A 144,179-nucleotide genomic window follows, 5' to 3' on the forward strand; every position below is an offset into this window, starting at 1 on the left:
ACAAACGCCACGATTGTGTATTCATTGGCAGATAGTGAGCTTTCGATAAAGCTGACTAGTTTATGCAATGCGGTCTCAGTAGACCAGCGCTTCGAGTATGCATGCTGTCGTTTCGAGAGCAAACTTGAATCGACGCTAGTTCTAAGATAAATGTCTATCATCCTCTCCAGAGTCTTAAGTAGGAATGAGCATAAGCTGATTGGTCGGAAATCCTTCGCACTCGAGTGAGAGGCTTTTCCTGTTTTAGGTATGAAAACGACTTTTGTTTTCCTCCACTTTTCTGGAATATATGCTAAGTTCATACATCCTTTATATATCACCACCAACCAAGGGATAATTCTGTCAGTCACTGCTTGTAACTCCGACGGAGTAATTCCATCAGGTCCGGGGGATTTGAATGACCCAAAGCTATTGAACGCCCATTTTATTCTAGATTCCGATACCAGTTCCTCGATAGGAAATGACCGTTGAGCCACTATAGCACCTCCAGAACATGGTCCAACCGTCTGATTTCCAGGAAAATGTGTGTCCAATAGTACCTCCAATGTCTCCTCACTGGACGTTGACCAATATCCGATGTTTTAATGAAACCTGGAGCGGAGTTAGTGGATGCTAGTACCTTCCGTAGTCTGGAAACCTCGGACGTATTCTCAATACTGCTGCAGTAAACATTCCAAGAGTTATGCTGAGCCTTTCTCAGTTCTCGCTTGTATCCTTTTAGATTCTTTTTGTAAGCGTCCCAATCCTTGTGAGCTCCGGTGGACTTTGCTTTGTTAAAGATCTTCCTGCAGGATTTCCTCATATTACTTAACTCCGTAGACCACCATGGTGGCTTCCCTCTAGGACATGCAGCTTTCAGTGAGATGTTGAAGGCCTTAGTAATCCGCTCCACTGCGTGTTCGATATCTTGCCCAGTGCTCATATTTGTCTCTGCTATTTCCGTTATCATCATATTGAACGATTGTCTATACCTATTCCAATCAGCTTTCCTAACATTTGGCGGAAATGTGGTCTTTGAAGTATGAACAGCCAATCTGAAACTGATGTAGCAATGATCTGAGAAGCTATGTTCCCTCAAAACTTGCCACTCAGATATCTTATCATTCAGTTCCGGAGAGGCCAATGTTACGTCCAAAACCTCTTGCATGTTTTTGGTGACGAATGTTGGTGCATCGCCCTTATTGCAAACTACAAGGTTACTACGCAAAATAAACTCTATTAGCGACTCTCTCCTTGCATTAATGTCACTACTTCCCCAAATACTATGATGTGCATTTGCATCGCATCCCATAATGAGTTTTGTCTTTGTTTTCAGTGACTCCTCAACTAAGGTCTTAACGGCACATGGAGCCATCTCCCTATCATGTCCCATGTAGACCGAAGATACCCAGTATTTGCTTTTGAATATCTCTAGACTGGCTACGACAGTGTCTGCATTGCTTAATGAAGGAAGCAGAAACAAGTTTAGTTCGTTCTTAGTAATTATACATGCTCGATTTTTATCTTTACCGGTATTGTGGAAAAGTTTGAAATCCGGAGTGCTTAATTCATAGATCTTATTCTTATATATGTATGGTTCTTGAATAAGAACTATATCTATGTCTCCTTTCATCAGGAGAACTTTTAAGGCAGCACAAGCGGCCTTACAATGGTGAAGATTTATCTGGAGGAACCGTAGAACCATCAAAATTTTCAACCACCGTCACATCAGCCGCTTCAATTGAGTCATCAAGGGCTTCCTCTTCACAGATCTCGTTGACTCTCGCAACAATCCGCGGTTCAGCTTTGATGATGTTTGAGCCTGTAGGAACTTCCCGCATACGATGTTCGTCAATGTCTGCAGTTTTCATGTCTCCTTCGACTTCGCAAGATTTTTTCACTTCTGACTACGACCAACCTTCCAATCGGCGGTTGGAAGATCTAGGTTAGGTTAGGTGGCAGCCCGATATATCAGGCTCACTTAGACTATTTAGTCCATTGATACCACATTGGTGAACTTGTCTCTTATCACTGAGTGCTGCCCGATTCCATGTTAAGCTCAATGACAAGGGACCTCCTTTTTATAGCCGAGTCCGAACGGCGTTCCACATTGCAGTGAAACTACTTAGAGAAGCTTTGCAACCCTCAGAAATGTCACCAGCATTACTGCGGTGGGATAATCCACCGCTGAGAAGCTTTTTGGTGTTCGGTCGAAGCAGGAATCGAACCCACGACCTTGTGTATGCAAGGCGGGCATGCTAACCATTGCACCGCGGTGGTTACATTCCTTTAGTCTGTTTAGTATCGACTCAGTATCAGGAGGGTTTGCAGGTATCCATGCATGTGCTCTAGGTTTAGCTGGTATGTCTTTTTTTATCGACTAACTCCAAAGCGGCTCCTTCCCAAACTTCACCAATTAGCATCGAAGCAGCTTTAAAGCAATCCATAGACCTCTGGTCCGCAACTGCTATTAGCTTATATCGTCCTCGATACCATCCAGCATCTTGCCGTCGAGGACTTGGTACGGGAAACTTTTTTCGCACATCTAAGTAAACGCCAGACATCGCGTTCCCAATTTCCCCCATTTTTGCTTTGGAACCATACCGTCCAATGCTCCTTTATTAATAATAGCCATCACAAGGCTGCCTTTTGCAACTGAGGCAAGCGATCTTTGATCCCTTTTAGATGATGGCAGTTCATCCGGTGATCGTTCCCTTTTTCCAGCTTCAAGAATTCCTTGAGCCCATTTTAAGGAATCGCTTTGCTTAGCCGACAACGTGCTTGGGTCGACAAACAGAGCATTTCTGCGTTCTTTGAATCTCTTTCGTGAGGGATTACCTCGTTTTGATGTCGTTACCTTAGAAAAGGTTCGACTTGCCAAAGTGTCGCCACCTGTCGACCCGTCGACTAATTGAGCCTGACTCTTGGCCACTGCCCAAATTCATAACTTCACTGGGCCCTGATGTTAACAACCCAGTGGATGACTTTGAATTTCGCTGCATGGTGGTTTGATTTTCCACCACACGTGGAATTCGTAATAAGTACTTATTACGATGAAATAATCCGCTATTAAAAAAAACACGTCCGTTCAGTTCGACGATTTAATTTCAGTTCGATTAATTAAAAAAAGTAACCTTGAAAACAAGCTGGTTTTCTGCTTGAAAACTGAACATAGTACTTTCCCTTAGCAACGATCTTTATTCGTGGCATGATCAACACCTAAAAACCGTTATTTGTGTGTACCCTAAAGGCCGGTATGCACCTCTAGCGACATTTTCGGTAGCAAAAATTTATTTAAGTCTACAACAAAAAAACAGGGCTGTGTACACAAATTTTAAACCAGCTAATCGCTTTTAAAAATTGTTAATATATGTTCCAAATATTCCTCAAATAAATTGTTTATTATTTACAGACCTTTTAAAACTTTTACGCACACAATGATTGTAATAAATTAAATGTTTGCTGCCAAAATATGCTTTTGACAACCTTGTTATTTTCATTAGAGGTGCGTACCAGTGCTGCCGCTAGTGAAAAATTGAGTGAAGTAGATTTTGGAAAAAAGTGGAGTAGATTGAATAAAATTGAAGTAGCATACATTTTTGAAAACAAAACAATAGAATTCATGTTATTATACCCTCCAACATAGGATGGGGGTATATTAACTTTGTCATTCCGTTTGTAACACATCGAAATATTGCTCTAAGGCCCCATAAAGTATATATATTTTGGGTCGTGGTAAAATTCTGTGTCTGTTGAAATCACGCTAACTTCCGAACGAAAGAAGCTATCATCTTGAAACTTGGCACAAGTACTTGTTATTGATGTAGGTCGGATGGTATTGCAAATGGGCCATATCGTTCCACTTTTACGTATAGCCCCCATATAAACGAGAAGCAAATTTCTTCCGATCCAGCTGAAATTTGGTACATGGTGTAAGTATATGGTCTCTAACAACTATGCAAAAATTGGTCCACATCGGTTAATAATTCAATGATTAAAATCGCTATGTTCACCGTAATTAAAGGAATAGGATAAACAATTATGTAATATGGGGAAAAATTTTAAAATATGAAGCAGAACAAAAAGTGAAGCAGATTTTTGGAAGAAGGAGTGACGTAGTAAATTTTGTGAAAATGAAGCAAAATACTTCGATTGAAGTAGTAGCGGCAGCACTGGTGCGTACCAGCTTACGAAATTGAACGCTACCGAAAATTTCGTTGGCATAAATAGCAATGCATTTCTTATGGGAATGAAATTTTTCGCTAGAGGTGCATACCGGCCTTAAAATAGGGCTGTTTTCTTTTTGCGCTGGATGCAACATTTGTATGGGCTATCCAGAACATCATTGCACTGGTGTTCTATCCAGAACATCTCATCAGTGCAAGTCGCGCCGATGTTGCCAGATTGTATTTGGATAAAGTGACGCTTCTTCGATTCACAATAGCATTTTATTGTGACTATTTTATTGAAAAACATGAAATTCAAAGTGATACAGTGTCATAAATAATCGCAGCAGTAAATATTTATTACTAATTGGAGCATTTCATACATTAAAAATGCAAGATTCCACTTCTTTTCTGTGATTATTTTTGAACAGCTGATGACAGTGTTGCATATTTTTGGAGATGTCCTGGATAAACGAGTACTCTGTTTTCTTTTAGTCCTTAACGGCTTAGCATATCCAGTGCTAAAAGAAAACAGCCCTAATGTTAACTCTCTAATGTGACCGGTACTTGGTACCGGTTACATGCCCAATATATCATAACAAACATCACTACCGTATTGGACATATGGAGGTCTAGATTTGTTTCGACTTAATTTGTTTCGAATGTTGAAAACGAGAATAGTAAATATGACCGATAATGAAGATTTTATTAATGAACTGGTGATAGAAGAGGTAAAAAAATACGAGTTTCTTTACAACAATGCTCATCCTGATCATGGGAAGCGTTTGCTAACACTTCAAACATGGACCAATATTTCCTCTACTGTTGGTGTGTCAGGTATGTTTTCTTTTTTGGTGGTCAGTAAACTTACATCGGATGATATCAGCGTATCCTTTAATTTTCGTAGTTCAAGAATGTAAATCTCGATGGCAATTCCTGCGGAAACAGTATATGCAAGAGTCTCTAAAGATGGATAGACTTGGCGAAGATTACAAATCTAATTGGAAATTCTTCAATGGAATGTCATTTTGGAAAGCTTTTGTTAGTTGCAGCCAGTACGTTGTCATTAATAAGTATATTCCAATATTGTGATATATTCATTTGTTGATGCTTGTACTTTTTCAGGAATTTTCTTGAGCGAATCAACATTATGTCAAAAAGAGATTCCTACTGTCGAGCGTGTCTCTGCATTCTCTCACAAAATTCCGATGTATTAGAATCAACGGCTTTAAGTTATAATATATTTTATGCCGATAATTTAGACGTAAAATTAATGGAATGTACAAATTTAAAATGTGTGCCTTGGGATGACTATCCACATTCGGTTTGTGGGAATTGTTACAAAAAAATTCTGGACTTTCATAGCTTTCAGGCAATGTGCCGCAAATCTCTAGAAACATTTAAAGTAATGCAAGGATGTCAAGACGAAATGCATAGTAATATGAAAGGAGAAGATATCCCTCAATGCGATATCGCGATTTTAAATAATAAATCCTATGACCAGCCATATGAATCAATGGATGACATGCAATTGCCAAATGAATATAAAAATGGCAGGCCTGTAGACCCTCTTGCCGAAAAAGATAGCAAAGATTGCTCGATTGTTGAAGAAGTCACAGAAACAAAATCCGATATGAAATTCTTAATGGAAAAATCTGCAGAGGAATCAAATATAGAGAAAAATGGCCTACGTAAAAGCAAAAGAATTAAAATCCAAAAGATAAGAAAGAACAACATTAAAACAAAAAGCAAAGAAAATAGTATGGTAGATTCCAAAACGAAAGATTCTACGGAAATTGATCCAAGTTTAAGGAGTGAAGATTCTGCAAAACTAATCAGCGATGATGAACAAAATATTTTTATGTCGGATGAACTCTCGGATAATGAGTCGGTAAGGTATATTTTGTTATATATGTATCGCCAATTTGTCTAATGTTTTTAAAATGTAAATCTTTCAATTACCATAGTGTAAAAGTTAACAATCAAATTTGATAATAATCCATTCTAACCATAATTGTATTGTAGCCCCCTTATGAGGACTCTGAAATCCAATATGAACGTAAAGGATTTAGCAAAATGAAGAAATCTCTCAAATGTGATATATGCAAGCAAACTTTCCGCTATCGTCATCGACTGGAAGCCCATAACCGAAAAGATCATCAAGGTTTGCCTGCATATCCATGTACGTTCGAGGGCTGCGACCGTGGTTATAATCGATTAAGTGAATTGCGAAATCATATCAACAATCACAATGGTATTCCAAATGTTTATAAATGCACCATAGAAAACTGTAATATGGAGTACACATGTTTCTCTGGTCTAAACAAACATAAAAGAATTTATCATAAATGTGGCAAAGAACTTAAAAAATATCCCTGTGAAATATGTGGCAAAATTCTAACAAATCCACGTTCACTAACTGGTCATCGTTTCATTCACATGGATAAATCCCAATGGCCTTTTGTATGCGATGAAAAAGATTGTACCAGAAGATTTCGCTTATTGTCACAGTTAGTCATACACAAAAAACGGCATGCTGGAATCAAAAATTATATTTGTCCCCATTGTGGGGTGCGCAAGACAACTTGTACCGAATTGAAAATTCATATAAATTTTCATACATTTGAAAAAAAGTATATCTGTGAGTTTTGTCAAAAAGTTTTCAAAAGTGTTGGTATGATGCGAACCCATATCAATAGAGTGCATGAGGGTAAAAAACCAAGTTCCGGTGAATTTCGTTGCTCCGTTTGTGATCGTCAATTTAGTTCGCTGCAATCAAAAAAATTCCATGAAATCAAACACACTGGTGAGAAGCCCTATTCTTGTGAAGAATGTGGTAAAACTTTCACATATCCTTCCAGTCTATCCACCCATCGAAATATGCATACACAAGGAGAAAATCCCTACGTTTGTGATATATGTGGTAGGAAATTTAAATGGCCATCTGGTTTGAAGGGTCACGTTAAGCTACATTCTGCCGTCACAAAACCATATTCATGTGGTGACTGTGGTAAAAGTTTTCGATGGCCCGGATCGTATTATCGGCATAAGAAAACTCATCAGAATGGAGAAAATCTCAAGAGTGATATCATGCATACAAATGCGAACAATATCGTGGACGAGATAACAGAACGACCTCTAACAAATTATGAGGTAACATATATTCAATATACTACTGTTGATGTGGACTCTACTAGCAACCCAATTTGAATAAAGTTTTAAGTTTTTATACACCAATATGACGGTTTTTTTTTTTGTAAAAAGTATGGATACCTTTTGATATAAAAAAATTTCCTGAGGACAACAATTAAATGCTCAGAACGCAAGTACACTATTTTGCTGTTAACGTAAAGTACTTTATATGTAGCTAATACGAGCTCTAGTTTGGTTCACAGAAAAGAATATCACCAACAGTTTTCCAATTAAAATTTTTATTGAATTTTAATATTGAAAAATAATTCTATCAATAATTTTTTTTTTTATTGGATTATTTAATAATTGACATAGATGATAGATATTATCATTTCTTTGATTGGAGAAATTTCAATTCAAAATTCATTGAATTAATTAATTTCATGGCTGAAGATCAAAAATATTTTTTCTGTGTTGATTTTTCTAGTCATGAAAAAAATTTATAAATATATAATGAAAAAAATATATATTATTGGTAAATCTTTCTAAAGATCGAGTATAACATTAAAGGCTCACATGAGCAAACATTTTGCCACAGAAAGATAATTTTGGCCACCTAGGTTAGGTTAGTTGGCAGTCCGATGTATCAGGCTCACTTAGACTATTCAGTCCATTGTGATATCACAGTGATGAACTTCTCTCTTATCACTGAGTGCTGCCCGATTCCATGTTAAGCTCAATGTCAAGGGACCCCTTTTTTATAGCCGAGTCCGAACGGCGTTCCGCATTGCAGTGAAACCACTTAGAGAAGCTTTGAAATCCTCAGAAATGTCACCAGCATTACTGAGAAACTTTTTGGTGTTCGGTCGAAGCAGGAATCGAACCCACGACCTTCTGGCTGCAAGGCGGGCAGGCTAACCATTGCACCTTGGTGGCTCCCACGTATGTTTTATAGCTGGTGCTTTTAGTAAAAGGCCTTTTAGGACCTAATTATAATATTTTTTAGGACCTAATTGTAATATTTTCCTTAATACTATTTTTGTATATACAGTAAAACCTTTGAGAAGTGGACACCTACGTTCACCTAAATTTTGTCCACATTTGGTAGGTGTCCAGTTATGAGGGGTTAATTTGAACGTGTTAATATAGCAAAGGTCTCCAGACAACTGTACACATTTCTGAGGTGTTCAGATTTCACAGTGTCCACGTTTGAGAGGTTTCACTGTATTATAAAGGCTAGTGTTATCAATAAATAATTATAAATAAAAAGACTCTTCCAAATTGTTATTATTAAATTATTTTATTTCTAGACTATTTCGACTTTTAATTTCTTAGTCTCCTTTGTGTGTGTGTGTGTGTGATTTACATTCGGCACATCCTAATTAGGGAAGTAAATACTTCTAGATATGATATGCTTCGTAAGCAAAATCATGTGCGTCTCAATCCAATGATACCGTTGCTAAATATCATTTCCATGGCATGTATACTGTCAGTTCAAGTGTGCACTCCAATAATTGATTAATGGCTGATCTTGGGGTTGAACGCCTAGAACACGTTTTAGTTTATTTTGACCATTACTCGATTTCGCATGATTTAAGCATATCACTTTGCTATATGGAGAAAAAAATATAAAAAAATAATATATACTGCAAACCTTGATAGTTTAAACTTACTTTTTCCATTCTTCTATTAAAACTTTAGTATGTCGGTTTAAAACTAGTTCCGTGAAACGTGTTTCATCTACAGCTTTTAAAAGTTTTACTAATAAGTCGGGCACTAAAGGAAAGAATAACAATTATTTGATTGAATATTTTTCAAGCTAGTCTGAGGAAACTTACATTTGTTTGGTACTGTTCCAGGCCATTTAATTAAAATATCATTTCCCTCTACTGTTTCCGGGAGAAAATCTATACGAAATATAGAAGAGCTTGCAATCGGTACAGCTATTTCATTTGAAATGGAAATAATTTTGTAATCCGCACTTATGGAATGTTGATGTTGGGCATCGACTCTTATTAAATTATGCATTTGCTCGGGCAAAAGTTTTTTGAGGCACATCATGAAGTGAAATGTGCGAGTTGCATCGCCACGCACTATAATCTGCAGCAAAACTAAACAATTAATAATGATGTAATAGAATCCAAATTTTGCACCTACCTTAACACCTGTTAAAGCACAATAACAGAGTGCAATAAATTCAGACTTTTTGACCAATTGCTTAATGTGTATCAATGAATAAAATTCCTCAGGATCATCCAAGGTCTCGTATTTCTGAATCATTGGCAGAGTTGTAATATTGTATGTAAGCCTTTGCTGTGGAGGATGACTGGTACTTTGAGGTGGGAGCCATGGTAAATTACCAAATGTTACATGTTCTGTAAGAAATCTTGATCCGGCCAATAGTAGCCAGGAAAAATGTGAATGCAATATAGCGAATATATTCTCTTCACCAGTAAGTTCGACAAGAGATCTTGGCGTTTGCACCAACTGCTGAGAACCCGAAAGTCTTCTTTGGCGAGGTGAGCCTTTTAGTTCCTCCTCCTCTTTAATACGTTTTGCACTGTTTTGAGTCTCTAAAGAAATTTTACGCAAATGCTCTGCGAGAAAGGGTTTGGTGTTGAGAAGAAAATATTTATCCTTCATCAATATTATAATGGAGAAAAGTTGATAGAAGCCACGGGCCTATAAAAATAAAAAGAGGAAATTTACTAACGGACTTGAACGTTACCAGATTTACTATAACGAAATCAAACACACTTCTGGATAACTTGCCTTAAAGTGCATTTGTGACACAATACAATACCTGTAAGTCGTTAACGTGAAATGTGTGACTTAGCACGTGACCTCTTGATGTGTCGCCAAAAAAGACGAAACCTCCATCTTTATTTTGATTTATTTCGCAGCTTAGACTTCGCACAGCTGCTTGTTTTACCAAGACCGCCACATCTGGCAGTGGTGACATTTGAGTACTCAGAAAAGTTGCCCCACTCTCATTGTCCTTACTGTATAAACCATTAGTTGCGCCAACTGAATTACAGGCTGCACATTGCTTGCTTGCAATACTATTCGATGTTTGTTCGGTGGCATTGTGTGGCCGATTGAGATACAGATCTTCCAATTTAGTATCCCTCAACGTTTGTGTACAAAATATGGCGGAGGGACCGTGAGCCTCGCAGAAATGGCAGAGAGCTATAACTGCGTTCATTGGTCTTCAGTGTAAAAAATAATAAAAACAAATGTCCGTCTTACAAACAGCTGTTACTATTTAGTGTTGTCAAATACATAGATACCAATTATCGGCAATAGAAATAAAAATTTTATGCGTTTGAAAAAGATGTGAATTAAAACTATATTCAATGTTTATATGAGTGTTGATTAGGGCTGTCATTCTGTATCGATTTTTAAAAATTCCGGGATTCGGTATTTCAAAGTATAGAATCACGGGATTTTTTTATTTAAATGTTGTGAAAAACAAAAATATTATGGCAAAAATAAATACCAAAAAGCCATTTCATATCGCTATCTTATGCACCTTGCAGACTATAAGTTTACCCGGACCAATGACAATAAACTTTAGGAAGATAGGAAATTGGCTTGCGTCATACCAAATGTTGCATTTACCATGTTAGTTCCATACATGTCTGTAATTTTTTTATTTGTTTTTCGTTTTTATTTTTTAAATGAAAAACTTAATTTTCTTATGGCCAGTTTCTCATCCTCCGATTAATTTTAAGCGGAGGATAGACCTCCGGTTAGTAAAATTTTTGTATGGGATCAGCTGTTTTATCGACACGATAAATAATAACAAGACATTGAGAAACTGGCCCTTAATGAAACAATGCTAAATTTTAGCCAACAACAAAAAAATTACATTTTCTTCTTTATGGAAATTTTTTTCGTGCACTTAATTTCTTTTTATTTGCATTTTAATGCTATGTCAATACTGGTCGTATACGCGTTTGGTTCGATAAACGAAAAGTATGAAACTAACACAGTAAATGGTTTGATCTCCTCAGTAGCCAATTTCCTATCTTCCTAAAGTCTTTGATCCGGACGACAGTGGACGTGTCGAACATATCCCATATATTGGCCACATTATAAGTTAAGTCCGAAGGCATAATCGATACTGATGCATGTTTATGGGGTCGATAAGACATTTACCGATTATTTAAGGGCACCTTATGCGGTCGGATAAACCCTGCGATACAACACGTTGCGGCGACAAATCCGCTAATATAAAGTCATGTTCGCGTGTTGCAGGGACGTGTTGGCATTTTCTTTTTGCACTGGATACAACATTTGTATGGGCTATCCAGAACATCGTTGCACTGGTGTTCTATCCAGAACATCTCATCAGTGCAAGTCGCGCCGATCTTGCCAGATTGTGTTTTGATAAAGTGACGCTTCATCGATTCACAATAGCACTTTATTGTGACTAATTTATCGAAAAACATGAAATTCAAAGTGGTATAGTGTCATAAATAATCGCAGCAGTAAATATTTATTACTAATTGGAGCATTTCATACATTAAAAATGCAAGATTTCACATATTTTCTGTGATTATTTTTGAACAGCTGATGACAGTGTTGCATATTTTTGGATATGTCCTGGATAAACGAGTACTCTGTTTTCTTTTAGTCCTTCATGGCTTAGGGTATCCAGTGCTAAAAGAAAACAGCCCTTTTGATTTTTTCCGGTTGGAAGGCACAAATCTTCACGTGTAAGGGGATCTTCGCCAAACATTAGCAAAAACAAATTTATTTTCATAATTAGAATAAGCATTTCTGCAATGAAATTAATGAGGGATGGCTAAATCAGCTTGGAATTTTTATTGTTTCTTCCATTTTTACTAAAAAATGGCTTTACACCTAACTTTTCATCCATCTTCATTGTTTGTGTTTATGTTTCTTCTTATTTCTTCATGTTGTTATCATAATTGTTCGTGCAGTGTAAGGGAAAACTTGAACGAACACACAACAAATAGGGGAACCTCTGTCGTAGTGTTTATCCGACCGTCTAAGGTCCGCTTTAGTCATCAACGAATTGTCGTATCGATTGTACACATTGTAAGATTCTTTACAAACACAAATTCCGTCCGGAAAAACTTATAGTCTGTAAGACGCATTAAGGGGTTCTTATTGGCGTCATTCTATATCTATCTAAAAAGGCACCAAATAATTACACTCATGCCTTGCTTTTTTGTAGTAACTTGGCGTGGTACAACTTCTCAAGATTGACGGCGCCTTTCCGACGAGTTTTGGATATCGTACAAGACTGTTTTCGACTTGATGGGGATTCTCAGAAACTCTGTAAAATTCAATAAATGCGGCCAAATATCGGCCGTTTTTATTGTGTTGAAGTTCTTTATCGGAAATACCATGCACAGGAGATCGGTTATCGATTTTTGATCAGCTGTTTCTTTGAATCTGGTCTGTAAAATTCTTTTGTTCATATGTTATTTGTTTATTTAGTAAAATTTTGAATTTTAGATAATATACATCATCGTTGTGTATTTGCAATACATGCAATGGAAAGTTCTGTCCATTACATAGAATTATCAAAAAACCCTATAAGGTTTGATGCCGTCAGTCAGTTAACTAATGTGTTCTTCGATGACTCGAACAAACAGGTAAATAAATTAAAATAAAATTATATTATTGGTCATTTGTAAAAATTCCCCAACACCATCTTCTGTAATGTTCTAAAGATTTTCGCTGTACGATCAGGAGGTGCTACAGGAGTTGTGGTAAAAGGTCCTACAGAGGATAAAGTCATCTCGTTTTGTATGAGTGATAGAGGTGGTGCCATACGGTCTATAAAATTCTCTCCAGACAACCAAATTTTGGCTGTTCAGAGAAGAGAAAATTCAGTTGAATTCATACACTTCCAAGGTGACCAACCGCAACTGCAGAATGTAATTGTCCATCAGGTTAAGGCTTTAGTTTATGGATTTGTATGGGTTCATAATCGGGAATGCGCTCTGATTTGCAATTCTGGAGTGGAAATATTTACTGTAATACCCGAGAAGAGCCAAGTGAAATCAATAAAGACCATGAATATGAGCATTAAGTGGTTTGCTTGGTGTTCTGAGGCAAATATTGCAATACTATGCATAACAGATAGTCCAAATTCTTTGATTCCAGTGCTAATAAAACAGAAATCAATAACTAAATTACCAAAACTGGAGTGTAAGTAAATAACAGTTAATTTGGATTTTTTTTAAACAAAGGTCTTTATGTGCTTTCAGTGGGGAATAACAACCGGGAAATACAAGAGAGCAAAGTGACATTGGGACAAATTTATGGTGTTATGGCTGTTTTGATACTCCAACCTAGTAGTTCGGGTATGATAGAGGTCGAAGTGTATCTTTTAAATGGACCTGGTTTGGCCCCTCGGAAACAACATGTCTTACGGTTGGGTTTAAAAGGTCGTTTTGCTATTAACACTGTGGACAATCTAATTGTTGTACATCATCAAGCTTCAGCTACATCACTGCTCTTTGACATCTCATTAAGTGGAGAGATAAGTAACGATGTGACATACCACACCCCGGTTACGGCTGGGCGCTCTGTGAGACCATTTGCTTTGAAATTACCTAGCCTCTTACCAGATGGTCAAATATTACAATGTGAATTATGTGAGTCATGGAAGGCTATACTCAGACTGCAGCTGCACTAACTATTATTTGATATTGTAATACTTTTAGATTCTACAAATTGGGTATTATTTCAACCGAATATTGTCATCGATGCAAAACTTGGTTGTATGTGGTATTTAAATTTGGATATTGAAACATTGTGTACTCTAATATCCGATCGAATAAGATTGACTGAATTCCTTTTGCAACGTATTAATGGTAAGAGTGCTCTGCTAAAGGTACTCCGTCAACTCGTTTGTGAGCAATACAATGGGTCATTTCTACCAGTTTTGGAGACAATATTCAACAAAATTAACACAGTATATGCGTAAGTAATGGGTTTGACAATTTAAAAATCAAAGGAAATTATGAACATATGTGAACTGATTTACTAAAAATATTTGAGACATCAAAGAGCATATATGAGATTCATATTGAGCAAAAAAAATTCCTCTCTTCTGCACGATTACTAATTCCATTTAAATGTTCTGCGGACTTGGAGCTTGATGTTAAGGCGTTGGATACCTTTTTGTTGTGTATCTGGTTTTGCAGAAGCCCTTTTCGTAATTTTTTATGAGTAGATTTGAAGATTATATGCGGAAATGGGGTTATATGTAGTCACTGACAAACTGAGACTATCAAGTCCATGGGAAATAAAACTGATTTTGAACTAAATGAATTTTCCATTTAAAACATTTTTCTTTCAAAAACTTTACAGGTCTTGGGTGCAAACGCAACTACAAAATCAAATGGCCCAACCATCAAATGTGAAGACCACACCAAAATCATTGGTTCCTCCTAAAGTTCTAATAGAACAAATCGATATGCATAGTCAAGTCTTCCAGTCTATTGCTGAGAAACCACAATGTGAAACTATTATCTTACTTTATTTACAATCGCTATGCAAGCATAATATTGCTGCTCAAGAAGAATTAAGTAAAATGATCATAGATGAACTAATACGGAACAAGAGTTTTGATACCCTACGTCGCCTAGTTGAATATTCTTTGCTAATGGAATCGAAAACAATTGCCTGTTATCTACTATCACATTCCAATGAAGACTGTGCCGTTTCACAAGTTGCCTTAAATATGTTGAGCAAAATAAAAGCCTATGAGATTGTGATTGAAGTCTTGTTGGGACAAGGTAAAGTTGTAGATGCTCTACGGCTTGCTATCAACACCACAGAAGCGGAACGAATATCAGCTAGAAAATTTTTGGAAGCTGCCCAAAAGTCAAAAAATGATATAACCTTTTATAGTGTTTTTAAATTTTTCCAAATGCGTAACATGAAACACCATGGAAGTGTTGACTTTCTGAAAAGTAAGTATGAGATAATTTGAAATAGTTCTATAATTTTTTAAATTCTATTTTTTTTTTGCTTCTAGACGAGCAATGTTATGAATTTGTCCAACATTATAATACTTTATACAATACACCAACAGCCCAATCACCGTGATATTCAAAAGTATTTTGAGCAAAATACTTGGTAAATATATTCTTAGATTTTATCATCGCTGCATGTTTTTATTTCGATTTGCAATCGTAAGCATTGGATATATTTGCATTTAAAGTTATCATACAACACAACGTCAAATCAAAAAATTCGAATCTCTAAAATCGATTAATCTAAATGTCAACCAAAAAATTTCCAAATTTTTTAAATACTAAAATAAGACTTTTTGATTCGATTTTTGAGTTAATAGAGACCTGCTGTTCCCATTGTACGAGACTTATTGGCGATATCCTCAAAGAAAATGGGTGATCGACGATCCTTTGATGTCAAAAGAAAAATTATGTTTCAATCAGGAATTTTTCAATTGAAAAACTGAATTGATTTTTTAATTTCATTTAAAATTTTAATTATACAAGTTACGGCCATTTTCATGTAACTTCGTTCGGCTTTAACTGCCAGTTAACAAAAAGAAAAATGGAAATATCTTTTCTCCGGTTAACTTTAACTGAAAAATGTTCAGCAATTATGTTCCTATGTACATAGCATGGTTTAAAAGTTCGTTAGCTAACGTAGAACTAACGGAGCTTCATGAAAATGGAGGTTAATGTCTTAACATTTTAATTCAGTCAATATTTTAACTGGAAATATTTAGTTGATATTTTTTCTGTGATTGATTGGATTTTGGTCGTTAGGTAGCCGAAGTATTGAATCAGTTGTGAATGTAAATAGGACCATAATTTCAAATTTTCAATAAAACAAACGGGAAGATGGGGCTATATCAATTTCCATAAGAAATCCACAAAATGAATCATCTCCCTCCGCCAGATCTTTACCGAAGCCTTTGAAATTCGAATTAGCCTGCAATGAAACATGTATAGCCAGCTTTGTGTAGATTGGTATCTTTCATTTTCTTTTCAATAACTGAATAATACCAATTCATATATCTTAATGTCCACTAAGCACGCATGGACAAGAAACCAGCCTGTATTTATGTCAGGCTAACATAAAATTAGTAATAAATATAATTTTGAATAACTGGCGGCTACATTTTAGTCGTGATTAACCAATTGATGTCCATTCTCAATGTCAATATCATGTATTATTATTACAATGCGTATTATCCATATTTAATAATAAGACAAGAAATTAATGATAGTATAGTTACGTATATATATATTTTTTTGTAATTGGTGTAATTATTTAATTTTAATACTTATTTTCAATAACAAAACTAAATTTTGAATTATTTATATTAAAAATAAAAAAAAATAAAACGAAGTCAAAAACGCAAAGTCTTAAGAAAAGGAAATAAATTACGTAGTTATTTCCAAACTTAAGCAAAAACTATAATTGGAATAGTTGCGTTGAGTTGTATGAGTTGGTATACAATATAAATGTTCATTTAGATAATAAATAATATGCAATATCGTTTAAAAATATACTATTTTAATACATATATTTTATTAATATATGGGACAACGTGTATGTCGGGAAATGTTGGAGAAAATAACAAGTGCATCACACATGGAAAGGAATAAATAAGGTTTTGCATTTAGTCGAGACTGTCGAGGTGTGATAGAAATTAAAATTTTCTAGGTGGCGATTTCAACTGTAAAACACCCAAGTCATTGCAAGGTGGTGTATAGGATGAGTTATTTCTACTACATCGTTGATCGTTAGCAAAGTTTGAAAAATTATGACTAGGCTTGGCTAATTGCAGGGGCTTCGATATCCCTTGGTCATCTATAGAGCATAGGCAGTATGGACATTGTATGACAATGGCATTGTCCTCCATGAGATTACTTGAGCTATGATGACTAAAGTTTTTACTGCTCGATGATGTTGAGGGACTATCCACCTCATCATCATATTTTGTGTGTTGTTTTTGGAATTCAATGGAACAAGGGACATGCATAGCATGACTACAAGCACCTATGATTATGGCTGCTTCGTTATATAGACGTTTTTTGCATACAACACAATGCATCATTGTAATAAGTAGTCCACGTGAGGCTATCTTTTGTTTTTTATGAAGCTCTTCCGCTATTTCCTTTTCTAGAATTCGCAAAGCTATCTCCATGGCATTCGTTTCGGCTTTCGATTGATTTAACATGCTCAAAAGTAGTTCCTTGATATCACCGAAATTGCCCGAAACATTACGGGTGTTCATAACTAAATGAACAAGATTGCTTAGATCGACATGTTGTGAAGCTTCGTGCAACATAGTTTTAGTAATGCTTTTTAAATTTTCCAATGGGAGAATGTATTTTAATAACTCAAACCACAGGGCTTCTCGCTCCGTTTCGGTTAGAGAAGATTTGCTAGCTAAGGAACAACGGCTACATAAGGCAGAAACAGATTTTGCACATTCCGTCATATCTTCTGTCTTGGTGGATTTTAATAATTCCATAGCATAATGGAAAGCAGCATTATAATCGCCCTTCTTTTCAGCCAGAAAAATAGCAGGAGTCAACAATTTATGTTCCGTGACCAAATGCAAGGCACCATCAATATTATAACAATTGGAGGCTTTCAAAAATTCATCTACATTGTGCGGCTCATATTTGCACAGAAAGCATATTAACTTCTCACACTGTTCCGGGCTCAAATCATCATTTCTTTGTTGTAGTTCTTTAAGAAATATAAAATGGCTTTTTTCCTCATTCGCCAAAAGATCTAGTAATTCATCAACTTTATCGCGATAATAAAGATCAATTATACGTGTTGTTTCCTTGCCATCGATGTCCAGCAATTGTTTAAGATGAGTCTTTATCTGCTGGTATACTTTACGATTAGTTTCCTTGGCGTAGCGTTCCATATAGACAAACATGATTTCATGGCGTAAAGGATTATTTATATAACAACTTAGAATCTGATCGTATCGTTTAAGTTTTTCGAGTAAATATTCTTGTACGTAGTAACAGCGAGCCCTCTTGGCCAAATCTAATTGTTCGGTATCATTGCTAATGGGGTCAAGGCAATTGTTAACTAGCAATTCATACCAAGCATTTTCACGCTCTGAATGCAAACGGCTGGTTTCGTTATCAATCGTTTCCATCGAGAGATAATTCAAAACCTTTTCCAAGAGTTGAGTGTCGCATGGTAGGCAGGAATCTGATATTTGTTGGGCTATGAAATTGAGTAAACAACCGATTTCTGACCACTTTGGAAGGAAAGACAAAAAAACATTATCACTTGAATTTTCCCCATTTTCAAATTCTTACCGTATTCTTATCGGGTGTCATAATCTCCAATAGTATATTAATAATTCGCTTGCGTTGTGAAAACCCTAGTTCCCCTCCGAATTCTTTCTCTTGGAAAGCCAAAGAGATTACATTTAGAGTTTCACGTGTATCAAACTTCAGTAATGCCCTTAAATAGGGATAAGGTAATTCATCAGGTTCGCTCGTAGTGGAATGTAAAGAAGTCAAACACCTTAAGACATCATGTTTAACATTTTGTATTAATTCCTCTGGAATATCTCCCTGTGGATAACCACGTCCAGCTAAACAACTTGAAATATACACTAGTAAACAATTGCCAAGATCTGTGGGTTCTTTGTCAATCAAAGGAATTAATTCGGTCAATGACATAGTGTAGTCATGTAACGCATTGGCATTCAAGTAGATTTGTGCTTTATACAATTTATATTTCTTTGCCGCTTTCAAGACCTGATTCAAGTCCAGGCATGTCCAATCCATTTTCAATATAACATCTTCCAATTTCTTTGGGGAGATCTTCAACCAATATTCCACTAATGCTTGAGATATAATGGGGTTTACCTGGCGAATATCATCGCTTTCGATGTGTCCCGTAATGTGATGAAGAAAAAGCTCTTTGTTTTGTAAACGTTCCCACAGTTGGGTCCATAGCAACTCAAGCTCCTCGACTACTATGAGGCATTTTATTATAGCTCCCAAGCAATAGTCGGGTGCTCTGGCCGAAGCGGCAATATATTCTTTAAATAGCATTATTATACGTTCTTTGGCTTGTAGTTTTCTTTTGGGTCGATCACCAGCAGCTCTGTAGCCATCTAAAGCTAAATCGCATGCCTCTTGCCAACGATGGTTTTTCACCTGGAATGAAGGCACAAGGTTTATACACAATTTTTAATTGTGTTCATGAAATAGCTTACCAAGTATGTGATTCTTTCCATCCAAGTCCTCACACCTATTACATGCATAGATCGGGAACCCAATACATACAATTGTACTCCTCTTGCTGCCAAGGAATTATAGCAAGCGTGCGTTCCTGCCAATGCCAATGCAGGAGAAACATTTCCTCCTGTAGCCAAACCCTTGAATTGTGCCGAACCATAGACCATACTGGCATTACCCAAATCAATGCATTCTAATTCTTTGCTCGTACGTACATCCAGTAAATGCAATATCTCTGACGTATCCACACATCCCACACATTTTGGACCCAACCAGTGGGCTGATAGAATATTAGTTTGCATATTAATATGTCGCAAAAGCAGTAATGTTATTCGACCATGTGATATGAAAAGTTGATGAAAGAATAATTGATTGCCTCTACCAACCACCAGTACTGGGTCTACAGATCTCGTGGTATCTGCGGCTTGTATAAGAACCATTTGCCAAGCCAACACAGGCAGACAATCTGCGGGTCCTTGTAGTAAATGATATTTGACAACTTTTAAGCGTGGCCGAATGGTGACAATGAAATATTTTGACAAGGTAGCCAATGCCACTATGCAATATTGGTCTAAATCATGATGTTCTCCAGTCTGACTTAACAAAGGTTCCACGGCACAAACTTCTCCTCTGGCACCACTAAATAGGCAGCGCGAAGAACATCCTCTCACTCCTAACTTGCGTGTGAAACTTAATGACCATACCGATCCACCCGAATCTGCAGCTAAAGCCATAGCGGCTCTCGAAGTCCATTTTACATGTAATATTCCCGTATTTGGAGTTACCATATCAAATAATTGTCTCATGACATCTCCATTTTGGGTATCCAACATTAAAACCAATCCTCGAGCAAAGCCCGCAAGTAGTCTATTACATTCGGGATTAAAAGACAAGGACGAAACAGCACCTTGACCATGTTTATCCTGATGGGCCCAACGAAGTGTTTGCGTAGCATCAAAATTCAATATATGTCCGTGGGAAGTTCCGACAGCATAAAAGTGATTACACACAGCACATGACGACGCCATTCCCGCACTAATTCGATCTGCAGCTGAGGATACTTGTGTAGAAACTCCCTGAAGCATTGAATAACGCATAATACTGCCACCGCCACCACCTCCTCCTGTGCCACTCATGCGAACACTGCCTTCCTCGGCAATCGATGGTGTGGGAGTACTTGTGGGAATACCCAACTCAGAAGCAATGTCCGAGTCAGCTTCGAATTCACTCAACACGGTCTCCAATGAGGGCAATACCCCTGCTGGAGGTATGGAATATTCGACATCGTCCAACTGCTAGAACAAAAAGAATGACGACACAAATTAAATGTAAACAAACAAAAAAATTTAAACTGACAACAGTAATCATATGTTCCACCCACCCCCTCCCAAGTACTTGCCTCTTCAACATCAATCAAAGATTCGACCAATAAGCTATCTGTGGAACCACGATCTGAACCCAGCAATGAATTTAGTGATGGAGCCTTTAATTCGTTCATATTTTCGCTTGAAAATATCCTTTAAATATGAATTTATATTTGTTATCAAAAATTTGGATTAATGCGGCATTAATCCGCCCACATCATCTGACTATGCAAATTCTGTGCTTTTTGTTGTCCTATTTCTTGCTTTTGTTTTGTTAATATTAAAGTGAACTGTTATTGGTGTAACACATTGTGTCGTGCTCCGCCGTTAGGATGCATTTATTCTAACAAATATTTAATATTTTCTATAATACCAGCAATTTTTTAACCAGAAACTAATTGACCGTCTGTCTTTGCACAATTGGAACAGTGTTACCACATACTGACATAAAAGTGCTCCCGGTCTCCCATGAGAATGACAGTACGTACATGATGAAGTAAATACGGTACTATTACTGCTAACAATAACACTGCGTTCACACTATTAAACCTCATACACCTTATAATTTTAAAATCCACTTTATCTAGATTTATACCTCATTCACATTACACTTCCAAAATCTACGTTAACTAGATTTCAACTGTCATTTGCCTTATAAAAAAGGGATTTCAAATCTACTTTTAGTAGATTTCGAGCCTAATGTGAATGAGCTATTAAACCGTCATTTGCTTTATAAAAAGGATTTCAAAACCATTTTTAGTAGATTTCAAGCCTAATGTGAATGGGCTATTACGGAAATCTGGTCAAAGTAGATTTCGGCTGAAATCTCGATTATGCACCGTCATGACTATAAAGCGAACCGTACACTGTCAGATAGACATTTCGAAAGAGATTCGCCCATTTGTTTTGTGTTATTTCAAGTTTTGCCATTACACTGCACGAACAAATATCATAACAACACGAAAAAACAAGGCATATTAAAGAGGTAAAGTCATGCAATCAGGTGACTAATATCGACATTCATCTTGTCAAATACATTGTTTACGTTTAGTAGGTTTGTTTACACAAATATTGCTTTTATTTACATTGTGTTACAATACAACAACACTACACATACACAAAATGTCAACTTAAGTGACCTGTAATTTTAGTTTTACTTTCTAAATATCATGGGGTGTACACACGCTTGCTCGTGACGTTACCTTTAATTAATATGCCTTGATAAAAAAATAAGAATGATAAGCAATGGAGATGGACCAAAAGTTAAGGGTGAAACCAGTTTTTTTTGTAAAAACTGGAAGAAAACAAAAATGCAATGATTCCTGAAGTAATCCACAACCCTGCCAACATTTTTTGAATTTGGGGGCGCTTCTGAGAATCCCCAGTACGTTGAAAACAATCATATACGATATCAAAAACTCGTCGGAAAAGCGCCGTCACTATTGAGAAGTTGTACCACGCCAAGTTACTACAAAAAGGTTTCGTATGAGTGCAATTATTAGGTGCCTTTATAGATCAATTTAGAACGACGCCAATAAGAGACCCTCCAAACAATCAGAAAAAGCACATTTTAAGATAGTGGTAAAAGAATCATTGTGGTCGAGTAAAACACGTTTGTTTAGATATTTAATAATTTGATTAATTATTTACAAATTCTTAAAAATATAACATTTAACATAATTTTTTGCATTAATGATGAGGTAGAGTTACAAGTAGCGAGTTACACGTTGCAGCGTCTATCAGCCAGTGTTTTTATTCGATGGAGGCAGCGTGTCTGTAAAATATTTGAAAAACAATCACTTTATTCCATTTGGAAAATCAAAAATTGTTCACCAATATACCTTTCACAATTTTAAGCGTAAAATCTATGTTTTCAGAAGTTTATTTTCGTTTTTATTTAAATAAAATATAACAAGCTGGTTGCGCTTGGCGTTTCACAAAAAATAAAATGGCTTTTGTAAAAGTAGTGATGGCAAAATAGATGTATGAAGTACATTTTGTACTTTATGATATGCTGCCCCCATCACAGTAGGATGGTTGTAGTGACATTTACGAGTCTGTGGTAGCGATGAAGATGAAATGGAACTTTGAAATGCTGGCAGGGAAATTACAAATTATTTGATGAATTTCAAAATACTTCTTGCCTAGTTTTATTATTATTATTATTTATTCAAAAATTCTGTAATACAAAGCCAATAGAGGCCTATAAAAATATATTACATCATAACAAAAATACTGAGCCATCGATATAATGTAAACAAGTTAATATCTTAAACTAAGAAGAAAGTAATTTAATTGGCTCCCCAGCCGCAAGAGTAGTAGTGACTATTGAAATAGCGATGAAATAAGTTTTCCATTGAATGGAAGTGTAATTTTTCTGGAATTTTTGCCACAATTCTGGTTTTGATTTATTAATTATATATTTCATAAATTTTCATCCATCATTAATTTCATTGCAGAAATGCTAGTTTTTATTATGAAATAAATTGTTTTTGATAATGTTTGGTGAAAATCCCCTTATGCACTTTACAGACTATCAGTTATTCCGGACGGAATGTCGGTGTTTGTAAAGAATCTTACAGTGTGTCGGATCGATACGACATGTCGGCGATGACTAAATAATCGGTAAATGTGTTATCGATCCCATAAACATGCAGCACTATCGATTATGCCTTCGGACTTAACTTATTACTTATTTATCTACTCTATAATGCGAATATTTATCATCTCACTGACAATTTCAAACTCAATGCGTTTTAATTTCTTGTTTGCTATGTATAAAGGGTTGTGCGTTAGGATTTTAATTTTAAGTTTTTTTTTTTAGTTTCGTTTTAATTATAAGGTTAAGTTTTTATTTGGAATACTAGAGCTCTATTGATTGATTTTCTATCAACATGTTGTCCAGAAGGGCGTTGGTTGATTAAATAAATAAATAAATATATGGGATATGTTCGACACGAGCACTGTCGTCCGGAATAACTGATAATCTGTAAAGCGCATTACACTAAAGATTTTTGCCTCCTAAAGGCCGGTATGCACCTCTAGCGAAAATTTTCATTCCCATAAGAAATGCATTGCTATTTATGCTAACGAAATTTTCGGTAGCGTTCAATTTCGTAAGTTGGTACGCACCTCTAATGAAAATAACAGGGTTGTCAAAGCATATTTTGGCAGCAAACTTTTAATTTATTACAATCATTGTGTGCGTAAAAGTTTTAAAAGGTCTGTAAATAATAAACAATTTATTTAAGGAATATTTGGAACATATATTAACAATTTTTAAAAGCGATTAGCTGGTTTAAAATTTGTGTACACAGCCCTGTTTTTTTGTTGTAGACTTAAATAAATTTTTGCTACCGAAAATTTCGCTAGAGGTGCATACCGGCCTTAACCAGAAAAATTCAAAGTTGTTTTGATTTTATGCCAACACATTTCTCGCAACACGCGAACCTTATGCAAGCGGATTTGTTGCCGTAACGTGCTGTACCGCAGTGTTATCCGACCGTGTATAGTATAGTACAGTATTTTTTATTGACACTTCTTCTTTTCAGTGGTACAATGAATAAAGAGCGAATGTATAGCAGTTAGAACTATGGTTGTCTTATTCTAATACACGATGGCTAAGTGAATTAGCTACTTGCTTGCAAAGGAAGTGATAAACATATTAAGAAAATACATGTCAAAAAAAAGTGAGAATAGACTTGCTCGCGGTCTATAGTGTCCGACCGTGTTAATAGCGGCCCCTTTAATCTCAACATACAATCGATTGGTGGAGATATTAGGGCTGTTTTCTTTTAGCACTGGATACCCTAATGCGCTTTACAGACTATCAGTTATTCCGGACGGAATGTCGGTGTTTATAAAGAATCTTATAGTGTGTCGGATCGATACGACTTGTCGGCGATGACTAAATAATCGGTAAATGTGTTATCGATCCCATAAACATGCAGCAGTATCGATTATGCCTTCGGACTTAACTTATAATGTGCACAATATATGGGATATGTTCGACGCGAGCACTGTCGTCCGGAATAACTGATAGTCTGTAAAGCGCATAAGCCGTGAAGGACTAAAAGAAAACAGAGTACTCGTTTATCCAGGACATCTCAAAAAATATGCAACACTGCCATCAGCTGTTTAAAAACAATCACAGAAAAGAAGTGAAATCTTGCATTTTTAATGTATGAAATGCTCCAATTAGTAATAAATATTTCCTGCTGCGATTATTTATGACACTATACCACTTTGAATTACATGTTTTTCCATAAATTAGTCACAATAAAGTGCTATTGTGAATCGATGAAGCGTCACTTTATCAAAACACAATCTGGCAAGATCGGCGCGACTTGCACTGAAGTGGACCTTAGACGGTCGGATAAACACTCCGACAGAGGTTCGTCTATTTGTTGTGTGTTCGTTCAAGTTTTGCCCTTACACTGCACGAACAAATGTGATGACAACATGAAAAAATAAGAAGAAGCACAAACAAACAATGAAATTGTACGAAGATTTATGGGTGAAACCATTTTTTACTGAAAAAATGTAAGAAAATAATAAAAAATCCTGGTATATGTGTCAAAACAATGATTCCTGAAGTAATCCACATTTAATATAAGGGCTGTTTTCTTTTTGCACTGGATACCCTAAGCAGTCACGGACTAAAAGAAAACAGAGTACTCGTTTATCCAGGACATCTCCAAAAAATATGCAACACTGTCATCAGCTGTTTAAAAACAATCACAGAAAACAAGTGAAATCTTAAATTTTTAATGTATGAAATGCTCAAATAGATATAAATATGTACTGCTGCGATTATTCATGACACTGTATCACTTTGAATTTCATGATATTCGATGAATTAGTCACAATAAACTGCTATTGTGAATCTAAAAAGCGTCACTTTATCAGAATGCAATCTGGTAACACCGACTCGACTTGCACTGATGAGATGTTCTGGATAGAACACCAGTGCAACGATGTTCTGGATAGCCCATACAAATGCTGCATCCAGTGTTAAAAGAAAACAGCCCTATCCCTGCCAACATTTTTTGAATTTGGGGACTCTTTTGAGAATCCCCACTACGTCGAAAACAATCATATACGACATCAAAAACTCGTCGGAAAAGCGCCGTCACTATTGAGAAGTTGTACCACGCCAAGTTACTACAAAAATGTTTCGCATGAGTGCAATTATTAGGTGCCTTTATAGATCAATTTAGAACGACGCCAATAAGGGACCCTCCAAACAATCAAAAAAAGTGCATTTTAAGATAGTTGTAAAAGAATCATTATGGTCGAGTAAAACACGTTTGTTTAGATATTTATTAATTTGATTAAGCATTTACAAATTCTTAAAAATATAACATTTATACCAGTATCACATTACATTTAACATAATTTTTGGCATTAATGATGATGTTGAGTTACAAGTAGCGAGTTACATGTTGCTGCGTCTATCAACCAGTGTTTTTATTCCATGGAGGCAGCGTGTCTGTAAAATATCTGAAAAACAATCACTTTATTCCATTTGGAAAATCACCAAATTGTTCACCAATATACCTTTCACAATTTTAAGCGTATAATCTATGTTTTCAGAACTTTATTTTCGTTTTTATTTAATTAAAATATAACAAGCTGGTTGCGCTTGGCGTTTCACAAAAAAAAAATGGCTTTTTTTAACAGTAGGGATGGCAAATTACTTGCATGTACTTTTTGATGTACCTTTTCATGATGGTTGAAGTGACATTTACGAGTCTGTGGTAACGATGAGGTTGAAATGGAACTTTGAAATGCTGGCAGGGATATTACAAATTACTTGATGAATTTCAAAATACTTGTCGCCTGGTTTCCCATTGATTGTAAGTGGATTTTTTTCCACGTTTTTGCCACAGTACTGGTTTAGATTTATATATTTCTTTAATTTTCAACCAGAATTGGCGATCCATCATTAATTTCATTGCAGAAATGCCTGTTTTTAATGTAAAAATAAATATGTCTTTGATAATGTTTGTCGAACATCCCCTTACACTCAATGATTTGTACCACCCAACCAGCAAAAATCAAAGTTCCCAATAAACACAGGATGAGTGTTTTTCAAATGCAACAACTTTTCAGTTTGAGGGTCCCCGCGACAGCCGAACACGACCTTATATTATCGGATTTGTCGCCGCAACGCGTTGTGTCGCAGGGTTTATCCGACCGTATAAGTGTGGAAATATAACCATAGCGATAGGCGGTAGGCGAACACTTATTTACGTGTATTTCTTATGGGAAGCCCAAAATCCGCGACGGAATACCGTGACGGCTAGCGGCGTGTCGCTAAATTAAAACTTATTCTAACTCCTTGGCGAAAACTGGTATAGTGTTGCCATCGCTTATCAATTTTTTTAACTCACCACTAGGAATTGCTGTTGCCTGGACACGTGTAGATTATTTTTTCTTGAAATAACTCAACAAATAACAAGCCATTGTATGTTTTTATTCAACTTCATTGTTTAATATTGTCAAAGCATGCTGTATTGACAACAAAAACGCTAGGAAACGTGAAAAAGGGAATTATTCGCCGTCAAGCTTATTGTATTTGCCGTTGCGGCAAAAATGTTTCGCCTACCGCCTATCGCTATGGTTATATTTACACACTAAGGTGCCCTTGATAGAACACCAGTGCAACGATGTTCTGGATAGCCCATACAAATGTTGTATCCAGTGCAAAAAGAAAACAGCCCTATTATCGAAATTGAATTTATTAATCGATCATTTTGCTGCATATTGCTTCCATCTCTGAAAACGGTAAATGTAAAAGTTTGAAGTTTGCCTATTTTCGTTCAAGAAATTTAGTTCACTACAGGTAATTATTTAATTATAATATAATTTTTACTTCCATGAAAACTTTTTACGGTTCGAATAATAAGTGGCCGAAATTGGAGGAAAGGCCATTGGGGACCCCAAATAGTCACATATGTGTTGGGCCACATTAATCAAAATCGAGCTATGGAATCACAATTGGCTAAGATTTACTATTAATTCCCAAGATTCAGAGGTTCAAAGCCTGTGTCAGATTTTGTCAGGCATATTGGCAGGAGATAAACGATCGCAGATGTTCTGCCAAAAGGAATTGAACCCACGACATTTGTTATTCGAGGTGGGCACGATTATGTTAGGTTATTTGAATAGCTTTGCTGGGAGGGGATAAACTACGGTGGGTGTTCCGCAAACAGGTATACAGCCCACGACCATCATGACTACTGTCTTGGATGAGAGGCAAGATAGAAGTCAGTTAAGATGTGAGTCGGTCGATATCCTTGTTTCGTTTCGTACGACAATCAATGCGTAATAAATGAAAGCTTTAGTGAAAACTTGGACACTCTGAAAACCGGACACCTCTTAAAACTGGACAGTTGTCTGGGGACGTTTGCTATATTAACAGATTACTGGACACCTCCGTTATTGGTTCATCCGTTTTATTAACATCGAGGAACTCTTACCTCCAGAATTAGGTAGTACTGAGTCGGATAGGTTTAGTGTTGCAAGAGAAGTGTGAGTCATCTGGTTCTTGGTGCGCACTACTATCTACACTGCTATCAATTCTCCATATGTAGGTCCCGACCAGGGCTGCCACTTTAGTCCGATCGGATATTGATTTTTAAATTTGGTCCAAAATCTTGATTGATTTTGGCCCATTTTCGTCAAATCTTTAATTTTTTCAAAATTTTCTGTAGAAATAAAATTTTGACAAAATTTTCTATAGAAATAAAATTTTGACAAAATTTTCTATAGAAATAAAATTTCGACAAAATTTTCTATAGTAATAAAATTTTGACAACAATTTCTATAAAAATAAACAAAAAAAAAAAAATGACGGGGGTATAATAAGTTTGTCATTCCGTTTGTAACACATCGAAATATCGATTTCCGACTATATAAAGTATATATATTCTATATATATAACCATATAACCATGTCGATATAACCATGTCCGTCTGTCTGTCTGTAGTTTTCATCCAATTTGCCTGAAATTGGAAATCTAGAGGTATTTTCGGACCATAAAGAGGTGTGCCGAAAATTGTGAGTAACGGCCCATGTTTTGGTATAGCCCAAATATAGACCGATCTCCCGATTTTATTTCTTGGGCTTCTAGAATCCGCAGTTTTTATTAAATTATCCTGAAATTGGAAACCGAGAGGTACTTTAGAACCATAAAATTGTGTGCCTAAAATGGTGAGTATCGGTCCATGTTTTGGTATGGTCCCCATATAAACCGACCTCCCGATTTGGGGCCTTGGGCTTATAGAAACCGTAGTTTTTATCCAATTTGCCTGAAATTGGAAATCTAGATGTATTTTAGGACCATAAAGAGGTGTGTCGAAAATGGTGAGTATCGCTCCATATTTTGGTATAGCCCCCATATAGACCGATTTCCGATTTTACTTCTTGGGCTTTTAGAATCCGAAGTTTTTATCCTATTTGCCTGAAATTGGAAATCTAGAGGTATTTTCGGGCCATAAAGAGGTGTGCCGAAAACGGTGAGTATAGGTCCATATTTTAGTATAGCCCCCATAAGAACGATCTCCCGATTTAACTCCTTGGGTTTCTAGAAACCGTAGTTTTTATCCGATTTGCCGGAAATTGTAAATATTCTGGTATTTTAGGCTTACAAAAACGTGCCTCCATATAGACCGATTTCACTTCTTGAGGGTATAGAAGGCGCACTGATCATGAACATTGCTTTAAACTCAATGTAAATTTCTAGATTTTACTTCTCGGGTGAAAATCTACAGATTTAAGATTTCAAATCAAGAAGTTATTTTATAATTTTCTTGCACACTTACAAGAAATGTTAATGATTCTTCTAAAACTCAAACAAAAATGGTTCTTATAAATCCAGAATCTGATATAGTCTTCATAGGTACAATCTTGAAAATTATCTTGGGGAAGTGTACTAGTTGATCTGCTCTGCTTGGGAGAATACCTGTCATCAAATCCCCCTGAAATTTCAAAGGAAACCCTAATATTTGATTCATGGTGGTGGGTATCTAAGATTCGGCCCGGCCGAACTTCCTGCTGTATATACTTGTTTTTTTTTTATCCATTGTTTATTAGCAATAGTTCTCACTTTGTTTTCTAAATCACTCAAATAGTTTTTTTATTTCATTTTTTTTCTAATTTAAAAAAAAATGTATCTTTACTAATTCTTTGTTCTTCTCTTTTATAATTTATTATTGCTAGTTTTTATTTTAATTTTTATTTTGTTAGTTTGACAAATTTTCTATAGAAATCAAATATTGACAAAATTTTCTATAGAAGTAAAATTTTGGCTAAATTTTCTATAAAAATAAAATTTTGGCTAAATTTTCTATAGAATTGAAATTTTGACAGAATTTCCTACTGAAATGAATAAAATTTGGACAAAAATTTCTAATGAACTTAAATTTTAACAAAGTTTTCTACAGAAATAAAATTTGGAAAAAATTTTGTGAAAATTTTCTATAGAAATAAAATTTCGACAAAATTTTTTATAGAAATAAAATTTTGACAAAATTTTCTATAGAAATAAAATATCGACAAAATTTTCTATAGAAATAAAATATCGACAAAATTTTCTTAGAAATAAAATTTCGAAAAAAATTTGAAGAGAAATAAAAATTTGACAAAATTTTCTATGGAAGTAAAAAATTTGGAAAAAATTGTAACTTTCAAATTATATTAATTTAAATTGGGAAAAATTGTCCGCGAATTTTGGAAAAATGTTGGTCCAAACAAAAAAAAAAAAATCATTGTGGAAACTCTGGTCCCGGCATTGCTAAGCGGGGCTTGATTATCGACAAAATGGAGTCTTGGATGTTCACTACGATAACATCCAAAGAGATAACATACTGCCTCGACAATACGTAATTGATTCTAGGTGCGGGGAGGGTCTTGGTCTCCACATAAAGACAAGCAAGCTCTGTGGAGACATCCTGACGCAGTTCTAACTGCAGCTATCTTACTGGTCTTTATTTACAAACCACCGTGTATCGCTTGTCTGGACAATTTACTATCTGTAGTACAATCTTTTAATCGAATACTGTCGAAATTTCAGTCAAAGCGAACGAAGTTTTGTTTTTGTTCGCGAGTGTTGTCATTAGTGTCTGTGAAGAGTTCATTTGTTGTTGAAGACACATGTCCGTATACTGTATACTGTTTGTTTTTCATCCATATTACAATGTGTTTTTAATGTTAACATTTGGTAAAAACTAAATTTGCCAACTACACAAAGTGTAAAGTAGCACATAGTCACCTCAAGTAACCGTCTAGTCGAATATTGTAGCTGTAAAATTTTACAACACTAAATCGAAACTAACATCTTGTTATCATAGAATAGGAGGGTCGACAATTTGATAACAATGAATAAAGAACTTAAAAAGAACGCCAGAGGAAAACAAATCAAAAAATACATTTGTTGTGCCCTGTTCACATCGGCCATTCTACTGCCAGTTATATTGTACAAAATTGTATTAGCACCGCCACCATTTGACGAAATGGCACCATGTATATTTTGCGAAATTTCAAGTGGACGCTCGCCCAGTACTCACATAGAAGTGGAAACAGATGAATATGTGATATTTAAAGATATAAAACCAGCATCGACACATCATTATCTGGCCGTACCGAAACGACATATAGAAAGTCTGAAAGTAATGACAAAAGAAGACATACCATTAGGTAAGATTCATAAATTATTTGATGTATGGATTTATAATCTTATGACGTATATGTTGTTGTCTGTTTTGTTTTTTTCACTGTCATAGTGGATCACCTTGAGGCAGCTTTGAAAGAATTCTTCAAATCGAAAGGTATTGATACCGAAGATGCTCTATTTGGTTTTCATATGCCGCCATTCATTAGTGTCCGCCATCTACATATGCACGGTATAGCCCCGCGTTCGACTATGAGTTGGATGAATAGTTTTATATTCAAGACCAACTCGGCTTGGTTCAAATTGGTAAATGAAAAGAAATTTATTTCGTCTATCCTAAATACAATAATGTAACGTGTTTTGTTTTTGTTTTATTTTTCCTTTCCCATAGGTCGATGAAGCCCGACAGTATATAGAAAATAAATAAAATTCAACCTTCCATACTTTCCACGAACATAATAAAGAGGCCCAGAGTGGAATTATTCACTCTTCCATTGATACAAATTTATTCAGGACAATTAGCTAATAATAGGAGTTCTTTTACCAATTTGTTTATATTAGTTCTATTTGTTAATTGGTGTTAGAAATTATATTGTGAGATTAATGATTGTGTGAAATCTAGTTGATATTTTTTTTTAGTTAATATTAATGTACAGTTCTATTTGTTAATTGGTGTTAGAAATTATATTGTGAGATTAATGATTGTGTGAAATCTAGTTGATATTTTTTAGTTAATATTAATGTACATATTTCCTCATTTATTTTTATTTTTATGTTATTTATACTATGTTATTGGTGTTGAGTTAAAATTTCAAATCTAAATAAATAAGGAACCAAAAGGATATTAAAGAATGAAACAGAAAACGTGTACATTAAATGACGTCATTTGTGTACATTTTGTACATGAATGTCTACTTGTAACAGAGACCGCTTACAAGTTGACCTGGTCTTTGTATACGAAAGTTCATTGAACTTTTTTAGAATGGCCAAACAGATGTTTGTATATGGGATTTTGCAGTATAAATTTGGAAAAAGCAAAATATTGGTGCTTTTCACATCGCTTTTGAAGTTTTCTTCATCTTTTTACTTTGCAAAAATTTATTAAAAATAAGTATATATGGCCGTAAGTTCGGCCAGGCCGAAGCTTATGTACCCTCCACCATGGATTGCGTAGAACCTTCTAATAAACACTGCATTCCACAATCGTCTTCTAAATTGTAAGTAAGTCCATACGTGGTATATATTAAATCAAAAAAGGCCGACTAAATACGTATATAATTCAGTTTGACAAAATTTTCTATAGAAAAAAAATTTACAAATTTTTCTATAGAAATAAAATTTTAACAAATTTTTTATAGAAACAAAATTTACACAAAATTTTCTATAGAAATAAAATGTTAACAAAATTTTCTATAGAACTAAAATTTTGACAAAATTTTCTATAGAAATAAAATTTTGGTAGATTATTTTTGGGCTCGAGTGGCAACCATTATGAACCGATATGGACCAATTTTTGTGTGGTTGGAGATCGGCTATATATAACTATAGACCGATATGGACCAATTCTGGCACGGCTGTTAGAGACCATATAAAAATTTCAACCGGATCGGATAAAATTTGCTTCTCTTAGAGCCTCCGCAAGCCAAATCTGGGGATCGGTTTATATGGGGGCTATATATAATTATGGACCAATGTGTACCAATTTTTGCATGGTTGTTAGAGACCATATACCAAAACCAGGTACCATATTTCAGCCGGATCGGATGAAATATGATTCTCTTAGAGGCTCAGCAAGCCAAATCTGAGGGTCCGTTTATATGGTGGCTATACGTAAAAGTGGACCGATATGGCCCATGGCTCAATACCATCCGACCTACATCAATAACAACTACTTGTGCCAAGTTTCATGTCGATAGCTTGTTTCGTTTGGACATGCTTAGATCGACTCAGAATTTCACCACGACCCAGAATATATATACTTTATGGGGTCTTAGAGCAATATTTCGATGTGTTACAAACGGAATGACAAAGTTAATATACCCTCCATCCTATGGTGGAGGGTATAAAAATACAAGAATTTCTTTTTCTTATAGCGAAAAAATCATAATACGCTTCCTATTTTACAATTTTAACCTCTCATTATTGTCAATTTTATATGTTTTAGGGTTAAAAAATATCATTGTTCTACTATTAAAGCAATTTGCTAAGTCGGCCTTATAAAGGCCTCGAATTGGAAAACGAAAAAAAAATTAAATATAAAATAATTAAATTAAAATGATATAAATTATATTTTATTTTGAACTAAGTCAATGCCATTTACGACTTTTATTGTCTTATGATTATTATATATCATTGGCATTTTGTTAAGTGCAATCATTTTACAAAGCTACAAGTAAAGGTCCAAAAGTCCACAAGCCGATTTTTTTTGTTAACTTTAAAATATGTCCTTTAAAACCTCTAGTTGTTTATATTTTGAAAAAGTCTATAAGTTGTTCTTTTATTCTGTCTACAATCCATAACCGGCATACAATCCCAGATTATATAGGATTGGGATTTTTTTCAAATAAAAAATACACCCAAAGAAATTTGTTAGTAGAAACAGCAGAAAAGTCTGCTGAAAAAGGGAAAGCAGTCACTGATTGCAGAAATAGAAAACATTGTTTGCTATTTTTTAAAACATGTTTTAGTTTGGCTAAAACAAATAAAATTGTCAACTTCGAGGCAATCGTAACACAAAACAATATTTTATGAATATTGGTGCCGTTTTTAATAAATTTAGAACGACGCCAAAAGAGCCCCTTCAAACCCTCAGAAAAAGTGCATTTTAAGAATCATTTTTGTAAAAGCATCATTGCGGTCTGCTGAAAAAGGGAAAGCAGTCACTGATAGCCGAAGATGGCGTCGCTAGTATTAAACGTCGCTAGTATTAAATGCATATTATTTTTATATAGTACCAACCTTCAAATGATTTGTGTCAAAATTTGACGTCTGTAAGTCAATTAGTTTGTGAGATAGAGCGTGTTTTGTGAAGCAACTTTTGTTATTGTGAAAAAAAATGGAAAAAAGGAATTTCGTGTTTTTACTGTTTTCTGAAGGGAAAAAATACGGTGGAAGCAAAAACTTGGCTTGATAATGAGTTTCCGGACTCTGCCCCATGTAAATCAACAATAATTGATTGGTATGCAAAATTCAAGCGTGGTGAAATGAGCACGGAGGACGGTGAACGCAGTGGACGCCCGAAAGAGGTGGTTACCGACGAAAACATCAAAAAAATCCACAAAATGATTTTGAATGACCGTAAAATGAAGTTGATCGAGACAGCAGAGGCCTTAAAGATATCAAAGGAACGTGTTGGTCATATCATTCATCAATATTTGGATATGCGAAAGCTCTGTGCAAAATGGGTGTCGCGCGAGCTCAAATTTGACCAAAAACAACAACGTGTTGATGATTCTGAGCGGTGTTTGCAGCTGTTAACTCGTAATACACCCGAGTTTTTCCGTCGATATGTTACAATGGATGAAACATGGCTCCATCACTACACTCCTGAGTCCAATCGACAGTCGGCTGAGTGGACAGCGACCGGTGAACCGTCTCCGAAGCGTGGAAATACTCAAAAGTCAGCTGGCAAAGTAATGGCCTCTGTTTTTTGGGATGCGCATGGAATAATTTTTATCGATTATCTTGAGAAGGGGAAAACCATCAACAGTGACTATTATATGGCGTTATTGGAGCGTTTGAAGGTCGAAATCGCCGCAAAACGGCCCCTTATGAAGAAGAAAAAAGTGTTGTTCCACCAAGACAACGCACCGTGCCACAAGTCATTGAGAACGATGGCAAAAATTCATGAATTGGGCTTCGAATTGCTTCCCCACCCACCGTATTCTCCAGATCTGGCCCCCAGCGACTTTTTCTTGTTCTCAGACCTCAAAAGGATGCTCGCAGGGAAAAAATTTGGCTGCAATGAAGAGGTGATCGCCGAAACTGAGGCCTATTTTGAGGCAAAACCGAAGGAGTACTACCAAAATGGTATCAAAAAATTGGAAGGTCGTTATAATCGTTGTATCGCTCTTGAAGGGAACTATGTTGAATAATAAAAACGAATTTTGACAAAAAAATGTGTTTTTCTTTCTTAGACGGGGGACTTATCAGCTAACCTGTTATTTGTCCAAGAATCCAAATATTTCTCAAATTGAGGCATAACAGCAAACAAAATGTTCGCTGACCGCATATAGAAGCTTGTAAGGATATTACAGTGCAAAACTATACCAAAAACTACTTTTGGTTCTTAAATATGCTTTGGGGAAAAAAGTAAAACCTAAAAATGTTTATAATTTGTTATTCGTTAGACTCTGTATCATGGAGCAAATTAAAGGCGGCTGCGAATTTCTAAGGGTGGCCTATAAATTAAGTCTACAGGACGCTCAAGAACAGGGGCTTATTTATTTATTCTTTCCAAATCTACAAAAACATAACAACAATCATAAATTATAAAAAAAGGTACATGAGCTTAAAGACTAAAAAAAGTTAAATAAATAGTATTAATAACTAACAGAATTTGAAACAAACGAATACATAATAATTAAATAAATTATCAAAAAAAAAAAATATTAAAATTACAAAATTATATAATTTAAAAAAAATAAATACGTTTTATTAATTATTAATTGAAAAAATTAAAAATAAGAAACTATAAAAAAATAAAAAAAAAACAACATAAATATAAAACTACCCCATGATTAAGTCAAGATTACTAACATAAAAAACGAGTAATAAGACTCAATTATTATCATAACAAAAATAATTGATATAACATAATATATAACGAAATAAAAAATAAGAAAAATAAAACATAAGAAAACAAATGCATTAAAGAATTAAAAACTACTCATACATTTTTGTCGATACAGTTTTCATAAATAAGGCATTTATAATTCTTGAGTGGCAAGGAATAATTATTTTTATTCCGATTTGCCAGCGTGAACTTCTAAGTGAAATTTCGTGTCATTCTAAAGATAATACTGCGGAATTCTAATTCCAGAGAATGAAGCCACCGAGTCGAGCCGCTGTTATTAGCCGCCGCCGACCATTCTTGCCCAGTCGGCGACTCCGCCGAATATGTCGACTCAAATTAAGCCGCCAATTAATCAAAAAATATTGGTTTAAATCAAAAAAATGTATTACCCTGCCAGCATTTCAAAGTTCCATTTCATCCTCATCGCTACCACAGACTCGTAAGCGACACTGCAACAATCGCCAACTGTGATGGGGGAAGCATATGAAAAAGTATGAAATATACATGAAAGTATTTTGCCATCACTATTGTTACAAGGGCCATTTTATATTTTGTGAAACACCAAGCTCAACTAGCTTCTTAAAAAAATATTAAAAAAAAAAATAAAACGATAATGAACATTAGCGTAGCTAGACAATTTTCCTAGGGGGGACTTCAGCATAACTAGACAATTAATTTATAAAAAGCAATTAAAAGTAGTTCCACATTTTTTTGGGTGTTGTTCTAAAGCACAACTTTAAAAGCACTTCCAAAAATGTCCTCACAAAGAAGTTAATTATTTTAACCACACAGGAAGTTGTTTTAATTCAATTTTTTATAACTCTTTTTTTCGTATTTTTAATGGGTGTTTTTTTATACCCTAAACCACATAGTGGTCAGGGTATAATAAGTTTGATCGGCCAAAAAATGTGCCTACCAGAAATATTGATTTTAGACCCCACAAAATATATACCGATCGACTCAGAATCACCTCCTGAGTCGATCTAGCGCTTGGTGCCCGTCCGTCCGTCTGTCCATGTATTTGTTGTTCACAGGATTCCGGTCGCAATTATTAACCGATTTTGATGAAATTTGGTACAGGGAGTTTTTTGGGTACAAGGACGAACGCTATTGAATTTGGAAGAAATCGGATCAAATTTAGATATAGCTCCCATATATAGTATCGCCCGATTTCGACAAATGGGGTCACGTTGCGCGTTTTTTCAGACGGATCGTCACCAAATTTGGCAAAAGGTAATCTTTTCCATCGCCCTTCAAGTCTGCAAAATTTCATCCAAATCGGTTCAGATTTAGATATAGCTCTCATATATATGTATCGCCTGATTTTCCCAAATTTGGCCACAAAACCTTTTTTTATCAACCGATTTTACTCAAAGTTGGCTAAATATAATCTTCTATAGCACTAACTATATGTGCAAAAAATCATCGAAATCGGTTCAGATTTAGCTATAGCTCCCAAATATATGTACCGCCCGATTTTTCTAAATTTGACCATAAAGCCCTTATTTATCAACCGATCTTACCCAAATTTGGCTAAATGTAGTCCTCTATAGCACTAACTATATGTGCAAAAAATCATAGAAATCGGTTCAGATTTAGATATAGCTCCCTTATATATGTATAGCCCGATTTTCCCAAATTTGGCCATAGAAACCTTATTTATTAAGCGACCTTACTAAAAGTTGGCTAGATCCAGTCCTCTATAGTACTAACTATAAGTGCAAAATTTCATCGAAATCGGTTCAGATGTAGATATAACTCCCATATATGTATTACCCGATTTTGAAAAAATCGCCCCTAATAACCTTATGTTTGACCATACAGGCCTCATTTCTTAACTGATTTTACTCAAACCTTGCACAAGGTAATCTTTTGTGGTATTAATCAAACCCGCAAAATATTATGCAAATTGGTTCAGATTTAGATATAGCTTCCATATATATGCATCGCTCGATTTTCCCAAATTTGGCCATAGTACTCTTATTTATTAACCAATGTTACTCAAATTTCAAATTTTGATGTACTAGCCGATCGTACTTATACGTACTTGTAGCTCTTACATAAGAATATTGCTCGATTTTTACAAATTTGTATTTATTACCCACATTAATTTAACGATTGTCTCTTTTTTAATAATGGGCTCAATATTAGTGGCATACTAACTCTGTAGGCGCAATATCAACACAGCCAGTGTTGCTAGAAGTTGGGGAAATTCCCTATATGTAGGGTTTCTCTAATATTTAGCGTCTTGTAGGGACGTAGGGCCACAATGTAGGACATTTTCACTCAACACAATTTGTAATAATTTTTACATTTTGGTGGCTCTAGAGGAGGAAATTAGAAGCCGGCAAGGCTTGATCTTTAACAATGTGTGGTGAACCCTTATTCCTGTAAAGAATTTTGTTAACATTTTATTTCTATAGAACATTTTGTCACAATTGTATTTCTATAGAAATTTTTTCAAAATATTTCTATAAAAAATTTTCTCAAAATTTTATTTCTGTGGAATTTTTTCTCAAAATTTTATTTCTATAGAATTTATTGTCAAAATTGTATTTCTATAGAAAATTTTCTCACAAAAATTTGTTTATAGAAACTATTTCCAAAATTTAATTTTTATAGAGATTTAACAAAAAAGATTACTAATTTGGTTAGAATTCTACGAACTGTGGCAACCGTGTTGGTAATACAAATTTATATTCTAAGTTATATACGTTGCATATTCATGTTTTCGGGGGGTCTAAGCCCCCTCACCAGAGGCATTCGTTAGCTGTGTGGCAAGTGGCACCGTCCTGCTGAAACCACTTATCGTCCACATCCATATCTTCCAATTCGGGCCATAGAAAGTTCGTTATCATCTCACGATAGCCAACACCATTCACAGTAACTGCTTGACCGGCCTCAGTTTGGAAAAAATACGGCCCGATGATGCCGCCAGCCGCCCATAAACCGCACCAAACAGTCACTCTTTGTGGGTGTATTGGTTTTTCGACAATCACTCTGGGATTCTCATTCGCCCAAATGCGGCAATTCTGTTTATTGACGAATCCACTGATGTGAAAATGTGCCTCATCACTGAAGATGATTTTCTTCGAAAATTGATCATCCATTGTTGCCATTTCTTGGAACCAGTTAACACGTTGTTGGATTGTGTATCTCTCCATGGTTCAAATTGAGTAAGTCTGAAATAGAGAAATGTCAAATAAAATTCGGAAAAAAACTTGGCGTTTAGGTGTGGTTAACATTCAACATCGGCCCTTACAATTTAACCACCCTTTAAATCAACATCATTCTATTATTAATGAAAAAAATATGTTAAATGTGTTGTGATAGTGGTATACATTTTATATTTATAAGAATTTATACATGTTTAATCAAATTAATAAATATCTAAACAATCGTGTTTTACTTGACCGCAATGATTCTTTTACAACTATCTTAAAATGCACCTTTTCTGATGGTTCAAACCATCATAAGATAGATAGATGGCGTCGTTCTAAATTTATTAAAAAAGGCACCTAATAATTGCACTCATGCGATACTTTTTTGTAGTAACTTGGCATGGTACAAACTTCGACGTGGTGGGGATTCTCAGAAGCGCCGTCAAATTCGAAAAATGTTGACAGGGTAATAGTTGTCGTATATTTTGTCAAAATTTTGAACCTTCCGACCACACTAAATTAGCATCAAGTTTCTAAAATAATTTTAGAAGAATATAGCTCAGAAAATTTGAATGAAATGTAAATTTAATTGTACGATTAGTTGTATAACTAATTTCATTACCATTCGGATAACTTCCAATTTATTTTATAATCGATAATTTTCTGCCGCCAAATAGACAAATTTATATCGGCTTAGCCGTCAAGCCGCCTCCGCCGGCGGCAAGAATTTATGGGTAGGCTTCGTTTTCTGTTCCATACACTACCACACAATCTTATATTTCGCTATAAATTTCCAAAATGTTGTAATTTTTATTAGAATCCAAATGGTCATAATATAGTGTAACGTGACGCTTGTCTATGAATTTGTCACACATTAAATTTTCCGTCCTATACTTTGTAAGGCCCAAGGTACAAAAATATTTCTCTCTCCTCTCATATTTATTCTCTCTCTCTATCTCTCATTTGACAACCCTACATTTTACCAACCACCGCACATCCTTTGAAAAGTAAACAATACCGTTATCAACACATGTCACAGGGATATGACATTTCTCATTTCATTTAACGGTTTGGGCTAGTATAGTATAGTAGTGTAGGAAGTAGAAAATTACATTTGGACACAATGTTATTAGCACCAAAAAACTATAAAATATTTGTAATAAATTTATGGATAATCTTAATAGTACAATCTATGGTGACAGCTGAACCAGAGAAAGGCTCGGATGGACGTCCTTTAATTAAAGCGGCTACTTTTCACTTTCCTGAATATGCATACAAAGAGACTAGTAAAAATGTAAGTAGGTCAAATATTTTTATAGACATGCAAATGGCCCACATACAATAATAATACCGATATGTACTTATATTTCGCAACTGAAGGAAATAACTTACCATGATTTTGAGGTAAATTGTGAGCAGCATGCTGCTTGTGAAAATCTGGAGGGTGTAAAACGTAAGGCGTGTGTGCGTAGATGCATTTCCTATTCTTGCTATCAGGATATTTATGCTTTCGATGAGGTATGTAGATGTATAATAGTTTGGGGTAAGAAGAAATACGACGACATTTGATATTTGAGAATTGTTTTTGTATAGTTAAAATTACTTTTGAAAATAACGGTAATGAGTTTTTTTGACATAATTAGGTCTCACATTATTTCTTTGAAATGTTCAGGGTAGCTTAACGAAGTTTTACCAATTTTAACTACCATATTTGTATTATTTTGATTCAGATGACAAAATATGCGAAAATCATCCACATTTAATAATCCGTCCACTTTTTGTGAATATGGACATCTTTTACCTTGACTATTGCAATGAGGTGAACGACGAGTTGCAAGTTGCACTAATATAAGTTGGTCCATTCCTGCGTAATAGCTTTCTTCAACGCATAACTACTGGCTTATTGTTTAGCCCTTACATTGGCCTCTTACACGACTCTTCGGCGGCTGACACTAAATGTTTGCCTCCGGCGGTGGCGGCTTGACGGCTAAGCCGATATAAATTTTTCCATTCGGCGGCGCACAATTATCCATTATAAAATCAATGTGAAGTTATTCGAATGGTAGTGAGATTAGTTGTACAACCAGTCTTACAATCAAATTTACGTTTCATTTAAAATTTTCTGAGCTAAATTTTTGCAAAAACTGTTATAGCAGTTTGAAATTGATTGTGGGTGGAAGGTTCAAAATTTTGGCAAAAATACAACAACAATATTAATAAATTTTCCTGATTTAAATCGATATTTTTGATTAATTGGCGCTAATTTAGCCGTCGACATATTCGGCGGCGGCGTCGACAGCGGCGCGACTCGGCGGCTTCATTCTCTGGTTATGGCTGGCCTTGTTATGTAAGGTATAGTTACAGTTATTTCAAGCTCACTTAGGCTATTCAGTACATTGTGATACCACAGTGGTGAACTTCTCTCATATCACTGAGTGATGCCCTATTTCATGTTTATGCACCGCCTTTTATAGTCGAGCCCGGACGGAGCTTCATATTACTGTGAAAGCACTTAGAGAAGATTTGAAACACTCTGAAATGGCACCATGGTATTAAAGAAGCGCCTGCTAGCAATTGCACCACGGTGGCTCCCTGCTTTTTTCACTTGAAATTCAATTATTCATGAGTAATTAAAATTAAAACCATCAAACAATGGACGTTATTGAAATCTTAGCCGTGAGCATGAATCAATGTGAATTCGTTCATGAGTGTGATTTTTTATCGTGAACGCGAGTTTTAACGTGAGCGGAAAGATTCATTCGCCCGAATCGAAACATGTACAGTCCAGGCGTGTATAGATTTGTATCAGGCGTTTTCTTTTCAATGACTCTATTAATCATGTTCCTTAATCTAAATCTGTCCATAAAGCTCGATTAATAATTGTAAAATTAGATATAAGCATTTGGACGCTAATTGCCTGTTTCGGTATCAGGCTAACATGAAATATAGTGAGCGTTAATTGTGACGTGAACGTTAATTTTATCGTGAGCGTGAATTTTATCACGAACGTGAATTTTCTCGTGAGTGCGATTTTACTCACACCCATTCGTGAACAGAATTTCACTCACTACGACATATTTTTGTTTAGTTTCATTCACAAGATTTTGTTTAACTTATATTCATGACTCACGTTATGCGCTTTACAGACAAAAAATAAGGTTAGAGGAAAAATAAGGTTACCTTTAAAAAAGAGTAGAAAGTTAAAATAAAAAGGCACCGAATCTAATTCTGAAATAATTTTAACAAATAAAAAGTGGTTTAAGTTATGAACTTGAATGACAATCCCTACTATTGTGCCAAATTTAGCGATACAATATTACAAAAATAAGCGCCATATGCACCGCTTTGGTCTAATATAATGGGGAACATTTGTAGACAAGACACGGACCAGTGTTGCCAATAGTTCTGTGAAGGGTTATTTTAACCTAGTTAAAAATAATATTTTAGATGGCAAATCGAATATACGGACGAAGAACTACATCCGAAAATCTTTTTTATATATCTTGGCGAAGCGAGCTGAAATTGAGGTCATATATGAAGTAAAACGAAGCTCAAAAAGGATAGCGACGCATAACCTAGTTGAGGATAAGTGGAGGAGAACCCCAAAACAAAACAAGTATATACGGCCGTAAGTTCGGCCAGGCCGAATCTTATGTACCCTCCACCATGGATTGCGTAGAAACTTCTACGAAAGGCTGTCATCCACAATCGAATTAATTGGTTTGTGGTATCTTAAAACTTCTTAACATCGTTTTCTAAATTGTGAGTTAGTCCATACGTGGTATATATTAGACAAAAAAGGTATGTATAGATAAGTCTAAAAATAATTACGAAACGATATGGACTTTTGCACGGTACGTAGAGAGCCAGAATTGAAATATGGGGGTCGCTTATATGTGGGCTGTATACAATTATGAACTTGATATAGACCAATTTTTGGTTGTTAACGGCCATATACTAGCACAATGTACAAAATTTCAACTCGGATGAAATTTCCTCCTACAAGTGGCTCCAAAACCAAATCTCGGGACCGGTTTATATCGGGCCTATATATGATTATGGACTGATACGGACCACTTTTGGCATGCTTGTTAAATATCATGTACTAACATCACGTACCAAATTTCAACCGAATCGGATGAATTTTGCTCTTCCAAGGGGCTCCGGAGGTCAAATCTGGGGATCGGTTTATATGGGGGCTATATATAATTATGGACCCATTTCGACCAATTTTTGCATGGGTGTTTGAGGCCGTATATTAACAACATACCAAATTTCAACCGAATCGGTTGAATTTTTCTCTTCCACGAGGCTCCGGAGGTCAAATCTGGGGATCGGTTTATATGGGGGCTATATATAATTATGGACCGATATGGACCAATTTTTGCATGGTTATTAGAGACCATATACCAACACCATGTACCAAATTTCAGCCGGATCGGATGAAATTTGCTTCTCTTAGACGCTCCGCAAGCAAAATCTGGGGATCGGTTTATATGGGGGCTATACGTAAAAGTGGACCGATATGGCCAATTTGCAATACCATCCGACCTACATTAATAACAACTACTTGTGCCAAGTTTCAAGTCGATAGCTTATTTCGTTCGGAAGTTAGCGTGATTTCAACACACGGACGGACGGATGGACGGACATGCTCAGATCTACTCAGAATTTCACCACGACCCAGAATATATATACTTTATGGGGTCTTAGAGCAATATTTCGATGTGTTACAAACGGAATGACAAAGTTAATATACCCCCATCCTATGGTGGAGGGTATAAAAATAGAAATTAAATTTCAACAAACAGTTGTGTTGTAAACAAATGTTGCAAAACGTTTTTTTAAAAAAATGGGGGAAAAACTAGACGATGTGTTCTTTTAATATTTGCTACTATCAAAAATAAAATTTGGAAAGACTCTCCAATAACACCAATGTTAGACATATTAGAATTCAAAAGCCTAGAAGGTCGCGAGGAGCTATACAATTCTTATAAGTATAAACTATATATACAATTATTATAAGTATAGCGAAAATAATTCATACACCATAACATGTGAAGAGGCACAAAATTTCTTTTATGATGAAGGAAAAATAAATATTCCCTCACGCTGCAATGGACTTATGTTTTTGCCAGTACTACATAGATCCCATTTTGTTCTGGTATATTTTAATGTATCAACAAATGATTTTTTTAATTTAAATCATGTGAATGAATCAGCATACAAAAAGACAAATTTATTTTCTACGTTTGAGACAACGGTTGAGCCAATATCTGGTGTTATAAAGAATGTACCCGCATCAAAATGACAACTTCAATTGCGGCGTTTTCCTATGCCACTGTGCCGACGCTATTTCAAATAATACGGACATTTTAATCCAACATCATATAGGGAGGACATTACAAACCTTTTAATTGAAAATTCCGACGACATCTCAAAAAATGAAATACCATTTATTTAGTTCAATTTTCGCACGAGGTAGTTAATTTTCCTATAAAATGGTTAAGTGTTCAATAGAGACTAAACTAAAAACAATTCGAAGATTGTAGCAGGGGGACGGTCAATTTTGTTTATATACAATATCCTATTGCTACTTATCTTTGTTTTTTCTTCTAGCTCGAAGAAGGTGAAATCGATGTACGTCTCAACTCGTTTAAAGGATGTGTTATTCAAAGATCCGGTAACACCAATCGACGTTCCACTTAGCATAGAGCTCTCTCTGTTCGTCTCGATGAATTTGTGCATTTAATGCATTTAAAATTCACGAATTTATTTAAACATTTTACGTAGGAAACAGTATTAATTGTTATTATCTCACTAATAATGGTTTTAATGTAGGAGCAGAAGACGGGAACAATCAACTAAAGATGGACAATCATTGATGAATGGCGATAGACATATAATTGTCGAGTGAGAGAGAGGCAAATTCTGCCACGGTATATTGCTGAAACTGAAAAATCTTAAGAAATTCAATCATTTAGTATTTAATATTCGTTAATATATTTTTTTTTTATCAAAATTTCGCAAAGAGATTACGAAATCAAATTTATTTGAAACTGCTGTTTTGGAATTTATGTTAACTCTCTGTCCCCATTACGGGTCAAATTAAATAACAAAAATTGAACTAATAAGAAAATATGTGGCCATTTTTTACAAAGATAACAAACAGGAAATAATGTAATTGCCGAACTCGTAACTTCCACGTAATCTTTTCCATATTCCAATTCAAAAATTGTCTGCACATTTTTTTGTTAAAATAGAATAGCTAAAGCAAAGGAGTTATCTTCGGTTACTCGGTTAGTAGGACTATAGAGGAGAAGCCACATATGCGTAGATGTTCAAATGAACAAAATTGGGAGGCTTGCCTTAGGAATCAGGTGCGGAGCGGAGCACATTTTTTTTTGGGCGGAGCTGTAGTGAAAATTTTACAATCCGGAGCGGAGCTGGAGTGAATAGTTTTTCAACTAAAAACTGTTCGGGCATTTCTAATTTTTATCAGAAGATTAAAAAGATTTTTTTTCTACAAGCATTTCGGTTCACGATTGGCAGCTCCGTATCGCTGGCTTGTCTATACGGGGTCCAATTTGAAATATGAATTGATTAAAACTTTTAGAATAGCTGAAGCAAAGGAGTTATCTTCGGTTACTCTGTTAGTAGGACTATAGAGGAGGAGCCACATATGCGTAGATGTTCAAATGAACAAAATTGGGAGGTTTGCCTTAGGAATCAGGTGCGGAGCGGAGCACAATTTTTTTTTGGCTGAGCTGTAGTGAAAATTTTACAATTCGGAGCTGAGCTGAAGTGAATAGTTTTTCAATTAAAAACTGTTCGGGCATTTCTAATTTTTATCAGAAGATTAAAAAGATTTTTTTCTACAAGCATTTCGGTTCACGATTGACAGCTCCGTATCGCTGGCTTGTCTATACGGGGTCCAATTTGAAATATGAATTGATTTAAACTTTTAGAATAGCTGAAGCAAAGGAGTTATCTTCGGTTACTCTGTTAGTAGGATTATAGAGGAGGAGCCACTTATGCGTAGATGTTCAAATGAACAAAATTGGGAGGTTTGCCTTAGGAATCAGGTGCGGAGCGGAGCACAATTTTTTTTGGCGGAGCTGTAGTGAAAATTTTACAATCCGGAGCGGAGCTGAAGTGAATAGTTTTTCAATTAAAAACTGTTCGGGCATTTCTAATTTTTATCAGAAGATTAAAAAGATTTTTTTCTACAAGCATTTCGGTTCACGATTGGCAGCTCCGTATCGCTGGCTTGTCTATACGGGGGTCCAATTTGAAATATGAACTGATTTAAACTTTTAGAATAGCTGAAGCAAAGGAGTTATCTTCGGTTACTCGGTTAGCAGGACTATAGATGGTTAGGTTAGGTGGCAGTGAATAGTGAAGTGAGTGAATAGTTTTTCAACTTAAAACTGTTCGGGCATTTCTAATTTTTATCAGAAGATTAAAAAGATTTTTTTTTCTACAAGCATTTCGGTTCACGATTGGCAGCTCCGTATCGCTGGCTTGTCTATATGGGGTCCAATTTTAAATATGAACTAATTTCAACTTTTATGCAGGCCTCTAGAAAATCGGATAATAAATGCAACTTGAAAAATAATATCTGACCAATACTGCCTATATTCAGTTTACTTTTAATATTACTGAACAATCGATTTTGGGACATCGTGCCTTTCGATAAATAAAATCGAATCAAATATAAACGAAGGAAAAATGAAGGAAAAATTAGTGTAACTATAGGGCAACACCTTTTGCGAGAAACTGTTTGTTTTGGTTTTTTTCAATTATTGGAAATTTTTCGCAGCATTGCCTTAGGATTACGGCTGCATCACTGCATCAGGGTTTTTTTTACTTACTTTTTATTTATCTAAGATAGTTCCAAATAAATTTTGAATTCGTGATCTCATTATTTGAGTTATGTCAGTATTGAAGTAATAACATTTAAGCATTTATTATACACAGCTTATTAATTAATTAATATAAATTTATTAAAAAATAGAATTAAAAAAAAAATATTAAACGAATTTTATATATATATTTAAATGGAATACATATAAGTTTATAAGTACCTGTACTTAAGATAAATCAGATTTTTTTTCACAACAAAGTATGGCCGGATTGTTCATTTCCTCAACACACGTACATGCCTCTACATACATAAATGGGCTTCCTCAAAACACAAAAAAAAAATTCAAGAGCACTTTGTGATCTTCAATGGGGGCGTTCATTAAAAAGTATTTATTCACTTTAAGAAAAAATCTAAATTTTGATTACTTCACTTCAAATATGTAGAACATATATTTTGGTTATTTCTTCTTTAATTCTTGCCATATAAGTCTTTCCATGTTTGGCAAAAAAAATGTTTTAAATCTTGTTAACTGTTATAAATGGATATAACGAAAGATTTATGAAAAGAGAAATACACATAAACTATGTGGAGTGTGTGTGTATATATGGGCTATTTTAATTATCCGGTTTATCATTTAGCCAAGGTCGAAATATTGGCAGTGATGAAGGATAATGGGTATCGGGTTTAAGCACCGAATCGGGCCATGTATTTGAAATGTCATTTGCTGCCGAGCGGAAGGGATATGTACCCAATAGTATGGGCAATTGTAATTTGATTTCTTTTTCCAATGATTTGGGCTCTATGACAAAGAACACATCGTAGGCTATTCTAATTAAATGGCAACCATGTAGATTAGTTGGTGGCAAGGGAGGCACATATAGGCTATCATTTTGCCATTCATCTTTACCACCCGGACGTATTTTGCCTCTGACTAAAACAGCTAAAGCACGTTTTTCCGTTTGCACCACTTTACCGCGGGCCAAATATTCAACTGTCTGGAAAAAGAGAAAGAATACAAAAAGAAATTTTTACGTGTTTTTTTTTTAGAAAAAATTGATAATCTTTTTTTTACCTCTGTTAGAGAAGCTTTGGTCCTTTTAATTGTCACATTGCTGTGATTTGATATGAAGGCAGTTACTAGAACACTCTCACCGGGCACATATCCTCCACGGTCTAAAGCTACACGACATTTTACCAATCCTCCGCCTACACAGGCTACACCCATTTTATGCTCGACTTCACAGGTGAAAGGTTGCTGTAATAAAAACCAAATGAGATATAGCCATTTTAAGTTATCCATAAACCAGCAAGAGAAGAATGGCACTTTTATTAAAAACAAAAATTTAATTATTCAATTTAGAAAATTTAATTTCTATTAGTTAATTTTATTTAAATTGAGATGTGGCCATTTTAAATTATCCGTAAACAACAAGAGAATAATGATACTTCCCAGGTGTGATAAAGTTGATATTTTTAATTATTTTAATAAAGTACATTTTATTTTTTTAATTAAATTAAAATATAAACACCAGTTCAAATCAGTTTTCCCTTATAAAGCACCAGAGAATTTTATTTATATTGAGATGTAGCCATTTTAAGTTATCCGTAAGCAAGCAAGAGAAGTATGATACTTCCCAGGATTGATAAAGTTGATATTTTTAATTATTAAAAAAAATGGACAAAATTTATATTTTTTAAATTACATTATAATATAAACATCAGTAATCTAAACCAGTTATCCCTTGTAAAGCACCAGAGAACATACATGACAAATGCCCATAGACTCAAATCAGAATCATCGGTGTAGCCTTTGAGAGTCCTTCGTTCCATTTCTTAATTGTCTTAATACAGTTTAAACTTTGTTTTCGGTCTTCATGAAATTGGGTCTTTTTCACTCGAAGGGACACATTTAGCCCAACTATGAACAACAACGTCCACGGAATCTTTTCCATAATCCAATTCAAAATTTGTTTGCACATTTTTTGTTAAAATAGAATAGCTGAAGCGAAGGAGTTATCTTCGGTTATTCGAAATTATATCTATGTTGTATTCCTATTGCTTAGAATAGGAGAATTTTATTCCCGGGGAAAATCTAGAATTGGGTTGAGCACATTGGTAATTTCCGACTTACTACGTTATTTATGGTAATACTCAAGCCCAATATAAACCATAACAGTCTTTCAGTCAAAAAGGACAAAGACAAGAATTTTTAATCTTTAGGCGAATGTAGACATTGCTTTCACTAAGATGTACAACAATATACGGCCGAAAGTTTGGCCAGGCCGAATCTTAGTTAGGCTCCACCATGGATTGCGTATTGAGTTCTGTAAGTTAGTTCATATGGAGTCTATGTTTGTAAAAAAATTAACTAGCTATATAAGCCTTTATAGTTCTTGGTCTTGGGTAGGAGGAGTGTAGAAAATATTATGAACAGATATCAACCAAGTTTCGCATGGTAATTAGAGGGTAACATTTTAACAGGGTCGGATGAAATTTACTCCTCCAAGAGGTCACAAAGTTCAAATCTGGGAATTGGTTTATATGAGGACTATATATAATTATGGACCGATATGAACCAATTTTTGCATGGGCATATACTAAGATTGAGTATCAACTTTCAACTGGATCGGGTGAAATTTGTACTTCCAAGAGGCTCCGAGGTCTAATCTGGGTATGGATATATAATTATGGACCAATTATTGCATGACTTTTAGAGGGCATATACTGACATCGTTAATCAAATTTGAAACGTATCGAATAAAATTTACTTCTCCAAGAGGTCCCGGAGCACAATGCTTCGATCCCATACAACGAATGGACAAAATAGAAGGATGCATCGTAGGAAAGTGGAACTTTGAAGGGCCTAGGTTAGATCATATATATTGACCAAATAGTGAGCCAAATTTTTGGTAGACCGGGACCGTACTGATAGGCCTCTACAATTAGGGGACAAATTGTGAAAAGTTTATCAACTTTTCATTTTTTTTATAATTTTGACCTGTTTTGGTAAATAAATTTGTTTTATATCTGTTGTTAGCTTTCAACTCAAAACAAGTATATACGGCCGTAAGTTCGGCCAGGCCGAATCTTATGTACCCTCCACCATGGATTGCGTAGAAACATCTACGAAAGACTGTCATCCACAAATTTCAACTCACTCGGATGCAATTTGCTCCTCCAAGAGGCTCCAAAACCAAATCTCGGGATCGGTTTATATGGGGGCTATAAATGATTATGGACTGATATGGACCACTTTTGGTATGGTTGTTAAATATCATATACTACCACCACGTACCAAATTTCAACCAGATCGGATGAATTTTGCTTCTCCAAAAGGCACCGGTGGTCAAATCTGGCGATCGGTTTATATGGGAGCTATATATAATTATGGACTGATAGGAACCAATTCCTGCATGGTTGTTGGATACCATATACTAACATCACGTACCAAATTTCAACCGAATGGGAAGAATTTTGCTCTTCCAAGGTGCTTCGGAGGTCAAATCTGGTGATCGGTTTATATGGGGCCTTTATAGAATTATGGACCGATATCGACCAATTTTTGCATGAGTGTTTGAGGCCATATATTAACATCACGTACCAAATTTCAACTGAATCAGATGAATTTTGGTCTTCCAAGAGGCTCCGGAGGTCAAATCTGGTGATCGGTTTATATGGGGGCTATATATACTTATGGACCGATATGGACCAATTTTTGCATGGTCATTAGAGACCATATACTAACATCATGTACCAAATTTCAGCCGGATCGGATGAAATTTGTTTCTCTTAGAGGTTCTGCAAGCCAAATCGGGGGATCGGTTTATATGAGGGCTATATATAATTATGGACCCATGTGGACCAATTTTTGCATGGTTTTTAGAGACCATATACTAACACCATGTACCAAATTTCAGCCGGATCGGATGAAATTTGCTTCTCTTAGAGGCTCCGCAAGCCAAATCGGGGGATCGGTTTATATGGGGGCTATATATACTTATGGACTGATGTGAACCAATTTTTGCATGGTTGTTAGAGACCATATACTAACACCATGTACCAAATTTCAGCCGGATCGGATGAAATTTGCTTCTCTTAGAGGCCTCGCAAGCCAAATTTGGGGGTCCGTTTATATGGGGGCTATACGTAAAAGTGGACCGATATGGCCCATTTGCAATACCATCCGACCTAGGTTAGGTTAAAGTGGCAGCCCGATTAAATTTCAGGCTCACTTAGACTATTCAGTCCATTGTGATACACCATCCGACCTACATCAATAACAACTACTTGTGCCAAGTTTCAAGTCTATAGCTTGTTTCATTCGGAAGTTAGCGTGATTTCAACAGACGGACGGACGGACATGCTCAGATCGACTCCGAATTTCACCACGACCCAGAATATATATACTTTACGGGGTCTTAGATCAATATTTCGATGTGTTACAAACGGAATGACAAAGTTAATATACCCCCCATCCTATGGTGGAGGGTATAAAAAAAAATTTGCTAATTTTGAAAAAGTAGCGTTATTTTTACAGAAGTTTGTAAAACATTTTCACATTTTTCCCCGTTTTTGGCCATATTGGTGGTGTTTGGGGACTTGTCACAAAAAACATATATCTCTGAATTTCATTTCTTCTTTTTTTTATACCAACCGAATCGGATAAGAGTTGCTCCTCCAAGAAGCCCCACAAGCCAAATTAGGTGGTCGGTTTATATGGTGGCTGTACCTAAAACTGGTCCATTTGAAATACCATCCGACAACTACTTAATAACAACTACTTGTACAAAGTTTCAAGTTCGAAGGCTAGTGTGATTTCAACAAACGACGGACGTTTGGAAATCGCTTGCTCGACCCAAAATTTCACCAGGCATAAAATTACGTACTGCCACTATACTCAACCTAGCTCAAATTGTAAAAGAACATTTCGTTTTAGAAAACTACATCGTATGATTAATTCCCCTCAAAAGAATTTCATGCAAAATGCTCACGAAGCAAGGTACTTACCGCCAATATAGGTTTTTCCATATTCAAATCGATGGGATTCATTACAATGAACACCTGATGATTTTTGTGTATTAGTCCGTTGGTTTCTCGCAGAGCCGCTTTACAATAGTATTGGATCCAACCAAAACGACCCAAAAAGGTCGATGGTAATCCCATGGGTAGGCCCAATTTAAATGGAAAACTATGTATTCCTGGTGATAGCACTGTTGGTCCTTGATCCACATCACCTAGTAGACGCATACGAAAATCTATGTAATTTTCCTTGTCATAGGTGCCGCGTTCTTGTCGAGCAGAACCAGCTCGTACAACACCTTCACCCACTACATGAAAATGTAGCCCCAATGCAGGTGTATCATCTTGTAGTTCTAATAGAACACGACCCGATAGAAATTGTCCAGGAAAATACAATAGAGAGGTATTATCGAAGATTATGAGAAATTTGAGAAGTTTTCGGGGCATTTTGTGACTGTAATGGTGTTGTTGTTGTGGCGTTTTAAATTATAGCATCATATTTCCGTTGGCTTCCACCTACTGATGTCACATCCAAAAATTTTGGGTTGATATTAGATCTGGAAATAAATTACGGTAAGGGTATTTTGATTAGTGTTCGTATGTATATATAACTTTTTATATACAGTATGGCTGATATGTATTACTCGTCTGACAGCTTACAGATTTATTCCAGCCTTAGATCACTTTATTGTTTAACAGGTTGGATGATAAGTCCCCGGTCTGACACATAGATGGCGTCGCTAGTATTATTAAATGCATATTATTTTTATATAGTACCAACCTTCAAATGATTCGTGTCAAAATTTGACGTCTATAAGTCAATTAGTTTGTGAGATAGAGCGTCTTTCGTGAAGCAACTTTTGTTATTGTGAAAAAAATGGAAAAAAAGAAATTTCGTGTTTTGATAAAATACTGTTTTCTGAAGGGAAAAAATACGGTGGAAGCAAAAACTAGGCTTGATAATGAGTTTCCGGACTCTGCCCAGGGAAATCAACAATAATTGATTGGTATGCAAAATTCAAGCGTGGTGAAATGAGCACGGAGGACGATGAGCGCAGTGGACGCCCAAAGGAGGTGGTTACCGACGAAAACATCAAAAAAATTCACTAAATGATTTTGAATGGCTGTAAAATGAAGTTGATCGAGATAGCAGAGACCTTAGAGATATCAAAGAAACGTCTTGGTCATTTCATTCATCAATATTTAGATTAGCGGAAGCTCTGTGCAAAATGGGTGCCACGCGAGCTCACATTTGACCAAAAACAACAACGTGTTGATGATTCTGAGCGGTGTCTGCAGCTGTTAACTCGGAATACACCCGAGTTTTTCCGTCGATATGTGACAATGGATGAATCATGGCTCCATCACTACACTCCTGAGTCCAATCGACAGTCGGCTGAGTGGACAGCGACCGGTGAACCGTCTCCGAAGCGTGGAAAGACTCAAAAGTCCGCTGGCAAAGTAATGGCCTCTATATGGCGTTATTGGAGCGTTTGAAGGTCGAAATCGTGGCAAAACGGCCCCATATGAAGAACAAAAAAAGTGTTGTTTCACCAAGAAAACGTACCGTGCCACAAGTCATTGAGAACGATGGCAAAAATTCATGAATTGGGCTTCGAATTGCTTCCCCACCCACCGTGTTCACCAGATCTGGCCCCCAGCGACTTTTTCTTGTTCTCAGACCTCAAAACAATGCTCGCAAGGAAAAAATTTGGCTGCAATGAAGAGGTGAGGGCTGAGGGCTATTTTGAGGCAAAACCGAAGGAGTACTACCAAAATGGTATCAAAAAATTCGAAGGTCGTTATAATCGTTGTATCGCTCTTGAAGGGAACTATGTTGAATAATAAAAACGAATTTTGACAAAAAATGTGTTTTTCTTTGTTAGACCGGGGACTTATCAGCCAAACTGTTAAAAGTTTACATGTAACATATGCAAAGATTTTTACCTTGCCTTAGGATCTTGGTATTGTTTCCGATCTATGTAGTCGGGTTCTTTAAAATAAAGATATTCTTTATGGCTTTAAATTTAGGATCAATAAAACTAAAATTAAGATAAAAATCTCAAAAATCAAATTTTCATTATATTTTTGCCATATATTAATAAAACTATTCATGTACAAACAAATACCAGTTTAAAAATCCAAATTATAACATATATATAACAAAGTAAAAAGGATTTTCTTAATTAAAAAAAAACTAAACCAAGGTTAGGTTAGGTATAGTGGCAGCCCGATGTATCAGGCTCACTTAGACTATTCAGTCCATTGTGGTACCACATTGGTGAACTTCTCTCTTATCACGGAGTGCTGCCCGATTCAATGTTAAGCTCAATGACAAGGGACCTCCTTTTTATAGCCGAGTCCGAACGCCGTTCCACATTGCAGTGAAACCACTTAGAGAAGCTTGGAAACCCTCAGAAATGTCACCAGCATTACTGAGGTGGGATAATCCACCGCTGAAAATTTTTTTGGTGTTCGGTCGAAGCAGGAATCGAACCCACGACCTTGTGTATGCAAGGCGGGTATGCTAACCATTGCACCACGGTGGCTCCCAACTAAACCAAAGATGCAAATCCTTAAAATAACTTTTAGCCTATATTTGAAGGATTTTTATCTTAAATCTAAAAGTTCAATATATCAGTTAATCGGCGATTTCTTTAGATTAAACATTTTTTTCTTTACTTTAATGGAAATTAAACTTATTTCAGAAACCTACCACTTTCCTAAATTTAATGAAACATTTTTAAAGAAAGGGTAATCACCTTTCTTTTAAATTAAAAAAATTCCATTATTTCAAAGGAATTTGTCCTTAATATTGTGTAAATTGCTTGTAAAGGGTGGTTAAAATTTCAAGGGCCGATGTTGATTTTGAATAAAACACAAACTGTTTAGGAAATTATTGTAATTTTATTTTATTATGATATATTGGTATTACTCAATTATGTATGGAACAAAATATCGGCCAAATGGGCACCGCGACCTTAATCCGATGGTCCAAATTTTCGATGACGCTGAGGCATAATGGAGGTTCTATGCCGTTAATGTGCCGAATTATCTCATCCTTTAGCTCTTGAATTGTTGCTGGCTTATCGACGTACACCTTTTCTTTCAAATAACCCCAAAGAAAAAAGTCCAACAGTGTCAAATGCATGATCTTGGCGGCCAATTGACATCGCCATTACGTGAGATAATACGGCCATTAAATTTGTTGCGCAAAAGAGCCATTGTTTCGTTAGCTGTGTGGCAAGTGGCACCGTCCTGCTGAAACCACATATCGTCCACATTCATATCTTCCAATTCGGGCCATAAAAAGTTCGTTATCATCTCACGATAGCGAACACCATTCACAGTAACTGCCTGACCGGCCTCATTTTGGAAATGATGATGCCGCCAGCCCATAAACCGCACCAAACAGTCACTCTTTGTGGGTGCATTGGTTTTTCGACAATCACTCTTGGATTCTCATTCGCCCAAATGCGGCAATTCTGTTTATTGACGAATCCACTGAGGTGAAAATGTGCCTCATCATTGAAGATGAAGGTGCACGATATGCATTTTGATGTGAACGCCCATTTTCATAATAAAGGTAAGTACTATGTTCGCTTTTCGAGTTGAAATTTTCGTGGTTACTTTATTAAAACAGTTCAATATGAAGCAGATAAATTAATTCAATTGATGCGCAGTTTCTTGTTCCCCTAGATTTCGGCAAGACTTTACAGGAATATTTTGGTTTTAATTTATAATTTTGATTATTTCAGGAAAAGTAATCGCGAAAATAAAGTGATTTTCAACTCGAAAACCGAACATAGTACCCACCTTAAGTCTGGATAACTTTACACATTGTTGGATTGTGTATCTCTCCATGGTTCGGAAAAAAACTTGGCGTTTAGGTGTGGTTCACATTCAACATCGGCCCTTACAATTTAACCACCCTTTATTACGATGTAGACTGCATAATCTTCCATATTAGGTCAATATTTTTTTTCAGTGTAAGGTTGGCATTATAAAATACCAAAGTGTCGATCAGCTCATCATCGCCGGGAATGGGACAAAAGACCGCTTTACTTTGTTGCATTAACCACCCTGTAATAAATGTGCTTTTACACAGGGTTGCCACAGTTCATAGAATTCTATCAAAAATGGAAGATTTTGTACTGTTTGGTAAACTGGTAGAATTCTTGAGTAGATTTTGCAAAATAATCCTCTAAAATTTGAGAAAATTTCCTCAAGAAATAAAATTTAAGAAAATTTTCTATAAAAATAAAATGTTGAGAAAATTTTCTATAGAATTAAAATTTTGAGAAAATTTCCTCAAGAAATAAAGTGTTGACAAAATTTCCTCAAGAAATAAAGTGTTGACAAAATTTTCTATAGAAACAAAATTTTGAGAAAATTTTCTATAGAAATAAAATTTTGAGAAAATTTTCTATAGAAATAGAATTTTGACAAAATTTTCTATAGAAATAAAATTTTGACAAAATTTTCTATAGAAATAAAATGTTGAGAAAATTTTCGATAGAAATAAAATTTTAAGAAAATTTTCTATAGAAATAAAATTTTTCTATAGAAATTTAACTTTGGATAAACTTTCTATAAATAACATTAACATTTGTAATTTTTGTTTTAGGCCATACTCTCGAAGTCTAAGTCTTTATACAAAGTTTTCTATAGAAATAAAATTTTGACAACATTTTCTATAGAAATAAAATTTTGACAAAATTTTCCATAGAAATGCAATTTTGACAACATTTTCTATAGAAATAAAATGTTGACAAAATTTTCTATAGAAATAAAATTTTGACAAAATTTTCTATAGAAATAAAATTTTGACAAAATTTTCCATAGAAATGCAATTTTGACAACATTTTCTATAGAAATAAAATTTTGACAAAATTTTCTACAGAAATAAAATTTTTACAAAATTTTCTATAGAAATAAAACTTTGACAAAATTTTCCAAAGAAATAAAATTTTGGCAAAATTTTCCATAGAAATAAAAATGTTCTACAGAAATTTGACTTTGGCTAAACTTTCTATAAGTTACTTTAAAATTTTTAATTTTTTTTAGGCCATACTCTCGAATTCTAAGTCTTTTTACAAAATCTTCTATAGAAATAAAGTTTTGACAAAATTTTCTATTGAAATAAAATTTTGAGAAAATTTTCGATAGAAATAAAATTTTAAGAAATTTTTCTATAAAAATAAAAATTTTCTATAGAAATTTAACTTTGGCTAGAAATAAGATGTTGCAAAATTTTCTATAGAAATAAAGTTTTGACAAAATTTTCTACAGAAATAAAATTTTGAGAAAATTTTCTACAGAAATAAAATTTTGAGAAAAATTTCTATAGAAATAAAATTTTTTTATAGAAATTGAACTTTGGCTAAACTTTCTATAAATAACTTTAAAATTTGTAATTTTTGTTTTAGTCTAAGTCTAAGTCTTTTTCTAAGTAGTTTTTTGTTAAAATTTTCTTCAAAGTTTTGTAGAATATTTTTGGCTCGAGTGGCCATCGATGCGTTATAAAAAGCGTAAAAATGTACAAAGTTTAATTTTGAGGACATTGCGTCCTTGATTTAAAGTTTTTCCTATTACTTGGAAGTTCCTTATGTTCTTAAAATTATATTTTTTTTAAGAAGGCGATTCTTTGGAATCAATAGAAAACTGCATGCCCGGTTCCAAAGATTTTGTATTTACTTTAAAAATTTTGGTATTGGTTCCGAGCCAAAGAAGCGGAAAATACAAGTAAGGATATTTTTAGGACACAATTCTCTTTTAAATTTAGGGTTTGTGTACTTGCTTCTAGGAAGCAAATTTAAATTTTTCGTTTTTTCAGCTTTTTTTCTTCATATGCTATCAAAGACCTTTAAAAACGAGTTAACGACAACTTTATTTTCCAAATTGAGACTCGACGTCCGGTAGAAATTATGCTATGTTTCAAGTAAAAAACGTCTTTAAAATAAAGTGTTGAAAAACATGTCCTATATTTGAACGATTTTTTGCTTTGTAGTCAAGATCCAAAATGACATCAAATTCAAAGACAAATTCATTAACTTTAAAGAATTTTTCTGAATTATTAAAGTCAAGTTGACCTTACCGCAAAAAATTTTTCTTTCATGTTATGATACCCATTTTTAAGTCAAATCACATAATTATAAGGACAATACGACTTCATTGAAGTTTATCGACTTTTGGACAAGGAAAAAAAAACTTTATATTAGAGAAATGCGTCTTCTATGCTAAGCAAAATTTGCATTCGTATTTTAAGGACATGAAATCATTGGCCTCACAACAATATTTTTTTCAGTGTGTTCTATTTTAATTTAAAGTAGATATGTTCCGGGAATGTCTAGTTTACGAGTAAGTGTTTATTTAAGCGAGTAGTTAATTTCGCCGAATTAAATTTTTAAAACAGGAAATCAATCTTGTTTAGCATGTTTCTAAGAAATCCCAAATCAACCAATGTAGATGACCGTAATTGTGGATATGCCAAATTGTGGCAAGAAAAATCTTTTAATTTTTTTTTTAAATAGCATTTATAAAGGGTGATTCTTTTGAGGTTAGGATTTTCATGCATTAGTATTTGACAGATCACGTGGGATTTCAGACATGGTGTCAAAGAGAAAGATGCTCAGTATGCTTTGACATTTCATCATGAATAGACTTACTAACGAGCCACAACGTCGAATTTTCAGTGAATGGGCCCTAGAAAAGTTGGCAGAAAATCCGCTTTTTTATCGACAAATTTTGTTCAGCGATGAGGCTCATTTCTGGTTGAATGGCTACGTAAATAAGCAAAATTGCCGCATTTGGAGTGAAGAGCAACCAGAAGCCGTTCAAGAACTGCCCATGCATCCCGAAAAATGCACTGTTTGGTGTGGTTTGTACGCTGGTGGAATCATTGGACCGTATTTTTTCAAAGATGCTGTTGGACGCAACGTTACGGTGAATGGCGATCGCTATCGTTCGATGCTAACAAACTTTTTGTTGCCAAAAATGGAAGAACTGAACTTGGTTGACATGTGGTTTCAACAAGATGGCGCTACATGCCACACAGCTCGCGATTCTATGGCCATTTTGAGGGAAAACTTCGGAGAACAATTCATCTCAAGAAATGGACCGGTAAGTTGGCCACCAAGATCATGCGATTTGACGCCTTTAGACTATTTTTTGTGGGGCTACGTCAAGTCTAAAGTCTACAGAAATAAGCCAGCAACTATTCCAGCTTTGGAAGACAACATTTCCGAAGAAATTCGGGCTATTCCGGCCGAAATGCTCGAAAAAGTTGCCCCAAATTGGACTTTCCGAATGGACCACCTAAGACGCAGCCGCGGTCAACATTTAAATGAAATTATCTTCAAAAAGTAAATGTCATGGACCAATCTAACGTTTCAAATAAAGAACCGATGAGATTTTGCAAATTTTATGCGTTTTTTTTTAAAAAAAAAGTTATCAAGCTCTTAACAAATCACCCTTTACATAAATAATAATAAGTATATATGTAAATACATTCGTAGAATATTTTTTTGTATAAATTGCTTGTATGGAATCTCATTTTCTTGTTCTACCAAATTTGCGCAGAATATACGGATGGTCGTGGGCATACAAATCAAGGTCAAAATCTAACATCATCATTAAAACCCACATTCAAAGTTTACACTGCAATAACAAAACGCGAATGCTTTAGTGGACCAAAGCACAGTCAACAGTGTCATTATACAGATAACTCGAAATGCCGGGATTGTTGTGTTCATTTACCCCAGCTTTGGAAGAAAAAATAAATTCGTATGATTTTGTAGAAAATTCGGTCGATAGGTACACTCAGAAGAAAATTGAAATAATAACACTAGTTTACACTGAAAATGTACACTTGATGAGAGTTGACTTTTCTTATGTATTTCGATCTGCTGAATTCGAAAAAAAATGTTGAAAAATTTTTTATGGAACAATTTTTGAGATATCCCGTTATTTTAAGTTTTTCGCACTTTTTTTCACTAAAAAAAGTATATCTCGAGTTATAAATGTAAATGAAAGGTATTAAGATGACGAATAATCGTGTATAATTGGATCTGTAATAAGTTAAGTGGTTCAAAAAACCAAAAAAAAAGAAGAAAAAGAAAATTAAAAAAAAAAAAAACGTAATTTACAATGAACCTTTTCCGCCAGTACGTAAGTAATAAGACCAACTAAAAGAAAACGTCCGAAAAATAAAGTTATAAGCAATTGATGTCAAATCATGCAAATATGAGCCACTCACCCACACAAAAATGCATTTCTCTGTGGCCGAGAGGCATTTTTGTGTGGATGAGTTGTTCATTTTTGCATGATTTGACATCGGACTTTTTCACTCAAGTGCTTATAACGTTGACATTTTTCGCTCAATTTTCTTCTAGTTGGTCTTATTACTTACGTTAGAATATCATCTATACGAGAGAAACCGGACGTTTTTTCAATGGATTTATACTTTTCTGGCGGAAAAGGTCAAAATTTTATTTCTACAGAAAATTTTGTCAAAATTTTATTTCTACAGAAAATGTTGTCAAAATTTTATTTCTGAAGAAAATTTTGTCAAAATTTTATTTCTGAAGAAAATTTTGTCAAAATTTTATTTCTATAGAAAATTTTGTCAAAATTTTATTTCTATAAAAAATTTTGTTAAAATTTTATTACTATAGAAAATTTTTTCAAAATTTTATTTCTATAGAAAATTTTGTCAAAATTTTATTTCTATAGAAAATTTTGTCAAAATTTTATTTCTATAGAAAATTTAGACAAAATTTTATTTCTATAGAAAATTTTGACAAAAATTTATTTCTATAGAAAATTTTGTCAAAACTTTATTTCTATAGAAAATTGTGCCAATATTTTGTTTCTGAAGAAAATTTTGTCAAAATTTTATTTCTATAGAAAATTTTGTCAAAATTTTATTACTATCGAAAATGTTGTCAAAATTTTATTTCTATAGAAAATTTTATCAAAATTTTATTTCTGAAGAAAATTTTTGTGCCAATATTTTGTTTCTGAAGAAAATTTTGTCAAAATTTTATTTCTATCGAAAATGTTGTCAAAATTTTATTTCTATAGAAAATTTTGTCAAAATTTTATTTCTATAGACAATTTTCTCAAAATTTTATTTCTATAGAAAATTTTGTCAACATTTTATATCTATAGAAAATTTTGTCGAAATTTGATTTGTATCGAAAATGTTGTCAACATTTTATTTCTATAGAAAATTTTGTCAAAATTTTATTTCTATAGAGAATATTGTTAAAATTTTATTTCTATAGAAAATTTGGTTAAAATTTTATTTCTATAGAAAATTTTGTCAAAATTTTATTTCTATAGAAAATTTTGTAAACGTTTTATTTGTATAGAAAATTTTGTCAAAATTTTATTTCTATAGAAAATTTTGTCAAAATTTTATTTCTATAGAAAATTTTGTCAAAATTTTATTTCTATAGAAAATTTTGTCAAAATTTTATTTCTAAAGAAAATTTTGTCAAAATTTTATTTCTGTAGAAAATTTTGTCAAAATTTCATTTCTATAGAAAATTTTGTCAACATTTTATTTCTATAGAAAATTTTGTCAAAATTTTATTTCTATAGAAAATTTTGTCAAAATTTTATTTCTATAGAGAATATTGTTAAAATTTTATTTCTAGAGAAAATTTTGTCAAAATTTTATTTCTATAGAAAATTTTGTCAAAATTTTATTTGTATAGAAAATTTTGTAAACGTTTTATTTCTATAGAAAATTTTGTCAAAATTTTATTTCTATAGAAAATTTTGTCAAAATTTTATTTCTAAAGAAAATTTTGTCAAAATTTTATTTCTAAAGAAAATTTTGTCAAAATTTTATTTCTAAAGAAAATTTTGTCAAAATTTTATTTCTATAGAAAATTTTGTCAAAATTTTATTTCTATAGAAAATTTTGTCAACATTTTTATTTCTATAAGAAATTTTGTCAAAATTTAATTTCTATAGAAAATTTTGTCAATATTTTATTTCTGAAGAAAATTTTGTTAAAATTTTATTTCTAAAGAAAATTTTGTCAAAATTTTATTTCTGTAGAAAATTTTGTCAAAATTTTATTTCTATCGAAAATGTTGTCAAAATTTTATTTCTATCGAAAATTTTGTCAAAATTTTATTTCTATAGACAATTTTCTCAAAATTTTATTTCTATAGAAAATTTTGTCAAAATTTTATTTCTGTAGAAAATTTTGTCAACATTTCATTTCTATAGAAAATTTTGTCAATATTTTATTTCTGAAGAAAATTTTGTCAAAATTTTATTTCTATAGAGAATATTATCAAAATTTTATTTCTATCGAAAATTTTGTCAATATTTTATTTCTACAGAAAATTTTGTCAAAATTTTATTTCTACCGAAAATTTAGTCAAAATTTTATTTCTGTAGAAAATTTTGTCAAAATTTTATTTCTGTAGAAAATTTTGTCAAAATTTTATTTCTGTAGAAAATTTTGTCAAAATTTTATTTCTATAGAAAATTTTGTAAACGTTTTATTTCTATAGAAAATTTTGTCAAAATTTTATTTCTATAGAAAATTTTGTCAAAATTTTATTTCTATAGAAAATTTTGTCAAAATTTTATTTCTAAAGAAAATTTTGTCAAAATTTTAATTCTGTAGAAAATTTTGTAAAAATTTCATTTCTATAGAAAATTTTGTCAAAATTTTATTTCTATAGAAAATTTTGTCAAAATTTTATTTCTATAGACAATTTTCTCAAAATTTTATTTCTATAGAAAATTTTGTCAAAATTTTATTTCTGTAGAAAATTTTGTAAACGTTTTATTTCTATAAAAAATATTGTCAAAATGTTATTTCTATAGAAAATTTTGTCAAAATTTTATTTCTATAGAAAATTTTGTCAAAATTTTATTTCTATAGAAAATTTTGTCAAAATTTTGTCAAGATTTTATTTCTGTAGAAAATTTTGTCAAAATTTTATTTCTATAGAGAATATTATCAAAATTTTATTTCTACAGAATATTTTGTTAAAATTTTATTTCTATTGAAAATTTTGTCAAAATTTTATTTCTATCGAAAATTTTGTCAAAATTTTATTTCTATCGAAAATGTTCTCAAAATTTTATTTCTATCGAAAATGTTGTCAAAATTTTATTTCTATCGAAAATTTTGTCAACATTTTATTTCTACCGAAAATGTTGTCAACATTTTATTTCTATCGAAAATTTTGTGGAAATGTTATTTCTATAGAAAATTTTCTCAAAATTTTATTTCTATAGAAAATTTTTCAAAATTTTGTTTTATAGAAAGTTATTCCAAAATTTTGTTTCTATAGAGATTTGATCTACCAACACATCAAGAATTGTACCAATCTAGCAAACAGGAAAAATTTACCATTATTGGTAGAATTCTATCAACTGTGGCAATCGTGGAGGAAAACAAATTTATTTTTACATAATATACGTTGCATTTTCATATGTTTTAAGATAATAAAGCACATAGAACCATTTTTATTTTGTAAATGTTTTTTTAAATTTAACGAAAAATATTGTAGGGAAAGTATGGAACCTTTTTTGTCCTTGTAGGGTAAACCGAAAATTTTCCCTGGTAACATTGCACAATTGATTTGTATACTGTTATGAGGGGCAATCATTTCAAGGTACACCCTAATACACAAATTTGTATACATTTAAAAAATACATATGTACCACATTATTTGTTTATCTCTATTAATTGGTTTTACCTTAGTTCACTCTAAGTATGAAGGTAACAAATGTTTTCTACTCTTTGTATATTGTTATTCATGCCTATTTTGTGGAATCAATTAAACTTGAAACTAAATTCGTATGCTCCAATAGAAATAGAATATGAATGACTACATGTAATACTTAGCAGGCTGATTGTATTGTGAAGAATTAAAAAAATGAAGTAGTGTAGAATGATTTTGGAGGTTGTTATACACTGCAAAAAATATTGCCATAAGTTCAAAGATTTGTTTTGAAAATGATGATGACAATGGGGAAGCCGTTATAACGGATATGAAGTATTTTAACTTGATTAAATTATTATAAACTTTTCATTGAAGTTTTACAATTCCACTTTGAAATGGAATACAGAAAAAAGGATTTAATGATTTGATGGATTTTTACATATTATGAACTTTTATTCGCTTTTAATAAATTTGAAATAATTCTTGTCCAAAGTATTTATTCACATTTGACCTAAAAGCTTAAAAAAATAGAGACGTATTCTTTTAAAATACTTTGATATATGACATTAGTTCTATATATTAGAATTCAAAGATCTAAATTATGGTCGTCGTCTTAGGATCGATATCAATCCTATTACTGCAAAAAAGCATGGTCAATTAAATATTTTATTTTAATTAACTTTACATTTTTAATTATGGTTGATGTTATCGAACCAAAAAAAAAATTATAGAAAACGTTAGATATTCTCAGTTTTCATCCTGGAAATTTATAAACAGATAAAGGCCTAAAATCATAAACTAAACTCTGTAGTTAATGAAAAGAGTCACAGCGAAAATGTTTGTAGTTATTCTTCATTAATCACACAAATTTGCTTCCCAATCCCCGGTTCACGTTAATGGGTTAATATAAACAGGTTTGTTTTTTTTTTGTGGTTTAATAAGAATGCTTTGTATATGGGATTCGGTTTTTTTAAGAATAAGCGAATATTTGGTTGATTTGTTTGGGTGTTCTTTGCTTTGCGTCTTTGTATAGGAATTCAACAAAACCTAAATGCGGCTCGGATTAGATAAGCTCACTTTAAAACACTCTGCACTAAAAGACTCTAAATGCAAAGGAAACACATTTTAGGCGAAATGAGTTTACTCAATGTTTTATATTACATTTAAATTTAGTTTACTCTATTTTATCTTGATTAAAATTAATTTAATAGAACAAATTTATTTAAAAGCAAAAGTAAAATAGATAAAAAAGACTCTTAAAAAATTAGCTTTATTATTATTTAACTACTTTAAATGCCACTAATACCCAGTAAAACTATTTGGAAATTCTTCCAAAGGCACAACTTCTAAAGCACTCCCAAAAATGTCCTCCCAAGGATGGAGGACATTTCTTTTAATTAAATTTTTATAACTCAAATTTTTCATATTTTTAATGTGTAAATTTAACTTTTTTGTTTCAAATAGGTTAAAAACAGAGTAAGAATAAATAAAATGGTACAATATATTTAAATTTTGTCGAAAAAAATGCTTTTGTAGAAAAATCGCGAATTTTTGAAAATATTGATGTCAAACATATCAGTCAATCGTTAGAATGCATTAAAAATCACAACAAATTTCAAAAATTATTTATTTATCAAAATTTCACGGAATTTTTTATTCACATCTAAAATACTGAATTTGGATCATACCTTAAGAAGTGATGCATATTTAGTGCAATGGCTGTTCAAATGTTGGATATTCGTCCTATGACAAGCCCATCTTAAATTCATCGCTTCTGTGCCAATTTTGCACCACTTCCGGATCCAAGAAAAACATTTTCACTACTTTTTTAGCGACGCTTTTTTGCTGGAAATTTAATGTAGATTAATATCAAATCTATATTTCTTGTGGGGCACCATGCCAAACATTTGTAAATAACTGGACAGAGATCCTATCTAGGCCATCAAAATGAGAATCTGGTTTGTGTCTTAAGTCTTTCGTTTTTGTTTTAAGTAATGCGATGTCTGACTTTTGTATGATATCTAAGTTCTCCATTATATGTCTGCATAGCAATGACTTTCTGGAGCAATCCCCCAATACATTTGGAAATAAACAGGAATGAGATCCTCCTCAAAACAAAAATCTGGTTTGTGTCTTAAGTCTTTTGTTTTTTTGAATATGTACATTTGAATTGATGTCAACTGTAGATTTGTGTGTACATGATATCAACATAGTTTTCGACTATGGGTATTTTTTTTTTTTTTGCAATAAAGTTCTCGAGTAAACTTCCCAAACATTTGAAACAAAAAAAAAAACAATACCAATAGTTTGTGTCTTAGATCATAAAAATCCAAACATGAATTTTTATATATGGCATCCAAATTGTTATTATACTGCCTACAAAAATTCTCTGGGGCAAGCCTTTAATAGGTTAGGTTAGGTATAGAGGCAGCCCAAAATTTAAGGCTCACTTAGATTATTTAGACCATTGTGATATCATAGTTGTTAACATCTCTCTTACCACCGATTTTATGTTTAACTCAATGTAAAGGGACTTCCTTTTTATAGCCGAGTCCGAACGGCGTTCCACATTGCAGTGAAACCACTTAGAGAAGCTTTGAAGCACTCAGAAATGTCACCAGCATCGCTCAAAATTTTTGTTGGTGTTCGGCCGAAACTGGGGTTGAGCCATACGACTCTATGTATGCAAGGCGGGATTGCTTGCCTTTGCATCACGTTGGCTCCCTAACCTAGCCTAAGCCAATAGATAAAAAAGCAAACTGGAAAAGACCTAGACCATCATGCCCTTTAAGTTTTTGCTTAAACGAAAATCTGGTTTGTGTCTTAAGTCTTTTATTTTTTTATGTAATTTGATTTTACATTATAACATACCATGTCTGGAGTTTTATATATTACATCTCCAATTTATTTATGTCTAGTAATGATTTTCTGGACCAATTCTCTAATGCATTTGGAAAGAACTGGTAAGGAATCCTATCTAGACCATTAAAATGAAAATCTAGTTTGTGTCTTAAGTCTTTTATTTTATAATTGAATTTGATTAAAACTTTGGTTTATTGTATAGATGAAATTCAATTTGTTTTCGGCCGTATGGTATTATTATATTGCAATAATGTTCTCTAGCAAATTTCGTATACATTTGAAGAAAAAAAAGACAGGAAACTATTTTATACGTCTTTTTTTTAAATAAATAACATTTGAAATCAAACTAGGATTCTTATATATGCCAATCGAAATTATTTTTGACCATATGTTATTATACTGTCTAGCAAACATTTTCTGGGGCAAGCCTCCAATAGATTTGAAAAAAAAAACAAACTGGAAAGAGATCCTATCTAGGCCATCAAAATGAAAATCTGGTTTTTGTCTTAAGTCTTTTGTTTTTCTGTCAGGGTTAGAAAGAGGCCACCGTCAAAGAAACTGTAAACAATTTTTTGTGTGTTTGTTATTGTGATCCAAATATTACAAATTGCACTTTGGTATAAAATTACAGCACGATGATGCTACTCTTGGGAGTTTTTCAAACATTACGTATTATTTACTTGAATTGTATGGTAATTATAGTTTTCACTTTTATTTTTTTTTCCACAAAATCCGTTTGCCTTTTAATAAAGTGTAAGTAACACCAAATACTTGCCCAAGGCATACAACCAAGCAACTCACGAATGTATGGAAAACTATATTATTGGCCTCTGAGAAAATAGTGCAATATTTCTTTTTTGCATTTCATTTTTAAATCCACTCCATTTTATCAATGCTGCTGGTATTGTAGTCGGAAGTGTTGGTTTTTTAGGCAAGCAGTTAGACCAGCATTTTTTTATGATATATGATATTACAACACTCGAGTTTGTTTGCGTCCATCTATAGCCCACCAGCCTATATATAAACCATTATTGTCTTTTTGTTTCGTTTTTCAATATGACTCTCTGTATCCATGTGTGCGTTTGGTTTCCTACAAAGTTTTTGACTCACGTAATTCACATTTTTAACTGGTTTTGCAGGCTATGTACGGGTAGGACGTATCATATGGATAATAGTAATATGGCACAGTGGGTTGAAAACTATTTAATAGAAATAATGAGAGATTTTGAATTTGCCAAATGTTTTACATTTATAGAGTTGAAATCACGAAGAGAGGAAATAGATGTAAAATTCAACTTTTAGACAGGAGTGATAAAAACCTCGGGGTTTTTAAAGTCAGTTTTCCTCGGGCTGTCACTCGTGCCAACAATTATCTATCATTTGAAGAAAATTATACCAAAAATCTACCAATTTTAAAAAACGTTATTTTGTTCATCAATTTTTTACAAAATTATTTTTATTTATTCCTATATAATTTTTTTGCAAAGCTTTATCTCCATAGAAAATTTAGTGAAAATTTTATTTCTATACAAATGTCGGCAACATTTTTTTCTATAGCAATTTTTTATTTCTATAGAAATTCTTTTTCTAAAGAAAATTTTGTCAAAATGTTATTTCTATAGAAAATTTTGTACAACTTTTATTTCTATAGAAAATTTTGTGAAAATTTTATGACTTTAGAAAATTTTGTCAAATTTTTATTTCTCTAGAAAATTTTGTGAAAATTTTATGCCTTTAGAAAATTTTGTCAAATTTTTTTCTAGCAATTTTATTTCTATAAAAAATTTTTGCAAAATTTTATTTCTAAAGAAAATTATTCCAAAATTTTATTTCTATAGAAAATTTTTGCAAAATTTTATTTCTATACAAAGTTTTATTTCTGTAGAAAATTTTCCTAAAATTTTATTTCTATAGATAATTTTGTCAAAACTTTATTTCTATAGAAAATTTTTTCAATATTTTATTTCTATAGAAAATTTTGTCAAAATTGTATATCTATAGAAAATTTTGTAAAAATTCTTTTTTTAAGAAAACTTTGTCAAAATTTTATTTCTATACAAAATTTTGTCAAAATTTTATTCCTACAGAAAATTTTGTTAAAATTTTATTTCTATACAAAATTTTGTGAAAGTTTGATTTCTTTAGAAAATTTTGTCAAAATTTTATTTCTATAGAAAATTGTGTAATTTTTTTTCTATAGAAAAGTTTTACAAAATCATATTTCTATAGAAAATTTGTCAAATTTTTATTTCTATAGACAATTTTGTCAAATTTTTATTTCTATAGAAAATTTTGCCAAAATTTTATTTCTATAGGAAATTTTGCCAAAATTTTAATTCTATAGGAAATTTTGTCAAAAGTGTATTTCTATAGAAAATGTTGTCAAAAGTTTATTTCTATAGAAAATTTTTGCAAAATTTCATTTCTATAGAAAAATTTGCCTAAAGTTTCTTTCTATAGAAAATTTTGCAAAATTTTATTTCTATACAAAATTTTATTTCTGTAGAGAATTTTGCAAAAAAATTTCAAAATTTTATTTCTGTAGAAAAATTTCCTAAAATTTTATTTCTATAGAAAATTTTGTCAAAACTTTATTTCTATAGAAACTTTTGTCAATATTTTATTTCTATAGAAAATTTTGTCAAAATTGTATTTCTATAGAAAATTTTGTAAAAATTCTTTTTTTAGAAAATTTTGTCAAAATTTTATTTCTATACAAAATTTTGTCAAAATTTTATTCCTACAGAAAATTTTGTTAAAATTTTATTTCAAAATTTTATTTCTGTAGAAAAATTTCCTAAAATTTTATTTCTATAGAAAATTTTGTCAAAACTTTATTTCTATAGAAACTTTTGTCAATATTTTATTTCTGTAGAAAAATTTCCTAAAATTTTATTTCTATAGAAAATTTTGTAAAAATGCTTTTTTTTAGAAAATTTTGTCAAAATTTTACAGAAAATTTTGTTAAAATTTAATTTCTATAGAAAATTTTGTGAAAATTTTATTTAGAAAATTTTGTGAAAATTTTATTTAGAAAATTTTGTCAAAATTTTATTTCTATAGAAAAGTTTTACAAAATCTTATTTCTAAAGTTTATTTCAAAAGTTTATTTCTATAGAAAATTTTTGCAAAATTTTATTTGTAAAGAAAATTTTTCCAAAATTTTATTTCTATAGAAAAATTTGCCTAAAGTTTCTTTCTGGGTAATTCCAAAGTATATGACCCCTTAACAGGCATATCAACTTTAAAAATCAACACCCTAAAACGCTTAGATTGTAATGATGTTTACTGTTCTCATATCGAATAAAAGTATGCAAGAATTATGCAATAGAATATAGCTTTTCGTTTATGTTTTTCTTTACCCACAATAAATGAATTCAAGCACAAAAATCGTTTAAGTTTTTATATTGTAACGACCGTTACTTTTTAAAAGGATTTTTTTTTTTGATAAATAATTTTCTTTGATTTGAAAACAAACCTATTACTGAAAGAAAACATTACAAAGAATTTAATCAGATTTTTTACTTGACACATCCTGTGCAAAATTTTACAATACACAATATTTGTTTCCGAAATATGAAAACAGCACATTTATAAAGTAACGACCGTTACTTTTTTAATGGTCAAAAATAGTATTGAAATTAGATTTTTTATGAATGCTTTCGGCTGCTACCGAAGCTCGAACTTTCGTAGGTCCAAAATTAAGCAATCCTCGTGACATATATTCTTAGGATGGAATTTTATTTAAAAAATCACAGAATATCGGTAACGACCGTTACTTTGGAAACACCCTTCTATAGAAAATTTTTGCAAAATTTTATCTCTATACAAAATTTTATTTCTGTAGAAAATTTTCCAAAAAATTGCAAAATTCAAAATTTTGTTTCTGTAGAAAAATTTCCTAAAATTTTATTTCCATATAAAATTTTATTTCTATAGAAAATTTTTGCAATATTTTATTTCTATAGAAAATTTTATCAAAATTTTATTTCTATAGAAAATTTTGTAAATTTTTTTCTATAGAAAATTTTATCAAAATTTTATTTCTATAGAAAATTTTGCAAATTTTTTTCTATAGAAAATTTTGTCATACTTTTGTTTTTTATATAAAAATTTGTCAAAATTTTATTTCTATAGGAAATTTTGCCAAAATTTTAATTCTATAGGAAATTTTGCCAAAATTTTATTTCTATAGAAAATTTTGTCAAAAGTTTATTTCTATAGAAAATTTTGTCAAAAGTTTATTTCTATAGCAAATTTTTGCAAAATTTTATTTCTGTAGAAAAATTTGGCTAAAGTTTCTTTCTATAGAAAATTTTTGCAAAATTTTATTTCTATAGAAAATTTTATTTCTGTAGAAAATTTTCCAAAAAATTTTATTTCTATAGTAAATTTTATTTGTATAGAATAATTTAGTCAAAATTATATTTCTAGGTCAATTTTTTTTCCTAAAAATAGAAAATCTATGTGGCATCCGTGTTTACTATTTCGGACTATATCTAAAACCAGTGGACGATGTATTTTTAAACAACTAACTGGCATCACCGGTTCAACTGGTACAATGGTTAGCATGGCCACCTTGAAATCAATTTATTTAAAGTTTTTTAATTTCAAGAGTCTTTAAAAGTGGACTGCTTTAAAAACGAAATGCCAATTTTTGTCTCTGATTACAACCTCTACGCCCCACTGTGTGTATCTTTATAGTATTTAAGTATTTGTTTAGAGTATCTGTGTGTGTTGTATGTGTTAGGAGAGTACTGAGCATGGGATGGATGACTAGTGTCTGACTTGAATATTTGTGTTTTTTTTTTTGGGATATAGGTGCTTGTTTATTTTTGATATGTAGCTCCGTCTTAAAACTTGGAAGGTGACTAACTGGGAAACATTTATGCGTCTGTTTTGTTGAATGTTTTGGTTTGGCAAATGCTTGAGTGCATTTTAAATAGTTTTGCTTCCCGAATAATGTTCCAAGCCACAGCACAACTTCCAAGACGAATAATAATAATTATTAAGTATAGACAAAATGATGAAGTTGTTGGTGAGAATGGTGATGATGATGATGTCGGTGGTGATGATGGTGTCGGTGGCGATATCGTTGCATTCGATGTCTATAAAATGCAGGTATGTAATCATGGTATTTTTGTTGGTGTCGGAAATCAACTTCATCATTATGGACACGGTTATATTACACAAACGCATATTGCTTTTTTTTGTCAGTTACTTTTTTTCTTCATTTATATTGCTAATTTTTTATATATAATTTCACGCTTTGTTGTCACATTGCCATCGAAACACAGCTTCAATTATATTCTAAGGCGAGGTTCCCCCCTACACACACTCATATACATACAAATTTGTTATTTTGCGGGGGAGTTTACATGTTGTTGCTGTCATATACGAAAATTAAATCACTTTAGAATTCCATAGATATTCTAAGGTCAAACACATACATACACATATATTTTGTATTTTTACTCATTAACTCACTTTTAGAAAATTAATTTACATAAAAAAAAAATAGAACACAGAATTCCGGTAGAACGCGTCTATATAGCTGTATTTTTGTTTTTGTCTTTATGCGTTTTCTTGATTTAAGCGTAATCACGACTTGTCCTATTAACGCTCATGTATTGACTGATCTGAAACTTGGTTAACAAACTTTTAAAGTCATGTTAAATGAAAGAGAAAGAGAAGTAAACAAATTTGAGAGAATGAAAGAGAAGCGAAATATATGAGAATTTGTAGGGGTTTCAATGCAATTTCCCAGGGAAACTATAGCATTTATAATTTTATCGAAATTTAAGACGAATGTGATCGTATAGGTACTACGTGAACATATTCACGTATAGACGGGGTCACTTTTTTCAATACTTTGTCACCCTGATCAGTGCCGTAGTACCCTCGCGAATGATTTAGTACCATACTGATTAAACCGATATCAGATTTATGGTACAATATTTTTGTCAAAACATTTTAATATTTTGAGAAATTCTTTAACAAACTTATTTGTTAATGGTCTTGAACAAAATTGGCGAAACAAACAAGTTAATGCAGTTATTCAATATCAAGAATGTTTTGGTCGAAAAAAGCATGTGATTCGTGTGTGATTCGCGTACTAAAATAATGGAAACCATTACAGTCACCCTTGAAACTTGAGACAAAAATAATGTACCAACATTTGCAGAAAATCTTAACTCAAATGTTATTTTGGAAAAATGTATTTCTTCAGAAAGTTTTGTACACATTTCATTTTTATAAAAAATGTTGTAAAAATTTTATATCTATAAAAAATTTTGTCAAAATTTTATATCTACACTCAAAAAAAAAAGTGAACTCTCTATTTCACTAAAGCCAATTTAACTTTATTTTAGTTCGTGGAATTATTATGTTTGGAGGAAGTTTCCTTTACTCTAATAATTTTGTGTGTACGTTAGTTAAATTAACTAAACCCGAGGAAAAAAATATACTCAAATGAAGCATAAAGATTAACTAAATTCGTGTCTTCCACAAAATAGTTCAGAATTTCTTTAAATTTGTAAATTTTACCAAAAATGCGTCCATCATGAACTTCGTATGTCACTAAAGCCATTCTTGCAATTTTGAAGTCCAAGTTTTTCCTTCAAACTACAAAATTTTCTTTAACTAGTGAAAAAACTTAGTTATATCAAATAAATTTTCTTGAATTTTTCAATAAATATTTACTTATTTTTATGACATCGGTGTGATGCCAACGTTTGTAATACTGTTTAGTTAAATTTTTCTACAAATATTCAAAATTTTCTAAATTCAACCGAAAGTTTTCTTCCTGGTTGGTTCACTGTTTTTTCAGTGTATAAAATTTTTTTTCAAAATTTTATTTTTCTATAGAAGATCTTGCCAAATTTAATTTCTATAGAAAATAATGTCAAAATTTTATTTCTGTAGGAAATTTTGTCAAAATTTGATTTCTGTAGAAATGTTTGTCAAACTTTTATTTCTATAGAAAGTTTTGTCAAACTTTTATTTCTATAGAAAGTTTTTTCAAAATTTTATTTCCACTGAAAATTTTGTCAAAATTTTATTTCTATAGAATATTTTGTCAAAATTTTATTTCTATAGAATATTTTGTTAAAATTTTATTTCAATAGAAAATTTTGTCAAAATTTTATTTCTGTAGAAAATTTTGCCAAATTTTATTTCTATAGAAGATTTTGTCAACATTTGATTTCTGTAGGAAATTTTGTCAAAATTTTATTTCAATAGAAAATTTTGCCCAATTTTATTTCTATAGAAGATTTTGTCAAAATTTTATTTCTGTAGAAAATTTTGTCAACATTTTATTTCTGTAGGAAATTTTGTCAAAATGTTATTTCTATAGAAAATTTTGTTAAAATTTTATTTCTATAGAAAATTTTGTCTGAAATTTATTTTTCTTTATCTACACCCCGAAAAGGGGGCTCTAATGCCAACTGAACTTTGTTTTAGTTCATGAAGATTAATTGATTTTAGTTAAATTTTGCACAATATGAGTATATGTTCTTTATTTGAATAAGTTTTTGCTAACTTTAATAATGTGAACTAAAAATTAGAAAAAAGTTGTATACAAATATAGTGCACAATTTTACTACAAAATGAAATAGTTCATATTTTCCTAAAATGGCAGAAGTTTGCTTAAATTGAGTTCATAAGTCTCTAAAATGAGTAAATTTTACTAAAGTTGTACCTGTCTTGAACTTCGTACAGCGCTAAAGACATTTTAACAATTCTTAAATCCAATTTTTTCTTTCAACATATGAAATTTTCTTAAATAACAGAAAAAAAAATAATTATTTTTAAAAAGATTTCTTCAGTTTGACCAAAAGTATTAACTTATTTATGACATTGCAACATGTCATAAATAAGTTAATACTTTAACTATTTTAATTAAAACTATTTTAGTTAAAAATTTCTAAAATAAACCTTTTCTTCCACGGTGGGTTCACTTTTTTTGGGTATATAGAAAATTTATGAAGTACCTTGAATAAATCTTCAAATCTTATAAACAGTAAAAAATTAATATTTTTGGAAGAATGCCAACTATGGCAACCGTGATTACAATACTACGGTAGTCTTTGTAAGCGGCTATAAAACTAAAAAATATTTGAAATTGAGAAGTTGACAAACAAAATTTTATTTCCTATACAAGACAATAATCTTCCAATGAAAATTTTTGTTTTATTTTGGGGAAAATTACTTTTTCGCTCAAAAAATACCTTTCTTAAAAATTGTATTTTTTTTATTTTTTTTTTTATTTTTATTTAGAATTTAACATTAGTTATGAAATATTACAATATTTTGTACCTCAGCGCCCTTTAGGCTTTGTTTGAGGTTATCTGGCATTACAATTCAATTGAGCAAAATAGTAGTGTAAAAAAAAAAATCAAGAAAGGAAAAAACAAGGTTTAAATATAAAAAAAGAGAATTTATATAAAAAAGAAAAACTTTAAATTTATAATTGTATATAGAAACTCACTTTATAAGACAAGCATTTCAATATTTTGACAAAGATACTCTTTTAACTTTGGCTTGAAAATTGATATAGATCGGATTTCCTTTAAGTGTTGTGGCATATTGTTATATTCTGTAGTACCCATATATTGAATACGTTGTTTCGTCATCTCCAATCGACATCTCGCAACTTCCAAATTTGTACTATTTCTTGTACTGAAACGGTGTTGGAGAGTACAAAATCTAATATTATGGTGCCCAATATTGTGTAAAACTTTATACATATATACTAATGGCCAGTTTCTCATCCTCCGATTAATTTTAACCGGTTTTCAAGAAAAGTCTCTCCTTATAAGGGTAAAACACGCATAGATCATCTGCGTACATAAACAGCCTACCGGTTAATGGAAGATTATTAATATAATTCAAGTATATCTTAAACAGTAAAGGTCCCAGAATGCTACCTTGGGGCACCCCGCACCTTACATCACTCACGGAACTTTTATGGCCATTTATGCATACAAACTGCTTCCGGTTGTCCAAATAACTCCTAAACAATTGGAGCTCCTTACCCTGTATACCATAAAACTCCAACTTACTACACAGTATCGAGTGGTCAACTAAGTCAAAAGCCTTTGAAAAGTCATAAAAAATTCCACCTACACCATAATAACCTCGGTCAATACATTCACATATATGGTTTACAACATTGACTACCGCTTCTTCGGTCCCACACCCATTTCTGAATCCATATTGGTTCCCATAAATTAATGACTCTTCATCCAAGTACTTTGATAACTGGTTGTAGATAATTTTTTCAAACAATCTGTCAAATATCGACAGCAATGATATCGGTCTGTATTTCTCTACAGATATAGCATTTTTTTCTTTGGGAATCGGCCGTGTTTATGATGTCGTTGAAAATCTTGGTTAAGTATGGACTTAATTCTTCCGCGCATTCCCGTACAGATAATACCGATACATCATCAAAGCCCGCAGACTTCGTCACATCCATATCCCGTATAATACTTAATATTTCCATCCCTGCTGTGGGCCCTGGCGAAAAACTCAAGAAGAATAAATGCGATGTGCAACGGTGCATCAACGTCGTGTATGAAACAACGACCTGTCGGCCTCGCTTTGCGAATACCTTCGTGCAAACGATACATAAGAATTCTGTGGGTAGAGCGTTCTGTGAGGATCAGGATAGGTTAGTTTAAGTATAGTGCCAACTAGGGCTGTTATTCGGGATCGAGTTTTATAAATCCCGGGATTCGGTATTTCAATATACTGAATCCCTTGATTTCCGGGATTTTTATTCAACACTTCAAGGCACAAGATCACCGATTCCTCCGAAAAAATATATAATATGCAAAATAGTAAAAAGAACATCTGCATACCACATTTAAAAAAATATATATGTTTTCTTTTTTTTAAATAGTGGTTGTATTTTGAAAAATACGATGTGCATTAAACTAAGTTTTTATTGATAAATAACCCAGCAAAAAAAGCGTCGCCAAAAAAGTAATGAAAAAGGTCTTCTAGGATCCGCAAGTAGTGCAAAATTGACGCAGAAGCGATGAATTTAACATGGGATTGTCATAGGACGGAAGTCATCCATTTCAACAGCCGTTGCACTGAATTTGCATCACTTCTTCAGGTGTGATCCGAATTCAATGTTTTGGATGTAAATTAAAAAATTCTGCGATATTTTGTCAAATAAATAATTTTTTAAATTTTTTATAATTTTTAATGGATTCTAACGCTTTTTTGGTATATTTCTGCCTTATAATTGCTTTCCTTTTCCAATAGAATTTATGCTGTTTTCGTATATATTTCTGCTCGGTCAAATTTCATTCGGCGTAAGGTAGAGCTCGACCAAAGCGGTTTTTCTTTTTGGCCGAAGCTGAAGCCGATGTTCGGCAGAAAAGCAATAATCGGCCGAAGCCGAAGGTTTTCAAATCCACTTTTAGTAGATTTCGAGCCTAATGAGAATGGGCTATAAAGAAATTTGGTGTGTTTTCGTTCAATATTAGAATATTTTTGTCAACAAATGCATAAAGGGTGATACGGTCCAAATTTGGTCAATATAAAATTGACGTATTTCTTTCAATTTTGCATTTAAAAAACCTTAACACCCCTCATTTTGAAGGTGTGTGTGTGTAGAATGCTGCTCCTATTTTGATTTTGGAATTCACTCTTCAGTTGTCAAAATGCCGTCCAGCAAGAAGAGCAACGTATCAAAATTTTGCTCGCGCATCGCGAAAATCCGAGCTACTCGCACGCAAAGCTGGCAAAATCGCTAAAAGTTGCCAAATCAACCGTTACAAATATAATTAAAGTGTTTGGGGAACGTTTGTCGACAGCCAGGAAGTCTGGATCGGGGGGAAATCGAAAACCGGAAGCCGCTGAGACGACAAAGAGAGTTGCCGGTAGTTTCAAGCGAAACCCTAACCTCTCTCTCCGAGATGCCGCAAATAAGCTGGGTATATCGTCTACAACCGTGCATAGAGCCAAAAAACGAGCCGGACTATCGGCTTACAAGAAGGTAGTGACTCCAAATCGCGATGATAAACAAAATACGACGGCCAAAGCGCGATCCCGGAGGCTGTACACGACGATGCTGACGAAGTTTGACTGCGTGGTAATGGACGACGAAATCTACGTCAAAGCCGACTACAAGCAGCTTCCGGGACAGGAGTTTTATACGGCAAAAGGAAGGGGAAAGGTAGCAGATATTTTCAAGCACATAAAACTGTCAAAGTTCGCAAAGAAATATCTGGTTTGGCAAGCCATCTGTACCTGTGGCTTGAAAAGCAGCATTTTCATAGCTTCCGGGACTGTCAACCAAGAAATTTACGTGAAAGAGTGTTTGAATAAACGTGTGCTGCCTTTCCTGAAGAAACACGGTTGTTCCGTACTGTTTTGGCCGGATTTGGCATCTTGCCATTACGGTAAAAAGGCCATGGAGTGGTACGCCGCCAACAACGTGCAGGTGGTTCCCAAGGACAAGAACCCTCCCAACACGCCAGAGCTCCGCCCAATTGAGAAATACTGGGCTATTGTCAAGCGGAACCTAAAGAAGACCAAAAAAACTGCTAAGGACGAGCAGCAGTTCAAGGCAAACTGGCTTTCTGCGGCGAAGAAGGTGGACAAGGTGGCTGTACAAAATCTGATGGCAGGTGTCAAGCGTGAGGCCCGGCAATTCGGATTTGGAAAAGCGAAAGCCTAACTGAATATTTTTCCTGAATTTTATACTAATTGAACTTGAAAAAGAAATTTAATTTGATTTTTTTAAATAAACGATTTCACCGATTTACACGCGTTTTCCCTTGACCAAATTTTGACCGTATCACCCTTTAAATACAACAATAAAAGGTAATTCAGTCCAGTAGTTCGATAATATCAGTGATGCCAACTCCCGGAATGCAAAAAGCACCAAAACTGTATTATAAATTCTATCATACCGCCTCCCACCACAAAAACTACTAAAGCCAACTAAAATTCAATGCTCTACTAAACAAAAAACTTCCTAAGATGTATTATAGAAGATTTCGTGTATTGATTTGACGCATTTGTAATTTTATGACATTATGAACCTCTATTCAAGTGTACACCTTGATTACTTTGAATGCTTTCATCCAATTCATTTTGGTCAGTAATGTCTTTCAAATGTCAATTTTTATACCCTGCGCCACACTGTGGAACAGGGTATTATAAGTTAGTGCATATGTTTGCAACACCCAGAAGGAGACGCCCACCCTGAGTATTTGGCAAAAATGCTCAGGGTGGGCTCCTGAGTCGATATAGCCATGTCCGTCTGTCCGTGAACACATTTTTGTAATCAAAGTCTAGGTCGCAGTTTTAGTCCAATCGACCTCAAATTTGGCACAAGTATGTGTTTTGGCTCAGAATAAATCTCTATTGATTTTGGAAGGAATCGGTTCAGATTTAGATATAGCTCCCATATATATCTTTCGCCCGATATGGACTAATACGGTCCCAGAAGCCAGAGTTTTACCCCAATTTGGTTGAAATTTTGCACTAAGAGTACATACAATTAGTACTAAAGTCTAGTGTGCCAAATTTTATTGAAATCGGTTCGGATTTGGATATAGCTCCCATATATATCTTTCGCCCGATATGGACTAATACGGTCCCAGAAGCCAGAGTTTTACCCCAATTTGGTTGAAATTTTGCAGTAGGAGTACAATTAGTAGTGTAGTCATGTGTGCCAAATTTTATTGAAATCGGCTCAGATTTAGATATAGCTCCCATATATATCGTTCGCCCGATTTACACTCATATAACCACAGTGGCAAATCTTTTACTCCGATTTAATTGAAATTTTGCACAGGGAGTAGAATTGGCATTGAAGCTATGCGTGCCAAATTTGGTTGAAATCGGCTCAGATTTAGATATAGCTCCCATATATATGTTTTTCTGATTTCGACAAAAATGGTCAAAATACCAACATTTTCCTTGTAAAATCGCCACTGCTTAGTCGAAAAGTTGTAAAAATGACTCCAATGCGATATCACAATGGACTGAATAGTCTAAGTGAGCCTGATACATCGGGCTGCCACCTAACCTAACCTAACCTAACATTCGGTCGATCTCTTGTGTAAGGTCTAAAGGTGTTCTCATTGTTTTTACGAAGTCAGTGGCTTCGCACATTTTTATTAACAATAAAACAGTGATACCATCTTACGTGATTCTTAAAAACAAGATTTCGTGATTTCTTACCTATTAGAAATCAAACAAGGCATTTTGTTTAAATTCATTAGGTTGTTGACGTTTTATTCATATCATATTGTGTTTGTATATTTAGTGGATTTTCAGAATAAATACACAAAAATATGCATTTTTAAGATATCCGCTAATATTTTCTTAATTAAATTTCAGTTGCCACTCAGTTTTTCTACGATTGTGGTTTATCGTATTTCGTAAATAGAAGATCATATGATCTATCTATGGAACAATCTCTATATGGGTGTTTTCGTTTCAGGACTAATTCACAAAGAGTAGTGCAATAATATTATAAACATCAGCAATACGTGCAAACACCGATAAGCTAAAAATAATAAACTTTCTAAAAAAAACGAAATATTTAAAATAAAAAAAAAAAATGTGAAAACGATTTTTATAAGTAGATTTTCTTGTTCATAAATATATTATTGCATATTTTTGAGAGTTAATATTTCATACACACATCGTAATGCTTTCATTATTGCATATGCCCTAATGTTTTTGTGATGGCAGTTGATTGTGAAATGGAAATCTTTTAGCTTAACAACAATTTACAATAATATTTAATTTTTATTTATAGATGGCGATTTTATAAGCTTTTTGCTTAACAGTTAACATTTGTTGAATTTCTGCTGTAACTTTCAATAATGGAGATTTGATGAGTTGCGTGTTTTGTTGGTTTTGTTTTAATTAATTTGTAGTTTTATTTGTGATAACTACTAACAACTTTTCGCTTGACGTTGCATTAAATCCTAGGCTAATTCTAAACGTTTCATTTCTTTAAACAATTCCTTGCCCATTTGAGCTGGACTCCTGGTAACAATTACGTTGGCCTTTTCCAAAGCCTTGATTTTATCACCAGCACCGCCTTTACCGCCAGAAATGATGGCACCAGCATGACCCATTCTACGGCCGGGAGGAGCAGAAAGACCAGCAATGAAAGATACTACGGGTTTGGCTTTAATACCCTATTAGAACAGAAAATTAAATTAATTAGCTTCTATGGTAAACTAAACTCCAAAAGTAGTAAAACTTACGGTATTGTATTGTGTTAGATAGGCAGCAGCATTTTCTTCGGCAACACCACCAATTTCACCAATCAATATAATACCCTTGGTATCGGGATCTTTGAGGAAGATTTCAAGACAATCAATAAAATCGGTACCATTGAAGGGATCACCACCAATGCCAACGCACAAAGTTTGTCCCAAACCGACTTCGGTGGTTTGATTGACAGCTTCATAGGTCAAGGTACCAGATCTTGAAACAACACCAACCTTGCCACGTTTGTGGATATGACCGGGCATAATACCAATCTTGCACTGTAATCAACAAAAAAAAAAGAGATATTTACTTCGTTATTCAGTCTTCTTTAACCACATTTAAATTTCATTAAGTTCATGCAATATTCTTTCAAACGGAAACTTATACAGCTCTCACTATAGATTAGAATAATTAATCTGCAGAAATGCCTTGATTTTGAATATAAACAAAAACTGACAGCACTGAAAAATTGTATTTTTTCCAAATTAAAATTCCAACAATGTTTTTTGCCAGTAATTTTGAAATAAACGCCACCATACCTCAAACTCTTTACGAAAACTACATTGTGGCTCAGGCCTCTTTGAGAAACATTTGCGGACACATTCAAGCCTCACCTAATCGATATCAAGGAAGAATTGAGAGTCCACAAATAGAAGACCTTCAACATTTTCAAGACATTATGATAAATTCGATGGATTTTCAATTTCTTATGAGAAATGTTACGTTTTCTCCCATATATAGAATTAAAATGTTAAATCCTCAAGGATTTACAATCAATTATACACACAATCTGAATACTTTGAAATCAATTGGTGGAGACAATGATTGAATGACGCCCATAAGGAGTTTTAGTACGATTGTTTATGTGGTTCTAAATTATTTTCACATGAAGGGTGCACTCAAAATAAACAAATTGAAAATTATCAAAAAAAAAAAAATGTTTCATTTGGGATCAGAATTTTAACATAAATTTTTCCCGAATTCACACGAATGTTCCATTTTCTGGTATATTTTTACATAGTGATCGTCAAAAAATAAAATAAAAAACAAAACAAAAAAACTGTACATAGGAATTTGTGCCAAAATATTTGTTATTCAGTGATAAGAGAGAAGTTCACCACTGTGGTATCACAATGGACTGAATAGTCTAAGTGAGCCTGAAATATCGGGCTGTCACTATACCTAACCTAACATACATCTCGGTTTTTCAACAAATTTATGGAAGCCCTCCAGTGCCTCCAAGTTTTTGGCAGGACCCACGGCGGCGGTTTCTTTGTACCGACGGGTTCTTTGTACCGGATTGTCCCGATGGATCCCACCCATTGGCCAGCGGCTGCCACATCAGTGTACGTGTTGTTTCGTCCGTATTTATACCCTGCGCCACACTGTGGAACAGGGTATTATAAGTTAGTGCATATGTTTGCAACACCCAGAAGGAGACTAGATAGACACATGGTGTCTATGGCAAAAATGCTCAGGGTGGGCTCCTACTCGATATAGCCATGTCCGTCTGTCCGTGAACACATTTTTGTAATCAAAGTCTAGGTCGCGGTTTTAGTCCAATCGACTTCAAATTTGGCACAAGTATGTGTTTTGACTCAGTATAGAACCCTATTGATTTTGGAAGAAATCGGTTCAGATTTAGATATAGCTCCCATATATATCTTTCGTCCGATTTGGACTAATACGGTCCCAGAAGCCAGAGTTTACCCTAATTTGCTTAAAACTTTGCAAAAGAAGAACAATTAGTACTATAGTCAAGTGTGCCAAATTTTATTGAAATCGGTTCAGATTTACATATAGCTTCCATATATATATTTCGCCCGATATGGACTAATACGGTCCCAGAAGCCAGAGTTTTACCCCAATTTGATTGAAATTTTGCACTAGGAGTACAATTAGTAGTGTAGTCAAGTTTGCCAAATTTTATTGAAATTGGTGCAGATTTAGATATAGCTCCCATATATATCGTTCGCCCGCCCGATTTATACTCATATGACCACAGTGGCCAATCTTTTACTCCGATTCAATTGAAATTTTGCACAGGGAGTAGAATTAGCATTGTAGCTATGCGTTCCAAATTTGGTTGTAGCTATGCGTTCCAAATTTGGTTAGATATATCTCCCATATATAGCTTTCGCCCGATTTACACTCATATGACCACAGAGGCCAATTTTTAACTCCGATTTAGTTGAACTTTTGCAAAGGGAATAGAATTAGCATTGTAGCTATGCGTGCCAAATTTGGTTGACATCGTTTCAGATTTAGATATAGCTCCCATATATATGTTTTTCTGATTTCGACAAAAGTGGTCAAAATACCAACATTTTCCTTGTTAAATCGCCACTGCTTAGTCGCAAAGTTGTAAAAATGACTCTAATTTTCCTAAACTTCTAATACATATATATCGAGCGATAAATCATAAATAAATTTTTGCGAAGTTTCCTTAAAATTGCTTCAGATTTAAATGTTTCCCATATTTTTTTTACTAAAATTGTGTTCCCCTAGTGCATTAGCCAACTCAAATTTTGAGTCTATAGATTTTGTAGAAGTCTATCAAATTCCGTCCAGACCGAGTGATATTTAAATGTATATATTTGGGACAAACCTTTATATATAGCACCCAACACATTTGACGGATGTGATATGGTATCGAAAATTTAGATCTACAAGGTGGGGGTATAATAAAGTCGCCCCCGCCCGACTTTAGACTTTCCGTACTTGTTTTTTGTTGGAGAAGGTGCATCCCGGGGAGCCTTATCCGTTTGCGGGATAGAGGAAAACCCCGAACCATGGAATTGTTCAGTCTGCCGAAACCTGATCCACCACCGCTCGGTTTATGTGAGGTGTAACCGGTGCATGTAGTAGGTGCACTTCCGGAACTGCTCCGGCCTAACATCGCAGGATGCTGTGCCAACGACAGCAGCAGTGGGCCGTCAGACTATGCAAATTTGTTCTACGGTTGGCAAGCACCACACACAAGCGCTTAACCAAATGGCACTTGGTAATGGTGTTTTTCAAGTTCCGTTGTCACTTTTGTCTACGAAGTCTTTATCTGGCCTCAACGCTAGAAATACTGTCCAGCCATCCAGTGCGTTCAGGAAAATTTTACTCCACACTCGGGACGTCCCACACACAAGTACTACTCCAAATTATAGGCAGTAATGGTGTTTTCAAGTTCTCTTGTCACTTTTATCTACGAAGTCCTTATCGGGCCTCAACGCTGGAAATCCTGTTCAGCCATTCAGTACATCCTGCAGTGTTGGGAAATATTTATTCCACACTCGGCTGGTCACACACACAAGTACTACTCTAAATTATAGGTAGCAATGGTGTCTTTCAAGTTTCGTTGTCACTTTTGTCTTGCCCTTTCCTGGTCTCAGCGCTGGAAATACTGTCATGTCATCCAGTGCATCAATCTTTTTTTTTTTTTAATTTTTGTTTTACAGCCATATACATGGTACAGTGAAAACAAAACCAAACTCCCCCGACTGAAATTTTACGGAAAAAATGGATAAGGTAATGAAATTTATATCAGGTTCCTGATTTTTTAATAAAAATAAAAGGGCATAGGGAGACATCCGCTTATCTTAAGTACATACAGAGAAACAATTAAACTTAACCGAGTTACTTGAAATTTACAGAGGACTGGGGAGAGGTTACGATATTAATAGTTGATACCTGATTTGAAGATGGGCCGCCCCTTTAGACTTATAATTTGCTTGACATTTTCTGGGACGTTTACAAAATATACGCTACATCACTTTTCTATATTTGGTCGGGGAGGAGGTCCTCCTCTAAAACTGCAAAAAAATCTCAAGTTTTCTTGAAATTTACAAAGGCAGTGGGGGAAGGTTATGAACTAAGAACACTTGAAGGAGACTTACAAGTATTTTTGGGGAAGGTAAGGGGTGCTGTTCACTACGGTGTTTGTCGATATTGTATCGGGGAAAGTGACGTCCCTTTAAAACAATAGAGCAAACTTTGAACATCTCCGATCTACTTGAAATTTACAGGGAACGTGGGAGGAGGTGATTAAATTTATACATGATTTTTAAATTAGTATATGATTTTTCGATATCTGGTTGGGGAAGGGGAAAATTGAAATAAACTTTGTCGATTTACTTCAATAGAATTTATAGGGACCATTAAGTAGTTGTGAAATTAATATAGGGTACGTGATAGTCCGATATCAGGTCGGAGTAGAGCGAAGGTGGGGAGAGGGTTCCCTTCTGTCCGTTTTTTTTCTTAAATTGAAAGTAGAGGGTTGCCCGTAAATGGGAACTCGGTACATAATTTTATGATTTTTGCACAGGCTTCTGCCAGACTTCTTTTGGCAGCCAACGTAGAGGGTGCATCATTTTCCAACATTTTAGCAAATGTTAATGTGGTAAAATTTTTTACTACTTTTGCTTTTTCAGAGTTATTGGATGGAAAACAGTAATTCTTTGTATGTTATTATAATATAGTGCTTAATTTTCAGATATGTTGAGGAGAAGGATACCTTTCCTTGACAAATCACACTTAAAATTCACAAGAAATATAGAAGATTGCCCAACTACTTGAATACAGAACATTATTTAAAAAAATTGGAGGAAAGGGTACACCTTCTCCCCGACATTTTTTAAGACGAACCGTTCTACATATGCATATCCGCCGTATTTGTACATATAAACGAAAAAGCAAGCAGTCCGATTTGTTTGAAAGAATTCAAATCTTTTCGAATTTGTTTTCAGCACGAAGGATATGGTTGACTAAGTTAACGCAAAATGTTCCTACAAATACGCTTCGGAAGGCGCAGCGAAGCCGGCCGGGTTACGCTAGTATTTTATAAATTTTTATAGATACTTGAAATGTGAACAAGTGGTTGGCGTTCAAAGTCCCAATTAATACGATATCAACTGGAATAAAATAACACCTGATATTGTGTTAAAGGTAAACAAGCATACTCTATGCATTATCAAAGTTTACATAAGAATGTGTACGAATATTAAGCACATTTAATAGATTTGGTTTATCAATAAAATATGCGCTAACCAAACAACATATTTGTTTAAATATTTTATGAGTCATATGAGCAAAATCTTTCAAGTCAGCTGATGAGGTTTTTTTAGAAGCCGCTCAAAATTTAAATAATTTCGTCATTGATTTGTTTACGCATACCGGTATTAGATAAGCGTAAGCTATTTATATATACGTAATAAAATTGTAGACAATGGGAATGTTGCCTTTTTATTCTCATTGATCAGATAAGCGAACTATAGTAAAATTGAATGTGAGTAAGAGAGGGGGGAGAAATTAGCAAAAGAGAGGGAGAGAGAGCGTATGGCCTACAATTGTACATCTGTTGAATGTATTTCTTCAAGTAAAATTTCTTTAAAAACAAAGAAATTCGTAAAGAAATGCCATCATAGCATATACTGATAGCGTTGATGAACTTTGCTTTTCATTCGCATGTTTTTGTTGTTTTCATTGTAGCAGCTTTTTACAGCTGTTTTTCGTTTTCGTTTTTTTTTTCAAAGCTTAAAAGAAAATGAAAAAAAAAATCGTTTATATTATAATTTAGTGGCTTATCTGTTAAATACAAAATGCTAATATTACGAAAACAATAACAAAAGTAGTTCGCACAGGTTTTGTAGTTGTACCCCACTAAGATCGATAGTAGAATGTATACAAATATTGCACCTGTTTCAAAAGTGTGGCGTAATCTCAGACGTTATCTTTTGTTCTTCGTTTGTTTTAAATAAGAAAACTGCTAATAATCAATTGACATATGTCATATTTCTAACAAATCAATACTTTCGATTTTAAATATAAAACGTATTTTTTTAACTAAATTGTTACAATACTGATTTAAGAGTTTAAGGTGGGCGCTTGTGTGTGTGTGTGTGTTTTTATGAAATCAGGGCCGAATCTTAAATACCCACCACCATGAACCAAATATTAAGGTTTACTTTGAAATTTCAGGAGGGCTTGAGGACACTTCCCGAAGATAAATTTAAAGATTTCACCTATGAGGACTATATCAGATTCTGGATTTATAAGAACCATTTTTGTTTGAGTTTTAGAGGAATCATTAACATCTCTTGTAAGTGTGCAAGAAAATTATGAAATAACGTCTTGATTTGAAATCTTAAATCTGTAGAAGTAAAATCTGGAATTTTTACATTGAGTTTCAAGCAATTTTCATGATCAGTGCGCCTTCTACACCCTCAAGAAGTGAAGTCGGTCTATATGGAGGCATTACCAAATGGACCGATAAAAACTTAATCCGATACACATTTTTGTGAGCCCAAAATACCAGAATATTTACAATTTCAGGTAAATCAGATAAAAACTACGGTTTCTAGAAACCCCAAGGAGTTAAATCGGGAGATCGTTCTTATGGGGGCTATACTAAAATATGGACCGATACTCACCGTTTTCGACACACCTCTTTATGGCCCGAACATACCTCTAGATTTCCAATTTCAGGCAAATAGGATAAAAACTTCGGATTCTAGAAGCCCAAGAAGTAAAATCGGGAAATCGGTCTATATGGGGGCTATAGCAAAATATGGACCGATACTCACCATTTTCGGCACACCTCTTTATGGTCCTAAAATACCTCTAGATTTCCAATTTCAGACAAATTGGATCAAAACTACGGTTTCTATAAGCCCAAGACCCCAAATCGGGAGGTCGTTTTATATGGGGACCATACCAAAACATGGACCGATACTCACAATTTTTGGCACACGTATTTGTGGTCCTACAATACCTCTAGATTTCCAATTTCAGGTAAATTGAATAAAAACTGCGTTTTCTATAAGCCCAAGAAGTAAAATCGGGAGATCGGTCTATATGGGAGATATACCAAAATATGGACCGATACTCACAATTTTTGGCACACGTATTTGTGGTTCTACAATACCTCTAGATTTCCAATTTCAGGTAAATTGAATAAAAACTGCGGTTTCTATAAGCGCAAGAAGTAAAATCGGGAGATCGGTCTATATGGGGGCTATACCAAAATATGGACCGATACTCACAATTTTTGGCACACGTATTTGTGGTCCTACAATACCTCTAGATTTCCAATTTCAGGTAAATTGAATAAAAACTGCGGTTTCTATAAGCGCAAGAAGTAAAATCGGGAGATCGGTCTATATGGGGGCTATACCAAAATATGGACCGATACTCACAATTTTTGGCACACGTATTTGTGGTCCTACAATACCTCTAGATTTCCAATTTCAGGTAAATTGAATAAAAACTGCGGTTTCTATAAGCCCAAGAAGTAAAATCGGGAGATCGGTCTATATGGGGGCTATACCAAAATATGGACCGATACTCACAATTTCTGGCACACGTGATTGTGGTCCTAAAATACCTCTAGATTTCCAATTTCAGGCAAATAGGATAAAAACTTCGGATTCTAGAAGCCTAAGAAGTAAAATCGGGAAATCGGTCTATATGGGGGCTATACCAAAATATGGACCGATACTCACTATTTTCGGCACACCTCTTTATGGTCATAAAATACCTCTAGATTTCAAATTTCAGGCAAGTTGGATAAAAACTACGATTTCTATAAGCCCAAGACCCCAAATCGGGAGGTCGGTTTATATGGGGACTATATCAAAACCTGGACCGATATAGCCCATCTTCGAACTTGACCTGCCTGCAGACAAAAGATGAGTTTGTGCAAAATTTCAGCACGATTGCTTCATTATTGAAGACTGCAGCGTGATTACAACAGACAGGCAGACAGACAGGCGGACATCGTTATATCGTCTTAGAATTTCTCCCTGATCAAGAATATATACTTTATATAGTCGGAAATCGATATTTCGATGTGTTACAAACGGAATGACAAACTTATTATACCCCCGCAACCATTCTATGGTGGTGGGTATAAAAATTAATAAGAACGTTTATTACGTTTTTCTTTTTTCAAATCCCAAACAAATCTACTTAGAAAAAAAATATTCTTTTCAATTCCGAATTTTAAAGACTATGTGATGAAAACTTTCCAAGTACAAAATTTTTAAGTGTGTCCCTACACATAATAAAACTTTTTTTTATTAATTATTCTTTTTTGAAATCCCAAACAAATCTCCTCAGAAAAAATATATTTTTTTTAATTCCAAATTTCAAAGACTACACAGGTGGACAGAAAAATAGGTGTCAGTATTTTTTTTTTTAACGAGGCCATGGTTTTTATATTTTATGCTGTTTATTGCATATTTCGTGTATTTAAAAAATAGTTTAGAATAATAACTAAAAATAAAGTAAATTCAAGAAATTCGTCGAATATTATGTGGACAGTAAAATAGGTGTATATGGGAAAAACATGAAAATAATAAAAGAATTTGTAAATGAAAAATTAGTGTTTGTAATAAGCCTCAAACTAGGTCGTTAATATCCTCTATATTCACCGGGATTTTTAAGGACAGCTTCAATTCTCTTAAGCATGGATGAAATTAATTTACGGCAAACCTCTACCTGTATATTATACGATACTTTTTGAATATTTTCCCACAATTGTAGCTACAGGGAAGTTTAGAATGTTGTCTCTTTAGATAGCCCCAAAGGTTTTCAATGGGATGGGAGGTCGGTGGACAGACTTGGCCGCTCAACAACGTTCGAATTATGATCCCGAAATCATTCACTCACCAACTTTGATGTGTGTTTCGGATCGTTATCCTGCTGAAACCTCCAAAAAAGTGGCATATTGTCCTCGGCGTATAATAGCATAACTGTCTCCAACATATGAAATATGTTTACTTTATAAATTAATCCGAAATATTCAATAAAAAGTATAAAATAGAAAAATCATGGCCTCATTTAAAAGAAAAATACTTAAACCTATTTTTCTGTCCACATGTGTATGTGATGGACATTTTATAAAGGCAATGTTAAACGAATAGTGTAAACCCAATTTTTCATATCGGAAAGGAATGCTTTCGATGAATTAGGATGTCCAAAACAACTCAATTTATAATAAAATAAAACTTTTGGCGTTTCACTCTAGCGAAAATTTTTGTTTCGGATATGAGAAATTGACTGTGAAACTAATTCCCCCCCCCCCCCCAAAAAAAAAATTCTATATTTTCTTTATGAATATATATGTCCATGCATAGTTTACTTACCCTTTCGGGAGCAATGATACCGGGACAGTTGGGTCCGACCAAACGGGATTTATTTTGTGTCAACAAAGCATGTTTCACACGCACCATATCGTGTTGGGGCACACCTTCAGTGATACACACAATCAATGGTATTTCGGCTTCCAAAGCTTCCATAATGGCAGCAGCAGCACCAGGTGGTGGTACATAGATAACGGTGGCATGGGGATCTGTAGCTTTTTTGGCTTCAGCTACCTATAGGGAAGAAAATAATATAGGTTAATGCTTTAGGAAATAACCTCTTAACCCTAGACAGTCATCCTTCGTCAAAATGACGTCACTTAATGTTATTTTCGATCTAAACTGTATTTTGGTCGATTGGGAAATGACAAATTTAAGTTATTCTTATTCAAAGATTTAATAATAATACTAATTAAAAATGAGCTGAATGAAAAATTAAACAAATTTTTGGTGCTCATGATAAAATGTAAAGCGCCTTGAAATAAGCCGTAGTCAAAATGACGAAGGATGACGTTAATGTACAAAAAATAAGGATAACTTTCCAGGGTTAAGTAATATAGTTTTTAAAGTAAAAATAAAAAACATAAATTAAAAAAAAGCTAACGAGGAAAAGAGGGTTTTTATTTTTTGAAATTATGGAAATAATTCCAAAATATACAAAATTTAATTTCTTCTATTATTTAAATTTGTAACTTACATTGGCAAAAACGGGCAAACCCAAGTGTGTAGTACCGCCCTTTTTAGGTGAAATACCACCAACCAATTTGGTGCCATATTCCAAAGCTTGTTGGCTGTGGAAGGTGCCTTGTTTGCCGGTAAAACCTTGGCAAATGACACGTGATTCACCAGTCAGCATTAGATTGCCACGGGTCTGATTGTATTGGGAGTTGTGGCGGATGGCGGTAACAAGTCCATCTGTAATAGAGAATACAAGAAACCCAATTAGCACTAATTAAAATCTCAACATTCTAAAAATACCACAAATGGGGTATACACTATATGATCTCAGTAGCCAAATCTTTGCTCCTCACACCCGCATTTTTACTAAAACATCATTCAATCAGAGAATGAATTCACAACGTATACACAACTTTACACAACAATTGTTTCAAACAAATGAGAAGGTAAAAGAATTACATTCCACGGTCACTGAACGCTTAATTTTTTCTCCCTACCGTTTTTTGTGCTCCCATCCAAGGTCCGCAATGTGTTTTCAAGGTTGTGTCATTCATTTTATGAAACTTGTTAGAACTTTTAAACATTTCTTTATATCATTATGCGTTTAATTTATATAGGGCATTTGCTTGCTCTCATTCGCTTGGAACCAGTATCAAACACCGCCGGTTTTATTTTCAATAAAATTTTCCCCGAATGACGTTATATAATTTTTTCATCTCTTCCAGCTAAGAATTTCACGTATTTTCATATGAATTGTCTACTTTGCACCTTCTGCTTACTTACCACGAACTTTAAGCAAAACTCTCGAGCTGGCAGCCATCGTTTGTTTTGCACAATTTACTGATATTGGCTTATTAGTTTAGTATGTAATGTGCAAAAGTTATGCAAATTTATTAAGAAATTTTGCTTCCACTCTCCCGATCGTAACGCGAACCTACAACAGAAATGTCAAAACTAATTATAGGTTAGGGATGTCAATTGTAGAATTGTCATAATGATTGGCGATAACAAAACGATTATTGTTATCGATATGGTAAGGGTTGTATTTATGTCGTTAGATGCTAAACCGTTATTTTTTTGGCGATTTTAAAACAAAAAATAAATATTTGCTTGGAAAAGGTATATTGGTGAAACGATTTTTAAAATTCAAAATGGAATGGAAATGATGTTCTTTTCGGAAATTTCTCCAAACATATTGCATCGATTAAGGATAAAAACACTGATAACCCACGAACATAGATGTGATGGATTTTGTGGAGAATTTTATAAGTGATTTATGGAATTTGTATTTTTTTAAGGAACTGAGAATTTGTAAATGTAAAGATCTATTGAAAAGCAATAGTTTTATGTAATCTTATATTTACATATTTGAAAAGTTCTTATTGGGTCCAAATAGACCCATAGTAAAGATAATTTAGTAACTTTGGTTTGTGCAACTTCTCAATATTTGGTTTATATGCCTATTTTCGACGTAGTAGGGGACATAGAAAATTTCTATAGAAATAAAATTTTGACAAAAGTTTCTATAGAAATTAAATTTTTACAAAATTTTCTATAGAAATAAAATTTTGACAAATTTTTCTATATAATTAAAATTTTGACAAAATTATCTATAGAAATAAAATTTTGACAAAATTTTCTATAGAAATAACATTTTGACAAAATGTTCTATAGAATAAAATTTTCACAAAATTTTCTGTAGAAATAAAGTTTTGAAAAAATTTTTCTATAGAAATAACATTTTGACAAAATGTTCTATAGAAAAAAATTTCTATAGAAATAAAATTTTGACAAAATTTTCTATAGAAATAAAATTTTGACAAAATTTTCTATATAAATAAAATTTTGACAAAATTTTCTATATAAATAAAATTTTGACAAAATTTTCTATATAAATAAAATTTTGACAAAATTTCTATATAAATTCTATAGAAATAAAATTTTGACAAATTTTTCTATATAATTAAAATTTTGACAAAATTATCTATAGAAATAAAATTTTGACAAAATTTTCTATAGAAATAACATTTTGACAAAATGTTCTATAGAATAAAATTTTCACAAAATTTTCTGTAGAAATAATGTTTTGAAAAAAATTTTCTATAGAAATAACATTTTGACAAAATGTTCTATAGAAAAAAATTTCTATAGAAATAAAATTTTGACAAAATTTTCTATAGAAATAAAATTTTGACAAAATTTTCTATATAAATAAAATTTTGACAAAATTTTCTATATAAATAAAATTTTGACAAAATTTTCTATATAAATAAAATTTTGACGACATTTTCAATAGAAATCAAGTTTTGACAACATTTTCTCTAGAATTAAAATTTTGACAAAACTTTCACTAGGAATAAAATTTTGACAAAATTTTCTCTAGGATTAAAATTTTGACAAAATTTTCTATAGAAATAATATTTTGACAACATTTTCTCTAGAATTAAAATAGAAATAACATATTGAGAAAATTTTCTCTAGGAATAAAATTTTGACAAAATTTTCTATAGAAATAACAATTTTGACAAAATTTTCATAAAATTTTCTATAGAAATAAAATTTTAACAAAATTTTGTATAGAAATAAAATTTTGACAAAATTTTCTATAGAAATAAAATTTTGCTGAAAATTTCACTAGGAATAAAATTTTGACAAAATTTTCTCTAGGATTAAAATTTTGTCAAAATTTTCTCTAGAATTAAATTAGAAATAACATTTTGACAAAATTTTCTCACGGAATACAATTTTGACAAAATTTTCTATAGAAATAAAAATTTTGACAAAAATTTCTATAGAAATAATATTTTGACAAAATTTTCTATATAAATAAAATTTTGACAAAAATTTCTATAGCAATAAAATTTTCATAAAATTTTCTATAGAAATAAAATTTTCATAAAATTTTCTATAGAAATAAAATGTTGACAAAATGTTCTATAGAAATAAAATTTTGACAAAATTTTCTATAGAAATACAATTTTGATAAAATTTTCTATAGAATTAAATTTTTGACAAAATTTTCTATAGAAATAAAATTTTCACAAAATAATAGGAATAAAATTTTGACAAAATTTTCACTAGGAATAAAAATTTGACAAAATTTTCACTAGGAATAAAATTTTGACAACATTTTCTCTAGGATTACAATTTTTACAAAATGTTCTCTAGAATTACAATAGAAATAACATTTTGACAAATTTTTCTCTAGGAATAAAATTTTGACAAAATTTTCTATAGAAATAAAATTTTGACAAAAGTTTCTATAGAAATAATTTTTTTACAAAATTTTCTATAGAAATAAAATTTTGACAAAATTTTCTATAGAAATAAAATTTTGCTGAAATTTTCACTAGGAATAAAATTTTGACAATATTTTCTCAAGGATTAAAATTTTGTCGAAATTTTCTCTAGAATTAAAATAGAAATAACATTTTGACAAAATTTTCTCTAGGAATAAAATTTTGACAAACTTTTCTATAGAAATAAAATTTTGACAAAATTTTCTATAGAAATAAAATTTTGACAAAATTTTCTATAGAAATAAAATTTTGACAAAATTTTCTATAGAAATAAAATTTTGACAAAATTTTCTATAGAAATAAAATCTTGAAAAAATTTTCTCTAGGAATAAAATTTTGTCAAAATTTCTCTAGAAATAAAATTTTTATAAAATTTTCTATAGAAATAAAATTTTTACAAAATTTTCTATAGAAATAAAATTTTTACAAAATTTTCTATAGAAATAAAATTTTTACAAAATTTTCTATAGAAATAAAATTTTTACAAAATTTTCTATAGAAATAAAATTTTTACAAAATTTTCTATAGAAATAAAATTTTTACAAAATTTTCAATAGAAATAAAATTTTAAAAAAATTTTCTGTAGAAATAAAAATTAGCGAAAATTTTCTATAGAAATATAAAATTTTAACAAACCGAATAGAATTTTTCTCCTTCAAGAGGCTCTGGAGGTCGAGTCTGGGGATCGGTTTATATAGTGGCTATATATAATTATGGACCGATATGGACCAATTCTTTCATGGTTGTTAGAGACCTATACTTATCGATCAAAAAATAATAAGCATCAGTATCGATTTTGCCGTCGGACATAACTTATAGTGTGGCCAATTTCTGGGATATTTTTGACACGATCACTGTCGTCCGGATAAACTTATAGTCTGGTTCAATTAAATTTAAAAATTTAATTGATTCAACTAATTTTTTAATTGAAACAAAAATCAATCACACAAATTAATAGTATTAATTAATTTTTTAATTGGTTCAATAGAATTTTTCTCCTTCAAGAGGCTCCGAAGGTCGTATCTGGGGATCCGTTTATATGGTGGCTATATATAATTATGGACCGATATGGACCAATTTTTTCATGATTGTTAGAGACCGTATACTTATCGATCATATTAATAAACATCAGTATCGATTTTGCCGTCGGACATAACTTATAGTGTGGCCAATTTCTGGGATATTTTTGACACGATCACTGTCGTCCGAATAAACTTATAGTCTGGACGGCGCATAACATAACTATTGATATTTCTGGATTGACAAATATACAAGTGTGAATGAATGAAAGTGATTTTTAATGTTTTGTTTTATTTTTTTCGGTATTCCCTATTATACAGATCTAAAAAATAGTAGAGGGTTGGGTTATGACAAATGTTTGTGGTGTGGTGTTTTAAAGAAGTTCATATTCTTTATTAATATGTGCTGCTTTAACAAACAAACCGCGTCGTCTCAGCGCAACCGCAAATATCGAGGGCTGCCGCGGTTGCAGTGAACGATGATGTCGCAGATTTATTTCAGCAGATGAGGATGACAATTCCTATAGTGATGAACAATAATTATGATGTTTTTAATGATTTTCTTGTACATATATTTTTAAGTTTGAGTATAGGGGGCAGATCGTTGTCTTGGCGCTGTCTTTTTTTCTGTTTAGAAATTTTCTCTTTTAGTTATCTCGTGCATTTAAAAACAAACGACGGTTGCGGTGGTAGTCGTTGTGGTGTTGAATCGTCGTCTCTAAAATTTGAATTTGTGTCGTTGTGCTTCGTTGGAAATTTTCAAAATATTTGTATTATTATTTATAGTGTTTCAAATTTTTTTTTGTATTTTTGACCAGCTATTAATGATATGTTAATTTTTTAGTTCGGGAAAATAAAAAAAAAATATATATATAAATAATGAATTAGTGAAGATATTTTTTATATATTTAAAATAAAGTTATAAAAACAACTTTAAAATTATATAGTAATTTGTGTTGATTTGTTGTTTTAAAATTAAAAACAAAATTGTTTGGATATGTCTGAGCCACAGGGAAATTTCAATCCTTTTGCAGTAAGTTTATTATTTTAAATTAGTATGTTAATATAGTTTTTTTTTAATTACTCCACCATTTTTTGTTTGTAAAAATGCAATTACAACTAAATATATAATAAGTATATTTTGTATGAAAAAATTGGGGTATGTCATCGGCAAGGAGAGACTCGTTTGTCGACCACGATTTGCAGCACTGACTGCAGTCAAGTCTCACATCCCTAAGACATTAGATACCCTACCCCGTTGATGGGAATGGGAAGACTATTTACATCAGTAATATATAACAAAACGGATCGTCATTCCAGCTGTAAAACTATTATACCCCGACAATGGACAATCTTTGGTTTTGGAACCCGCTTTTTCCCTATTGCCTTTTTCCTCGTGCTCAAGGCTTTTTTGCCCTTTCTTTAATATGAAGCTTTAAATTCAGTCGCCTGTCCAAACGACAGGCGAGGTATTTTAAAATAAATGGAATTTCAATACCACCTAAAGAGATGGACTCAACCATGGAAATTTGGGGTTTTTTGCTATTGACCATTTCTGTCTTTGCAGGATTTGCCCCTAGACCATTCAGCTTCACTCATTGCTCACCCATTATCTATATGGGAATTTTCCCCTGACTGCTAAAGACACATCATCTGCGTAGGGAGCCACCGTGGTGCAATGGTTAGCATGCCCGCCTTGCGTACATAAGGTCGTGGGTTCGATTCCTGCTTCGACCGAACACCAAAAAGTTTTTCAGCGGTGGATTACCCACCTCAGTAATGCTGGTGACATTTCTGAGGGTTTCAAAGCTTCTCTAAGTGGTTTCACTGCAATGTGGAAAGCCGTTCGGACTCGGCTATAAAAAGGAGGTCACTTGTCATTGAGCTTAACATGGAATCGGGCAGCAGAAGTTCACCAATGTGGTATCACAATGGACTGAATAGTCTAAGTGAGCCTGATACATCGGGCTGCCACCTAACCTAACCTAACCTAACCTATCATCTGCGTATCTATGCCAGGTATGATAGTAAGAATAACAAGTGTATACGGCCGTAAGTTCGGCCAGGCCGAATCTTATGTACCCTCCACCATGGATTACATAGAAGCTTGTATTAAAGACTGTCATCCAGAATCGAATTACTTGGGCTGCGGTAACACTTGCCGATGGCAAGGTATCTTAAAACTTCTTAACACCGTCTTCTCAATTGTAAGTTAGTCCATACTTATATTAAACAAAACAAGTATAGACGGCCGTAAGTTCGGCCAGGCCGAAGCATATGTACCCTCCACCATGGATTGCGTAGAAACTTCTTCTAAACACTGCCATCCACAATCGAATTACTTAAGTTGCGGTAATGCTTGCCGATGGCAAGGTATCTTAAACCTCCCAACATAGTCTTCTAAATTGTATGTAAGTCCATACGTGGTATATATTAAATAAAAAAATATCGATTAAATACGTATAAAATTCAGTTTGACAAAATTTTCTATAGAAATAAAGTTTTGACAAAATTTTCTATAGAAATGAAATTTTAACAAAATGTTCTATAGAAATAAAGTTTTGACAAAATTTTCTATTGAAATGAAATTTTAACAAAATTTTCTATAGAAATAAAATTTTACAAAATTTTCTATAGAAATGAAATGTTACAAAATTTTCTATAGAAATACAATTTTGACAAAATTTTCTATTGAAATGAAATTTTCACAAAATTTCCTATAGAAGTTTCCTGTAGGAAAATTTTATTTCTGTGGAAAATTTTGTCAAAATTTTATTTCTATAGAAAATTTTGTCAAAATTTTATCTCTATAGGAAATTTTATCTATATAGCAAATTTTGTAAAAAAAAAATATTTTTATCGAAAATTTTGTCGAAATTTTATTTTTATCGGAAAATTTGTCAAAATTTTATTTTTATCGAAAATTTTGTCAAACTTTTATTTCTATAGGAAAATTTTATTTTTATAGAAAATTTTTTCAAAATTTTATTTTTATAGAAAATTTTGTAAAAATTTTATTTTTATAGAAAATTTTGTAAAAATTTTATTTCTATCGAAAATTTTGTCACAATTTTATTTCTATAGAAATTTTTGTCAAAATTTTATTTCTATAGAAAATTTTGTCAAAATTTTATCTCTATAGAAAATTTAATCTACATAGCAAATTTTGTAAAAAAAAATATTTTTATAGAAAATTTTTTAAAAATTTTATTTTTATAGAAAAATTTTGTAAAAATTTTATTTCTATAGAAAATTTTGTCACAATTTTATTTCTATAGAAAATTTTGTCAAAGTTTTATTTCTATAGAAAATTTTGTCAACATTTTATTTCTATAGAAAATGTTGTCAAAACTTTATTTGTATTGTGCTACCACATTGGTGCACTTCTCTCTTATCACTGAGTGCTGCCCGATTCCATGTTAAGCTCGATGACAAGGGACCTCCTTTTTATAGCCGTGTCCGAACGGCGTTCCACATTGCAGTGAAACCACTTAGAGAAGCTTGGAAACCCTCAGAAATGTCACCAGCATTACTGAGGTGGGATAATCCACCGCTGAAAAACTTTTTGGTGTTCGGTCGAAGCAGGAATCGAACCCACGACCTTGTGTATGCAAGACGGGCATGCTAACCATTGCACCACGGTGGCTCCTATCTATAGTAAAATGTTTCAATATTTTATTATTATAGAAAATTTTGTCAAAATTTTATTTTTATACAAAATTTTGCAATAATTTTATTTTTATAGAAAATTTTGTAAAAATTGTATGTCCGTAGAATATGTTGTCAAAATTTTATTTCTATAGAAAATTTTGTACAAATTTTATTTTTATAGAAAATTTTGTAAAAATTTTATTTCTATAGAAAATTTTGTCACAATTTTATTTCTATAGGAAATTTTGTCAAAATTTTATTTCTATAGTAAAATTTTTCAATATTTTATTACTATAGAAAATTTTGTCAAAATTTTATATCTATAGAAAATTTTGTCAAAATTTTATTTCTGTAGGAAATTTTGTAAAAATTTTATTTCTAAAGAAATTTCTTTCAAAATTTTATTTTTAAACAAAATTTTTTCAAAATTTTATTTCTATAAGAAATTTTGTCAAAATTGTATTTCTATAGAAAATGTTGTCAAAATTTTATTTTTATAGAAAATTTTGTAAAAATCTTATTTCTATAGAAAATTTTGTCAAAATTTTATTTCTATAGAAAATTTTGTAAAAATTGTATTTCTATAGAAAATTTTGTCACAATTATATTTCTATAGAAAATTTTGTCAAAATTTTATTTCCATAAAAAATTTTGTCAAAATTTTTTTTCTATAAAAAATTTTGTCAACATTTTTTTTCTATAGAAAATTTTGTCAAAATTTTATTTCTATAGTAAAATTTTGTCAAAATTTTATTTCTATAGAAAATTTTGTCAAAATTTTATTTCTATAGGAAATTTTGTCAAATTTTTATTTCTAAAGAAATTTCTTTTAAAATTTTATTTTTATACAAAATTTTTTCAAAATTTTATTTCTATAGGAAATTTTGTCAAAATTTTATTTCTATAAAAAATTTTGTCAAAATTTTTTTTTCTATAGAAATTTGTGTGAAAGTTTTATTTCTATAGAAAATTTTGTCAAAATTTTATTTCTATAGTAAAATTTTGTCAAAATTTTATTTCTATAGAAAATTTTTCAATATTTTGTTACTATAGAAAATTTTGTAAAAATTTTATGTCAAAATTTTATTTTTATCGAAAAATTTGTCAACATTTTATTTTTATCGAAAATTTTGTCGAAATTTTATTTCTATAGGGAATTTTATCAAAATTTTATTTTTATAGAAAATTTTTTCAAAAATGTATTTCTACAGAAAGTTTTGTCAAAATTTGATTTCTATAGAAAATTTTGTCAATATTTTATTGCTATAGAAAATTTTTAAATATTTGGTCAATATTTTATTTTTATAGAAATTTTTAAAAAATTTGTCAATATTTTATTACTATAGAAAACTTGGTCAATATTTTATTACTATAGAAAATTTTGTTAAAATTTTATTTCTATAGAAAATTTTGCTAAAAATTGTTTTTCTATAGAAAATTTTTTCAAAATTGTATTCCTTTAGAATATTTATGAAGTACCTCTCAGTTGGGGAGGAATATTCTGCAAAATCTACCAAACAATCAAAATTTCTACCAATCTACCAAACAGTTAAAATTTTTTGGTAGATTTCTATCAACTGTGGCAACCGTGAGCAAAGGTTCAAACATCTACTTTTACAAAAAAGTAGGAGAGTTGAAATGTTAATTTTGCATAAACTAAATAGAATTTAGAAGAGTTTTTTAAAAATTTTTTTTTTTTTAATTTTTTAAAAACAAAATTTAAAATAAAAATGTTGTCTTGTCGTTTTCGAAACACTGTGCGTAGGCCCTACAGAAGAGAATGCAATTTAAATTATTTCTAAAATATATGCAACCAGTATTTTCCATTTCTTATCATATCTGTGTACTGTTTTCCCATCTTGACACGATCTAAATATATTTCACAAATAATAATCCGATCACTCGATTAATTATATTTCTCATCTCACGGTTGGATTGATGAAATTTTCCGTCGTCTCAACAAATCATCGTATTTAACAAAGCACAATCATTGTCATCTCAAAATGTGAATGCATTTTTACGATGCTTGTCATGTGATTGTCGCCAATATTGTCACATGAAGGCAGGGGACAGAGGCTGTGTATCCGTCCGTTGGCTACTGACACATTTCATTATTTCGTACAGTGCAAATGACCGAAATGAAATGTTTGAAATTATTTTGCATATGGAAAATATGATATATCAATATGGTATTTTGTCATTTTGTTTTTCCCAATTTAATTTTACAAATAGTATTTGAAAATTTTACTTATGGCTTTAGGCTAGCAATGATGTAATGATGTGTGCGATGAACTTTATTTAACGTTGTGGCAAAGTGGTGCCAAAAACTATTACGCTTGAATTGTGGCAGTCAGAAGAAATTTTATAGATGGGTCTATTAAAAACGAAAAGTAAAGGAAAATATCGAATAGTTTATTACTTTGAAATTACTGTATGAAGGATATGTCACTACGATTCTATAGAAATAAAATTTTGACAAAATTTTCTATAGAATTAAATGTTGACAAATTTTCTATAGAAATAAAATTTTGACAAAATTTCCTATAGAAATAAAATTCTGACAAAATTTTCTATAGAAATAAAATTTTGACAACATTTTCTATAGAAATAACATTTTGACAAAATTTTCTATAGAAATAAAATTTTGACAAAATTTCCTATAGAAATAAAATTTTGACAACATTTTCTATAGAAATAAAATTTTGACAAAATTTTCTATAGAAATAAAATTTTGACAAAATTTTCTATAGAAATAAAATTTTGACAAAATTTTCTATAGAAATAAAATTTTGACAAAATTTCCTATAGAAATAAAATTTTGACAAAATTTTCTATAGAAATAAAATTTTGACAAAATTTTCTATAGAAATAAAATTTTGACAAAATTTTCTATAGAAATAAAATTTTGACAAAATTTTCTATAGAAATAAAATTTTGACAAAATTTTCTATAGAAATAAAATTTTGACAAAATTTTCTATAGAAATAAAATTTTGACAAAATTTTCTATAGAAATAAGATTTTGACAAAATTTTCTATAGAAATAAAGTTTTGACAAAATTTTCTATAGAAATAAAATTATGACAAAATGTTCTATAGAAATAAAATTTTGACAAAATTTTCTATAGAAATAAAATTTTGACAAAATTTTCTATAGAAATAAAATTTTGACAAAATTTTCTATAGAAATAAAATTTTGACAAAATTTTCTATAGAAATAAAATTTTGACAAAATTTTCTATAGAAATAAGATTTTGACAAAATTTTCTATAGAAATAAAGTTTTGACAAAATTTTCTATAGAAATAAAATTATGACAAAATGTTCTATAGAAATAAAATTTTGACAAAATTTTCTATAGAAATAAAATTTTGAGAAAATTTTCTATAGAAATAAGATTTTGACAAAATTTTCTATAGAAATAAGATTTTGACAAAATTTTCTATAGAAATAAAGTTTTGACAAAATTTTCTATAGAAATAAAATTATGACAAAATGTTCTATAGAAATAAAATTTTGACAAAATTTTCTATAGAAATAAAATTTTGAGAAAATGTTCTATAAAGATAAAAATTTTGATAACAATTTTCTATAGAAATAAAATTTTGACAAAATTTTCTATAAAGATAAAAATTTTAATAACAATTTTCTATAGAAATAAAGTTTTGACAAAATTTTCTATAAAATACAATTTTGACAAAATTTTCTATAGAAATAAAATTTTGACAAAATTTTCTATAAAAATTTTGATAACAATTTTCTATAGAAATATAAAGATAAAAATTTTGATAACAATTTTCTATAGAAATAAAATTTTTAAAAATTTTCGATATAAATAAAATTTTGACAAAATTTTCTATAGAAATAAAGTTTTGACAAAATTTTTATAGAAATAAAATTTTGATAACATTTTCTATGGACATAAAATTATGACAAAATTTTCTATAATGATAAAAATTTTGATAACAGTTTTCTATAGAAATAAAATTTTCACAAAATATTCTATAGAAATAAAATTTTGACAAAATTTTCTATAGAAATAAGATTTTGACAAAATTTTCGATAGAAATAAAATTTTGACAAAATTTTCTATAGAAATAAAATTTTGACAAAATTTTCTATGGAAATAACATTTTGCCAACATTTTCTATAGAAATAAAATTTTGACAAAATATTCAAAAGAAATAAAATTTTCTATAAAAATAAAATATTGGCAAAATTTTCTACAGAAATAAAATTCTGACGAAATTTTCTCCAGAAACAAAATTTTAACAAAATTTTCTATAGAAATAAAACTATGACAAAATTTTCTATGAAAATAAAGATTTGAAATAATTTTCAGTAAAAATAAAATTCGGACAAAATTTTCTATGGAAATAAAATTTTTAACAAATTTTCTATGGAAATAAAACGATGACAACATTTTCTATAGAAATAAAATTATGACAAAATTTTCTATAGAAATAAAATTTTGACAAAATTTTCTACAGAAATAAAATTTTGACAAAATTTTCTATGGAAATAAAATTTTGACAAAATTTTCTATAGAAATAAAATTTTTACAAAATTTTCTTTAAAGATAATAATTTTGATAACAATTTTCTATAGAAATAAAATGTTGACAAAATTTTCTATAGAAATAAAGTTTTGACCAAATTTTCTATAGAAATAAAATTTTGAAAAAAATGTTCTATAGAAATAAAATGTTGCTAAAAATTTTCTCTAGAAATAAAATTATGGCAACATTTTCTGTAGAAATAAAATTTGGATAAAAATTTTTATAGGAATAAAATGTTGACAAAATTTTCTATAGAAATAAAATTTTTACAAAATTTTCTTTAAAGATAAAAATTTTGATAACAATTATCTATAGAAATAAAATTATGACAAAATGTTCTATAGAAATAAAAATTTTGATAACAATTTTCTATAGAAATAAAGTTTTGACAAAATTTTCTATAGAAATAAAATTTTGACAAAATTTTCTATAGAAATAAAATTATGACAAAATTTTCTATAGAAATAAAATTTTGATAAAAATTTTCTATAGAAATAAAATTTTGCTAAAAATTTTCTCTAGAAATAAAATTATGACAAAATTTTGTATAGAAAAATTTTCTTTTCTGGGATCTTAGAACCTAACGGGGTTTCTTATGATTTCTCTGCGTGTAATTATATTTGTCTTAATCATAATACATTCTCCTAGCCTCATGCAAATACATATTTTCGTTTTATTGTTTGCACAGAAAATTAAATGTGACTGCGATGATGGGTCCGTGTTCGTCTTATTTTGTGCAACCATTAATGATTAATGCAATATTTTGCCATTCATCAGCCAGTTGATTTGTTTTCTGTTTTTTTTTTCTCTTGTGGCATCAATATAGATTATATGCCAATATTCGTGAATTGTTAAAGCTGTAGAAATGAAAAAATATGAATATTTAACCAAGTACATGGCAAATGATTAATAATCAGCCGTCTGCATTAATAATCTTTCTTCTGCGAATCATTTTGAATTTATCTTTAATGTGCTAATTATTCGATAAATAAAAACACAAAATCGATTAACGGAATTAAGTAAACACGGCAATTGGTTAAGTTGGGTCGATAGTCATATACCCTGAACCATAGATTTGGATCTTTAGATAGTGGTGTAGAAAATATTTCATAATAACAAAATACTAACTGAAAAGTTAGTTACAATGTTCGTTTTTCGAGCCAGTTTGTTTTCACGGTTTTTTTTTTGAGCACCACTATGCATAATTTTTTCATAAACTACAATTCCTTCAGCTTATGTTATATTTTTACACTAATCCAACAATAAATGGAAAAATAAATAATCATAGGATATACTCTTGCGCAAGTAAATATTATTTCTATTTATGTTATTTGCTAATAAGAGTTTGTATTGATAACGCTTCGTGTCAACTACCCTGTACATACTATATATAATTGAAGTACATTATCATATAATTAGGACCACCATCACTTGTTGGGTGTACGTTAAAAAAATTAATTAACTTTAAATGCCAAAATTAACCACGCTTTCCGAATACTTACACATATTTTTATTGTTAATTGAATATTCGAACTTTTAATTGACCACAAAAAAAACTGCAAAAAAAATTTGAAAATTTATAATGTGCTGTGGCATAAAGAATAATAATAAACCAAAAAAAAACTAACTACAAGGAAACCCCATACATAATAAAAAAAAAAACAAATGAAAACAATTTATCTCACTTTCAGTTCATATCGGTGATGAACATCAAGTTGTTTGCGGGCAGGCTAACCTAACCCGACACAATCAGCTGAATCGACGGCAGCAAACGAAGAACCATATTTCAATGCATAAATCTCCCCATAAAGATTTATAATGTCTCCCAGCTGCTGCAGTCATAGGTTGACAAAGAGGGGGACTTCAGGCAGGGGGACAAAAATAGACAAAATACCCTGCGCCAAAATAAATTTAATGGGGCAACAAAACGAAAGAAAGATGAATGGTAGAATAAAAAATTCAAAAACACAATGCAGTCAGTATAGTCGTTGGGTGGTGAATTTGTAGAGAGATGATTGTCAGTATTTTCAATTCATGGCTACAAGCAGAGTAGTAGACGTCGCAGTTAGAATAAACAATGACAGCGATGTTTTGGCCTACACAAAGTTAACATAACCTAACACCATCTCTAACAATAGTCACCGCGGATCATTCCCGTCTCTTTGGGTTGTGTGATTGAATGAGTGAGTAAGAGAGAGAGAATGTATTTGTTTTTGTAGAAACTTAAACAATCAAATATACACGCCAATGGAAATTATGACACAAAATATAGAGTGAGAGAATTATTTGCGTGTTTTCCAATGTTCTTATTAGAATGCCGGTTGTTTACAAACGAGAGTGATCATTAATATTTGCGGAATAGAGTAGCTTTGTTTTTTTGACAATTTACAGTGTTGCCAATTTCTTTTGGTTCCTAGTTATTTCATGGAATAAGAAAAATAAATAAGCCAAGTCATGATTTGTGTCTTTTAAACAAATATAAACATGCCACGCATTAATATTGTCGGACTAGACTTGATTAAATTTGAACTCCTCAAAAACTAGATTTAGCATAAATATCCCTTATGACTGTATAAGTCAATTGAGAAATTATTCAAGAGTCTATGGAGGTTAAATATTTGAGAATGCATTTGTGTCACAATCTTTATTTGAGATGAACACATTAAGGAAGTAAAGACAAGTCAATGGAGAAATTATTCAAGACTCTAAGGAGGTTAAATATTTGAGAATTTGTGTCACAATCTTTATTTGAGATGAACACATAAAGGGAGTAAAGGCAAAAGTATCATCAGCAATTGGAATTCTCCACAAGTTTAGAAATATTTTAACTATTATTACAAAGTTGATGATAAATGATGATGATGAATTTCTTGATGGTTGTCCAAAATCAGGTGTTATTTCGGAAACTATTGATGATGTGGTCCAACAGATATTGCAAGATCGTCATGTGACCTATCGTGAGATTGACACAACCTTAGTCATTATTGCGACCAGCATACATTCAAAATTGGATGAACATTTGACCGTCAAAAAATTTTGTTCGTGTTGGATCCCACACAATGATGCGCTTAACAGGTTGGCTGATAAGTCCCTGGTCTGACACATGATAAGTCCCCGGTCTGACACATAGATGGCGTCGGGAGCCACCGTGGTGCAATGGTGAGCATACCCGCCTTGCATACACAAGGTCGTGGGTTCGATTCCTGCTACGACCGAACACCAAAAAGTTTTTCGGCGGTGGATTATCCCACCTCAGTAATGCTGGTGACATTTCTGAGGGTTTCAAAGCTTCTCTAAGTGGTTTCACTGGAATGTGGAACGCCGTTCGGACTCGGCTATAAAAAGGAGGTCCCTTGTCATTGAGCTTAACATGGAATCGGGCAGCACTCAGTGATAAGAAAGAAGTTCACCACTGTGGTATCACAATGGACTGAATAGTCTAAGTGAGTCTGATACATCGGGCTACCACATAACCTAACCTAACCTAACCTAGATGGCGTCGCTAGTATTAAATGCATATTATTTTTATATAGTACCAACAAAACATATGATGCAGCCTTCAAATGATTCGTGTCAAAATTTGACGTCTGTAAGTCATTTAGTTTGTGAGATAGAGCGTCTTTTGTGAAGCAACTTTTGTTATTGTGAAAAAATGGAAAAAAAGGAATTTCGTGTTTTGATAAAATACTGTTTTCTGAAGGGAAAACATACGGTGGAAGCAGAAACTTGGCTTGATAATGAGTTTTCGGACTCTGCCCCAGGGAAATCAACAATAATTGATTGGTATGCAAAATTCAAGCGTGGTGAAATAAGCACGGAGCACGGTGAACGCAGTGGACGCCCGAAAGAGATGCTTACCGACGAAAATATCAAAGAAATCCACAAAATGATTTTGAATGACCGTAAAATGAAGTTGATCGAGATAGCAGAGACCTTAAAGATATCAAAGGAACGTTTTGGTCATATCATTCATCAATATTTGGATATGGGGAAGCTCTGTGCAAAATGGGTGCCGCGCGAGCTCACATTTGACCAAAAACTACAACGTGTTGATGATTCTGAGCGGTGTTTGCAGCTGTTAACTCGTAATACACCCGAGTTATGTGACAATGGATGAAACATGGCTCCATCACTACACTCCTGAGTCCAATCGATAGTCGACTGAGTGGAGAGCGACCGGTGAACCGTCTCCGAAGCGTGAAAAGACTCAAAAGTCCTCTGGCAAAGTAATGGCCTCTGTTTTTTGGGATGCGCATGGAATAATTTTTTAAGATTATCTTGAGAAGGGAACAACTATCAACAGTGACTATTATATGTCGTTATTGGAGCGTTTGAAGGTCGAAATCGCGGCAAAACGGCCCCATATGAAGAAGAAAAAAGTGTTGTTCCACCAAGACAACGCACCGTGCCACAAGTCATTGAGAACGATGGCAAAAATTCATGAATTGGGCTTCGAATTGCTTCACCACCCACCGTGTTCTCCAGATCTGGCCCCCAGCGACTTTTTCTTGTGCTCAGACCTCAAAAGGATGCTCGCAGGGAAAAAAATTGGCAGCAATGAAGCGGTGATCGCCGAAACTGAGACCTATTTTGAGGCAAAACCGAAGGATTACTACCAAAATGGTATCAAAAAATTGGAAGGTCATTGTAATCGTTGTATCGCTCTTGAAGGGAACTATGTTGAATAATAAAAACGAATTTTGACAAAAAAATGTTTTATTCTTTCTTAGACCGGGGACTTATCAGCCAACCTGTTATAAACAGCATTTACTCTTACACTGTGGCTGACATGTATGGCAAACAATTCAGATTGCTATAATTTCTAAACCGCTCTTCTGGCAGTTGACATATTTATCGCCGTGACAGTTAATTTTATTTTTTACTAGCTTACAAAAGCCTTTTGATCTATTGCATTCAGAAATAAAGTTATTCGTGGTGGAATTCAAACGCGATATGTAGTATGATTACAATTAACTGTAAATACATCTTTTGTTCTCGTACCAATGCTCGTTACCATGATACTGGCAGTGTTGCATCACGCCAAGAAGTGGAAGAAAAAACAATGACCAGAAAAGTGAAGGCCAGATTTGTTCGAAATCCACGCCTCACTGGTGGCAAACTTGTTCGCGAGTTGAACATATTACGAGAATGACTGCAAAACATATAATGGAGCTCCAAAAAGTGCAAGAGCTCGCCCATTAGTTTAGGTTCGGAATTGTGTCGGTCCGCTTTTTCTCACTTAAACTATTCAGTCCATTGCGATCCACAGTGGTTAACTACTCTCCTATCACCCATGATCCTTTGTATGTAAAGCTGACATGCTAACCACGTTGGCTCCCCAAAGAGCTCACCGATGCACCAAAAAAGATAGACTGGAAAGAGCCAAAGAGTTGCTTTGCTTCCACGAAAGTGTTCAGTTACCGAATTTGGTTTTCTCCGATTAGAAGCCATTCCGAATTCAACAGTTTGTGAACAAACAAGACATGTAAGGAAAAATGCTAGATTAGACACAAAACAAGTTAGATTGGAAAGAGCCAAGCAGTTTCTTCGTTTGCATGAAGGTGACCATTTTGCGATTTTGGTTTTCTCCGATGAGAAGTTATTCCAAATTGAGCAGCTTGTGACCAAACAAAATGATCGAGATTACTTGCCAAAGAGGTCAGTCAGAAATTTATGGTAGACCATCGATCGGCCATCAGAACTCAAGCTCTGATGATGGTAATGGTGTGAGCCGTTGTAATGCCATATGGTCGCTCCCCGCTTCTTTTCAACGATCGTGTTTTGAAAACAAATGGCGAAAATTATTGGGAAAATACCATAAAGATATTGCTTGAGCTCTGAGCAGTCAAACATTTCGGCCGCAGAACGTGGACATTCCTACAGGACTCAGCACCATCGCACTCAGTACGCATCACCCATGATTGGCTTAAAAAGAAGGTTCCTGGTTTCATTATTTCCGCAGCACAATGGCTACCAAAATCTCTGGATCTCAATCCGTTTCACAGTTAACATTGACGTTAACACGTTTTTAAAGGAGAAAATATGGAGAAAAAAGCTGGACAAAACGTATACAATTCCGTGAGGTGTTTCCTTTAGTTGACTGTATATAAGGATTAACTCTCGGAAATTTAAAGGTTTTTTTGTAACGAAAAGAGAAGACAGCAAAAGGCAAGTTTTAGTTTAAGAATTCAAAAGTATGGCTTTATTCAGTATGACGGCAGCTTGCCAGGGGCAATGACGAAGCACAAGTGAAGTTTACAAAACAAAGTATCAGTCAGACATTATGGTTTAGAATTTACAACAATTAATTCAGTTTGAGTAAAAGCTTTAGGGTTATCGTATAAAGGTTTAATTCAAGTATCGATAAGAACAGCAATGCAATTCAGTATGAACAGGTTCCAGATATTATCCATCCAAACACAGAACTTTGGGCGGTGGCCATTGAGGACGATGTCTGAATGAGGCCAGCCAACAAGATCCTGAACAACTGATCGTTTCCAACTACAAGTTGGTTTAAAAAAACGTGGGTCTGTCAAGTTAGGCAGATGGTTGTAAACCGATTGAAGTTTTTTCTCGGACGTCGCTTCCGGTAGTGCCATATTAAATTGGTTCCTCACTATTCCAGTTATTTGAATTTTTACGGTTGGATCATAGTAAGACTGCAAATTCAATGTGCAGAATTCGGTGTGGCTTTTTCGGGTTGTACGTAGATGAAGACGCTGTACCAGTGATTTAAGCACCAATGTCTGTAAACCAGCTGAGTTTAACATTAACCGTGCTTTTATGGGACCGTTCGGTGTCAAAACTCGGGCTAGAGCGGATGTGTCTGTTTGGTCTTTGGCTCAGTCGTTCACGTACCAGCGGTGGATAGCTTCTGCTAATCGTATGGGTTACTTTTGGGGCTTTCCGATGATTTTTGTTGGCGCTCTTATGGTGGGGTCCTTTCCTTCTCATGTGATCATCGACATGGAGCATTGTGTGGTAGTTGTAGTTGCATACCACGGAAGTTTTTAGGGACCTGCACCATTCGCGTATGTGGGAAGTGCAGAGACATTTAAAGCAAAAACGATGTTCTCTCATGTCTTTTCTTCGTTCATGGACGTCCATCCGTTGAAATTCGGGACAGTCTTCCAAAGTGTGACGGTTGTGGCAGATACGGCATTTTGGCTGATCACATTTAAATTTGTTAACTTGAGAATTAAGGATTATGAAATTTAGTTGGCAACGGGTAGAATACACAGTTTAACTATAGGACGCCACCGTGGTGCAATGGCTAGCATACCCGCCTTGCATACACAAGGTCGTGGGTTCGATTCCTGCTTCGACCGAACACCAAAAAGTTTTTAAGCGGTGGATTATCCCACCTCTGTAATGCTGGTGACATTTCTGAGGGTTTCAAAGCTTCTCTAAGTGGTTTCACTGCAATGTGAAACGCCGTTCGGACTCGGCTATAAAAAGGAGGTCCCTTGTCATTGAGCTTAACATGGAATCGGGCAGCACTCAGTGATATGAGAGAAGTTCACCAATGTGGTATCACAATGGACTGAATAGTCTAAGTGAGCCTGATACATCGGGCTGCCACCTAACCTAACCTAACTATAGGACGTAAAAGCTGTACTAATCTCAGCAACGCGGACCTTCGAGTTATGACCGCAAAATACCTTAATAACACGTCCCAAACTCCATTCAGTCGGTGGCAAGTTATCGTCTTTAATAATAACTAAGTCGTCTTCCTTAAGATTTTGCTGTTCCGTCTTCCATTTATATCTCTTTTGCAAGTTGGACATGTACTCGTTCTTCCATCTCTTTGCGAAATTAAATTGGATCGTTTTCAATCTTTGCCATCGATTTATTAATGTCAAGTTATCAGTACATTTCTCCGGGGCAACAATCAATGCAGAGCCTCTAAGAAAATGTCCAGGTGTCAAAGCAGTAATTTCCGAAGGGTCTTCGCTTATACTAGGAGACAAGGGCCTAGAATTCAATACAGTTTCTATTCGAAATAGTAAAGTAGAAAATTCCTCATAAGTAAATTTAATATTACCTACGGCTTTTCGAAGGTGGGATTTCATGCTTTTTACACCAGCTTCCCATAACCCCCCCCCCATGTGTGGTGCATGTGGTAGAATAAAATGCCAAGTGAAACCTTGAATATTGTATTTGTCAACTAGACTTTTTTCAGAAGATTGTATAAAGTTTCGATACTCTCGGGAGAGGGCCTTAAAACTTCTTTCATAGAATGAAGTACGCAAAACTCAAATTTAAAAGAGAATTATGACTCAAATATATCTTTACTTCAATTTTCCGCTTCTTTGGCTCGGAATCAGTTCGAAAATCATGAGTGTAAAGACAAAATTTTTGGAACCGGTCATGTTTCTATTTTCAGTGTAAGGTTGGCACTAAAAACTACCAAAGTATCGATTCGCCGGGAATGCGCTAAAGTACCGAATTTTAGATAATTTCATTTATGGAATTTTCGTTTTCTTTTCGCGGTGTATTAACAGAGCTATTCACGTACAAGCAAATGCCAGTTTAAAAATCCAAATTATAGCGGATACCTCAAAGTAAAAATGTTTTTTTTTAATTCCACAAAAACTTTAAACCAAAGATGCTAAATCCTCAAAATAAGTCTTAGCCTATATTTGAAGCTTTTTTATCTTAAATCTAAAGTTTCAATATTTCAGTTAATTTAAGGACAATTTCTTAAAATCAGAAATGTGTTTCTTTACTTTTAAGGCCTAAATTTAATGAAAAAAATGTTTGACGTAAAGATGATAAACTTTGTTTTAATTAAAATGTCATTATTTTAAAGAAATTTGTCCTTAATATTTTGTAAATTGCGCATCCTAAAATTTAGGTTGCATAATCTTTAATATCACCTAAATATTTTTTTCTGTGTACTAATAGTTGATTTGAAATTCCTTTTTTATATGGCAAATGACAATTGAAATCTGGCTAAGGTGGATCTTAGAAGTAAAGGGTGATACGGTCAAAATTTGGTCAAGGGAAAACGCGTGTAAATCGGTGAAATCGTTTATTTAAAAAATCAAATTAAATTTCTTTTCCAAGTTCAATTAGTATAAAATTCAGGAAAAATATTCAGTTAGGCTTTCGCTTTTCCAAATCCGAATTGCCGAGCCTCACACTTGACACCTGCCATCAGATTTTGTACAGCCACCTTGTCCACCTTCTCCGCAGCAGAAAGCCAGTTTGCCTTGAACTGCTGCTCGTCCTTAGCAGTTTTTTTGGTCTTCTTTAGGTTCCGCTTGACAATAGCCCAGTATTTCTCAATTGGGCGGAGCTCTGGCGTGTTGGGAGGGTTCTTGTCCTTGGGAACCACCTGCACGTTGTTGGCGGCGTACCACTCCATGGCCTTTTTACCGTAATGGCAAGATGCCAAATCCGGTCAACAGAGTAGGGAACAACCGTGTTTCTTCAGGAAAGGCAGCAGACGTTTATTCAAACACTCTTTCACGTAAATTTCTTGGTTGACAGTCCCGAAAGCTATGAAAATGCTGCTTTTCAAGCCACAGATACAGATGGCTTGCCAAACCAGATATTTCTTTGCGAACTTTCACAGTTTTATGTGCTTGAAAATATCTGCTACCTTTCCCCTTCCTTTTGCCGTATAAAACTCCTGTCCCGGAAGCTGCTTGTAGTCGGCGTTGACGTAGGTTTCGTCGTCCATTACCACGCAGTCAAACATCGTCAGCATCGTCGTGTACAGCCTCCGGGATCGCGCTTTGGCCGTCGTATTTTGTTTATCATCGCGATTTGGAGTCACTACCTTCTTGTAAGTCGATAGTCCGGCTCGTTTTTTTTGGCTCGATGCACGGTTGTAGACGATACACCCAGCTTATTTGCGGCATCTCGGAGAGAGAGGTTAGGGTTTCGCTTGAAACTACCGGCAACTCTCTTTGTCGTCTCAGCGGCTTCCGGTTTTCGATTTCCCCCCGATCCAGACTTCCTGGCTGTCGACAAACGACCCCCAAACACTTTAATTACATTTGTATCGGTTGATTTGGCAACTTTTAGCGATTTTGCCAGCTTTGCGTGCGAGTAGCTCGGATTTTCGCGATGCGCGTGCAAAATTTTGATACGCTGCTCTTCTTGCTTGGACGGCATTTTGACAACTGAAGAGTGAATTCCAAAATCAAAATAGGAGCAACATTCTACATACACACCTTCAAAATGAGGGGTGTTCAGATTTTTTAAATGCAAAATTGAAAGAAATACGTCAAGTTTATATTGACCAAATTTTGACCGTATTACCCTTTATAATGTGAATGAGGCATTAACTGATTCTAAAATCTGATAACATTTTCAGATTTTGAATAAAAAAAAATAATTTACTTTAATGCCTTGCATACCAGCCACCCTTTGCATATATATTATCACATATATAATAATTTCATAAAATGTTAAATATCTGGCATCTCTGTGTCATTGTAAGTAAACAAAACTGCATTGTGGAGTTTAGCCTATACCTGTGTATGGTTTGTGTGTGCGTGTGAGTGTGGGCCTTGTTGAACAGAAAGAGTAATGCTTTCTCATTGGTTTGTATTTTGTATGGTTATTTTTGTACAAGAGAGTTCCTTGTGTTTGGAGAGCTAAATCGAAAAGAGAGAAGAAAAACTCGTGGGGTTTTACGAGGCTTTTAGAAGATCATCACGAATTTTCATAACAATTTATTTTCAAAATCAACGTGGTCCGGTCTAGTACAACCTCAATAGGAGGGAATATTAACACGGCAATACTAAGTTGATGGGATTAACGTTGTGTTTTAATGTTTCTTGTCTTGTTGTTGACCGTTGGTGAATACTTTCGAAGATAATTCATGTCTTTAAAGAGATGACAAAAATAAAATTATAAGAAATTAATGAAATTAAGACAAACTGGATTAAAGTTTGTTGGCAAAAAAGAAAATGTTTTTTAAGTGAAAAAAATCGTTTAGAAATTATAAAATATATATATAAAAATAATGGAAAGTCTTTACAAAAATACCTAATTTTATTATTAGCTGAAATTTTGTTTTTATTCTATATATGAATGTAGGTGTGCGTGTGTGTGTGCCATATTGTGAACATTTTACGCCATTCTAAATATGCCCCAGAATATCGTTATATTTATGTGAAATTAAAATTCTTCATTTTCCCGATAATTGTATAAAAAAGAAAAAATTTTATTTTATTTGCTGAATTTAAATTTTCAATATTGAAAAATTTTCAAAAAATTTTCATAAATACAAAATAGAATTGTGTGTGTGTGTGTTTGTGTTTGTTTCTATTATATGAGCCCAATGAGTGGTCTACGTCATCAGCTTAAGGTAAGTTTTTCTCTTGTTTTTTGTTTGATTAAATGTTTATAATATTGCCAAAACAACAACAACAACATCCATGATAATAGCAATATCCACTACAACAACAATATATTCTATATGTGATGAAATGGCAAAAATTAATGCTTTAATGTCTGGATATATGACTATGAGGGGGCATCTGGTCATAATTGCATTGTAAATATGGTCAATTGGCCGTGTAGATATTTGTAGATATTCTCGATCAAATATCGATATGGCTATAAAATAATTTGTTTTTTGTTGCCCCCTTTGGATGATAAAACATTGGCCCCTGTAGCTGTGGGTTGATATGAGCTCAATAGGAATTAAATACAATTGTTTACAATCTGTAGTGTGTCATATCAATTGTTCATATATATCTTGAAGAGTCTGGGTTAATAATAAAGTGCTATTCGATTTGTGTGCAATTATTTATAATTATTTATATAAAATATTTATATAAAAAAACCCTCAAATATGGATAGATAAGCAATATCAATTTAGAAAGACGTTTGAAAAACGTTTGAGTATTGTTAGTAGTTCATCGATATTGCAGGGTGATGGTAATATGATTCAATCATAAGGTGAAACTTCAATTGGGATGAGTGATCAAAATCGGTGGACCCCCCCCCCCCCCCAAAAAAAAAAAAACCTAGGTTTACAAAACCTTAATACGCGGATTTTGTTAATGGGGATATCGATCCCTTCCCATCGATCCCTTGGGCGAATCCTATGTGGAGTTGATGAGGACCTCATTGCTTATTGGATATATACCAAGGTCCTGGCGGAAGGTTAAGGTAATCGTCATTCCGAAAGCGAGGAATTTAGATCCATAAGCTTATCATCCTTCTTGCTAAAGACGATGGACTGGATACTGGATGATCATATAAGGAATCAGCTAATCATAAAACTATCAATCTGTTAGCATGCCTACCTTAAAGGCTGATCTGTAGAATCTGTCCTGCACTCAGTGGTGCATCACATAGAAAAATCTATGACATATGGTGACTATACATTGGCGGCGTTTCTGGACATTGAAGGTGGCTTTAATTATAGGAGAATTGATAGAGAAGTGCTGACATTAGAAAAGAATGGTGTCGAGGAATTCGTTATAAAGTGGATCGAGTTGGTGTTTCTAAGTAGGGACATGGTGGTTGAGCTGGCGAACTCCACAAGGAGGGCTAAGACCACTAGAGGATTGCCACAGGGAGGTGTAAAGGGTGATACGGTCAAAATTTGGTCAAGGGAAAACGCGTGTAAATCGGTGAAATCGTTTATTTAAAAAATTTAATTAAATTTCTTTTTCAAGTTCAATTAGTATAAAATTCAGGAAAAATATTCAGTTAGGCTTTCGCTTTTCCAAATCCGAATTGCCGGGCCTCACACTTGACACCTGCCATCAGATTTTGTACAGCCACCTTGTCCACCTTCTTCGCCGCAGAAAGCCAGTTTGCCTTGAACTGCTGTTCGTCCTTAGCAGTTTTTTTGGTCTTTTTTAGGTTCCGCTTGACAATAGCCCAGTATTTCTCAATTGGGCGGATCTCTGGCGTGTTGGGAGGGTTCTTGTCCTTGGGAACCACCTGCACGTTGTTGGCGGCGTACCACTCCATGGCCTTTTTACCGTAATGGCAAGATGCCAAATCCGGCCAAAACAGTACGGAACAACCGTGTTTCTTCACGAAAGGCAGCAGACGTTTATTCAAACACTCTTTCACGTAAATTTCTTGGTTGACAGTCCCGGAAGCTATGAAAATGCTGCTTTTCAAGCCACAGGTACAGATGGCTTGCCAAACCAGATATTTCTTTGCGAACTTTGACAGTTTTATGTGCTTGAAAATATCTGCTACCTTGCCCCTTCCTTTTGCCGTATAAAACTCCTGTCCCGGAAGCTGCTTGTAGTCGGCTTTGACGTAGGTTTCGTCGTCCATTACCACGCAGTCAAACTTCGTCAGCATCGTCGTGTACAGCCTCCGGGATCGCGCTTTGGTCGTCGTATTTTGTTTATCATCGCGATTTGGAGTCACTACCTTCTTGTAAGTCGATAGTCCGGCTCGTTTTTTGGCTCGATGCACGGTTGTAGACGATACACCCAGCTTATTTGCGGCATCTCGGAGAGAGAGGTTAGGGTTTCTCTTGAAACTATCGGCAACTCTCTTTGTCGTCTCAGCGGCTTCCGGTTTTCGATTTCCCCCCGATCCAGACTTTCTGGCTGTCGACAAACGTTCCCCAAACACTTTGGCGGTTGATTTAGCAACTTTTAGCGATTTTGCCAGCTTTGCGTGCGAGTAGCTCGGATTTTCGCGATGCGCGAGCAAAATTTTGATACGCTGCTCTTATTGCTTGGACGGCATTTTGACAACTGAAGAGTGAATTCCAAAATCAAAATAGGAGCAACATTCTACACACACACCTTCAAAATGAGGGGTGTTCAGGTCAATATATATAGGTCAAGTTTATATTGACCAAATTTTGACCGTATCACCCTTTAATATCACCTTTGCCTCATTGGTGGTGAATGAGGTTTTGATTGGGCTGAGCAGTAAGGGCATCAATGTGGTGGCATACGCGGGTGACATTGTGATACTGATATCAGGAAAATTCCTGAATTCTATTTCGGATGTGCTAAGCGGGTCTTTGCAGTATCTTTCGGAATGGATTCGGGGAGAACCCTGGAAAGACAGAGTTAGTCCTTTTCACCAGGAGGAGAGAAGTTATCGGATAAAAGGCTTCTGAATTTCTAGGGACGAAGTTGAACCTCTCGAAATCAGCAAGGTGCTTGGGAGTTCCCTTGGACTCCAATCTGAACTGGATGGAGAATACTGCGGATCGCATAAAGAGGGCCTATGGGGAACTGTACTCTTGCCAGAAATTGGTCGGTCAAAGATGGGGAATGAGGCCTTCTCTTTTTGGTTGGCTTTATAACGCGGTATTTTAGTTCCATAAATAGATGTGTCGAATATGGTGTATATCAGTGCTTGTTTTGGTATGGCCACCATATAGACCTATCTTCAGATTTTTCAGTTTTTTGCAAGAGAAGAAAGACAGCGGAGGCCAAATCCGGCGAATACGGTGGATGAGGCATAATAAAGGCATAGTTAAATAACGACTTTCTCTTATTAGTAGCAGTTGAAAAAAAATTATATTAGTACTCGCACTACACTGAAAAAAAGCATGCCCGGTTCCAAAGATTTTGTCTTTACTTTAAGAAATTTGGTATTGATTCCGAGCCAAAGAAACGGAGAATACAAGTAAGGATACTTTTAAGACACAATTCTCTTTTAAATTTGGGTTTTGTGTACTTGCTTCTAGGAAGCAACTTTTAATTTTACGTTTTTTCAGCTTTTTTTTCTTCATATGCTATCAAAGTCCTTTAAAAACGAGTTTACGACAACTTTATTTTCCAAATTCAGACTCGACTTCCTGTAGAAATTATGCTATGTTTCAAGTAAAAAACGTCTTTAAAATAAAGTGTTGAAAAACATGTCCTATATTTGAACGATTTTTTGCTTTGTAGTCAAGATGCAAAAAGGCAACAAATTTAAAGACAATTTCATTAATTTTAAAGATTTTTTCTGAATTATTAAAGTCAAGTTGACCTTAGCCCAAAAACTTTTCTTTCGTGTTATGATACCCATTTCAAATCACTTAATTATAAGGACAATACGACTTCATTGAAAAGTTTATCGTGTTTTGGACAAGGAAAAAAACTTTATATTGGAGAAATGCGTCTTCTATGCTAAGCAAAATTTGCATTCGTATTTTAAGGACATGAAATCTTTGGCCTCACGACAATATTTTTTTCAGTGTACCTACCTAACTTTCTATTCCCAGGAATGTTTATAATTTCCACACTTGTTGTATTTTTTCTTTTTTTTTGGTATAAACAAAGAATTATTTCAATTATTTATATTTTCTATTTGAATGTACTCTGAATGTTTTCGTTATGGTTTAATTGCTGCCTCCTCTCTACTGGCCTACACGTATTTGATTTTATTTGAATATTGGCAAAATTCCGCAAATGAAAGAAATGAACATTAATTTGTAGCTAATCGATCTATGTCGACAACTCAATGCTCACAACAGATTTGCCACTGAATGGGGTGCTGGTTTGATATCACTTTGATGTTGTTGTTTTTTTTCTACTCTTTTTTGTTTTATTTTCTAATTTCAATTCATTCCTTAATCAAAAGCCATAAACAACATACATATAAGCATATAAACTGTAGATGAATTTAATTAAAACGGTGTTTTTTTCTTTTGATATTAACGATGAAAGTGAAAATCTTTACTATTAGAATGAGAAAGAGGATTTAAATATTTTCATAATTGGCAACTCGTGTTATTCTTACGTTTTGATAGGAGAGCGAGAGCATATATGATTTACTGTTCTTTCCATAAGAGACAGTATTGTAGTGACAAATGAGTAACAGTGTTGCCATAGCAACAATCGGCAACAAGACAATAGAGCAGTTGAGTTGAGTCTAAAAAACGCATCGACTAATAATTGAGGGTTTCATGCTGAAAAATAAATATATTGTAGTGAACACAAAGATTTCATGTCCTTAAAATGTGAATGCCATTTTTGCATGGGCCATTTCGCTGATGAAAAGATTTGTCACTTAAGCAAAAGCTTTCCATTGAAGGCGTTTTATCCTTTAGAGTTAGGTGATTCGCCTATAAAGTGGCTATCTTTACATAAAAGAAAATTTCGTTGTGCTGCACAGAAAAAAAAGCAAACTACATTACGGGAAAAATTAACTGTCTTGTGCGAAAATTTAACTAAATTGTATTCCAAATTTTGAGATTCATTAAATCAACGAAAGTTTTACAACATTTTTGGATTTTTAACTACCATTTACGAAATGGGTTCGGGAAAATTTTTAAAAATAAACAAAATAAAATATTTGCAATAAATATCAGTTCATTTTAGCATCAGTTTTACAACAGACTTTTTTTCTGTGAGAGGGCATGATAGTTAATTAAAAAATTAATTGATACTTTTAATTTTTGTGATTGATTTTCGCTTTAATTAAAGAATTTGTTGAATCAATTAAATTTTTATTTAAATTTAAATTTTTGAAAATTCAATTAATAATTGGACATATTTTGGTGACATTTTTTCTGTGCAAATTAAGGTTGCTATAATTTCTAAACCACTCGTTTGGTAGTTCATTTACGAAAGCATTTCTCAATCGTACGGTCTTGGACATTTTGAAGAGTAAGGCTGGCGCTAAAAAAAATACCAAATGTCGATCATCTCAAGACGGGAATTTATCAAAATACCATAGGTTTTGAAGGTCATAATTCGTGTCAAAGTTAGCCAATTGGAACAAATCTCAACTGATTCTAAAATTTTATGTTTCCGACATTAGTTTTGGGCTTTAAAATTAAAAACAAGTGTATACGGCCGTAAGTTCGGCCAGGCCGAAGCTTATGTACTCTCCACCATGGATTGCGTAGAAACTTCTACTGAAGACTGTCATCCACAATCGAATAACTTGGGTTGCGGTAACACTTGCCGATGGCAAGGTGTCTTAAACCTTCCTAACACCGTCTTCTAAATTGCAAGGTAGTCCATACGTGGTATATATTAAACTAAACAAGTATATACAGCAGTAAGTTCGGCCGGGCCGAATCTTAAATACCCACCACCATGAATCAAATATAATAGTTTACTTTGAAAACTCATCGTCGTAGCGGGTTACTTGATAATATATAGCATTTTAGGGGGTTTGATGACAAATCTTCTCCCAAGCAAATCAGTTCAACCAGTACGCTTCCCGAAGAAAAAAATTAAAGATTCTACCTATGAAGACCAGCTCAGATTCTGGATTTATGAGAACCAATTTTGTTTGAGTTTTAGAGAAATCATAAACATATCGTGTGTATGATGAAATAGCGCCTTGATTTGAAGTCCTAGAAATAAATTCGGGATTTAGGTCTATATGGGGCCTATATCAAAACATGGACCAATACTCACCACCTCTTAATGTTCCTCAAATACCTCTAGAATTCCACTGTCAGACGAATTGGTGAAAACTACGAATTCTAGAAGCCCAAGAAGTAAAATCGAGAGATCAGTCTATATAGGGGCTATAACAAAACATGGACCGATACGGACCATTTTCGACACACCTCTTTATGGTCCTAAGATACGTCTATATTTCTAATTTCCGGCAATTTGGATAAAAACTACGGATTCTAGAAACCCAAGAAATAAAGTCGGGAGATCGGTCTATATGGGGGCTATACCAAAATATGGACCAATAGGCACCATTTGCGACACACCTATTTGTGATCTTAAAATACCTGTAGATTTTCAATTTCAAGCAAATCGGCTAGAAAATATAGTCTCTAGACGCCCAAGAAGTAAAATCGAGAGATCGGTCTATATGGGGGTTATACCAAAAAATGGACCGATACACCTCAATTTCGGCACATATATTAGGGGTCTCAAAATACCTCTAGATTTCCAATTTCAGGCAAATCGGGTAATAAATACAGTTTATAGAAGCCCAAGAAGCAAAATCGGGAGATCGGTTATATGGGGGCTATACCAAAACATGAACCGATACGGACCATTTTCGACACAACTCTTTAAGGTCCCAAAATACCTCTAAATTTCAGGCAAATTGGATAGTAAATACAGTTTCTAGACGCCCAAGAGGCAAAATCGGGAGATCGGGAGATCGGTCTATATGGGGGCTATACCAAAACATGGACCGATACGGACCATTTTCGACACACCTCTTTGTGGTCCTCAAGTACCTCTACTACATTTTTTATAAGCCCAAGACCCCAAATCGAGAAATCGGTTTATATGGGGACTATATCAAAACTTGGACCGATATAGCCCATCTTCGAAGTTGACCTGCCTGCAACCAAAAAACGAATCTTGTCAAATTTCAGGACGATAGCGCAATTATTGAAGGCTGTAGCGTGATTATAACAGACAGACAGACGGACATGCTTATATCGTCTTACAATTTCTCCCTGATCAAGAATATATATACTTTATATAGTCGGAAATCGATATTTCGATGTGTTACACACTGAATGACAAACTTATTTTAAAAAGGCCGATTAAATACGTATGTAATTAAGCTTTACAAAAATTTTTATAGAAATAAAATTTTGACAAAATAAAATATTGACAACATTTTCTATATAAGTAAAATTTGGACAAAATTTCCTATAGAAATAAAATTTGACCAAATTTTCTATAGAAATAAAATTTTGACAAAATTTTCTATAGAAATAAAATTTTGACAAAATTTTCTATAGAAATAAAATGTTGACAAAATTTTCTATAGAAATAAAATTTTGACAAAATTTTATTTATTTAGAACAAAAATTTTGACAAAATTTTCTATAGAACAAAAATTTTGACAAAATTTTCTATAGAAATAAAATTTTGAAAAAAAATTTTCTATAGAAATAAAATTTTGACAAAATTTTCTATAGAAATAAAATTTTGACAAAATTTTCTATAGAACAAAAATTTTGACAAAATTTTCTATAGAAATAAAATTTGGAAAAAATTTTCTATAGAAATAAAATTTGGACAAAATTTTTTATAGAAATAAAATTTTGACAAAATTTTCTATAGAAATAAAATGTTGACAAAATTTTCTATAGAAATAAAATTTGACAAAATTTTCTATAGAAATAAAATTTTGACAAAATTTTCTATAGAAATAACATTTTGACAAAATTTTCTATAGAAATAAAATTTGACAAAATTTTCTATAGAAATAAAATTTGACAAAATTTTCTATAGAAATAAAGTTTTGACAAAATTTTCTATAGAAATAAAATTTTGACAAAATTTTCTATAGACATAAAATTTTGACAAAATTTTCTATAGAAATAAAATTTTGACAAAATTTTCTATAGAAATAAAATTTTGACAAAATTTTCTTTAGAAATATAGAAATAAAATTTGACAAAATTTTCTATAGAAATAAAATTTTGACAAAATTTTCTATAGAAATAAAATTTTGACAAAATTTTCCATAGAAATAAAATTTGACAAAATTTTCTATAGAAATAAAATTTTGACAAAATTTTCTATAGAAGTAAAATTTGGACAAAATTTTCTATAGAACAAAAATGTTGACAAAATTTTCTATAGAACAAAAATGTTGACAAAATTTTCTATAGAACAAAAATGTTGACAAAATGTTCAATAGAAATAAAATTTTGAAAAAAATTTCTATAGAAATAAAATTTTTGTAGATTATTTTTGGCTCCAGTGGCAACCATGATTATGGGCCAATATTGACCAATTTTTGTGTGATTGGGGATCGGCTATATATAACTATAGACCAGGACCAATTATGGCATGATTATTAGCGGCCATTTACTAACACCACGTTCCAAATTTCAACCGGATCGGATGAATTTTGCTTCTCCAAGAGGCTCCGGAGTACCAATCTGGGGATCGGTTTATATGGGGGCTATATATAATTATGGACCGATGTGTACCAATTTTTGCATAGTTGTTAGAGACCATATACTTACACCCTGTACCAAATTTCAACCGGATCGTATGAAATTTGCTTCTCTTAGAGGCTCCGCAAGCCAAATATGGGGATCGGTTTATATGGGGGCTATATATAATTATGGACCGATGTGGACCAATTTTTGCACATTTGTTAGAGACCGTATACTTACACCATGTACCAAATTTCAGCCGGATCGGATGAAATTTGCTTCTCTTAGAGGCTCCGCAATCCAAATCTGGGGATCGGTTTATATAGGGGATATATATAATTATGGACATTTTTGCACAGTTGTTAGAGACCATATAAAAACACCATGTACTGAATTTCAACCGGATCGGATGAATTTTGCTCCTCCAAGAGGCTACGCAAGCCAAATCTGAGCGTCGGTTTATATAGGGGCTATACGTAAAAGTGGTCCGATATGGCCCATTTACCATCCGATCTACATCAATAACAACTACTTGGGCCAAGTTTCAAGTCGATAGCTAGTTTCGTTCGGAAGTGAGCGTCATTTCAACAGACGGACGGATGGACGGACATGCTTAGATCGACTCAGAATTTTACCATGACCCAAAATATATATACTTTATGGGGTCTTAGAGCAATATTTCGATGTGTTACAAACGGAATAACAAAGTTAATATACCCCCCATCCTATGGTGGAGGGTATAAAAAATTGGAAGAAAATTGTTATATTTGATTCAAGATGGTTGCAGCTATTTTCGGGAACTGTACATTAAAAAAAATAAAATAAAGAGATTTTAATTAAAATAAAGTTCATAATTTGCCTTAAAGTAAAGAAAAACCTTTTAATTTGAAGAAATAATCTTAAATTAAAGTTCTTTTTTTAATTAAGAAAACATTTTTTGCTTTGAATTATATGTTAAAATTTGGATTTTTTAACTGACATTTATTTGTACATGAATACCTTTGGTGATATATCCCAAAAAGAGAACGAAAAATCAATAAATAAGATCTGTTCTATAATTTGAAATTTACACAAAGAATTTTTTCTGATTCAACCACGCAATTAATTGATCCAATAAATTTTTTAATTGAAATGGCTTCAATCACAGAAATGATAGTATCAATTAAAAAAATTAATTGATACTATTAATTTGTGTGTTTGATTTTTATTTCAATTAAAAAATTTGTTAAATCTATTACATTTTTAATTGAACATAGTTTAAAACTCAATTAAGATTTTAATTGGAAAAATTTTCGTGAATTTTTTTCTGTGTACACAGCCTAGATTTATAGTTTTTATAGCTCCCTAAATATTATTTTTGGGGAGATTTAGATTTCTTTTAAACTTTGAGTCTACCATTTCATTACATCAAATTCACCTAAAATTCATTTTATTAACCTACACTCAAAAAAAAAAAAACAGTGACCCCACCAGAAAGAAAAATTTTGGATAATTTTGGAAAATTTAGGTTGATTTTTGAAAATTTAAGCCAAATTGTACACAAATGTCACACCGATTTCACAAAACCAAGTTAATAGTTTTCGACGAATTCAAGAAATTTTTTTAGACATAAATATTTTTTTTCGCTTGTAACAGAAAATTCCGGAATGTGAGTTCAAAATTGCAAATATTTCTTTGTTACTATACGAAGCTCAAGATCGGCGCATTATAGGTAAAATTTACAAATTTTAGGAAATTCTGAACTATTTTGTGGGAGGCACGAATTTAGTAAATCTGTATGCTTGATTTTTCAGTTACTTTATCTAAAGTACGCAACTAATTATTTAAATCAAGAAAAATTTCTCAAAACATAATAATTCTATGAACTAAAATTGAGTTAAATTGGCTTTAGTGAAATCGAGGTTCACTTTTTTTCAGTGTAATATAAAAAATTAAGAATCTGACCAAAAAGCCCACGAAAAAACTTAAAAAATACAAAAATTCCAATTTTCCACCATTTTACATCCATAGACAAAAATGCTAACAATCGTCTTTTTTGCGATTTTTGCCATCTACCATGTCGATTTCCATACATACAAATTTTGTACTCTGAGAGGATTTTTGACATTTCTCTCATCTTACATCTCATTACTGTGAGAAATGGAACACAAGGAATACATTTTAAAAATATTAACATACATTTGATACTAGAGGTCTGCATCGAATAAGTTTTCACTACATGTATGCAATTCGTTGTCGAATATAGTACATACACTGTCTTTCTCTCAGAGCGCAAGTAGTGAAGTGAAGAGAACACTTGCTTGTCAAATACCACCAAGTACTTATCCGAAACCATATGTGTTCCGAAAAAAAGGAACAATAAAAATGTAAGTACTTGAGAAAAAGTACAACATGGATTCTCTTCACTTCACGTGGTACCACAAGTATTTCTCAGTTATGTGCGAAGCAAAACTTTCCATTATTATTAATCATAGATATGTATGTATGTCACACACTTACCTTAACGTTTGCCGTTCTTTATAACAAATCGAAAACATACATTATGGAGAGTAACAGTTTTTTGTATTTCTGAAACTGCACGTGGTACATGGAGTACTCTATGAAGTTTTGTTCTCGCAACATACTCGACGTGATCACTCTTAGTACACTTCAATAAGAGAGAAAGAGGAATATGTGTTTGTTGGTAGTGAAGGCATCAGAGTAGCAACAAGAAGTTACTCGTGGCTTTTGGTGTTCATCAAAATGTGTACCAATTGTTTTGCGACTCTCTCAAATAGATGTACTCATGTAGCAAGTACACGTGTACTCTTCATTTACAAATGGAATTGTGCAGACCTCTATTTGATACGTTTCAATTTTATAAATTTTCTTCTCCACCCTAATATATTATATTGTAAATAATGCAAAAAAAAAAAAAATATAACAAATTAATTATCTCTATTAAATCAATGTGTGCGTGTACTATGTTATCTTTCATAATCATTTAAAAACAACAACAACAAGAACACTAAAACAACGTGGATGTGGGAGAAGAGAACTGTTGCTATTGCTGTTGATTTGATTGTTAATAAATGAAAAACATTTTCACCATAATTAATTAAAATAACAACACACATACATACACACTACTTATGATAAACAATAATAATGAATAATAGGTTTGCAGTGACAGAGCAATAGCGTTGGCAGAAATGCAAAATGTATTCATTTATATTTTACGCATAAAATTATTCTATAGAATACGCAAAAAAAAAATGTTATAAAATTATTTTAAATTAATATAATAAAGTAAATTACGCATACATTATTAATAATATAATTTAAGAAATATTTCAAATATATTTTTTTATTTTTATTTCATTTTTCATTGCAGATGCTGGGTACAGCATTACTGGGGAAGCGTACACCAAAGGTAAGACTTTTTTATTATTCATTATAATCCCTAATATTTCTCAATGGATAGAAGGCGTAGTTAGTTTGTATGCTTCTTCCAAAGGTCTATGCGTTTTGTTATTCTGTTTGAAAAACAAATTTTCGTCCCCTGGTTTCGATCACCTCAGTAGACTAGCGTTATCCTGATGGACCATAATTCCGGCTCTATATAATTCCGGCTCTATGAAATAAGTCCTCATGAAATAAAACTACCAAAAAATAAAAATGAAATATTAAAAATTTTTGATCAAAACGAGCTCGAGGTTTGTAATATTAATTTATTTTTATTCAATATTTCGTTTTTTCATTGAAAGACTTCATCGGAAAATTTTTTAAAAAGATGAAGTCTTTCAATAAAAAAACGAAATATTGAATAAAAATAAATTAAAATTACAAACCTCGAGCTCGTTTTTATCAATAATTATACCCTGCGCCACACTGTGGAACAGGGTATTATAAGTTAGTGCATATGTTTGTAACACCCAGAAGGAGACGAGATAGACACATGGTGTCTTTGGCAATAATGTTCAGGGTGGGTCCCTGAGTCGATATAACCATGTCCGTCTGTCCGTCCGACCGTCTGTCTGTGAACACATTTTTGTGATCAAAGTCTAGGTCGCAATTTAAGTCCAATCGCCTTCAAATTTGGCACATGTTCCTAATTTGGGTCAGAATAGAACCCTATTGATTTTGGACAATGCTAATTCTACTCTCTGTGCAAAATTTCAACTAAATCGGAGTTAAAAATTGGCCTCTGTGCCATATGAGTGTAAATCGGGTAGAATTTCCAATAAATGAAATTTTGGCAAAAATTGTTAAAAATTAAAATTGTGGCAAAAATGTCAACAGTAATGAAATTTCAACAAAATTTTCAATAGAAATGAAATTTTGACAAACTTTTCTATAGAAATGAAATTTTGACAAACTTTTCAATAGAAATACAATTTTGACAAAATTTTCTATAGAAATAAAATTTTGACAAAATTTTCTATAGAAATAAAATTTTGACAAAATTTTCTATAGAAATAATTTTTTGACAAAATTTTCTATAGAAATAAAATTTTGACAAAATTTTCTATAGAAATAAAATTTTGAAACAAATTTTCCATAAAATTAAAATTTTTTCAAAATTTTCAATAGAAATAAAATTTTGACAATATAATTTTGTCAAAATTTTCTATAGAAATAAAATATTGACAAATTTTTCTACAGAAATAAAATTTTTACAAAATTTTCTATAGAAATAAAATTTTGACAATGTTAATTTTATCTAACCAACAATAAAAAGAAAAACGAATGAAGTAGGAGGAAGTACGCTCGAAATAAACCCAGCCAACTGCACTCAAATCGATGATTTGACAGTGGCAAAGGAAAAGAGATATGTATGTACAACCCCACCGTGGAGCAATGGTTAGCATGCCCGCCTTGCATACACAAGGTCGTGGGTTCGATTCCTGCTACGACCGAACACCAAAACGTTTTTCAGCGGTGTATTATCCCACCTCAGTAATTCTGGTGACATTTCTGAGGGTTTCAAAGCTTCTCTTAGCGGTTTCACTGCAATGTGGAACGCCGTTCGGACTCGGCTATAAAAAGGAGGTCCCTTGTCATTGAGCTTAACATGGAATCGGGCAGCACTCAGTGATAAGAGAGAAGTTCACCACTGTGGTATCACAATGAACTGAATAGTCTAAGTGAGCCTGATACATCGGGCTGCCACATAACCAAACCTAACCTATGTACAAATTTATTTCGGCAATGGCCGGCTATCATAAACCTTTTTTCGGAAGGTTCAAGTGCGGTTCACTTTGGGTTTTCTATAGAAATAAAATTTTGACATTTTCTATGGAAATAAAATTTTGACAAAATTTTCTATAGAAATAAAATTTTGACAAAATTTTCTATGGAAATAAAATTTTGACAAAATTTTCTATGGGAATTAAATTTTGACAAAATTTTCTATAGAAAGAGAATTTTGACAAAATTTTCTATAGAAATAAAATTTTGACAAAATTTTCTATAGTAATAAAATTTTGACAAAATTTTCTATAGAAATAAAATTTTGGCAACATTTTCTATAGCAATAAAATTTTGACAAAATTTTCTATAGAAATAAAATTTCGACAAAATTGTCTATAGTAATAAAATTTTGACAATATTTCCTATGGAAATAAAATGTTGACAAAATTTTCTATAGAAATAAAATTTTGACAAAATTTTTTATAGAAATAAAATTTTCTATGGAAATACATTTTCTACAAAAATTCGATTCAAAGCTTCAAATTAAGATTTTTAGATTTGGTAGAGTTTTGGTAATATTTTCTTTTGGTAGTTTATTTGGCCCGAGTGGCAAGCGTGTTAGAAATACGAAAAGACTTTTTCCACTACCCAATATGATTTTGTTTTACTCTTGCAGTTAGAGATATTTTTTTTGTTAATTTTTTATTTTGCAAAAATTTTCTATAGAAATAAAATTTTGACAAAATTTTCTTTAGAAATAAAATTTTGACAAAATTTTCTATAGCAATAAAATTTTGAGAAAATTTTCTATAGAAATAAAATTTTGAAAACATTTTCTATGGAAATAAAATTTTGACAAAATTTTCTAGAGAAATAAAATTTTGACAAAATTTTCTATAGAAATAAAATTTTGCAAAAATTTTCTATAGAAATAAAATTTTGCAAAAATTTTCTATAGAAATAAAATTTTGCAAAAATTTTCTATAGAAATAAAATTTTGACAAAATTTTCTACAGAAATAAAATTTTGACAAAATTTTCTATAGAAAGAAAATTTTGACAAAATTTTCTATAGTAATACAATTTCGACAAAATTTTCTATAGAAAGAAAATTTTGACAAAACTTTCTATAGAAAGAAAATTTTGACAAAATTTTCTATAGAAATAAAATTTTGACAAAATTTTCTATAGCAATAAAATATTGACAAAATTTTCTATAGCAATAAAATATTGACAAAATTTTCTATAGTAAAAAAATTTCGACAAAATTTTCTATAGAAATAAAATTTGACAACATTTTCTATGGAAATAAAATTTTGCTAAAATTTTCTATAGAAATAAAATTTTCTATGGAAATACATTTTCTACAAAAATTCGATTCAAAGCTTCAAATTAAGACTTTTAAATTTGGTAGAGTTTTGGTAATATTTTCTTTTGGTAGTTTATTTGGCCCGAGTGGCAACCGTGTTAGAAATACGAAAAGACTTTTTCCACTACCCAATATGATTTTGTTTTACTCTTGCAGTTAGAAATATTTTTTTTGATTTTTTAAATTTTCTATAGAAATTTTCTATAGAAAATTTTGCAAAAATTTTCTATAGAAATAAAATTTTGCAAAAATTTTCTATAGAAATAAAATTTTGCATAAATTTTCTATAGAAATAAAATTTTGCAAAAATTTTCTATAGAAATAAAATTTTGACAAAATTTTCTATAGAAATAAAATTTTGACAAAATTTTCTATAGAAATAAAATTTTGACAAAATTTTCTATAGTAATAAAATTTTGACAAAATTTTCTGTAGCAATAAAGTTTTGACAAAATTTTCTATAGGAATAACTTTTTGACAAAATTTTTTTGACAAAATTTTCTATGGAAATAAAATGTTGACAAAATTTTCTATGGAAATAAAATGTTGAAAATTTTTTCTATAGAAATAAAATTTTGCAAAAATTTTCTATAGAAATACAATTTTGCAAAAATTTTGTATAGAAATAAAATTTTCTATGGAAATTTTCTATTTCCATTTTCTACAAAAATTGGATTCAAAGCTTCAAATTAAGATTTTAAAATTTGGTAGATTTTTGGTAATATTTTCTTTTGGTAGTTTATTTTTGCCCGAGTGGCAACCGTGTTAGAAATACGAAAAGACTTTTTCCACTACCCAATATGATTTTGTTTTACTCTTGCAGTTAGAAATATTTTTTTTGATTTTTTATTTTGCAAATGTTTTCTATAGAAATAAAATTTTGACAAAATTTTCTATAGAAATAAAATTTTGACAAAACTTTCTATAGAAATAAAATTTTGACAAAATTTTCTATAGAAATAAAATTTTGACAAAATTTTCTATAGAAATAAAATTTTGATAAAATTTTCTATAGAAATAAAATTTTGACAAAATTTGCTATAGAAATAAAATTTTGACAAAATTTTCTATAGTAATAAAATTTTGACAAAATTTTTTATAGAAATAAAATTTTGACAAAATTATATATAGAAATAAAATTTTGACAAAATTTTCTATAGAAATAAAATTTTGACAAAATTTTCTATAGAAATAAATTTTTGACAAAATTTTTTATAGAAATAAAATTTTGACAAAATTTTCTATAGAAATAAAATCTTGACAACATTTTCTATAGAAATAAAATTTTAACAAAATTTTATATAGTAAAAAAATTTCGACAAAATTTTCTATAGAAATAAAATTTGACAATATTTTCTATGGAAATAAAATTTTGCTAAAATTTTCTATAGAAATAAAATTTTCTATGGAAATACATTTTCTACAAAAATTCGATTCAAAGCTTCAAATTAAGATTTTTAAATTTGGTAGAGTTTTGGTAATATTTTCTTTTGGTAGTTTATTTGGCCCGAGTGGCAAGCGTGTTAGAAATACGAAAAGACTTTTTCCACTACCCAATATGATTTTGTTTTACTCTTGCAGTTAGAAATATTTTTTTTGATTTTTTATTTTGCAAAAGTTTCCTATAGAAATAAAATTTTGACAAAATTTTCTATAGAAATAAAATTTTGACAAAATTTTCTATAGAAATAAAATTTTGACAAAATTTTCTATAGAAATAAAATTTTGATAAAATTTTCTATAGAAATAAAATTTTGACAAAATTTGCTATAGAAATAAAATTTTGACAAAATTTTCTATAGAAATAAAATTTTGACAAAATTTTCTATAGAAATAAAATTTTGACAAAATTTTCTATAAAAAGAAAATTTTGACAAAATTTTCTATCGAAATAAAATTTTGACAAAATTTTCTATGGAAATAAAATTTTGACAAAATTTTCTATGGAAATAAAATTTTGACAAAATTTTCTATAGAAAGAAAATTTTGACAAAATGTTCTATAGTAATACAATTTTGACAAAATTGTCTATAGAAAAAAATTTTGACAAAATTTTCTATAGAAATAAAATTTTGACAAGATTTTCTATAGCAATAAAATATTGACAAAATTTTCTATAGACTAAAATTTTGACAAAATTTTCTATAGTAAAAAAATTTCGACAAAATTTTCTATAGAAATAAAATTTGACAACATTTTCTATGGAAATAAAATTTTGCTAAAATTTTCTATAGAAATAAAATTTTCTATGGAAATACATTTTCTACAAAAATTCGATTCAAAGCTTCAAATTAAGACTTTTAAATTTGGTAGAGTTTTGGTAATATTTTCTTTTGGTAGTTTATTTGGCCCGAGTGGCAACCGTGTTAGAAATACGAAAAGACTTTTTCCACTACCCAATATGATTTTGTTTTACTCTTGCAGTTAGAAATATTTTTTTTGATTTTTTATTTTGCAAAAGTTTTCTATAGAAATAAAATTTTGACAAAATTTTCTATAGAAATAAAATTTTGATAAAATTTTCTATAGAAATAAAATTTTGACAAAATTTTCTATAGTAATAAAATTTCGACAAAATTTTCTATAGAAATAAAATTTTGACAAAATTTTTTATAGAAATAAAATTTTGACAAAATTGTCTATAGAAATAAAATTTTAACTAAATTTTCTATAGAAATAAAATTTTGACAAAGTTTTCTATAGAAATAAATTTTTGACAAAAGTTTTTTATAGAAATAAAATTTTGACAAAATTTTCTATAGAAATAAAATCTTGACAAAATTTTCTGTAGGAATAACTTTTTGACAATATTTTCTATGGAAAGAAAATGTTGAAAAATTTTTCTATAGAAATAAAATTTTGCAAAAATTTTCTATAAAAATAAAATTTTGCAAAAATTTTCTGTAGAAATAAAATTTTGCAAAAATTTTGTATTGAAATAAAATTTTCTATGGAAATTTTCTATTTCCATTTTCTACAAAAATTCGATTCAAAGCTTCAAATTAAGATTTTAAAATTTGGTAGATTTTTGGTAGTTTATTTTTGCCCGAGTGGCAACCGTGTTAGAAATACGAAAAGACTTTTTCCACTACCTCATATGATTTTGTTTTCCTTTTGCAATTAGAATTTTTTGTGTGTTTAATTTTTTTATTGTTTTTTATTTCTAGCCACAGACTGTTAAAAAGAAACCTTTCACAGAGGTTGAACTATCAGGTAAGTCTACCATATTTCCTTTATTTTTTACCCGTTAACATTGGCTTTACCTTCCTTTCCATGTTAAACTTTATCGCCTTTAGCAATCTTGTGCCCTTGAAAATATTTTTGTTTTCAATGAAATTACATAAAATGGCCTATGGCTAACATATAAACAAAAACAAAAAATAAATCACGAAAATGTCTAAAGTGTAAACTCAAGGTGATTGAACAAAATTACCCTTTCAGGGCAATTAATGGTAATAAATCCTTGTAAAGTGTACTAACAACTACACAAATAGCAGATTCGCTGTTGATGAGCTAAAATTACATGAGCTTTAATTACGATAAAAAATATGAAAATACGGAGGGTTTTTGCCACAAAATAAAATAATCCAAAAAAGTCGACGGCAATATTTTAAGTGTTTTTTTTTTCATATCATATATTGTGTGTACCTAACACCGTTCAGGTTTTCTGAAAATTGCAAAAATTAGATTCATACACTTTCACTGCAGTTACATTCCATTCGAAAGTGCAATTCGCACACACCTTCTTCATATAAACTGTAGACCTCCTTCTTTTTAATGCACGTGAAGTTGTATTTTTTTATTATCAAAGCAATCAATCTCATTGATAGCAAAAATTGTACATTCATTAAATGCAATTGCTGTATAATGTTCGCAACATTTTATGGATTACACCAAAAAAAAAATGTAAATAAATTACCCCACTATGAAAACGGTTGCTAAAATTCTACACAATTCAGAGGAGGGGCTAGGAAATAAAATATATTTTTTTAATCCCATTTGCAATCATTTGGAGAAATATCCACGTATTTGAATTTTATTTTCTCACACTGTCGTCATTCTAACATTCAAAATTTCGTTGAATATTCAGAAATCATTTAGAAATGAATTGTAAACTTCCGTTTTTTGCATGTGAATTGGGGATATTTTGAGCATTTTGTTTTTTTCCTAACGTTTGGGAACTTTTGTAATTGTTCAATATTCAAATGATTATTGGGGTATAAATATATTTGTTTTGGGGCTTTACAGTATTGAAAAATCATATTTTGTTTTTTTTTTTTTTTTTTTTTTGGAAATTTTTAATGTGGATGCAGTGTACCACAATGGTAACACTTCATCCCTCTGTTTCAATCGATTATACCTTGGCGACAATTATTTTCTTTTGACACTACTCTAATAGAAACAACTACGATCCAAAATCGTGAACAAATGGTAACAAAATGAAACGGAAACGTTCACGATTTCATGAATGGCTTTCGCCTTTTTGACAAAATTTACTGTAGGCATAAAATTTTTGGAAAATGTTTCTATCCAAATAAAATGTTGGCCAAATTTTCAGTAGTAATACAATTTTAAGAAAATTTTCTATAAAAATTAAATTTTGAGAAAATTTTCTATAGAAATAAAATTTTGCGAAAATTTTCTATAGAAAAAAATTTTGACAAAATTTTCTATAGTAATAATTTTGACAAAATTTTCTATAGAAATAAAATTTTGACAAATTTTCTATAGAAATAAAATTTTGACAACATTTTCTATAGAAATAAAATGTTGACAAAATTTTCTATAGAAAGAAAATTTTGACGAAATTTTCTATAGTAATAAAATTTTGACAAAATTTTGACAACATTTTCTATAGAAATAAAATTTTGACAAAATTTTCTACAGCAATAAAATTTTGACCAAATCTTCTATAGTAACAAAATGTTAACAAAATTTTCTATAGAAAGAAAATTTTGACAAAATCTTTTATAGTAATAAAATTTTAACAAAATTTTCTATAGAAATAAAATTTTGACAAAATTTTCTATAGCAATAAAATTTTGACAAAATTTTCTATAGCCATAAAATTTTGACAAAATTTTCTATAGAAATAAAATTTTGACAAAATTTTCTATAGTAATAAAATTTTGACAAAATCTTCTATAGTAATAAAATTTCGACAAAATTTTCTATAGGAATAAAATTTTGACAACATTTTCTATGAAAATAAAATGTTGACAAGATTTTCTAAAGAAATAAATTTTTGACAAAATTTTCTATAGAAATAAAATTTTGACAACATTTTCTATAGAAATAAAATTTTCTATGGAAATACTTTTTCTACAAAAGTTCGATTCAAAGCTTCAAATTAAGATTTTAAAATTTGGCAGATTTTTGGTAATATTTTCTTTTGGTAGTGTATTTTGGCCCGAATTTGCGAAAATTTTTAGTAGAAATAACATTTTGAGGAAATTTTCTTAGGAATAAAATTTTCGGAAAATTGTCAAGGGGAAAAAATTTTTTGAAAAGAATTACTAGAGGAATAAAATTTTATAAAAATATCTATACGAATAAAATTTTGAAAAAAATGTTCTATAAGAATAAAATTTTGGAAAAAAGTTCTATAAAAATAAAATTTTGCAAAAGTATGCTATACGAATAAAATTTTCAATAAATTTTCTGTAGAAATAAAATTTTGAGAAAATTTTCTATAGAAATAAAATTTTGACAAAATTTTCTATAGAAATAAAATTTTAACAAAATTTTCTATAGAAGTACAATTTTTAGAAAATATTTCTATAGAAATAAAATTTTGAGAAAATTTTTTTATAGAAATAAAATTTTCTGAAAAATTTTCTATGGAAATAAAATTTTCTGAAAATTTTTCTATAGAAATAAAGTTTTCTGAAAATGATTCTATAGAAATAAAATCTTGAGAAAATTTTCTATAGGAATAAAATTTTGAGAAAATTTTCTATAGAAGTACAATTTTTAGAAAATATTTCTATAGACATAACATATTGACAAAACTTTCTAGAGGAATAACATTTTGACAAAATTTTCTAAAGAAATAAAATTTTGACAAAATTTTCTACATTGTTGTTGTTTTTTGATTTCAGCTTAAAACCATGCATTGACTAAACTACAAGTGTAGCTTAAGCAACCGAGGAAAAGAATGTTTGTCAAATTTATTTGGGCAAAGCCCTATAGACTGCAAGATGGTTGGATGGACGCACGTTTTGGAATTACCACATTCCACATCAGCATCCTCTACGTGCAGCAAAACTATCAACCAATTATCAGAATAAATTCAGGCAGTTCATTAAAACCCAACAATGAACCACACTTGAACCTTCCGAAAAAACGTTTTGCATGATAACATAGCCGGCTTATGCCAAAATATTTCTACAGACATAAAATTTGGCAAAATTTTCTATAGATATAAAATATTGACAAAAGTTTCTATGGAAATAAAATTGTGACAACATTTTCTATAGAAATAAAATTTTGGGAAAATTTTCTATAGAAACAAAATTTTCACAAAATGTTCTATAGCAATACAATTTTCTGAAAACTTTTCTATAGAAATAAAATTGTCTGAAAAATTTTCTATAGAAATACAATTTTCTGAACATTTTTCTATAGAAATAACATTGTGTGAAAATTTTCTATACATATAAAATGTTCAGAAAAATTTCTGTAGAAATACAATTTTGAGAAATTTTAATACAGAAAAAAAATTTCGGAAAGATTTGTATAAAAATAAAACTTCTATAGAAATAAAATTTTTAAATTTTTTTCTATACAAGTAAAATTTTGAGAAAAATCTTCTATAGAAATAAAACTTTGAGAAATTTTTCTTTAGAAATAAAATTTTGAGAAAATTATCGACAGAAATAAAATTTTGACAAAATTTCCTCTAGAAATAAAATTTTGTCAAATTTTCCTGTGGAAGTAAAATTTTGAGAAAATTTCCACTAGATATACAATTTTTAAAAAATTTTCTATAGATATAAAATTTTGACAAAATTTTCTATAGATATAAAATTTTGACAAAATTTTCTATAGATATAAAATTTTGACAAACTTTTCTATTGATATAAAATTTTGACAAAATTTTCTATTGATATAAAATTTTGACAAAATTTTCTATTGATATAAAATTTTGAAAAAATTTTCTATAGAAATAAAATTTTGACAACATGTTTTATAGAAATAAAATTTTGAGAAATTTTTATACAGAAAAAAAAATTATATAGAAATAAAATTTTGAGAAAATTTTCTATAGCAATAAAATTTTGACAAAATTTCTTCTAGAAATAAAATTTTGAGAAAATTTCCTCTAGAGAAAAAATTTTGACAAAATTTTTTATAGAAATAAAATTTTCACAAAATTTTTGACAAAAGTTTCTATAGAAATAAAATTTTTAAATTTTTTTCTATACAAGTAAAATTTTGAGAAAAATCTTTGAGAAATTTTTCTTTAGAAATAAAATTTCGAGAAAATTATCGATAGAAATAAAATTTTGACAAAATTTCCTCTAGAAATAGAATTTTGTCAAATTTTCCTGTGAAAGTAAAATTTTGAGAAAATTTCCACTAGATATACAATTTTTAAAAAATTTTCTATAGATATAAAATTTTGAAAAAATTTTCTATAGAAATAAAATTTTGACAACATTTTTTATAGAAATAAAATTTTGAGAAATTTTTATACAGAAAAAAAAATTATATAGAAATAAAATTTTTTGGGAAATTTTTCTATAGAAATAAAATTTTGACAAAATTTTCTATAGAAATAAAATTTTGACAAAATTTTCTATAGAAATAAAATTTTGACAAAATTTTCTATAGAAATAAAATTTTGACAAACTTTTTTATTCATATAAAATTTTGACAAAATGTTCTATAGAATTAAAATTTTGTCAAAATTGTGTCTGGAAATAAAATGTTGTTAAAATTTTCTACGGAAATACAATTTTGACAAAATCTTCTGTAGAAATACAATTTTAAGAAAATTTGACTTAAAATTTTGGGAAAATTTTCTATAAAAATAAAATTTTGGCAATATTTTCTATAGAAACACAATTTTGACAAAATTTTCTATAAAAATAAAATTTTGGCCAAGTTTTCCGTAGATATACAATTTTAAGAAAATTTTCTATAAAAATAAAATTTTGAGAAATTTTCCTGTGGAAGTAAAATTTTGAGAAAATTTCCACTAGAAATAAAATTTTGACAAATTTTCCTGTGGAAGTAAAATTTTGACAAAATTTCCACTAGAAATAAAATTTTGAGAAATTTTTCTATAGATATAAAATTGTGACAAAATTTTCTGTAGATATAAAATTTTGACAAAATTTTCTAGAGAAATTAAATTTTTTAAAAAATATATAGAAATAACATTTTGAGAAAATTTTCTCTAGATATAACATTTTGACAAACTTTTTTATTTATATAAAATTTTGACAAAATTTTCTATAGAATTAGAATTTTGTCAAAATTGTCTATGGAAATAAAATGTTGTTAAAATTTTCTATGGAAATACAATTTTGACAAAATCTTCTGTAGAAATACAATTTTAAGAAAATTTTACATAAAATTTTGACAAAATTTTCTATAAAAATAAAATGTTGGGAACATTTTCTATAGAAACAAAATTTTGACAAAATTTTCTATAAAAATAAAATTTTAACCAAGTTTTCCGTAGATATACAATGTTAAGAAAATTTTCTATAAAAATAAAATTTTGAGAAAATTATCTATAGAAATAAAATTTTGACAAAATTTCCTCTAGAAATAAAATTTTGACAAATTTTCCTGTGGAAGTAAAATTTTGTGAAAATTTCCACTAGAAATAAAATTTTGAGAGAATTTTCTATAGATGTAATGTAATTTTGAGAAAATTTTCTGTAAATTGAAAATTTTGAGAAAATTTTCTATTGATATAAAATTTTGACAAAATTTTCTATAGAAATAAAATTTTGACAACATTTTTGATAGAAATAAGATTTTGACAAAATTTTCTATAGAAAGGAAATTTTGACAAAATTTTCTATAGAAATAAAATTTTGTGAAAAATTTTTCTGTAGGAATAAAATTTTGTGAAAACATTTTCTGTAGGAATAAAATTTTAAGAAAATTTTTATAACTAAAATTTTTAACAATTTCAATTTTCGTATTAATTCATACTATCAAAGACCATTGTGATTGTCATTGTGGGGTTTTCGAAGATTTGATCAAATACTTCAAAATAAGATTTTTTAATTGGTAAAATGTGGTAAAATTATCTTCAAATTTTGGTAGATTATTTTTGGCAACCGTTCTGTGGAGTAGACAATCCAGGTTTGAGTTACGGTAGCGGATTTTTGTTCTTTTAAATTCGTAATCATTTTCCGATCATGAACGCCGGTTGTTCATGCGTGATCATGAACGCATGGTGTCCATTTTACCGTCGAAAGATTGACATCGTTTGGTCTCCGTTGGATATCACACATGTGTTGATTCATTTTCATGAACGGATCGTTTTGAAACGAGCACATCATCTTTGTGCCACCCTTTTTTTAATGTTATGGCTCTTTTGAAAAATTTCCACTTAATTGAGTTGAGATAGTGTAAGATTTGTTTGTAAATTTGAGCAATCGAAAATTTACAAAATTATTGTATTTTGTTATTTTCTATATAAAGGGTGATTTGTTAAGAGCTTGATAACTTTTTTTTTAAAAAAAACGCATAAAATTTGCAAAATCTCATCGGTTCTTTATTTGAAACGTTAGATTGGTCCATGACATTTACTTTTTGAAGATAATTTCATTTAAATGTTGACCGCGGCTGCGTCTTAGGTGGTCCATTCGGAAAGTCCAATTTTGGGCAACTTTTTCGAGCATTTCGGCCGGAATAGCCCGAATTTCTTCGGAAATGTTGTCTTCCAAAGCTGGAATAGTTGCTGGCTTATTTCTGTAGACTTTAGACTTGACGTAGCCCCACAAAAAATAGTCTAAAGGCGTCAAATCGCATGATCTTGGTGGCCAACTTACCGGTCCATTTCTTGAGATGAATTGTTCTCCGAAGTTTTCCCTCAAAATGGCCATAGAATCGCGAGCTGTGTGGCATGTAGCGCCATCTTGTTGAAACCACATGTCAACCAAGTTCAGTTCTTCCATTTTTGGCAACAAAAAGTTTGTTAGCATCGAACGATAGCGATCGCCATTCACCGTAACGTTGCGTCCAACAGCATCTTTGAAAAAATACGGTCCAATGATTCCACCAGCGTACAAACCACACCAAACAGTGCATTTTTCGGGATGCATGGGCAGTTCTTGAACGGCTTCTGGTTGCTCTTCACTCCAAATGCGGCAATTTTGCTTATTTACGTAGCCATTCAACCAGAAATGAACCTCATCGCTGAACAAAATTTGTCGATAAAAAAGCGGATTTTCTGCCACTGATTTTGGTAATAAAATTCAATGATTTGCAAGCGTTGCTCGTTAGTAAGTCTATTCATGATGAAATGTCAAAGCATACTGAGCATCTTTCTCTTTGACACCATGTCTGAAATCCATTGGCGTAGCTAGGGGGGTGCTGGGGGGGGCTATGCCCCCCCAGAATAGTTCTTGCCCCCCCCCCAGAATAATCAAAGCTACAGTTGATTTATATTTTAATTCAAGCTTTGCGATGTGTTTAATCCAATTAAGATTGTGGCAGAGAGAGTATGTTAAGCATATTTTTTAGTATTGATATTTACATTACAACTAAAAACACGTAATAAAAACACTAAAAGGAAACTTGAGACGCACATTTTCAAAAATAGTCAATTTATAACTACGTTGATTAAAATCATAAATCGTCACATGCCCAATTTACCATCTAAAATCGTCAAAATCACGAAAAATCCACAGAGTTGGCACCGCTGCTCTCGACAGTTGCTTCGTTGTATTCTGTTCTCAGAGAATTTCTAAAAACTAATCGAAGATAGAAGTTTTATAATATTCAATTTATTTTTTGCCTTTTATTTAATTTTTTATTCTTAGTATTTTTTATACACGATGAATATATTAAGTTTATGTTTTGCTTTATGATGTCTAGTCCTGTTTTAAAACACACATTTTAAATAAAATTTAAAAATCATATGTTTGTTGTCTTGAATTAAAAATAAATTACAAACAATATTTTTCAAACACATACATAAAGCAATGCTTTTATTTTTTGTTATATTAAATAATGGTAAGTTGCTATTTGATTATTTATAGCGGTGTCGTGGAACCGGCTCCCACATACAATAAAATATTTTTTGTCTTCAACCATGAAATTAATTGATCTAATTAATTATACCCTTCACCACTACTGTGGTACAGGGTATAATAAGTTTGTGCATTTGTATATAACGCCAAGAAATAGTGGTCATAGACCCATCTTTTAGTATACCGATCGGGTAAGAATTAAAATCTGAGTCGATTTAGCGATGTCCGTCTGTCTGTCTGTCTGTCCGTCCGTCTGTCTGTATATGTAATTTTGTGCACAAAGTACAGCTCGCAATTTAAGTCCGATCGTCCTCAAATTTGGCATAGGGCCGTTTCTTGAGACAGAGACAATTGCTATTGGTTTTGGAAAAAATCGGTTCAGATTTAGATATAGCTGCCATATATATTTATCCCCGATCTGGTCATAATTGGCGTGTTTATCAACCGATGTTCTTCAAATTCAGTACATCCGAATATTTTATGAGTCTCAAAAAACTTGCAAAATATCAGCAAAATCAGTTCAGATTTAGATATAGCTCCCATATATATCTTTCGTCCGATTTAGACTCATATGACCACATAGGCCAAAGGTTACTACCGATTTTCGTGAAATTTTGCATAAAGAGTAGAATTGACATTCTACCAATGCTTGGTACACTTGATTGAAATCGGTTCAAATTTAGATATAGCTCCCATATATATCTTTCGTCCGATTTGAACTTATATGGCCACAAAAGCCAGAGATTTGCCGTGATTTGCTTCAAATTTTGCACAAGGGGTACGTTTAATAGTATCGTTAAGTGTGTCAAATTTTGTTAAAATCGGTTCAGATTTAGATATAGCTCCCATATATATCTTTCGTCCGATTGAACTTATATGGCCTCAAAATCCAGGGTTTTGCCGTGATTTGCTTCAAATTTCGCACAAGGAGTACGTTTAGTAGTATAGGTAATTGTGCCAAATTTGGTTGAAATCGATTCAGATTTAGATATGGCTCCCATATATATCTCCCGTCCGATTTGCACTCATATGACCAGGGGGGCCAAAGTTATACTCCCATTTACGTGAAATTTCGCATAGATAGCAGAATTATTATTCTAACTATACATGTCAAATTTATTCAAAATCGGTTCAGATTGTATATAGCTCCCATATATACGTACACCAGAGTTGGGGAAATATGGTCGACTGTTTCATATTTTAGACCCATTTTCAATGGGATTTTCCTCCAATTGACTGGATAGTTTCCACAGAGAATACAAATATGGCCAAAATTCTCACAGTTTACACAAAATTCTGTGATGATTTCCCCATATCCTACACACTGCAATGCCAAAATTTCCACAGAACGGATGAGTTTTAAATAAGGCTCCAAGTCGCCCTACACATATCTTGGCGAGATCTAACCAATATCCTTGTAAAATCGCCACTGCTGAGTAGCAAAAATTGTAAATATTACTCTAATTGTCCTATATCTCGAATACATATGCATCGCCTGAAAAATTAAAAATCTCTTTTGTACAATTGCATTAAAATTTCTCTCGCTTCATATTTCCCATATTTTTTACTAACATTGTGTATCATCCCAGGGCGTTAGCCGATTTAAATTTTAATTCTAGAGTTTTTGTAGAAGTACAAAAAATTGTTTCCATTAAAAGTATTTGTATCTGGAAATGCAAACCTTTATATAGCTCCCAGCAAATTTTAAGTAGTTGAGATGGTAACACAAATGTTTGTCTACATAGTGGTGAAGGGTATAATATAGTCGGCTCCGCCCGACTTTAGATTTTACTTACTTGTTTTTAATTGAAATGTATTCAATCAAAAAAAATGATAGTATCAATCATGTATAGTTTTATCAATAGGGGTAATTTATCGCTTCGGAAATTTCGACAAAATTTTGAAGGATGTCTGGGGGGGCATAGCCCCCCCCAGAGAAAATTTCTAGCTCCGCCAATGCTGAAATCCCACGTGATCTGTCAAATACTAATGCATGAAAATCCTAACCTCAAAAGAATCACCCTTTAGAAAAAAAAATCTTTACCATTTTTATCAAGTGAAAACATTTTTGGTTTCTTTTCCCAATAAATTTCATACTTTTGACATTTTGGTGCCACCTTTATTTTGATATTGTGGCACTATTAAAAATTTTCCACATAATTTTATACTGTACTGAACAACTCAATTCAATTTATCACATAATCTCTGTTGTTTATACAACATGTTTAACTTATTAATTAAGTTCTTGATACCAGAAAAGATTTCACAAAAAAAAAATCTCCTACATTTTTATATTAATTCCTTCATCTCATTTAATTTGTAGTTATTGGATCCCCTGTGCAGTCCATTTGACACGCACAGCATGTTGAGTGATTACACTTGTTTTTGTTTGTTGCTGATGTTTGCTGATTTATTCTCCTGAATTTTCAAAACAATTTTATTTTTTTTTGCGTTGCGTTCAAATCTAAAATTAGGAAAAATTCTGATTACTTTTGATCGTTTCACTTTCTGCAGCAGTATCTAAAAATATTTTCAGATTTCTGGCTGCAATAGATTTTCACGCCGATGTCGTCAACAGTGGCACAGATTACGATTTATAATCAGATGCATAATTCAAGCATGCCAGACCACTTGGATGTATATTATGAAGAAGGCAGTGGCTGATGACCTGTGGAGTGATTTGCTTGAGTACTATTATGTGTTTTTTTTTCTGTTGACAAAAAAACAATTTCACTTTTGTGAGGATGCATATAAGCGATGCACGTTATACTCTAAATGCATCATTGCTACATTGTAAGATTTTTTTGTTTTGCAGCAGTCTTTAATTTCTTGTAAAGACATTAAAAGACATTTTTCTTAAGATTTGTGTATATAATGCCTTTTTCTAGAATTATGTATCATAAAACGTTGTGATTGTATATTTTTTTTGGGTCTGTTTATCTCCCTCGAAATGTCCGTCCGGATGTGCTTGGTGTCTAGGCGACCGATAAAAATAGCTTTGATGCGTTTCGTAAATATTTAAACAACATACATTCAAATTATTATGAATAGCATCGAATGAAAACTCTTTTGGTTGG

At 32.0% G+C, this 144,179-nt stretch overlaps 9 protein-coding genes and 1 long non-coding RNA gene across 14 annotated transcripts in view; 5 read left to right on the forward strand and 5 right to left on the reverse strand.

Moving 5' to 3' along the window:
* The first annotated feature begins 4,754 nt into the window (after positions 1 to 4,754).
* Positions 4,755 to 7,382, forward strand: LOC142234619 (uncharacterized). Its single transcript, XM_075305775.1, has 4 exons — positions 4,755 to 4,982; positions 5,053 to 5,200; positions 5,271 to 6,036; positions 6,171 to 7,382. Exons 1-4 carry the CDS (start codon positions 4,808 to 4,810, stop codon positions 7,353 to 7,355), a joined length of 2,274 nt encoding a protein of 757 aa, XP_075161890.1. The 5' UTR covers positions 4,755 to 4,807; the 3' UTR covers positions 7,356 to 7,382.
* Positions 7,383 to 8,558: 1,176 nt separating this feature from the next.
* BHD (folliculin) lies at positions 8,559 to 10,524 on the reverse strand. The gene is made up of 5 exons (XM_075306020.1): positions 10,081 to 10,524; positions 9,435 to 9,959; positions 9,116 to 9,377; positions 8,951 to 9,053; positions 8,559 to 8,887 (listed from the first exon to the last, which is right to left on the reverse strand). Exons 1-5 carry the CDS (start codon positions 10,480 to 10,482, stop codon positions 8,767 to 8,769), a joined length of 1,413 nt encoding a protein of 470 aa, XP_075162135.1. The 5' UTR covers positions 10,483 to 10,524; the 3' UTR covers positions 8,559 to 8,766.
* A 2,186-nt stretch (positions 10,525 to 12,710) lies between these two features.
* Positions 12,711 to 15,429, forward strand: Bulli (regulator of MON1-CCZ1 complex protein bulli). Its single transcript, XM_075308690.1, has 6 exons — positions 12,711 to 12,907; positions 12,986 to 13,466; positions 13,526 to 13,915; positions 13,985 to 14,243; positions 14,634 to 15,238; positions 15,304 to 15,429. Exons 1-6 carry the CDS (start codon positions 12,806 to 12,808, stop codon positions 15,372 to 15,374), a joined length of 1,908 nt encoding a protein of 635 aa, XP_075164805.1. The 5' UTR covers positions 12,711 to 12,805; the 3' UTR covers positions 15,375 to 15,429.
* A 1,088-nt stretch (positions 15,430 to 16,517) lies between these two features.
* On the reverse strand, positions 16,518 to 21,317 carry Vps8 (vacuolar protein sorting 8). Of its 2 annotated transcripts, none has more exons than XM_075308689.1 (4): positions 20,928 to 21,317; positions 19,507 to 20,820; positions 18,596 to 19,447; positions 16,518 to 18,534 (listed from the first exon to the last, which is right to left on the reverse strand). In XM_075308689.1, the coding sequence occupies exons 1-4, from the start codon at positions 21,024 to 21,026 to the stop codon at positions 16,954 to 16,956; spliced, it is 3,846 nt and encodes a 1,281-aa protein (XP_075164804.1). In that variant the 5' UTR covers positions 21,027 to 21,317; the 3' UTR covers positions 16,518 to 16,953. The 2 variants fall into 2 exon arrangements, with proteins under 2 accessions (XP_075164804.1, XP_075164803.1); XM_075308688.1 differs by having other exon boundaries at positions 19,507 to 20,823.
* Positions 21,318 to 26,327: 5,010 nt separating this feature from the next.
* Positions 26,328 to 26,693, reverse strand: LOC142236919 (uncharacterized). The gene is made up of 2 exons (XR_012722259.1): positions 26,452 to 26,693; positions 26,328 to 26,394 (listed from the first exon to the last, which is right to left on the reverse strand). It is a non-coding gene; the product is annotated as an uncharacterized LOC142236919 (long non-coding RNA).
* Positions 26,694 to 27,591: 898 nt separating this feature from the next.
* LOC142235014 (adenosine 5'-monophosphoramidase HINT3-like) lies at positions 27,592 to 32,431 on the forward strand. 2 transcript variants are annotated; one of them, XM_075306233.1, is made up of 4 exons: positions 27,592 to 27,739; positions 31,248 to 31,593; positions 31,680 to 31,873; positions 31,959 to 32,431. In XM_075306233.1, exons 2-4 carry the CDS (start codon positions 31,275 to 31,277, stop codon positions 31,992 to 31,994), a joined length of 549 nt encoding a protein of 182 aa, XP_075162348.1. In that variant the 5' UTR covers positions 27,592 to 27,739; positions 31,248 to 31,274; the 3' UTR covers positions 31,995 to 32,431. The 2 variants fall into 2 exon arrangements, with proteins under 2 accessions (XP_075162348.1, XP_075162349.1); XM_075306234.1 differs by having other exon boundaries at positions 27,659 to 27,739; positions 31,253 to 31,593.
* Positions 32,432 to 40,585: 8,154 nt separating this feature from the next.
* LOC142233985 (uncharacterized) lies at positions 40,586 to 45,662 on the forward strand. The gene is made up of 3 exons (XM_075305047.1): positions 40,586 to 40,817; positions 40,904 to 41,041; positions 45,143 to 45,662. The coding sequence occupies exons 1-3, from the start codon at positions 40,647 to 40,649 to the stop codon at positions 45,230 to 45,232; spliced, it is 399 nt and encodes a 132-aa protein (XP_075161162.1). The 5' UTR covers positions 40,586 to 40,646; the 3' UTR covers positions 45,233 to 45,662.
* A 1,785-nt stretch (positions 45,663 to 47,447) lies between these two features.
* Vdup1 (arrestin family protein Vdup1) lies at positions 47,448 to 72,597 on the reverse strand. The gene is made up of 4 exons (XM_075305045.1): positions 72,461 to 72,597; positions 52,398 to 52,966; positions 48,463 to 48,645; positions 47,448 to 48,385 (listed from the first exon to the last, which is right to left on the reverse strand). Exons 2-4 carry the CDS (start codon positions 52,854 to 52,856, stop codon positions 48,005 to 48,007), a joined length of 1,023 nt encoding a protein of 340 aa, XP_075161160.1. The 5' UTR covers positions 52,857 to 52,966; positions 72,461 to 72,597; the 3' UTR covers positions 47,448 to 48,004.
* A 7,610-nt stretch (positions 72,598 to 80,207) lies between these two features.
* On the reverse strand, positions 80,208 to 92,000 carry Scsalpha1 (Succinyl-coenzyme A synthetase alpha subunit 1). The gene is made up of 5 exons (XM_075307837.1): positions 91,825 to 92,000; positions 91,061 to 91,278; positions 90,367 to 90,597; positions 81,226 to 81,510; positions 80,208 to 81,156 (listed from the first exon to the last, which is right to left on the reverse strand). The coding sequence occupies exons 1-5, from the start codon at positions 91,859 to 91,861 to the stop codon at positions 80,941 to 80,943; spliced, it is 987 nt and encodes a 328-aa protein (XP_075163952.1). The 5' UTR covers positions 91,862 to 92,000; the 3' UTR covers positions 80,208 to 80,940.
* Positions 92,001 to 96,037: 4,037 nt separating this feature from the next.
* Eip63F-1 (Ecdysone-induced protein 63F 1) overlaps positions 96,038 to 144,179 on the forward strand; it is a 223,752-nt gene continuing 175,610 nt past the window's right edge. Inside the window, exons 1-4 of one of the 3 annotated variants that reach the window (XM_075307840.1) lie at positions 114,279 to 114,380; positions 114,622 to 114,892; positions 126,714 to 126,752; positions 133,048 to 133,093. In XM_075307840.1, the coding sequence (XP_075163955.1) occupies positions 114,857 to 114,892; positions 126,714 to 126,752; positions 133,048 to 133,093 (121 nt within the window). In that variant the 5' untranslated portion in view covers positions 114,279 to 114,380; positions 114,622 to 114,856. Of the gene's footprint in view, positions 96,393 to 114,259; positions 114,893 to 126,713; positions 126,753 to 133,047; positions 133,094 to 144,179 lie in introns of those variants that run through there. The other 2 variants (XM_075307841.1, XM_075307839.1) reach the window with 2 other exon arrangements.

This window comes from Haematobia irritans, chromosome 4 (assembly GCF_050003625.1).
Source record: "Haematobia irritans isolate KBUSLIRL chromosome 4, ASM5000362v1, whole genome shotgun sequence".
Lineage (NCBI taxonomy): Eukaryota > Metazoa > Arthropoda > Insecta > Diptera > Muscidae > Haematobia > Haematobia irritans.

Coding starts and splice junctions, on each gene's coding strand:
- LOC142234619 (XM_075305775.1), top strand. CDS start 4,808: ATGTTGAAAACGAGAATAGTAAATATGACCGATAATGAAGATTTTATT. Junction 4,983..5,052: donor CTCTACTGTTGGTGTGTCAG/GTATGTTTTCTT, acceptor TAATTTTCGTAG/TTCAAGAATGTAAATCTCGA. Junction 6,037..6,170: donor AACTCTCGGATAATGAGTCG/GTAAGGTATATT, acceptor ATTGTATTGTAG/CCCCCTTATGAGGACTCTGA.
- BHD (XM_075306020.1), bottom strand. CDS start 10,482: ATGAACGCAGTTATAGCTCTCTGCCATTTCTGCGAGGCTCACGGTCCC. Junction 9,378..9,434: donor GTGCTTTAACAGGTGTTAAG/GTAGGTGCAAAA, acceptor GTTTTGCTGCAG/ATTATAGTGCGTGGCGATGC. Junction 8,888..8,950: donor TTAATAGAAGAATGGAAAAA/GTAAGTTTAAAC, acceptor TTCTCCATATAG/CAAAGTGATATGCTTAAATC.
- Bulli (XM_075308690.1), top strand. CDS start 12,806: ATGGAAAGTTCTGTCCATTACATAGAATTATCAAAAAACCCTATAAGG. Junction 13,916..13,984: donor AATATTACAATGTGAATTAT/GTGAGTCATGGA, acceptor TAATACTTTTAG/ATTCTACAAATTGGGTATTA. Junction 15,239..15,303: donor AAGTGTTGACTTTCTGAAAA/GTAAGTATGAGA, acceptor TTTTGCTTCTAG/ACGAGCAATGTTATGAATTT.
- Vps8 (XM_075308688.1), bottom strand. CDS start 21,026: ATGAACGAATTAAAGGCTCCATCACTAAATTCATTGCTGGGTTCAGAT. Junction 20,824..20,927: donor CTTTGATTGATGTTGAAGAG/GCAAGTACTTGG, acceptor TTTTTGTTCTAG/CAGTTGGACGATGTCGAATA. Junction 19,448..19,506: donor TGGAAAGAATCACATACTTG/GTAAGCTATTTC, acceptor CCTTCATTCCAG/GTGAAAAACCATCGTTGGCA.
- LOC142235014 (XM_075306233.1), top strand. CDS start 31,275: ATGAATAAAGAACTTAAAAAGAACGCCAGAGGAAAACAAATCAAAAAA. Junction 31,594..31,679: donor AAAAGAAGACATACCATTAG/GTAAGATTCATA, acceptor TCACTGTCATAG/TGGATCACCTTGAGGCAGCT. Junction 31,874..31,958: donor ACTCGGCTTGGTTCAAATTG/GTAAATGAAAAG, acceptor CCTTTCCCATAG/GTCGATGAAGCCCGACAGTA.
- LOC142233985 (XM_075305047.1), top strand. CDS start 40,647: ATGTTATTAGCACCAAAAAACTATAAAATATTTGTAATAAATTTATGG. Junction 40,818..40,903: donor ACAAAGAGACTAGTAAAAAT/GTAAGTAGGTCA, acceptor TCGCAACTGAAG/GAAATAACTTACCATGATTT. Junction 41,042..45,142: donor ATATTTATGCTTTCGATGAG/GTATGTAGATGT, acceptor TTTTTCTTCTAG/CTCGAAGAAGGTGAAATCGA.
- Vdup1 (XM_075305045.1), bottom strand. CDS start 52,856: ATGCCCCGAAAACTTCTCAAATTTCTCATAATCTTCGATAATACCTCT. Junction 48,646..52,397: donor TGGAAAAACCTATATTGGCG/GTAAGTACCTTG, acceptor TTTTTATTACAG/CAACCTTTCACCTGTGAAGT. Junction 48,386..48,462: donor CCAAAGCTTCTCTAACAGAG/GTAAAAAAAAGA, acceptor CTCTTTTTCCAG/ACAGTTGAATATTTGGCCCG.
- Scsalpha1 (XM_075307837.1), bottom strand. CDS start 91,861: ATGGCTGCCAGCTCGAGAGTTTTGCTTAAAGTTCGTG. Junction 91,279..91,824: donor AGTTTTGCTTAAAGTTCGTG/GTAAGTAAGCAG, acceptor TCTCTATTACAG/ATGGACTTGTTACCGCCATC. Junction 81,157..81,225: donor ATCTAACACAATACAATACC/GTAAGTTTTACT, acceptor CTGTTCTAATAG/GGTATTAAAGCCAAACCCGT.